Consider the following 144,179-nt stretch of genomic DNA (forward strand, 5'->3'; position numbering starts at 1 on the left):
CTCGGAGGACAACCATCTGTGTATGAATCAGAAGCAGATAGCACATTGGGGCATAGTGAGAATTGAGTTAAGTTTGAAAGAAACCCTTCCTGAAAATCGATGTTTTCAACTGGTCTGTAGGTTCTGCTCATTCCAAATAGGCCATGTCAGCTAAGGTAAGGATACAAATGTATCTCTCGACAGGAAGACATTGGTGTTTGAAGCAGGAGCTTCAAGCACATTGTTTGCAGGGTATAATTCATTGAGTTTTTGAAAGGAAAGCTACCTGAAAATCATAATTCACAAGATGGAGAAAGGCTCATTTTGTGCCAAATAGCAGTCTTCAGGTGATTTGGAGAAACACATGTGTCTCACCAAGACAACCTGGTGTGTAAGAAGCAGTAGCATCAAGAACATTGTTTTCAAGAGATAAGTGTGTTAGTTTTTGAAGGAATACATCATGCAAATCATCGTTCTCCAGGTGCATATGAGCTAAGATTGCTTCTAATAGCCCTACTCAGCACACCTGAAGAAACACATATATCACTCCAAAGAAAACCATCAATCTTAGAAGCTGCAACATCGAGCTGTTGGCTCCCCATGTGAATCAATTAAGGATTCGAAAAGAATACCTCCTGTAACAAAGGGGTTTCACGGTGGAGATAGGCTCTGTTTGCTGCAACTAGACCTATTCAGCTGAGTGGAAAAAACTCATGAATCTGTCCAAAGTAAACCATCTTTGCTACATGCCGCAGCATCCCTCATGTTGTTTTCCTTTGAAAATCAATTGAGATTTTGAAAGGAATACTGCCTGCTTCTCAAGTGTTTTAAGGTAGAAATAGGTTCTGTTTCCTCCAAACAGGCCTAGTCAGACACCCTGAATAAACACATAAATCTCTGCAAATAATCCATCTCTGTTTGAAGCAGAAGCATCTAGCGCATTGTTTCCCTGTGAGAATTCAGTTAGTTGTGAGAGCAATACTTTCTGCAACTTAGGTGTTTCAAGGTGAAGGTACGGTCCTTTCCTCCAATTAGGCCTATTCAGCCGACTTGAAGAAACACATATATCTCACAATAAACCAACTACATTAGAAGTTGTAGCAGTTAGCATATTGTTTCTGTGTGAGAATCGAATTACATTTTTATAGGGCTGTTCCTAGAACTTACATGTTTCAAGGTGGACATAAGCTCAGTTAGCTCCAAATAGGCCTATTTGTCTCAGCTGAAGAATAACATGGACCTCTCAAAGGAAAACCATCGGTATTAGAGGAATGAGAGTCTAGCTTATTGTTCATTTTTGAGAATTGAGTTAGTTTTTCGAGGAATACTTCCTGCAAATCACAGTTTGCAAGGTGGAGAAAGGCTCATTTCTTTCAAAAATGGCCTACCGAGCTCACTTGTAGAAATGCTACCTACCTGTCCAAAGGAAACGAGCGATGTCAACGGCTGTAGCATCCTGCACATTGTTCCCCTCTGAGAGTTTCGTTCATTTTGGAATGGAAAACTTGGTGCACTGTGCATTTTTCAAGTTGTTGCTAGGCTCTCTTTCTTATAAATGTGCCTATTCATCCGAATTGAAGTAACTCATGGATCTCTCCAAAGACAACCATCTGTGTTAGAAGCAGAATCATGTAGAACATGGTTTGCCTTTGGGAAGTGTGTTACTTTTTGAACTAATACTTGCTGCAACTTAGGTGTTTAAAGGTGGGGATAGTTACCGTTTGCTGCATGTAGCCATGTTCTGCTAAGTAGAAGAAACACGTGTATCTCTCGACATAAAATCTTCCGTGTTATAAGTGGTAGCATGTAGCACATTGTTGTCCAGTTAAAATTGTGTTAGTTTTTGAAAGGAATACTTAATGAAAATCTTAGTGTTCTAGAGGGAGAAAGGCTCATTTCATTCCAAAATGCCCAATTGTGCTTAGGGAAGTAATGCATGTATCTCTCCAAAAAAAAAAAACAGTCTGTGTTCGAGGCTGCAGCATCTTGCAACTGGTTTCCCTGTGTGAGTTCACTTAGTTTTTGATCGAATTCTTTCTGGAATATGGGTTTCTCAAGGTTGTGATAGGCTCTCTAAATTCCAAAGAGGCTTATGCAGCTGAGTTGAGGAAACACATGTATCTCTCTAAAGACAGCCATCTATGTTAAAAGCAGTAGCATGTAGATCATTGTTTCCCTGGGAGAACTGAGTTAAATTTTAAAAGGAATGCTTCAAGAAAATCATAGTTTCCAAGGTGGAGAAAGGCTCATTTAGTTCCAAATAGGCCTATTCACCGGAGTTGAAGGAAAACATGGACCTCTGCAAAGAAAACCATCCCTGTTAGAAACATTGGCATGAGAAACATTGCATCCACACCAGAATGGAGTTAGTTCTTGAAAGGAATACTTCCTGCAATATAGGTGTTTCAGGTTGGGGATAGGATGTGTTAGCTCCAAAAAGGCCTATTCAGCTAACATGAAGGAAAACATAAATTACTTCAAAGTAAAAATCTTTGGTTAGAAACTGAAACATGTTGCAGATTGTGCCTTGTGACAGTTAATTTATCTTTTCAGAGAACTACTTCCTGCAACGTATATGTTTCAAGGAGAAAATAAGCTCTGTTTGCCTCAAATAGGCATGTTCAACTAAGATGAAGAAACACATAGATCTGGCAAAGGAAAACCATCTGAGTTCCAAGCATGAGCATCTAAATCATTGCTACCTTGTTGAATTTCCTTAGTTTTTGACAACAATTCATCCTCTAAATCATGGATTTAAACAGGGAGAAAGGCTCTGTGTCATCCAGATAGGCCTTTTCAGCTAATTTGAAAGAACACATGTATACCTAGGTAGAAAATCATGTTTGTAAGAAGCACGAGTATTAGGATCTTGTGGCCTAGTGAGAATTGAGTTCGTTTTTCAAAGGAATACTTCCTGAATATCACAGTTTTCATGGTGCGGAGAGCTCACGTTATTCCAAGTAGAGCTATTCAGCTGAGCTGAAGGAACACATGTATCTGTCCAAGGACAACCAACTGTGTTAGAAGGACTGCCATTTAGAACTTTCTTTCCAAGTGATAATTTAGTTTATTTTTGATAGGAAAACTTCCTGGAAATCATAGTTTTAAAGGTGGAGAAAGGCTTATTTTATTCCACATGGTCTGTTCAACTGAGTTGAAGAAACACTTGTATCACTCCAAAAAACCATCTATGTTAGATGTTACAGCATCCTGCACATTGTTTCCCACGGAGTTGTGTTAGTCTTTGAAAGGAATACTTCTTGCAGCATGGGTTTTCCAAGGTCGGGATAGTCTCTGTGTGCTTCCCATCGGCCAGTTTAGCTAAGGTGAGGAAAGACATGTATCCCTTGGTAGGAAATCTTGAGTGTTAGAAGCAGAAGCTTCAACCACATTTTTTCCCTGTACGAAATTGTGTAAGTTTTGGAAGGGAATAGTTCCCTAAAATCATGATTTTCAATGTTTAGAAGGGCTCATTTTGTTCCATATACGCCTAAACAGTTGAGTTGAAGAAACACAAGTATCTCTCAAAAGACACCCATGTTCTTAGGACAGGAGTATCTAGAGCATTGTTTCCTGTTAGAATTGACTTAGTTTTTCAATGTATACTTCCTGCAACTTAGGGGGGTTCAAGTTGGACATAGTCTCTTTTTCTGCCCACTAGGCCAAGTGAGCTTCAATGAAGAAACACATGTCTCGCTCCAAGAAAACGTTCTTTGTTAGAAGCAGGAGGCTCCAGAACACTGTTTCCCTGTGAGAATTGAGTTAATGTACAAAGGAATACTGTCTGAAAATCATACTTTTCATTGTGGAGAAATGGTCACGTTGTTGCAAAAAGGCCTATTGAGCTGAGTTGGAGAAACGCATGTATCTCTCCACAGACACCCATCTGTCCTTGAAGCAGGATGATCGGGAGCCCTGATTTCCTTGAGAATTGTGGGAGGTTTTCAAGGAATGCTTCCTGCCAATTTGGAGTTTCAAGGTCGAGATAGGCTCTGCTTCCTCCAATTAGGCCTCTTCAGTGAATTTCAAGACACACATTTATCTCTCGGAGGACAACCATCTGTGTATGAATCAGAAGCAGATAGCACATTGGGGCATAGTGAGAATTGAGTTAAGTTTGAAAGAAACCCTTCCTGAAAATCGATGTTTTCAACTGGTCTGTAGGTTCTGCTCATTCCAAATAGGCCATGTCAGCTAAGGTAAGGATACAAATGTATCTCTCGACAGGAAGACATTGGTGTTTGAAGCAGGAGCTTCAAGCACATTGTTTGCAGGGTATAATTCATTGAGTTTTTGAAAGGAAAGCTACCTGAAAATCATAATTCACAAGATGGAGAAAGGCTCATTTTGTGCCAAATAGCAGTCTTCAGGTGATTTGGAGAAACACATGTGTCTCACCAAGACAACCTGGTGTGTAAGAAACAGTAGCATCAAGAACATTGTTTTCAAGAGATAAGTGTGCTAGTTTCTGAAGGAATACATCATGCAAATCATCGTTCTCCAGGTGCATATGAGCTAAGATTGCTTCTAATAGCCCTACTCAGCACACCTGAAGAAACACATATATCACTCCAAAGAAAACCATCAATCTTAGAAGCTGCAACATCGAGCTGTTGCCTCCCCATGTGAATCAATTAAGGATTCAAAAAGAATACCTCCTGTAACAAAGGGGTTTCACGGTGGGGATAGGCTCTGTTTGCTGCAACTAGACCTATTCAGCTGAGTGGAAAAAACTCATGAATCTGTCCAAAGTAAACCATCTTTGCTACATGCCGCAGCATCCCTCATGCTGTTTTCCTTTGAAAATCAATTGAGATTTTGAAAGGAATACTGCCTGCTTCTCAAGTGTTTTAAGGTAGAAATAGGTTCTGTTTCCTCCAAACAAGCCTAGTCAGACACCCTGAATAAACACATAAATCTCTGCAAATAATCCATCTCTGTTTGAAGCAGAAGCATCTAGCGCATTGTTTCCCTGTGAGAATTCAGTTAGTTGTGAGAGCAATACGTTCTGCAACTTAGGTGTTTCAAGGTGAAGGTACGGTCCTCTCCTCCAATTAGGCCTATTCAGCCGACTTGAAGAAACACATATATCTCACAATAAACCAACTACATTAGAAGCTGTAGCAGTTAGCATATTGTTTCTGTGTGAGAATCGAATTACATTTTTATAGGGCTGTTCCTAGAACTTACATGTTTCAAGGTGGACATAAGCTGAGTTAGCTCCAAATAGGCCTATTTGTCTCAGCTGAAGAATAACATGGATCTCTCAAAGGAAAACCATCGGTATTAGAGGAATGAGAGTCTAGCTTATGGTTCATTTTTGAGAATTGAGTTAGTTTTTCGAGGAATACTTCCTGCAAATCACAGTTTGCAAGGTGGAGAAAGGCTCATTTCTTTCAAAAATGGCCTACCGAGCTCACTTGTAGAAATGCTACCTACCTGTCCAAAGGAAACGAGCGATGTCAACGGCTGTAGCATAATGCACATTGTTCCCCTCTGAGAGTTTAGTTCATTTTGGAATGGAAAACTTGGTGCACTGTGCATTTTTCAAGTTGTTGCTAGGCTCTCTTTCTTATAAATGTGCCTATTCATCCGAATTGAAGTAACTCATGGATCTCTCCAAAGACAACCATCTGTGTTAGAAGCAGAATCATGTAGAACATGGTTTGCCTTTGGGAAGTGTGTTACTTTTTGAACTAATACTTGCTGCAACTTAGGTGTTTAAAGGTGGGGATAGTTACCGTTTGCTGCATGTAGCCATGTTCTGCTAAGTAGAAGAAACACGTGTATCTCTCGACATAAAATCTTCCGTGTTATAAGTGGTAGCATGTAGCACATTGTTGTCCAGTTAAAATTGTGTTAGTTTTTGAAAGGAATACTTAATGAAAATCTTAGTGTTCTAGAGGGAGAAAGGCTCATTTCATTCCAAAATGCCCAATTGCGCTTAGGGAAGTAATGCATGTATCTCTCCAAAAAAAAAAACAGTCTGTGTTCGAGGCTGCAGCATCTTGCAACTGGTTTCCCTGTGTGAGTTCACTTAGTTTTTGATCGAATTCTTTCTGGAATATGGGTTTCTCAAGGTTGTGATAGGCTCTCTAAATTCCAAAGAGGCTTATGCAGCTGAGTTGAGGAAACACATGTATCTCTCTAAAGACAGCCATCTATGTTAAAAGCAGTAGCATGTAGATCATTGTTTCCCTGGGAGAACTGAGTTAAATTTTAAAAGGAATGCTTCAAGAAAATCATAGTTTCCAAGGTGGAGAAAGGCTCATTTAGTTCCAAATAGGCCTATTCACCGGAGTTGAAGGAAAACATGGACCTCTGCAAAGAAAACCATCCCTGTTAGAAACATTGGCATGAGAAACATTGCATCCACACCAGAATGGAGTTAGTTGTTGAAAGGAATACTTCCTGCAATATAGGTGTTTCAGGTTGGGGATAGGATGTGTTAGCTCCAAAAAGGCCTATTCAGCTAACATGAAGGAAAACATAAATTACTTCAAAGTAAAAATCTTTGGTTAGAAACTGAAACATGTTGCAGATTGTGCCTTGTGACAGTTAATTTATCTTTTCAAAGAACTACTTCCTGCAACGTATATGTTTCAAGGAGAAAATAAGCTCTGTTTGCCTCAAATAGGCATGTTCAACTAAGATGAAGAAACACATAGATCTGCAAAGGAAAACCATCTGAGTTCCAAGCATGAGCATCTAAATCATTGCTACCTTGTTAAATTTCCTTAGTTTTTGACAACAATTCATCCTCTAAATCATGGATTTAAACAGGGAGAAAGGCTCTGTGTCATCCAGATAGGCCTTTTCAGCTAATTTGAAAGAACACATGTATACCTAGGTAGAAAATCATGTTTGTAAGAAGCACGAGTATTAGGATCTTGTGGCCTAGTGAGAATTGAGTTCGTTTTTCAAAGGAATACTTCCTGAATATCACAGTTTTCATGGTGCGGAGAGCTCACGTTATTCCAAGTAGAGCTATTCAGCTGAGCTGAAGGAACACATGTATCTGTCCAAGGACAACCAACTGTGTTAGAAGGACTGCCATTTAGAACTTTCTTTCCAAGTGATAATTTAGTTTATTTTTGATAGGAAAACTTCCTGGAAATCATAGTTTTAAAGGTGGAGAAAGGCTTATTTTATTCCACATGGTCTGTTCAACTGAGTTGAAGAAACACTTGTATCACTCCAAAAAACCATCTATGTTAGATGTTACAGCATCCTGCACATTGTTTCCCACGGAGTTGTGTTAGTCTTTGAAAGGAATACTTCTTGCAGCATGGGTTTTCCAAGGTCGGGATAGTCTCTGTGTGCTTCCCATCGGCCAGTTTAGCTAAGGTGAGGAAAGACATGTATCCCTTGGTAGGAAATCTTGAGTGTTAGAAGCAGGAGCTTCAACCACATTTTTTCCCTGTACGAAATTGTGTAAGTTTTGGAAGGGAATAGTTCCCTAAAATCATAATTTTCAATGTTTAGAAGGGCTCATTTTGTTCCATATACGCCTAAACAGTTGAGTTGAAGAAACACAAGTATCTCTCAAAAGACACCCATGTTTTTAGGACAGGAGTATCTAGAGCATTGTTTCCTGCTAGAATTGACTTAGTTTTTCAATGTATACTTCCTGCAACTTAGGGGGTTCAAGTTGGACATAGTATCTTTTTCCTCCCACTAGGCCAAGTGAGCTTCAATGAAGAAACACATGTCTCGCTCCAAGAAAACGTTCTTTGTTAGAAGCAGGAGGCTCCAGAACACTGTTTCCCTGTGAGAATTGAGTTAATGTACAAAGGAATACTGTCTGAAAATCATACTTTTCATTGTGGAGAAATGGTCACGTTGTTGCAAAAAGGCCTATTGAGCTGAGTTGGAGAAACGCATGTATCTCTCCACAGACACCCATCTGTCCTTGAAGCAGGATGATCGGGAGCCCTGATTTCCTTGAGAATTGTGGGAGGTTTTCAAGGAATGCTTCCTGCCAATTTGGAGTTTCAAGGTCGAGATAGGCTCTGCTTCCTCCAATTAGGCCTCTTCAGTGAATTTCAAGACACACATTTATCTCTCGGAGGACAACCATCTGTGTATGAATCAGAAGCAGATAGCACATTGGGGCATAGTGAGAATTGAGTTAAGTTTGAAAGAAACCCTTCCTGAAAATCGATGTTTTCAACTGGTCTGTAGGTTCTGCTCATTCCAAATAGGCCATGTCAGCTAAGGTAAGGATACAAATGTATCTCTCGACAGGAAGACATTGGTGTTTGAAGCAGGAGCTTCAAGCACATTGTTTGCAGGGTATAATTCATTGAGTTTTTGAAAGGAAAGCTACCTGAAAATCATAATTCACAAGATGGAGAAAGGCTCATTTTGTGCCAAATAGCAGTCTTCAGGTGATTTGGAGAAACACATGTGTCTCACCAAGACAACCTGGTGTGTAAGAAACAGTAGCATCAAGAACATTGTTTTCAAGAGATAAGTGTGCTAGTTTCTGAAGGAATACATCATGCAAATCATCGTTCTCCAGGTGCATATGAGCTAAGATTGCTTCTAATAGCCCTACTCAGCACACCTGAAGAAACACATATATCACTCCAAAGAAAACCATCAATCTTAGAAGCTGCAACATCGAGCTGTTGCCTCCCCATGTGAATCAATTAAGGATTCAAAAAGAATACCTCCTGTAACAAAGGGGTTTCACGGTGGGGATAGGCTCTGTTTGCTGCAACTAGACCTATTCAGCTGAGTGGAAAAAACTCATGAATCTGTCCAAAGTAAACCATCTTTGCTACATGCCGCAGCATCCCTCATGCTGTTTTCCTTTGAAAATCAATTGAGATTTTGAAAGGAATACTGCCTGCTTCTCAAGTGTTTTAAGGTAGAAATAGGTTCTGTTTCCTCCAAACAAGCCTAGTCAGACACCCTGAATAAACACATAAATCTCTGCAAATAATCCATCTCTGTTTGAAGCAGAAGCATCTAGCGCATTGTTTCCCTGTGAGAATTCAGTTAGTTGTGAGAGCAATACGTTCTGCAACTTAGGTGTTTCAAGGTGAAAGTACGGTCCTCTCCTCCAATTAGGCCTATTCAGCCGACATGAAGAAATACATATATCTCACAAAAAACCAACTACATTAGAAGCTGTAGCAGTTAGCATATTGTTTCTGTGTGAGAATCGAATTACATTTTTATAGGGCTGTTCCTAGAACTTACATGTTTCAAGGTGGACATAAGCTCAGTTAGCTCCAAATAGGCCTATTTGTCTCAGCTGAAGAATAACATGGATCTCTCAAAGGAAAACCATCGGTATTAGAGGAATGAGAGTCTAGCTTATTGTTCATTTTTGAGAATTGAGTTTGTTTTTCGAGGAATACTTCCTGCAAATCACAGTTTGCAAGGTGGAGAAAGGCTCATTTCTTTCAAAAATGGCCTACCGAGCTCACTTGTAGAAATGCTACCTACCTGTCCAAAGGAAACGAGCGATGTCAACGGCTGTAGCATAATGCACATTGTTCCCCTCTGAGAGTTTAGTTCATTTTGGAATGGAAAACTTGGTGCACTGTGCATTTTTCAAGTTGTTGCTAGGCTCTCTTTCTTATAAATGTGCCTATTCATCCGAATTGAAGTAACTCATGGATCTCTCCAAAGACAAGCATCTGTGTTAGAAGCAGAATCATGTAGAGTATGGTTTGCCTTTGGGAAGTGTGTTACTTTTTGAACTAATACTTGCTGCGACTTAGGTGTTTAAAGGTGGGGATAGTTACCGTTTGCTGCATGTAGCCATGTTCTGCTAAGTAGAAGAAACTCGTGTATCTCTCGACATAAAATCTTCCGTGTTATAAGTGGTAGCATGTAGCACATTGTTGTCCAGTTAAAATTGTGTTAGTTTTTGAAAGGAATACTTAATGAAAATCTTAGTGTTCTAGAGGGAGAAAGGCTCATTTCATTCCAAAATGCCCAATTGCGCTTAGGGAAGTAATGCATGTATCCCTCCAAAAAAAAAAACAGTCTGTGTTCGAGGCTGCAGCATCTTGCAACTGGTTTCCCTGTGTGAGTTCACTTAGTTTTTGATCGAATTCTTTCTGGAATATGGGTTTCTCAAGGTTGTGATAGGCTCTCTAAATTCCAAAGAGGCTTATGCAGCTGAGTTGAGGAAACACATGTATCTCTCTAAAGACAGCCATCTATGTTAAAAGCAGTAGCATGTAGATCATTGTTTCCCTGGGAGAACTGAGTTAAATTTTAAAAGGAATGCTTCAAGAAAATCATAGTTTCCAAGGTGGAGAAAGGCTCATTTAGTTCCAAATAGGCCTATTCACTTGAGTTGAAGGAAAACATGGACCTCTGCAAAGAAAACCATCCCTGTTAGAAACATTGGCATGAAAAACATTGCATTCACAGCAGAATGGAGTTAGTTGTTGAAAGGAATACTTCCTGCAATATAGGTGTTTCAGGTTGGGGATAGGATGTGTTCGCTCCAAAAAGGCCTATTCAGCTAACATGAAGGAAAACATAAATTACTTCAAAGTAAAAATCTTTGGTTAGAAACTGAAACATGTTGCAGATTGTGCCTTGTGACAGTTAATTTATCTTTTCAAAGAACTACTTCCTGCAACGTATATGTTTCAAGGAGAAAATAAGCTCTGTTTGCTTCAAATAGGCATGTTCTACTAAGATGAAGAAACACATACATCTGGCAAAGGAAAACCATCTGAGTTCCAAGCATGAGCATCTAAATCATTGCTACCTTGTTGAATTTCCTTAGTTTTTGACAACAATTCATCCTCTAAATCATGGATTTCAACAGGGAGAAAGGCTCTGTGTCATCCAGATAGGCCTCTTCTGCTCATTTGAAAGAACACCTGTATCCCTCAGTAGAAAATCATGTTTGTGAGAAGCACGAGTATTAGGATCTTGTGGCCTAGTGAGAATTGAGTTCGTTTTTGAAAGGAATACTTCCTGAATATCACAGTTTTCATTTTGCAGAGAGCTCATGTTATTCTAAGTAGAGCTATTCCGCTGAGCTGAAGGAACACATGTATCTGTCCAAGGACAACCAACAGTGTTAGAAGGATTGGCATGTAGAACCTTCTTTCCAAGTGATAATTTAGTTTATTATTAGTTTATAATTTAGCAGGATCATCTGGAACATCGTTTCCAGTGACAATTGAGTTAGTTTCTGAAAGGAATACTTCCTGCAACTTAGGTGTTTCAGGGTGGAGATAGGATCATTTTGCTACAAATAGGCCTATTCAGCTAAGTTGAAGGAACACCTGTATCACTGCAAATAAAAAAACTTTGTTAGAAACGGAAATATGTTGCATATTGTTTCCTTGTGACAGGCGATTTAATTTTGAAAGGAATACTTCCTGAAACATAGGAGTTTCAAGGAGGAGATATGCTCTGTTTGCTTCAAATAGGCCGATTCAGCTAAGTTGAAGGAACACATATATGTCTCCAAGGAAAACTATCTGTGCTGGAAGCATGAGCATCCAAAATATTGTTACCCTGTTGTAATTGTGTTCAATTTTGAAAGGAATACTTCCTGCAAATCATTGTTTTAAAGAGTTAGATAGTCTCTGGATGACCCACATAGGCCCATTCAGCTATTTTGAAAAAACACGTGTATACCTCTGTAGAAATTCATGTTTGTAAGAAGCACGAGTATATAGTGCCTTGTTGTGCAGAGAGAATTGAGTTAGTTTTTGTATGGAATACTTATTGAAAATCATAGTTTTCAAGCTGGAGAAGGCTCCTTGTTTTCTAAATATGCTTATGAAGCTGAACCGAAGAAACACATATATCTGTATAAAGAAAACCATGTGTGTTACAAGTATCGGCATCTACATATGCATGTATCTCTCCCAGGAAACCATCTACGTTAGAGGCTGCAGCATCCTGTACACTGGTTCCCTGTGAGCATTGAATTATTTTTTGAAAAAATACATGTTGTGACATGGGATTTTCAAAATGGAGGAAGGCTCTGTTTGCTCCAAATTGGCGTGTTCAACTAAGGTGAGGAAATACAGGTATGTATGAAAGGAAAACATCAGTGTTAGAAGCAGAAGTTTCAAGCACATTGTTTCCCGGGAATAATTGAGTTAGTTTTTGAAAGCAATGCTCCCTGAAAGTCATACTTTTCATGGTGGAGAAAGGCTCACTTTGTTCCAAATAGGCCTATTCAATTGAGTTGAAGAAACACATGTATCTCTCCAAAGACATCCATCTGTGTCAGAAGCAGGAGCATCTAGAGAATTATTTCCCTGTGAGAATTGAGCTAGTTATTCAAGGAATCCTTCCTGCACCAAGGTGTCTCAAGATGGAGAAAGGCTGTGTTTGCTCCAAGTAAGCCTATTTGGCTTAGACAAAGAAACACATATATCTCTCCAAGACAACCATGTCTGTAAGAGGCAGAAGGATCTACAACTCTCTTTTCCTGGGAGAATTGAGTAATTTTTGAAGCAAATACTTTCTGAACATCATAGATTTCTTGCTTGAGGCAGGGTCATGTTGTTCCAAATAGGCCATCTCAGGTGACTTGAGGAAACACATATATCTCTCAAAGGAAAACCATCTATGTTTGAAGCATCAGCATTAAAAACATTGTTCCCTCTTTCAATTGTGTTACTTTTTGAAAGGAATACTACGTGCAAATCATTGTTTTCAAGGGGAGATGGGCTCTGTGTGATCCAGATTGGCCTATTCAGCTAATTGGAAAGAATACGTGTATCCCTCCAGAGAAAACCATCCTTTTAAGAAGCACGAGTATGCAGCTCCTTCTTGCTCAGTGAGAATGGAGTTAGCTTTTGGAAATAATACTTCCTGAAAATCATAGTTTTCAACGTGGGCAAAGGCTCCTTTTCTTACAATTAGCCATATAGAACTGAGCTGAAGAAACACATGTATCGGTCCAAAGACAACCAACTGTGTTAGAAATATTGTCATGTAGATCCTTGTTTCCTAGTGAGAACTGAGTTCGCTTTTGAAGCGAATACTTCCTGTAAACCATAGTTTTCAAAGTGGAGAAAAGCTTATTTAATTCCTAATGGCCTATTCTGCTGAGTTGAAGAAACACATTTATCTCTCCTAAGGAAACCATTTATGTGAAATGGTGCAGCATCCTGCACATTTAAGTCTCCCCTGTGGGAGTTCAGTAAGTTTTTGAAAAGTGCATCTTGCAACATGGGTTTTTCAAGGTGGAGATTGGCTCTGTTTGCTCCAGATTGGCCTGTCCAGCTAAGGTGAGGAAACACATGAATCTGTCAAAAGAAAAGCATCAGTGTTAGAAACAGGAGCTTCAAGCTGCTTGTTTCCCTGTGAGAATTGACTTAGTTTTTGAAAGAAATACTTCCTGAAAACAATAATTTTCAAAGTGCAAAAAGGAAGATTGTTTTCCAGTTAGGCCTATTCATTTGAGTTGAAGAAACACATGTATCTCTCCAAAGACACCCATGTGTGTTAGAAGCAGGAGGATCTAGACCATTATTTACCTGTGACAATTGTTAGTTTTTCATGGAAAGCTTCTTTCAAATTAGTTGTTTCAAGGTGGACACAGGCTGTGCTTACTCCAAGTAGGCCAATTCTGCTGCGATGAGGAAACACATGTATAGCCCCAAGAAAAGCACCTGAGTTAGAAGCAGGAGGCTGTGGAACACTGTTTCCCAGTGAGGACTGAGTTCATTTTTGAAAGGAATGCATTTTGAAAATCATAGTTTTCATGGTGGAGAAATGGTCATGTTGTTCCAAATAGGCCTGTGGACCTGAATGGAAGAAACACATGTACTTCTCCACAGACAGCCATGTGTGTTAGAAGAAGGAGGATCTAGAGCATTGTTTTCCTTGCAATTATAATAAGTTTTCAAGGAATACTTCCTGCAAATTAGGTGCTTCAAGTTGGAGAGAGCTTCTGCTTGCTCCAATTAGGTCTATTCAGCAAACTTGAAGGATCCCATGTATCTCTGGGAGGATAACCCTCTGTCTAAAGGAGGAGCCTGTAGCACATTGGTGCCCAGTGAGAACTGACTTACTTTTTGAAAAGAACACTTCCTGAAAATCAAAGATTTCAAGGTGGAAGTAGGCTATGTTTGCTCCAAATCGGCCTGGTTTGCAAAGGTAAGGAAACAAATGAATCTCTCCAAAGAAAACCATGGGTGCTCGAAGCAGAAACGTCAAGCATATTGTTTCCCTGTGAGAATTGAGTTAGTTTTGGAAAGGAATACTATGTGATTATGAAAATTTTCAGGATGGAGAAAGGGTCATTGGGTTCCAAATCACCTATTCAGATGATTTGGAGAAACACCTGTACATCTCCAAAGACGACCATCTCTCAAAGAAGCAGTAGCGTCAGTCACATTGTATTCAAGGGAGAACTGAGTAATTTTTTGCAATGAATACTTCCTGCAAATCTTACATTTCAAGGTACAGAAAGGCTCATTTTATTCAAAAACGGCCTATACACCTCAGTTGTGGAAACGCATGTATGCCTCCAAAGGAAACCATCTATGTTAGCGGCTGCAGCATCCTGCACATTGATTCAAAGTGGGAGTTGAGTTAGTTTTTGAAATGAATGCCTCGTGCAATGTGGGGTTTACAAGGTAGGGATAGGTTCTCTTAGTTCTAAATATGCCTATTCAGCTGAGTCAAAGAAGCACATGTATCTCTCCAAAGGCAACCAACTGTTTAGAAGCAGGATCATCTGGAACATTGTTTCCAGTGACAATTGAGTTAGTTTCTGAAAGGAATACTTCCTGCAACTCAGGTGTTTCAGGGTGGAGATAGGATCATTTTGCTACAAATAGGCTTATTCAGCTAAGTTGAAGGAACACCTGTATCACTGCAAATAAAAAAACTTTGTTAGAAACGGAAACATGTTGCACATTGTTTCCTTGTGACAGTCGATTTAGCTTTTGAAAGGAATACTTCCTGAAACATAGGAGTTTCAAGGAGGAGATATGCTCTGTTTGCTTCAAATAGGCCTATTCAGCTAAGTTGAAGAAACACATATATGTCTCCAAGAAAAACCATCTGTGCTGGAAGCATGAGCATCCAAAACATTGTTACCCTGTTGTAATTGTGTTCAATTTTGAAAGGAATACTTCGTGCAAATCATTGTTTTAAAGAGTCAGATAGTCTCTGGATGACCCACATAGGCCCATTCAGCTATTTTGAAAAATCACGTGTATCCCTCTGTAGAAATCCATCTTTCTAAGAAGCCCGAGTATATAGTGCCTTGTTGCACAGAGAGAATTGAGTTAGTTTTTGCAAGGAATACTTATTGAAAATCATAGTTTTCAAGCTGGAGAAGGCTCCTTGTTTTCTAAATATGCTTATGAAGCTGGACCGAAGAAACACATATATCTGTATAAAGACAACCATGTGTGTTACAAGTACCGGCATCTAGAAAATTGTTTCCAAGTGAGAATTGAGTTACTGTTTGAAAGGAATACTTCTTGTAAATCATCGTTTCCTTAGTGGAGAAAGGCTCATTTTATTCCTAACGGGCACTTAGAGTGGTAAATATGCATGTATCTCTCCCAGGAAACCATCTACGTTAGAGGCTGCAGCATCCTGCACATTGGTTCCCTGTGAGCATTGAATTATTTTTTGAAAAAATACATGTTGCGACATGGGATTTTCAAAATGGGGGTAGGCTCTGTTGGCTCCAAATCGGCCTGTTCAGCTAGGGTGAGGAAATACAGGTATGTATGAAAGGAAAACATCAGTGTTAGAAGCAGAAGTTTCAAGCACATTGTTTCCCGGGAATAATTGGGTTAGTTTTTGAAAGCAATGCTACCTGAAAATCATACTTTTCAAGGTGGAGAAAGGCTCTCTTTGTTCCAAATAGGCCTATTCAATTGAGTTGAAGAAACACATGTATCTCTCCAAAGACATCCATCTGTGTCAGAAGCAGGAGCATCTAGAGAATTATTTCCCTGTGAGAATTGAGCTAGTTATTCAAGGAATCCTTCCTGCACCAAGGATTGGTGAAAGGACTGGAGAAAGGCTGTGTTTGCTCCAAGTAAGCCTATTTGGCTTAGACAAAGAAACACATATATCTCTCCAAGACAACCATGTCTGTTAGAAGCAGAAGGATCTACAACACTCTTTTCCTGGGAAAATCGAGTAATTTTTGAAGTGAATACTTTCTGAACATCATAGATTTCTAGCTTGAGGCAGGGTCACGTTTTCCAAGTAGGCCTTTTCAGGTTAGTTGAAGAAACACATATATCTCTCAAAGGAAATCCATCTATGTTTGAAGCATGAGCATTAAAAACATTGTTACCCTCTTTCAATTGTGTTACTTTTTGAAAGGAATACTACGTGCAAATCATTGTTTTCAAGGGGAGATGGGCTCTGGGTGATCCAGATAGGCCTATTCAGCTAATTGGAAAGAATACGTGTATCCCTCAGTAGAAAACCATCCTTGTAAAAGCACGAGTATGCAGCTCCTTCTTGCTCAGTGCGAATGGAATTAGCTTTGGGAAGGAGTACTTCCTGAAAATCATAGTTTTCAAGGTGGGCAGAGGCTCATTTTCTTCCCATTATAACTATAGAACTGAGCTGAAGAAACACATGTATCGGTCCAAAGACAAACAACTGTGTTAGAAATATTGTCATGTAGATCCTTGTTTCCTAGTGAGAATTGAGTTCGCTTTTGAAGCGAATAGTCCTGTAAACCGTAGTTTTCAAAGTGGAGAAAAGCTTATTTAATTCCTAATGGCCTATTCTGCTGAGTTGAAGAAACACATGTATCTCTCCTAAGGAAACCATTTATATGAAGTGGTGCAGCATCCTGCACATTTAACTCTCCCCTGTGGGAGTTCAGTAAGTTTTTGAAAAGTGCATCTTGCAACATGGGTTTTTCAAGGTGGAGATTGGCTCTGTTTGCTCCAGATTGGCCTGTCCAGCTAAGGTGAGGAAACACATGTATCTGTCAAAAGAAAAGCATCAGTGTTAGAAACAGGAGCTTCAAGCTCCTTGTTTCCCTGTGACAATGGACTTAGTTTTTGAAAGAAATACTTCCTAAAAACAATAATTTTCAAAGTGCAGAAAGGATGATTTTTTTCCAGTTAGGCTTATTCATTTGAGTTGAAGAAACACATGTATCTCTCCAAAGACACCCATGGGTATTAGAAGCAGGAGGATCTAGCCCATTATTTACCTGTGACAATTGTTATTTTTTCACGGAAAACTTCTTTCAAATTAGTTGTTTCAAGGTGGACACAGGCTGTGCTTACTCCAAGAAGGCCAATTCAGCTGCGATGAGGAAACACATGTATACCCCAAGAAAAGCAAGTGAGTTAGAAGCAGGAGGCTGTGGAACACTATTTCCCTGTGAGAATTGAGTTAATTTTTGAAAGGAATGCATTCTGAAAATCATAGTTTTCATGGTGGAGAAAGGGTCATGTTGTTCCAAATAGGCCTGTGGAGCTGAATGGAAGAAACACATGTACTTCTCCACAGACAGCCATCTGTGTTAGAATAAGGAGGATCTAGAGCATTGTTTTCCTTGACAATTATAACAAGTTTTCAAGGAATACTTCCTGCAAATTAGGTGCTTCAAGGTGGAGAGAGCTTCTGCTTGCTCCAATAAGGTCTATTCAGCAAACTTGAAGGATCCCATATATCTCTGGGAGGATAACCCTCTGTCTAAAAGAGGAGCCTGTAGCACATTGGTGTCCAGTGAGAACTGACTTACTTTTTGAAAAGAACACTTCCTGAAAATCAAAGATTTCAAGGTGGAAATAGGCTCTGTTTGCTCCAAATCGGCCTGGTTTGCAAAGGTAAGGAAACAAATGAATCTCTCCAAAGAAAACCATGGGTGCTCGAAGCAGAAACTTCAAGCATATTGTTTAACTGTGAGAATTGAGTTAGTTTTGGAAAGGAATAGTACGTGATTATGAAAATTTTCAGGATGCAGAATGGCTCATTGGGTTCCAAATCGCCTATTCCGTTGATTTGGAGAAACACATGCACGTCTCCAAAGACAACCATCTCTAAAAGAAGCAGTAGCGTCAGTCACATTGTATTCAAGGGAGAACTGAGTAATTTTTTGCAATGAATACTTCCTGCAAATCTTACATTTCAAGGTACAGAAAGGCTCATTTTATTCAAAAACGGCCTATACACCTCAGTTGTGGAAACGCATGTATGCCTCCAAAGGAAACCATCTATGTTAGCGGCTGCAGCATCCTGCACATTGATTCAAAGTGGGAGTTGAGTTAGTTTTTGAAATGAATGCCTCGTGCAATGTGGGGTTTACAAGGTAGGGATATGTTCTCTTAGTTCTAAATATGCCTATTCAGCTGAGTCAAAGAAGCACATGTATCTCTCCAAAGGCAACCAACTGTTTAGAAGCAGGATCATCTGGAACATTGTTTCCAGTGACAATTGAGTTAGTTTCTGAAAGGAATACTTCCTGCAACTTAGGTGTTTCAGCGTGGAGATAGGATCATTTTGCTACAAATAGGCTTATTCAGCTAAGTTGAAGGAACACCTGTATCACTGCAAACAAAAAATACTTTGTTAGAAACGGAAACATGTTGCATATTGTTTCCTTGTGACAGGCGATTTATTTTTGAAAGGAATACTTCCTGAAACATAGGAGTTTCAAGGAGGAGATATGCTCTGTTTGCTTCAAATAGGCCTATTCAGCTAAGTTGAAGAAACACATATATGTCTCCAAGAAAAACCATCTGTGCTGGAAGCATGAGCATCCAAAACATTGTTACCCTGTTGTAATTGTGTTCAATTTTGAAAGGAATACTTCCTGCAAATCATTGTTTTAAAGAGTCAGTTAGTCTCTGGATGACCCACCTAGGCCCACTCAGCTATTTTGAAAAAACACGTGTATCCCTCTGTAGAAATCCATCTTTGTAAGAAGCACGAGTATATAGTGCCTTGTTGCGCAGAGAGAATTGAGTTAGTTTTTGCAAGGAATACTTATTGAAAATCATAGTTTTCAAGCTGGAGAAGGCTCCTTGTTTTCTAAGTATGCCTATTCAGCTGAACTGAAGAAACACATATATCTGTATAAAGACAACCATGTGTGTTACAAGTATCTGCATCTAGAAAATTGTTTCCAAGTGAGAATTGAGTTACTGTTTGAAAGGAATACTTCTTGTAAATCATAGTTTCCTTGGTGGAGAAAGGCTCATTTTATTCCTAACGGGCTCTTAGTGTGGTAGATATGCATGTATCTCTCCCAGGAAACCATCTACGTTAGAGGCTGCAGCATCCTGCACATTGGTTCCCTGTGAGCACCGAATGATTTTTTGAAAAAATACCTTTTGCGACATGGGAAATGGAGGTAGGCTCTGTTTGCTCCAAATCGGCCTGTTCAGCTAAGGTGAGGAAATACAGGTATGTATGAAAGGAAAACATCAGTGTTAGAAGCAGAAGTTTCAAGCACATTGTTTCCCGGGAATAATTGAGTTAGTTTTTGAAAGCAATGCTCCGTGAAAGTCATACTTTTCAAGGTGGAGAAAGGCTCTCTTTGTTCCAAATTGGCCTATTCAATTGAGTTGAAGAAACACATGTATCTCTCCAAAGACATCCATCTGTGTCAGAAGCAGGAGCATCTAGAGAATTATTTCCCTGTGAGAATTGAGCTAGTTATTCAAGGAATCCTTCCTGCACCAAGGTGTCTCAAGATGGAGAAAGGCTGTGTTTGCTCCAAGTAAGCCTATTTGGCTTAGACAAAGAAACACATATATCTCTCCAAGACAACCATGTCTGTTAGAAGCAGAAGGATCTTCAACACTCTTTTCCTGGGAAAATCGAGTAATTTTTGAAGTGAATACTTTCTGAACATCATAGATTTCTAGCTTGAGGCAGGGTCATGTTGTCCAAATAGGCCTTTTCAGGTTAGTTGAAGAAACACATATATCTCTCAACAGAAAACCATCTATGTTTGAAGCATGAGCATTAAAAACATTGTTACCCTCTTTCAATTGTGTTACTTTTTGAAAGGAATAGTACGTGCAAATCATTGTTTTCAAGGGGAGATGGGCTCTGTGTGATCCAGATAGGCCTATTCAGCTAATTGGAAAGAATACGTGTATCCCTCAGTAGAAAACCATCCTTGTAAAAGCACGAGTATGGAGCTCCTTCTTGCTCAGTGCGAATGGAATTAGCTTTGGGAAGGAATACTTCCTGAAAATCATAGTTTTCAAGGTGGGCAGAGGCTCATTTTCTTCCAATTAGCCCTATAGAACTGAGCTGAAGAAACACATGTATCGGTCCAAAGACAACCAACTGTGTTAGAAATATTGTCATGTAGATCCTTGTTTCCTAGTGAGAATTGAGTTCGCTTTTGAAGCGAATAGTCCTGTAAACCATAGTTTTCAAAGTGGAGAAAAGCTTATTTAATTCCTTATGGCCTATTCTGCTGAGTTGAAGAAACACATGTATCTCTCCTAAGGAAACCATTTATATGAAGTGGTGCAGCATCCTGCACATTTAAGTCTCCCCTGTGGGAGTTCAGTAAGTTTTTGAAAAGTGCATCTTGCAACATGGGTTTTTCAAGGAGGAGATTGGCTCTGTTTGCTCCAGATTGGCCTGTCCAGCTAAGGTGAGGAAACACATGTATCTGTCAAAAGAAAAGCATCAGTGTTAGAAACAGGAGCTTCAAGCTCCTTGTTTCCCTGTGACAATGGACTTAGTTTTTGAAAGAAATACTTCCTGAAAACAATAATTTTCAAAGTGTAGAAAGGATGATTTTTTTTTCCAGTTAGGCCTATTCATTTGAGTTGAAGAAACACATGTATCTCTCCAAAGACACCCATGTGTGTTAGAAGCAGGAGGATCTAGCCCATTATTTACCTGTGACAATTGTTAGTTTTTCACGGAAAACTTCTTTCAAATTAGTTGTTTCAAGGTGGACACAGGCTGTGCTTACTCCAAGTAGGCCAATTCAGCTGCGATGAGGAAACACATGTATAGCCCCAAGAAAAGCACCTGAGTTAGAAGCAGGAGGCTGTGGAACACTATTTCCCTGTGAGAATTGAGTTAATTTTTGAAAGGAATGCATTCTGAAAATCATAGTTTTCATGGTGGAGAAAGGGTCATGTTGTTCCAAATAGGCCTGTGGAGCTGAATGGAAGAAACACATGTACTTCTCCACAGACAGCCATCTGTGGTAGAAGAAGGAGGATCTAGAGCATTGATTTCCTTGACAATTATAACAAGTTTTCAAGGAATACTTCCTGCAAATTAGGTGCTTCAAGGTGGAGAGAGCTTCTGCTTGCTCCAATTAGGTCTATTCAGCAAACTTGAAGGATCCCATATATCTCTGGGAGGATAACCCTCTGTCTAAAAGAGGAGCCTGTAGCACATTGGTGTCCAGTGACAACTGACTTACTTTTTGAAAAGAACACTTCCTGAAAATCAAAGATTTCAAGGTGGAAATAGGCTCTGTTTGCTCCAAATCGGCCTGGTTTGCAAAGGTAAGGAAACAAATGAATCTCTCCAAAGAAAACCATGGGTGCTCGAAGCAGAAACGTCAAGCATATTGTTTCCCTGTGAGAATTGAGTTAGTTTTGGAAAGGAATACTATGTGATTATGAAAATTTTCAGGATGGAGAAAGGGTCATTGGGTTCCAAATCACCTGTTCAGATGATTTGGAGAAACACCTGTACATCTCCAAAGACGACCATCTCTCAAAGAAGCAGTAGCGTCAGTCACATTGTATTCAAGGGAGAACTGAGTAATTTTTTGCAATGAATACTTCCTGCAAATCTTACATTTCAAGGTACAGAAAGGCTCATTTTATTCAAAAACGGCCTATACACCTCAGTTGTGGAAACGCATGTATGCCTCCAAAGGAAACCATCTATGTTAGCGGCTGCAGCATCCTGCACATTGATTCAAAGTGGGAGTTGAGTTAGTTTTTGAAATGAATGCCTCGTGCAATGTGGGGTTTACAAGGTAGGGATAGGTTCTCTTAGTTCTAAATATGCCTATTCAGCTGAGTCAAAGAAGCACATGTATCTCTCCAAAGGCAACCAACTGTTTAGAAGCAGGATCATCTGGAACATTGTTTCCAGTGACAATTGAGTTAGTTTCTGAAAGGAATACTTCCTGCAACTTAGGTGTTTCAGCGTGGAGATAGGATCATTTGGCTACAAATAGGCTTATTCAGCTAAGTTGAAGGAACACCTGTATCACTGCAAATAAAAAAAACTTTGTTAGAAACGGAAACATGTTGCATATTGTTTCCTTGTGACAGGCGATTTATTTTTGAAAGGAATACTTCCTGAAACATAGGAGTTTCAAGGAGGAGATATGCTCTGTTTGCTTCAAATAGGCCTATTCAGCTAAGTTGAAGAAACACATATATGTCTCCAAGAAAAACCATCTGTGCTGGAAGCATGAGCATCCAAAACATTGTTACCCTGTTGTAATTGTGTTCAATTTTGAAAGGAATACTTCCTGCAAATCATTGTTTTAAAGAGTCAGTTAGTCTCTGGATGACCCACCTAGGCCCACTCAGCTATTTTGAAAAAACACGTGTATCCCTCTGTAGAAATCCATCTTTGTAAGAAGCACGAGTATATAGTGCCTTGTTGCGCAGAGAGAATTGAGTTAGTTTCTGCAAGGAATACTTATTGAAAATCATAGTTTTCAAGCTGGAGAAGGCTCCTTGTTTTCTAAATATGCTTATGAAGCTGAACCGAAGAAACACATATATCTGTATAAAGACAACCATGTGTGTTACAAGTATCGGCATCTAGAAAATTGTTTCCAAGTGAGAATTGAGTTACTGTTTGAAAGGGATACTTCTTGTAAATCATCGTTTCCTTGGTGGAGAAAGGCTCATTTTATTCCTAACGGGCTCTTAGAGTGGTAGATATGCATGTATCTCTCCCAGGAAACCAGCTACGTTAGAGCCTGCAGCATCCTGCATATTGATTCCCTGTGAGCATTGAATTATTTTTTGAAAAAATACATGTTGCAAGATGGGATTTTCAAAATGGAGGTAGGCTCTGTTTGCTCCAAATAGGCCTGTTCAGCTAGGGTGAGGAAATACAGGTATGTATGAAAGGAAAACATCAGTGTTAGAAGCAGACGTTTCAAGCACATTGTTTCCCGGGAATAATTGAGTTAGTTTTTGAAAGCAATGCTACCTGAAAATCATACTTTTCAAGGTGGAGAAAGGCTCTCTTTGTTCCAAATAGGCCTATTTAATTGAGTTGAAGAAACACGTGTATCTCTCCAAAGACATCCATCTGTGTCAGAAGCAGGAGCATCTAGAGAATTATTTCCCTGTGAGAATTCAGCTAGTTTTTCAAGGAATCCTTCCTGCACCAAGGTGTCTCAAGATGGAGAAAGGCTGTGTTTGCTCCAAGTAACCCTATTTGGCTTAGACATAGAAACACATATATCTCTCCAAGACAACCATGTCTGTTAGAAGCAGAAGGATCTACAACACTCTTTTCCTGGGAGAATTGAGTAATTTTTGAAGCAAATACTTTCTGAATATCATAGATTTCTAGCTTGAGGCAGGGTCATGTTGTTCCAAGTAGGCCTTTTCAGGTTAGTTGAAGAAACACATATATCTCTCAAAGGAAATCCATCTATGTTTGACGCATGAGCATTAAAAACATTGTTACCCTCTTTCAATTGTGTTACTTTTTGAAAGGAATAGTACGTGCAAATCATTGTTTTCAAGGGGAGATGGGCTCTGTGTGATCCAGATAGGCCTATTCAGCTAATTGGAAAGAATACGTGTATCCCTCAGTAGAAAACCATCCTTGTAAAAGCACGAGTATGCAGCTCCTTCTTGCTCAGTGCGAATAGAATTAGCTTTGGGAAGGAATACTTCCTGAAAATCATAGTTTTCAAGGTGGGCAGAGGCTCATTTTCTTCCAATTAGCCCTATAGTAGTGAGCTGAAGAAACACATGTATCGGTCCAAAGACAACCAACTGTGTTAGAAATATTGTCATGTAGATCCTTGTTTCCTAGTGAGAATTGAGTTCGCTTTTGAAGCGAATAGTCCTGTAAACCATAGTTTTCAAAGTGGAGAAAAGCTTATTTAATTCCTTATGGCCTATTCTGCTGAGTTGAAGAAACACATGTATCTCTCCTAAGGAAACCATTTATATGAAATGGTGCAGCATCCTGCACATTTAACTCTCCCCTGTGGGAGTTCAGTAAGTTTTTGAAAAGTGCATCTTGCAACATGGGTTTTTCAAGGTGGAGATTGGCTCTGTTTGCTCCAGATTGGCCTGTCCAGCTAAGGTGAGGAAACACATGTATCTGTCAAAAGAAAAGCATCAGTGTTAGAAACAGGAGCTTCAAGCTCCTTGTTTCCCTGTGACAATGGACTTAGTTTTTGAAAGAAATACTTCCTGAAAACAATAATTTTCAAAGTGCAGAAAGGGTGATATTTTTTCCAGTTAGGCCTATTCATTTGAGTTGAAGAAACACATGTATCTCTCCAAAGACACCCATGTGTGTTAGAAGCAGGAGGATCTAGCCCATTATTTACCTGTGACAATTGTTAGTTTTTCATGGAAAACTTCTTTCAAATTAGTTGTTTCAAGGTGGACACAGGCTGTGCTTCCTCCAAGTAGGCCAATTCAGCTGCGATGAGGAAACACATGTATAGCCCCAAGAAAAGCACCTGAGTTAGAAGCAGGAGGCTGTGGAACACTATTTCCCTGTGAGAATTGAGTTAATTTTTGAAAGGAATGCCTTCTGAAAATCATAGTTTTCATGGTGGAGAAAGGGTCATGTTGTTCCAAATAGGCCTGTGGAGCTGAATGGAAGAAACACATGTACTTCTCCACAGACAGCCATCTGTGTTAGAAGAAGGAGGATCTAGAGCATTGATTTCCTTGACAATTATAACAAGTTTTCAAGGAATACTTCCTGCAAATTAGGTGCTTCAAGGTGGAGAGAGCTTCTGCTTGCTCCAATTAGGTCTATTCAGCAAACTTGAAGGATCCCATATATCTCTGGGAGGATAACCCTCTGTCTAAAAGAGGAGCCTGTAGCACATTGGTGTCCAGTGAGAACTGACTTACTTTTTGAAAAGAACACTTCCTGAAAACGAAAGATTTCAAGGTGGAAATAGGCTCTGTTTGCTCCAAATCGGCCTGGTTTGCAAAGGTAAGGAAACAAATGAATCTCTCCAAAGAAAACCATGGGTGCTCGAAGCAGAAACCTCAAGCATATTGTTTCCCTGTGAGAATTGAGTTAGTTTTGGGAAGGAATACTATGTGATTATGAAAATTTTCAGGATGGAGAAAGGGTCATTGGGTTCCAAATCACCTATTCAGATGATTTGGAGAAACACCTGTATATCTCCAAAGACGACCATCTCTCAAAGAAGCAGTAGCGTCAGTCACATTGTATTCAAGGGAGAACTGAGTAATTTTTTGCAATGAATACTCCCTGCAAATCTTACATTTCAAGGTACAGAAAGGCTCATTTTATTCAAAAACGGCCTATACACCTCAGTTGTGGAAACGCATGTATGCCTCCAAAGGAATCCATCTATGTTAACGGCTGCAGCATCCTGCACATTGATTCAAAGTGGGAGTTGAGTTAGTTTTTGAAATGAATGCCTCGTGCAATGTGGGGTTTACAAGGTAGGGATAGGTTCTCTTAGTTGTAAATATGCCTATTCAGCTGAGTCAAAGAAGCACATGTATCTCTCCAAAGGCAACCAACTGTTTAGAAGCAGGATCATCTGGAACATTGTTTCCAGTGACAATTGAGTTAGTTTCTGAAAGGAATACTTCCTGCAACTTAGGTGTTTCAGCGTGGAGATAGGATCATTTTGCTACAAATAGGCTTACTCAGCTAAGTTGAAGGAACACCTGTATCACTGCAAATAAAAAAAACTTTGTTGGAAACGGAAACATGTTGCATATTGTTTCCTTGTGACAGGCGATTTATTTTTGAAAGGAATACTTCCTGAAACATAGGAGTTTCAAGGAGGAGATATGCTCTGTTTGCTTCAAATAGGCCTATTCAGCTAAGTTGAAGAAACACATATATGTCTCCAAGAAAAACCATCTGTGCTGGAAGCATGAGCATCCAAAACATTGTTACCCTGTTGTAATTGTGTTCAATTTTGAAAGGAATACTTCCTGCAAATCATTGTTTTAAAGAGTCAGTTAGTCTCTGGATGACCCACCTAGGCCCACTCAGCTATTTTGAAAAAACACGTGTATCCCTCTGTAGAAATCCATCTTTGTAAGAAGCACGAGTATATAGTGCCTTGTTGCGCAGAGAGAATTGAGTTAGTTTTTGCAAGGAATACTTATTGAAAATCATAGTTTTCAAGCTGGAGAAGGCTCCTTGTTTTCTAAATATGCTTATGAAGCTGAACCGAAGAAACACATATATCTGTATAAAGACAACCATGTGTGTTACAAGTATCGGCATCTAGAAAATTGTTTCCAAGTGAGAATTGAGTTACTGTTTGAAAGGAATACTTCTTGTAAATCATCGTTTCCTTGGTGGAGAAAGGCTCATTTTATTCCTAACGGGCTCTTAGAGTGGTAGATATGCATGTATCTCTCCCAGGAAACCATCTACGTTAGAGGCTGCAGCATCCTGCATATTGATTCCCTGTGAGCATTGAATTATTTTTTGAAAAAATACATGTTGCAACATGGGATTTTCAAAATGGAGGTAGGCTCTGTTTGCTCCAAATCGGCCTGTTCAGCTAGGGTGAGGAAATACAGGTATGTATGAAAGGAAAACATCAGTGTTAGAAGCAGAAGTTTCAAGCACATTGTTTCCCGGGAATAATTGAGTTAGTTTTTGAAAGCAATGCTACCTGAAAATCATACTTTTCAAGGTGGAGAAAGGCTCTCTTTGTTCCAAATAGGCCTATTCAATTGAGTTGAAGAAACACATGTATCTCTCCAAAGACATCCATCTGTGTCAGAAGCAGGAGCATCTAGAGAATTATTTCCCTGTGAGAATTCAGCTAGTTTTTCAAGGAATCCTTCCTGCACCAAGGTGTCTCAAGATGGAGAAAGGCTGTGTTTGCTCCAAGTAACCCTATTTGGCTTAGACATAGAAACACATATATCTCTCCAAGACAACCATGTCTGTTAGAAGCAGAAGGATCTACAACACTCTTTTCCTGGGAGAATCGAGTAATTTTTGAAGCAAATACTTTCTGAACATCATAGATTTCTAGCTTGAGGCAGGGTCATGTTGTTCCAAGTAGGCCTTTTCAGGTTAGTTGAAGAAACACATATATCTCTCAAAGGAAATCCATCTATGTTTGACGCATGAGCATTAAAAACATTGTTACCCTCTTTCAATTGTGTTACTTTTTGAAAGGAATACTACATGTAAATCATTGTTTTCAAGGGGAGATGGGCTCTGTGTGATCCAGATAGGCCTATTCAGCTAATTGGAAAGAATACGTGTATCCCTCAGTAGAAAACCATCCTTGTAAAAGTACGAGTATGCAGCTCCTTCTTGCTCAGTGCGAATAGAAGTAGCTTTGGGAAGGAATACTTCCTGAAAATCATAGTTTTCAAGGTGGGCAGAGGCTCATTTTCTTCCAATTAGCCCTAAAGAACTGAGCTGAAGAAACACATGTATCGGTCCAAAGACAACCAACTGTGTTAGAAATATTGTCATGTAGATCCTTGTTTCCTAGTGAGAATTGAGTTCGCTTTTGAAGCGAATAGTCCTGTAAACCATACTTTTCAAAGTGGAGAAAAGCTTATTTAATTCCTTATGGCCTATTCTGCTGAGTTGAAGAAACACATGTATCTCTCCTAAGGAAACCATTTATATGAAATGGTGCAGCATCCTGCACATTTAACTCTCCCCTGTGGGAGTTCAGTAAGTTTTTGAAAAGTGCATCTTGCAACATGGGTTTTTCAAGGTGGAGATTGGCTCTGTTTGCTCCAGATTGGCCTGTCCAGCTAAGGTGAGGAAACACATGTATCTGTCAAAAGAAAAGCATCAGTGTTAGAAACAGGAGCTTCAAGCTCCTTGTTTCCCTGTGACAATGGACTTAGTTTTTGAAAGAAATACTTCCTGAAAACAATAATTTTCAAAGTGCAGAAAGGGTGATTTTTTTTCCAGTTAGGCCTATTCATTTGAGTTGAAGAAACACATGTATCTCTCCAAAGACACCCATGTGTGTTAGAAGCAGGAGGATCTAGCCCATTATTTACCTGTGACAATTGTTAGTTTTTCACGGAAAACTTCTTTCAAATTAGTTGTTTCAAGGTGGACACAGGCTGTGCTTACTCCAAGTAGGCCAATTCAGCTGCGATGAGGAAACACATGTGTAGCCCCAAGAAAAGCACCTGAGTTAGAAGCAGGAGGCTGTGGAACACTATTTCCCTGTGAGAATTGAGTTAATTTTTGAAAGGAATGCATTCTGAAAATCATAGTTTTCATGGTGGAGAAAGGGTCATGTTGTTCCAAATAGGCCTGTGGAGCTGAATGGAAGAAACACATGTACTTCTCCACAGACAGCCATCTGTGTTAGAAGAAGGAGGATCTAGAGCATTGTTTTCCTTGACAAGTATAACAAGTTTTCAAGGAATACTTCCTGCAAATTAGGTGCTTCAAGGTGGAGAGAGCTTCTGCTTGCTCCAATTAGGTCTATTCAGCAAACTTGAAGGATCCCATATATCTCTGGGAGGATAACCCTCTGTCTAAAAGAGGAGCCTGTAGCACATTGGTGTCCAGTGAGAACTGACTTACTTTTTGAAAAGAACACTTCCTGAAAATCAAAGATTTCAAGGTGGAAATAGGCTCTGTTTGCTCCAAATCGGCCTGGTTTGCAAAGGTAAGGAAACAAATGAATCTCTCCAAAGAAAACCATGGGTGCTCGAAGCAGAAACGTCAAGCATATTGTTTCCCTGTGAGAATTGAGTTAGTTTTGGAAAGGAATACTATGTGATTATGAAAATTTTCAGGATGGAGAAAGGGTCATTGGGTTCCAAATCACCTATTCAGATGATTTGGAGAAACACCTGTACATCTCCAAAGACGACCATCTCTAAAAGAAGCAGTAGCGTCAGTCACATTGTATTCAAGGGAGAACTGAGTAATTTTTTGCAATGAATACTTCCTGCAAATCTTACATTTCAAGGTACAGAAAGGCTCATTTTATTCAAAAACGGCCTATACACCTCAGTTGTGGAAACGCATGTATGCCTCCAAAGGAAACCATCTATGTTAGCGGCTGCAGCATCCTGCACATTGATTCAAAGTGGGAGTTGAGTTAGTTTTTGAAATGAATGCCTCGTGCAATGTGGGGTTTACAAGGTAGGGATAGGTTCTCTTAGTTCTAAATATGCCTATTCAGCTGAGTCAAAGAAGCACATGTATCTCTCCAAAGGCAACCAACTGTTTAGAAGCAGGATCATCTGGAACATTGTTTCCAGTGACAATTGAGTTAGTTTCTGAAAGGAATACTTCCTGCAACTTAGGTGTTTCAGCGTGGAGATAGGATCATTTTGCTACAAATAGGCTTATTCAGCTAAGTTGAAGGAACACCTGTATCACTGCAAATAAAAAAAACTTTGTTGGAAACGGAAACATGTTGCATATTGTTTCCTTGTGACAGGCGATTTATTTTTGAAAGGAATACTTCCTGAAACATAGGAGTTTCAAGGAGGAGATATGCTCTGTTTGCTTCAAATAGGCCTATTCAGCTAAGTTGAAGAAACACATATATGTCTCCAAGAAAAATCATCTGTGCTGGAAGCATGAGCATCCAAAACATTGTTACCCTGTTGTAATTGTGTTCAATTTTGAAAGGAATACTTCCTGCAAATCATTGTTTTAAAGAGTCAGTTAGTCTCTGGATGACCCACCTAGGCCCACTCAGCTATTTTGAAAAAACACGTGTATCCCTCTGTAGAAATCCATCTTTGTAAGAAGCACGAGTATATAGTGCCTTGTTGCGCAGAGAGAATTGAGTTAGTTTTTGCAAGGAATACTTATTGAAAATCATAGTTTTCAAGCTGGAGAAGGCTCCTTGTTTTCTAAATATGCTTATGAAGCTGAACCGAAGAAACACATATATCTGTATAAAGACAACCATGTGTGTTACAAGTATCGGCATCTAGAAAATTGTTTCCAAGTGAGAATTGAGTTACTGTTTGAAAGGAATACTTCTTGTAAATCATCGTTTCCTTGGTGGAGAAAGGCTCATTTTATTCCTAACGGGCTCTTAGTGTGGTAGATATGCATGTATCTCTCCCAGGAAACCATCTACGTTAGAGGCTGCAGCATCCTGCATATTGATTCCCTGTGAGCATTGAATTATTTTTTGAAAAAATACATGTTGCAACATGGGATTTTCAAAATGGAGGTAGGCTCTGTTTGCTCCAAATCGGCCTGTTCAGCTTGGGTGAGGAAATACAGGTATGTATGAAAGGAAAACATCAGTGTTAGAAGCAGAATGTTCAAGCACATTGTTTCCCGGGAATAATTGAGTTAGTTTTTGAAAGCAATGCTAACTGAAAATCATACTTTTCAAGGTGGAGAAAGGCTCTCTTTGTTCCAAATAGGCCTATTCAATTGAGTTGAAGAAACACATGTATCTCTCCAAAGACATCCATCTGTGTCAGAAGCAGGAGCATCTAGAGAATTATTTCCCTGTGAGAATTGAGCTAGTTTTTCTAGGAATCCTTCCTGCACCAAGGTGTCTCAAGATGGAGAAAGGCTGTGTTTGCTCCAAGTAAGCCTATTTGGCTTAGACAAAGAAACACATATATCTCTCCAAGACAACCATGTCTGTTAGAAGCAGAAGGATCTACAACACTCTTTTCCTGGGAGAATCGAGTAATTTTTGAAGCAAATACTTTCTGAACATCATAGATTTCTAGCTTGAGGCAGGGTCATGTTGTTCCAAGTAGGCCTTTTCAGGTTAGTTGAAGAAACACATATATCTCTCAAAGGAAATCCATCTATGTTTGACGCATGAGCATTAAAAACATTGTTACCCTCTTTCAATTGTGTTACTTTTTGAAAGGAATACTACGTGCAAATCATTGTTTTCAAGGGGAGATGGGCTCTGTGTGATCCAGATAGGCCTATTCAGCTATTTGGAAAGAATACGTGTATCCCTCAGTAGAAAACCATCCTTGTAAAAGCACGAGTATGCAGCTCCTTCTTGCTCAGTGCGAATGGAATTAGCTTTGGGAAGGAATACTTCCTGAAAATCATAGTTTTCAAGGTGGGCAGAGGCTCATTTTCTTCCAATTAGCCCTATAGAACTGAGCTGAAGAAACACATGTATCGGTCCAAAGACAACCAACTGTGTTAGAAATATTGTCATGTAGATCCTTGTTTCCTAGTGAGAATTGAGTTCGCTTTTGAAGCGAATAGTCCTGTAAACCATAGTTTTCAAAGTGGAGAAAAGCTTATTTAATTCCTTATGGCCTATTCTGCTGAGTTGAAGAAACACATGTATCTCTCCTAAGGAAACCATTTATATGAAATGGTGCAGCATCCTGCACATTTAACTCTCCCCTGTGGGAGTTCAGTAAGTTTTTGAAAAGTGCATCTTGCAACATGGGTTTTTCAAGGTGGAGATTGGCTCTGTTTGCTCCAGATTGGCCTGTCCAGCTAAGGTGAGGAAACACATGTATCTGTCAAAAGAAAAGCATCAGTGTTAGAAACAGGAGCTTCAAGCTCCTTGTTTCCCTGTGACAATAGACTTAGTTTTTGAAAGAAATACTTCCTGAAAACAATAATTTTCAAAGTGCAGAAAGGGTGATTTTTTTTCCAGTTAGGCCTATTCATTTGAGTTGAAGAAACACATGTATCTCTCCAAAGACACCCATGTGTGTTAGAAGCAGGAGGATCTAGCCCATTATTTACCTGTGACAATTGTTAGTTTTTCACGGAAAACTTCTTTCAAATTAGTTGTTTCAAGGTGGACACAGGCTGTGCTTACTCCAAGTAGGCCAATTCAGCTGCGATGAGGAAACACATGTATAGCCCCAAGAAAAGCACCTGAGTTAGAAGCAGGAGGCTGTGGAACACTATTTCCCTGTGAGAATTGAGTTAATTTTTGAAAGGAATGCATTCTGAAAATCATAGTTTTCATGGTGGAGAAAGGGTCATGTTGTTCCAAATAGGCCTGTGGAGCTGAATGGAAGAAACACATGTACTTCTCCACAGACAGCCATCTGTGGTAGAAGAAGGAGGATCTAGAGCATTGTTTTCCTTGACAATTATAACAAGTTTTCAAGGAATACTTCCTGCAAATTAGGTGCTTCAAGGTGGAGAGAGCTTCTGCTTGCTCCAATTAGGTCTATTCAGCAAACTTGAAGGATCCCATATATCTCTGGGAGGATAACCCTCTGTCTAAAAGAGGAGCCTGTAGCACATTGGTGTCCAGTGAGAACTGACTTACTTTTTGAAAAGAACACTTCCTGAAAATCAAAGATTTCAAGGTGGAAATAGGCTCTGTTTGCTCCAAATCGGCCTGGTTTGCAAAGGTAAGGAAACAAATGAATCTCTCCAAAGAAAACCATGGGTGCTCGAAGCAGAAAGGTCAAGCATATTGTTTCCCTGTGAGAATTGAGTTAGTTTTGGAAAGGAATACTATGTGATTATGAAAATTTTCAGGATGGAGAAAGGGTCATTGGGTTCCAAATCACCTATTCAGATGATTTGGAGAAACACCTGTACATCTCCAAAGACGACCATCTCTAAAAGAAGCAGTAGCGTCAGTCACATTGTATTCAAGGGAGAACTGAGTAATTTTTTGCAATGAATACTTCCTGCAAATCTTACATTTCAAGGTACAGAAAGGCTCATTTTATTCAAAAACGGCCTATACACCTCAGTTGTGGAAACGCATGTATGCCTCCAAAGGAAACCATCTATGTTAGCGGCTGCAGCATCCTGCACATTGATTCAAAGTGGGAGTTGAGTTAGTTTTTGAAATGAATGCCTCGTGCAATGTGGGGTTTACAAGGTAGGGATAGGTTCTCTTAGTTCTAAATATGCCTATTCAGCTGAGGCAAAGAAGCACATGTATCTCTCCAAAGGCAACCAACTGTTTAGAAGCAGGATCATCTGGAACATTGTTTCCAGTGACAATTGAGTTAGTTTCTGAAAGGAATACTTCCTGCAACTTAGGTGTTTCAGCGTGGAGATAGGATCATTTTGCTACAAATAGGCTTATTCAGCTAAGTTGAAGGAACACCTGTATCACTGCAAATAAAAAAACTTTGTTAGAAACGGAAACATGTTGCATATTGTTTCCTTGTGACAGGCGATTTATTTTTGAAAGGAATACTTCCTGAAACATAGGAGTTTCAAGGAGGAGATATGCTCTGTTTGCTTCAAATAGGCCTATTCAGCTAAGTTGAAGAAACACATATATGTCTCCAAGAAAAACCATCTGTGCTGGAAGCATGAGCATCCAAAACATTGTTACCCTGTTGTAATTGTGTTCAATTTTGAAAGGAATACTTCCTGCAAATCATTGTTTTAAAGAGTCAGTTAGTCTCTGGATGACCCACCTAGGCCCACTCAGCTATTTTGAAAAAACACGTGTATCCCTCTGTAGAAATCCATCTTTGTAAGAAGCACGAGTATATAGTGCCTTGTTGCGCAGAGAGAATTGAGTTAGTTTTTGCAAGGAATACTTATTGAAAATCATAGTTTTCAAGCTGGAGAAGGCTCCTTGTTTTCTAAATATGCTTATGAAGCTGAACCGAAGAAACACATATATCTGTATAAAGACAACCATGTGTGTTACAAGTATCGGCATCTAGAAAATTGTTTCCAAGTGAGAATTGAGTTACTGTTTGAAAGGAATACTTCTTGTAAATCATCGTTTCCTTGGTGGAGAAAGGCTCATTTTATTCCTAACGGGCTCTTAGTGTGGTAGATATGCATGTATCTCTCCCAGGAAACCATCTACGTTAGAGGCTGCAGCATCCTGCATTTTGATTCCCTGTGAGCATTGAATTATTTTTTGAAAAAATACATGTTGCAACATGGGATTTTCAAAATGGAGGTAGGCTCTGTTTGCTCCAAATCGGCCTGTTCAGCTAGGGTGAGGAAATACAGGTATGTATGAAAGGAAAACATCAGTGTTAGAAGCAGAAGTTTCAAGCACATTGTTTCCCGGGAATAATTGAGTTAGTTTTTGAAAGCAATGCTACCTGAAAATCATACTTTTCAAGGTGGAGAAAGGGTCTCTTTGTTCCAAATAGGCCTATTCAATTGAGTTGAAGAAACACATGTATCTCTCCAAAGACATCCATCTGTGTCAGAAGCAGGAGCATCTAGAGAATTATTTCCCTGTGAGAATTGAGCTAGTTTTTCTAGGAATCCTTCCTGCACCAAGGTGTCTCAAGATGGAGAAGGGCTGTGTTTGCTCCAAGTAAGCCTATTTGGCTTAGACAAAGAAACACATATATCTCTCCAAGACAACCATGTCTGTTAGAAGCAGAAGGATCTACAACACTCTTTTCCTGGGAGAATCGAGTAATTTTTGAAGCAAATACTTTCTGAACATCATAGATTTCTAGCTTGAGGCAGGGTCATGTTGTTCCAAGTAGGCCTTTTCAGGTTAGTTGAAGAAACACATATATCTCTCAAAGGAAATCCATCTATGTTTGAAGCATGAGCATTAAAAACATTGTTACCCTCTTTCAATTGTGTTACTTTTTGAAAGGAATAGTACGTGCAAATCATTGTTTTCAAGGGGAGATGGGCTCTGTGTGATCCAGATAGGCCTATTCAGCTAATTGGAAAGAATACGTGTATCCCTCAGTAGAAAACCATCCTTGTAAAAGCACGAGTATGCAGCTCCTTCTTGCTCAGTGCGAATGGAATTAGCTTTGGGAAGGAATACTTCCTGAAAATCATAGTTTTCAAGGTGGGCAGAGGCTCATTTTCTTCCAATTAGCCCTATAGAACTGAGCTGAAGAAACACATGTATCGGTCCAAAGACAACCAACTGTGTTAGAAATATTGTCATGTAGATCCTTGTTTCCTAGTGAGAATTGAGTTCGCTTTTGAAGCGAATAGTCCTGTAAACCATAGTTTTCAAAGTGGAGAAAAGCTTATATAATTCCTTATGGCCTATTCTGCTGAGTTGAAGAAACACATGTATCTCTCCTAAGGAAACCATTTATATGAAATGGTGCAGCATCCTGCACATTTAACTCTCCCCTGTGGGAGTTCAGTAAGTTTTTGAAAAGTGCATCTTGCAACATGGGTTTTTCAAGGTGGAGATTGGCTCTGTTTGCTCCAGATTGGCCTGTCCAGCTAAGGTGAGGAAACACATGTATCTGTCAAAAGAAAAGCATCAGTGTTAGAAACAGGAGCTTCAAGCTCCTTGTTTCCCTGTGACAATGGACTTAGTTTTTGAAAGAAATACTTCCTGAAAACAATAATTTTCAAAGTGCAGAAAGGGTGATTTTTTTTCCAGTTAGGCCTATTCATTTGAGTTGAAGAAACACATGTATCTCTCCAAAGACACCCATGTGTGTTAGAAGCAGGAGGATCTAGCCCATTATTTACCTGTGACAATTGTTAGTTTTTCATGGAAAACTTCTTTCAAATTAGTTGTTTCAAGGTGGACACAGGCTGTGCTTACTCCAAGTAGGCCAATTCAGCTGCGATGAGGAAACACATGTATAGCCCCAAGAAAAGCACCTGAGTTAGAAGCAGGAGGCTGTGGAACACTATTTCCCTGTGAGAATTGAGTTAATTTTTGAAAGGAATGCATTCTGAAAATCATAGTTTTCATGGTGGAGAAAGGGTCATGTTGTTCCAAATAGGCCTGTGGAGCTGAATGGAAGAAACACATGTACTTCTCCACAGACAGCCATCTGTGTTAGAAGAAGGAGGATCTAGAGCATTGTTTTCCTTGACAATTATAACAAGTTTTCAAGGAATACTTCCTGCAAATTAGGTGCTTCAAGGTGGAGAGAGCTTCTGCTTGCTCCAATTAGGTCTATTCAGCAAACTTGAAGGATCCCATATATCTCTGGGAGGATAACCCTCTGTCTAAAAGAGGAGCCTGTAGCACATTGGTGTCCAGTGAGAACTGACTTACTTTTTGAAAAGAACACTTCCTGAAAATCAAAGATTTCAAGGTGGAAATAGGCTCTGTTTGCTCCAAATCGGCCTGTTCAGCTAGGGTGAGGAAATACAGGTATGTATGAAAGGAAAACATCAGTGTTAGAAGCAGAAGTTTCAAGCACATTGTTTCCCGGGAATAATTGAGTTAGTTTTTGAAAGCAATGCTACCTGAAAATCATACTTTTCAAGGTGGAGAAAGGGTCTCTTTGTTCCAAATAGGCCTATTCAATTGAGTTGAAGAAACACATGTATCTCTCCAAAGACATCCATCTGTGTCAGAAGCAGGAGCATCTAGAGAATTATTTCCCTGTGAGAATTGAGCTAGTTTTTCAAGGAATCCTTCCTGCACCAAGGTGTCTCAAGATGGAGAAAGGCTGTGTTTGCTCCAAGTAAGCCTATTTGGCTTAGACAAAGAAACACATATATCTCTCCAAGACAACCATGTCTGTTAGAAGCAGAAGGATCTACAACACTCTTTTCCTGGGAGAATCGAGTAATTTTTGAAGCAAATACTTTCTGAACATCATAGATTTCTAGCTTGAGGCAGGGTCATGTTGTTCCAAGTAGGCCTTTTCAGGTTAGTTGAAGAAACACATATATCTCTCAAAGGAAATCCATCTATGTTTGAAGCATGAGCATTAAAAACATTGTTACCCTCTTTCAATTGTGTTACTTTTTGAAAGGAATAGTACGTGCAAATCATTGTTTTCAAGGGGAGATGGGCTCTGTGTGATCCAGATAGGCCTATTCAGCTAATTGGAAAGAATACGTGTATCCCTCAGTAGAAAACCATCCTTGTAAAAGCACGAGTATGCAGCTCCTTCTTGCTCAGTGCGAATGGAATTAGCTTTGGGAAGGAATACTTCCTGAAAATCATAGTTTTCAAGGTGGGCAGAGGCTCATTTTCTTCCAATTAGCCCTATAGAACTGAGCTGAAGAAACACATGTATCGGTCCAAAGACAACCAACTGTGTTAGAAATATTGTCATGTAGATCCTTGTTTCCTAGTGAGAATTGAGTTCTCTTTTGAAGCGAATAGTCCTGTAAACCATAGTTTTCAAAGTGGAGAAAAGCTTATATAATTCCTTATGGCCTATTCTGCTGAGTTGAAGAAACACATGTATCTCTCCTAAGGAAACCATTTATATGAAATGGTGCAGCATCCTGCACATTTAACTCTCCCCTGTGGGAGTTCAGTAAGTTTTTGAAAAGTGCATCTTGCAACATGGGTTTTTCAAGGTGGAGATTGGCTCTGTTTGCTCCAGATTGGCCTGTCCAGCTAAGGTGAGGAAACACATGTATCTGTCAAAAGAAAAGCATCAGTGTTAGAAACAGGAGCTTCAAGCTCCTTGTTTCCCTGTGACAATGGACTTAGTTTTTGAAAGAAATACTTCCTGAAAACAATAATTTTCAAAGTGCAGAAAGGGTGATTTTTTTTCCAGTTAGGCCTATTCATTTGAGTTGAAGAAACACATGTATCTCTCCAAAGACACCCATGTGTGTTAGAAGCAGGAGGATCTAGCCCATTATTTACCTGTGACAATTGTTAGTTTTTCATGGAAAACTTCTTTCAAATTAGTTGTTTCAAGGTGGACACAGGCTGTGCTTACTCCAAGTAGGCCAATTCAGCTGCGATGAGGAAACACATGTATAGCCCCAAGAAAAGCACCTGAGTTAGAAGCAGGAGGCTGTGGAACACTATTTCCCTGTGAGAATTGAGTTAATTTTTGAAAGGAATGCATTCTGAAAATCATAGTTTTCATGGTGGAGAAAGGGTCATGTTGTTCCAAATAGGCCTGTGGAGCTGAATGGAAGAAACACATGTACTTCTCCACAGACAGCCATCTGTGTTAGAAGAAGGAGGATCTAGAGCATTGTTTTCCTTGACAATTATAACAAGTTTTCAAGGAATACTTCCTGCAAATTAGGTGCTTCAAGGTGGAGAGAGCTTCTGCTTGCTCCAATTAGGTCTATTCAGCAAACTTGAAGGATCCCATATATCTCTGGGAGGATAACCCTCTGTCTAAAAGAGGAGCCTGTAGCACATTGGTGTCCAGTGAGAACTGACTTACTTTTTGAAAAGAACACTTCCTGAAAATCAAAGATTTCAAGGTGGAAATAGGCTCTGTTTGCTCCAAATCGGCCTGGTTTGCAAAGGTAAGGAAACAAATGAATCTCTCCAAAGAAAACCATGGGTGCTCGAAGCAGAAACGTCAAGCATATTGTTTCCCTGTGAGAATTGAGTTAGTTTTGGAAAGGAATACTATGTGATTATGAAAATTTTCAGGATGGAGAAAGGGTCATTGGGTTCCAAATCACCTATTCAGATGATTTGGAGAAACACCTGTACATCTCCAAAGACGACCATCTCTAAAAGAAGCAGTAGCGTCAGTCACATTGTATTCAAGGGAGAACTGAGTAATTTTTTGCAATGAATACTTCCTGCAAATCTTACATTTCAAGGTACAGAAAGGCTCATTTTATTCAAAAACGGCCTATACACCTCAGTTGTGGAAACGCATGTATGCCTCCAAAGGAAACCATCTATGTTAGCGGCTGCAGCATCCTGCACATTGATTCAAAGTGGGAGTTGAGTTAGTTTTTGAAATGAATGCCTCGTGCAATGTGGGGTTTACAAGGTAGGGATAGGTTCTCTTAGTTCTAAATATGCCTATTCAGCTGAGTCAAAGAAGCACATGTATCTCTCCAAAGGCAACCAACTGTTTAGAAGCAGGATCATCTGGAACATTGTTTCCAGTGACAATTGAGTTAGTTTCTGAAAGGAATACTTCCTGCAACTTAGGTGTTTCAGCGTGGAGATAGGATCATTTTGCTACAAATAGGCTTATTCAGCTAAGTTGAAGGAACACCTGTATCACTGCAAATAAAAAAAACTTTGTTAGAAACGGAAACATGTTGCATATTGTTTCCTTGTGACAGGCGATTTATTTTTGAAAGGAATACTTCCTGAAACATAGGAGTTTCAAGGAGGAGATATGCTCTGTTTGCTTCAAATAGGCCTATTCAGCTAAGTTGAAGAAACACATATATGTCTCCAAGAAAAACCATCTGTGCTGGAAGCATGAGCATCCAAAACATTGTTACCCTGTTGTAATTGTGTTCAATTTTGAAAGGAATACTTCCTGCAAATCATTGTTTTAAAGAGTCAGTTAGTCTCTGGATGACCCACCTAGGCCAACTCAGCTATTTTGAAAAAACACGTGTATCCCTCTGTAGAAATCCATCTTTGTAAGAAGCACGAGTATATAGTGCCTTGTTGCGCAGAGAGAATTGAGTTAGTTTTTGCAAGGAATACTTATTGAAAATCATAGTTTTCAAGCTGGAGAAGGCTCCTTGTTTTCTAAATATGCTTATGAAGCTGAACCGAAGAAACACATATATCTGTATAAAGACAACCATGTGTGTTACAAGTATCGGCATCTAGAAAATTGTTTCCAAGTGAGAATTGAGTTACTGTTTGAAAGGAATACTTCTTGTAAATCATCGTTTCCTTGGTGGAGAAAGGCTCATTTTATTCCTAACGGGCTCTTAGTGTGGTAGATATGCATGTATCTCTCCCAGGAAACCATCTACGTTAGAGGCTGCAGCATCCTGCATATTGATTCCCTGTGAGCATTGAATTATTTTTTGAAAAAATACATGTTGCAACATGGGATTTTCAAAATGGAGGTAGGCTCTGTTTGCTCCAAATCGGCCTGTTCAGCTAGGGTGAGGAAATACAGGTATGTATGAAAGGAAAACATCAGTGTTAGAAGCAGAAGTTTCAAGCACATTGTTTCCCGGGAATAATTGAGTTAGTTTTTGAAAGCAATGCTACCTGAAAATCATACTTTTCAAGGTGGAGAAAGGGTCTCTTTGTTCCAAATAGGCCTATTCAATTGAGTTGAAGAAACACATGTATCTCTCCAAAGACATCCATCTGTGTCAGAAGCAGGAGCATCTAGAGAATTATTTCCCTGTGAGAATTGAGCTAGTTTTTCAAGGAATCCTTCCTGCACCAAGGTGTCTCAAGATGGAGAAAGGCTGTGTTTGCTCCAAGTAAGCCTATTTGGCTTAGACAAAGAAACACATATATCTCTCCAAGACAACCATGTCTGTTAGAAGCAGAAGGATCTACAACACTCTTTTCCTGGGAGAATCGAGTAATTTTTGAAGCAAATACTTTCTGAACATCATAGATTTCTAGCTTGAGGCAGGGTCATGTTGTTCCAAGTAGGCCTTTTCAGGTTAGTTGAAGAAACACATATATCTCTCAAAGGAAATCCATCTATGTTTGAAGCATGAGCATTAAAAACATTGTTACCCTCTTTCAATTGTGTTACTTTTTGAAAGGAATAGTACGTGCAAATCATTGTTTTCAAGGGGAGATGGGCTCTGTGTGATCCAGATAGGCCTATTCAGCTAATTGGAAAGAATACGTGTATCCCTCAGTAGAAAACCATCCTTGTAAAAGCACGAGTATGCAGCTCCTTCTTGCTCAGTGCGAATGGAATTAGCTTTGGGAAGGAATACTTCCTGAAAATCATAGTTTTCAAGGTGGGCAGAGGCTCATTTTCTTCCAATTAGCCCTATAGAACTGAGCTGAAGAAACACATGTATCGGTCCAAAGACAACCAACTGTGTTAGAAATATTGTCATGTAGATCCTTGTTTCCTAGTGAGAATTGAGTTCGCTTTTGAAGCGAATAGTCCTGTAAACCATAGTTTTCAAAGTGGAGAAAAGCTTATATAATTCCTTATGGCCTATTCTGCTGAGTTGAAGAAACACATGTATCTCTCCTAAGGAAACCATTTATATGAAATGGTGCAGCATCCTGCACATTTAACTCTCCCCTGTGGGAGTTCAGTAAGTTTTTGAAAAGTGCATCTTGCAACATGGGTTTTTCAAGGTGGAGATTGGCTCTGTTTGCTCCAGATTGGCCTGTCCAGCTAAGGTGAGGAAACACATGTATCTGTCAAAAGAAAAGCATCAGTGTTAGAAACAGGAGCTTCAAGCTCCTTGTTTCCCTGTGACAATGGACTTAGTTTTTGAAAGAAATACTTCCTGAAAACAATAATTTTCAAAGTGCAGAAAGGGTGATTTTTTTTCCAGTTAGGCCTATTCATTTGAGTTGAAGAAACACATGTATCTCTCCAAAGACACCCATGTGTGTTAGAAGCAGGAGGATCTAGCCCATTATTTACCTGTGACAATTGTTAGTTTTTCATGGAAAACTTCTTTCAAATTAGTTGTTTCAAGGTGGACACAGGCTGTGCTTACTCCAAGTAGGCCAATTCAGCTGCGATGAGGAAACACATGTATAGCCCCAAGAAAAGCACCTGAGTTAGAAGCAGGAGGCTGTGGAACACTATTTCCCTGTGAGAATTGAGTTAATTTTTGAAAGGAATGCATTCTGAAAATCATAGTTTTCATGGTGGAGAAAGGGTCATGTTGTTCCAAATAGGCCTGTGGAGCTGAATGGAAGAAACACATGTACTTCTCCACAGACAGCCATCTGTGTTAGAAGAAGGAGGATCTAGAGCATTGTTTTCCTTGACAATTATAACAAGTTTTCAAGGAATACTTCCTGCAAATTAGGTGCTTCAAGGTGGAGAGAGCTTCTGCTTGCTCCAATTAGGTCTATTCAGCAAACTTGAAGGATCCCATATATCTCTGGGAGGATAACCCTCTGTCTAAAAGAGGAGCCTGTAGCACATTGGTGTCCAGTGAGAACTGACTTACTTTTTGAAAAGAACACTTCCTATAAATCAAAGATTTCAAGGTGGAAATAGGCTCTGTTTGCTCCAAATCGGCCTGGTTTGCAAAGGTAAGGAAACAAATGAATCTCTCCAAAGAAAACCATGGGTGCTCGAAGCAGAAACGTCAAGCATATTGTTTCCCTGTGAGAATTGAGTTAGTTTTGGAAAGGAATACTATGTGATTATGAAAATTTTCAGGATGGAGAAAGGGTCATTGGGTTCCAAATCACCTATTCAGATGATTTGGAGAAACACCTGTACATCTCCAAAGACGACCATCTCTAAAAGAAGCAGTAGCGTCAGTCACATTGTATTCAAGGGAGAACTGAGTAATTTTTTGCAATGAATACTTCCTGCAAATCTTACATTTCAAGGTACAGAAAGGCTCATTTTATTCAAAAACGGCCTATACACCTCAGTTGTGGAAACGCATGTATGCCTCCAAAGGAAACCATCTATGTTAGCGGCTGCAGCATCCTGCACATTGATTCAAAGTGGGAGTTGAGTTAGTTTTTGAAATGAATGCCTCGTGCAATGTGGGGTTTACAAGGTAGGGATAGGTTCTCTTAGTTCTAAATATGCCTATTCAGCTGAGGCAAAGAAGCACATGTATCTCTCCAAAGGCAACCAACTGTTTAGAAGCAGGATCATCTGGAACATTGTTTCCAGTGACAATTGAGTTAGTTTCTGAAAGGAATACTTCCTGCAACTTAGGTGTTTCAGCGTGGAGATAGGATCATTTTGCTACAAATAGGCTTATTCAGCTAAGTTGAAGGAACACCTGTATCACTGCAAATAAAAAAAACTTTGTTAGAAACGGAAACATGTTGCATATTGTTTCCTTGTGACAGGCGATTTACTTTTGAAAGGAATACTTCCTGAAACATAGGAGTTTCAAGGAGGAGATATGCTCTGTTTGCTTCAAATAGGCCTATTCAGCTAAGTTGAAGAAACACATATATGTCTCCAAGAAAAATCATCTGTGCTGGAAGCATGAGCATCCAAAACATTGTTACCCTGTTGTAATTGTGTTCAATTTTGAAAGGAATACTTCCTGCAAATCATTGTTTTAAAGAGTCAGTTAGTCTCTGGATGACCCACCTAGGCCCACTCAGCTATTTTGAAAAAACACGTGTATCCCTCTGTAGAAATCCATCTTTGTAAGAAGCACGAGTATATAGTGCCTTGTTGCGCAGAGAGAATTGAGTTAGTTTTTGCAAGGAATACTTATTGAAAATCATAGTTTTCAAGCTGGAGAAGGCTCCTTGTTTTCTAAATATGCTTATGAAGCTGAACCGAAGAAACACATATATCTGTATAAAGACAACCATGTGTGTTACAAGTATCGGCATCTAGAAAATTGTTTCCAAGTGAGAATTGAGTTACTGTTTGAAAGGAATACTTCTTGTAAATCATCGTTTCCTTGGTGGAGAAAGGCTCATTTTATTCCTAACGGGCTCTTAGTGTGGTAGATATGCATGTATCTCTCCCAGGAAACCATCTACGTTAGAGGCTGCAGCATCCTGCATATTGATTCCCTGTGAGCATTGAATTATTTTTTGAAAAAATACATGTTGCAACATGGGATTTTCAAAATGGAGGTAGGCTCTGTTTGCTCCAAATCGGCCTGTTCAGCTAGGGTGAGGAAATACAGGTATGTATGAAAGGAAAACATCAGTGTTAGAAGCAGAAGTTTCAAGCACATTGTTTCCCGGGAATAATTGAGTTAGTTTTTGAAAGCAATGCTACCTGAAAATCATACTTTTCAAGGTGGAGAAAGGCTCTCTTTGTTCCAAATTGGCCTATTCAATTGAGTTGAAGAAACACATGTATCTCTCCAAAGACATCCATCTGTGTCAGAAGCAGGAGCATCTAGAGAATTATTTCCCTGTGAGAATTGAGCTAGTTTTTCTAGGAATCCTTCCTGCACCAAGGTGTCTCAAGATGGAGAAAGGCTGTGTTTGCTCCAAGTAAGCCTATTTGGCTTAGACAAAGAAACACATATATCTCTCCAAGACAACCATGTCTGTTAGAAGCAGAAGGATCTACAACACTCTTTTCCTGGGAGAATCGAGTAATTTTTGAAGCAAATACTTTCTGAACATCATAGATTTCTAGCTTGAGGCAGGGTCATGTTGTTCCAAGTAGGCCTTTTCAGGTTAGTTGAAGAAACACATATATCTCTCAAAGGAAATCCATCTATGTTTGAAGCATGAGCATTAAAAACATTGTTACCCTCTTTAAATTGTGTTATTTTTTGAAAGGAATAGTACATGCAAATCATTGTTTTCAAGGGGAGATGGGCTCTGTGTGATCCAGATAGGCCTATTCAGCTAATTGGAAAGAATACGTGTATCCCTCAGTAGAAAACCATCCTTGTAAAAGCACGAGTATGCAGCTCCTTCTTGCTCAGTGCGAATGGAATTAGCTTTGGGAAGGAATACTTCCTGAAAATCATAGTTTTCAAGGTGGGCAGAGGCTCATTTTCTTCCAATTAGCCCTATAGAACTGAGCTGAAGAAACACATGTATCGGTCCAAAGACAACCAACTGTGTTAGAAATATTGTCATGTAGATCCTTGTTTCCTAGTGAGAATTGAGTTCGCTTTTGAAGCGAATAGTCCTGTAAACCATAGTTTTCAAAGTGGAGAAAAGCTTATATAATTCCTTATGGCCTATTCTGCTGAGTTGAAGAAACACATGTATCTCTCCTAAGGAAACCATTTATATGAAATGGTGCAGCATCCTGCACATTTAACTCTCCCCTGTGGGAGTTCAGTAAGTTTTTGAAAAGTGCATCTTGCAACATGGGTTTTTCAAGGTGGAGATTGGCTCTGTTTGCTCCAGATTGGCCTGTCCAGCTAAGGTGAGGAAACACATGTATCTGTCAAAAGAAAAGCATCAGTGTTAGAAACAGGAGCTTCAAGCTCCTTGTTTCCCTGTGACAATGGACTTACTTTTTGAAAGAAATACTTCCTGAAAACAATAATTTTCAAAGTGCAGAAAGGATGATTTTTTTTTCCAGTTAGGCCTATTCATTTGAGTTGAAGAAACACATGTATCTCTCCAAAGACACCCATGTGTGTTAGAAGCAGGAGGATCTAGCCCATTATTTACCTGTGACAATTGTTAGTTTTTCACGGAAAACTTCTTTCAAATTAGTTGTTTCAAGGTGGACACAGGCTGTGCTTACTCCAAGTAGGCCAATTCAGCTGCGATGAGGAAACACATGTATAGCCCCAAGAAAAGCACCTGAGTTAGAAGCAGGAGGCTGTGGAACACTATTTCCCTGTGAGAATTGAGTTAATTTTTGAAAGGAATGCCTTCTGAAAATCATAGTTTTCATGGTGGAGAAAGGGTCATGTTGTTCCAAATAGGCCTGTGGAGCTGAATGGAAGAAACACATGTACTTCTCCACAGACAGCCATCTGTGGTAGAAGAAGGATGATCTAGAGCATTGATTTCCTTGACAATTATAACAAGTTTTCAAGGAATACTTCCTGCAAATTAGGTGCTTCAAGGTGGAGAGAGCTTCTGCTTGCTCCAATTAGGTCTATTCAGCAAACTTGAAGGATCCCATATATCTCTGGGAGGATAACCCTCTGTCTAAAAGAGGAGCCTGTAGCACATTGGTGTCCAGTGAGAACTGACTTACTTTTTGAAAAGAACACTTCCTGAAAATCAAAGATTTCAAGGTGGAAATAGGCTCTGTTTGCTCCAAATCGGCCTGGTTTGCAAAGGTAAGGAAACAAATGAATCTCTCCAAAGAAAACCATGGGTGCTCGAAGCAGAAACGTCAAGCATATTGTTTCCCTGTGAGAATTGAGTTAGTTTTGGAAAGGAATACTATGTGATTATGAAAATTTTCAGGATGGAGAAAGGGTCATTGGGTTCCAAATCACCTATTCAGATGATTTGGAGAAACACCTGTACATCTCCAAAGACGACCATCTCTAAAAGAAGCAATAGCGTCAGTCACATTGTATTCAAGGGAGAACTGAGTAATTTTTTGCAATGAATACTTCCTGCAAATCTTACATTTCAAGGTACAGAAAGGCTCATTTTATTCAAAAACGGCCTATACACCTCAGTTGTGGAAACGCATGTATGCCTCCAAAGGAAACCATCTATGTTAGCGGCTGCAGCATCCTGCACATTGATTCAAAGTGGGAGTTGAGTTAGTTTTTGAAATGAATGCCTCGTGCAATGTGGGGTTTACAAGGTAGGGATAGGTTCTCTTAGTTCTAAATATGCCTATTCAGCTGAGTCAAAGAAGCACATGTATCTCTCCAAAGGCAACCAACTGTTTAGAAGCAGGATCATCTGGAACATTGTTTCCAGTGACAATTGAGTTAGTTTCTGAAAGGAATACTTCCTGCAACTTAGGTGTTTCAGCGTGGAGATAGGATCATTTGGCTACAAATAGGCTTATTCAGCTAAGTTGAAGGAACACCTGTATCACTGAAATAAAAAAAACTTTGTTAGAAACGGAAACATGTTGCATATTGTTTCCTTGTGACAGGCGATTTATTTTTGAAAGGAATACTTCCTGAAACATAGGAGTTTCAAGGAGGAGATATGCTCTGTTTGCTTCAAATAGGCCTATTCAGCTAAGTTGAAGAAACACATATATGTCTCCAAGAAAAACCATCTGTGCCGGAAGCATGAGCATCCAAAACATTGTTACCCTGTTGTAATTGTGTTCAATTTTGAAAGGAATACTTCCTGCAAATCATTGTTTTAAAGAGTCAGTTAGTCTCTGGATGACCCACCTAGGCCCACTCAGCTATTTTGAAAAAACACGTGTATCCCTCTGTAGAAATCCATCTTTGTAAGAAGCACAAGTATATAGTGCCTTGTTGCGCAGAGAGAATTGAGTTAGTTTTTGCAAGGAATACTTATTGAAAATCATAGTTTTCAAGCTGGAGAAGGCTCCTTGTTTTCTAAATATGCTTATGAAGCTGAACCGAAGAAACACATATATCTGTATAAAGACAACCATGTGTGTTACAAGTATCGGCATCTAGAAAATTGTTTCCAAGTGAGAATTGAGTTACTGTTTGAAAGGAATACTTCTTGTAAATCATCGTTTCCTTGGTGGAGAAAGGCTCATTTTATTCCTAACGGGCTCTTAGTGTGGTAGATATGCATGTATCTCTCCCAGGAAACCATCTACGTTAGAGGCTGCAGCATCCTGCATATTGATTCCCTGTGAGCATTGAATTATTTTTTGAAAAACTACATGTTGCAACATGGGATTTTCAAAATGGAGGTAGGCTCTGTTTGCTCCAAATCGGCCTGTTCAGCTAGGGTGAGGAAATACAGGTATGTATGAAAGGAAAACATCAGTGTTAGAAGCAGAAGTTTCAAGCACATTGTTTCCCGGGAATAATTGAGTTAGTTTTTGAAAGCAATGCTACCTGAAAATCATACTTTTCAAGGTGGAGAAAGGCTCTCTTTGTTCCAAATAGGCCTATTCAATTGAGTTGAAGAAACACATGTATCTCTCCAAAGACATCCATCTGTGTCAGAAGCAGGAGCATCTAGAGAATTATTTCCCTGTGAGAATTGAGCTAGTTTTTCAAGGAATCCTTCCTGCACCAAGGTGTCTCAAGATGGAGAAAGGCTGTGTTTGCTCCAAGTAAGCCTATTTGGCTTAGACAAAGAAACACATATATCTCTCCAAGACAACCATGTCTGTTAGAAGCAGAAGGATCTACAACACTCTTTTCCTGGGAGAATCGAGTAATTTTTGAAGCAAATACTTTCTGAACATCATAGATTTCTAGCTTGAGGCAGGGTCATGTTGTTCCAAGTAGGCCTTTTCAGGTTAGTTGAAGTAACACATATATCTCTCAAAGGAAATCCATCTATGTTTGAAGCATGAGCATTAAAAACATTGTTACCCTCTTTCAATTGTGTTACTTTTTGAAAGGAATAGTACGTGCAAATCATTGTTTTCAAGGGGAGATGGGCTCTGTGTGATCCAGATAGGCCTATTCAGCTAATTGGAAAGAATACGTGTATCCCTCAGTAGAAAACCATCCTTGTAAAAGCACGAGTATGCAGCTCCTTCTTGCTCAGTGCGAATGGAATTAGCTTTGGGAAGGAATACTTCCTGAAAATCATAGTTTTCAAGGTGGGCAGAGGCTCATTTTCTTCCAATTAGCCCTATAGAACTGAGCTGAAGAAACACATGTATCGGTCCAAAGACAACCAACTGTGTTAGAAATATTGTCATGTAGATCCTTGTTTCCTAGTGAGAATTGAGTTCGCTTTTGAAGCGAATAGTCCTGTAAACCATAGTTTTCAAAGTGGAGAAAAGCTTATTTAATTCCTTATGGCCTATTCTGCTGAGTTGAAGAAACACATGTATCTCTCCTAAGGAAACCATTTATATGAAATGGTGCAGCATCCTGCACATTTAACTCTCCCCTGTGGGAGTTCAGTAAGTTTTTGAAAAGTGCATCTTGCAACATGGGTTTTTCAAGGTGGAGATTGGCTCTGTTTGCTCCAGATTGGCCTGTCCAGCTAAGGTGAGGAAACACATGTATCTGTCAAAAGAAAAGCATCAGTGTTAGAAACAGGAGCTTCAAGCTCCTTGTTTCCCTGTGACAATGGACTTAGTTTTTGAAAGAAATACTTCCTGAAAACAATAATTTTCAAAGTGTAGAAAGGATGATTTTTTTTTCCAGTTAGGCCTATTCATTTGAGTTGAAGAAACACATGTATCTCTCCAAAGACACCCATGTGTGTTAGAAGCAGGAGGATCTAGCCCATTATTTACCTGTGACAATTGTTAGTTTTTCACGGAAAACTTCTTTCAAATTAGTTGTTTCAAGGTGGACACAGGCTGTGCTTACTCCAAGTAGGCCAATTCAGCTGCGATGAGGAAACACATGTATAGCCCCAAGAAAAGCACCTGAGTTAGAAGCAGGAGGCTGTGGAACACTATTTCCCTGTGAGAATTGAGTTAATTTTTGAAAGGAATGCCTTCTGAAAATCATAGTTTTCATGGTGGAGAAAGGGTCATGTTGTTCCAAATAGGCCTGTGGAGCTGAATGGAAGAAACACATGTACTTCTCCACAGACAGCCATCTGTGGTAGAAGAAGGAGGATCTAGAGCATTGATTTCCTTGACAATTATAACAAGTTTTCAAGGAATACTTCCTGCAAATTAGGTGCTTCAAGGTGGAGAGAGCTTCTGCTTGCTCCAATTAGGTCTATTCAGCAAACTTGAAGGATCCCATATATCTCTGGGAGGATAACCCTCTGTCTAAAAGAGGAGCCTGTAGCACATTGGTGTCCAGTGAGAACTGACTTACTTTTTGAAAAGAACACTTCCTGAAAATCAAAGATTTCAAGGTGGAAATAGGCTCTGTTTGCTCCAAATCGGCCTGGTTTGCAAAGGTAAGGAAACAAATGAATCTCTCCAAAGAAAACCATGGGTGCTCGAAGCAGAAACGTCAAGCATATTGTTTCCCTGTGAGAATTGAGTTAGTTTTGGAAAGGAATACTATGTGATTATGAAAATTTTCAGGATGGAGAAAGGGTCATTGGGTTCCAAATCACCTATTCAGATGATTTGGAGAAACACCTGTACATCTCCAAAGACGACCATCTCTAAAAGAAGCAGTAGCGTCAGTCACATTGTATTCAAGGGAGAACTGAGTAATTTTTTGCAATGAATACTTCCTGCAAATCTTACATTTCAAGGTACAGAAAGGCTCATTTTATTCAAAAACGGCCTATACACCTCAGTTGTGGAAACGCATGTATGCCTCCAAAGGAAACCATCTATGTTAGCGGCTGCAGCATCCTGCACATTGATTCAAAGTGGGAGTTGAGTTAGTTTTTGAAATGAATGCCTCGTGCAATGTGGGGTTTACAAGGTAGGGATGGGTTCTCTTAGTTCTAAATATGCCTATTCAGCTGAGTCAAAGAAGCACATGTATCTCTCCAAAGGCAACCAACTGTTTAGAAGCAGGATCATCTGGAACATTGTTTCCAGTGACAATTGAGTTAGTTTCTGAAAGGAATACTTCCTGCAACTTAGGTGTTTCAGCGTGGAGATAGGATCATTTGGCTACAAATAGGCTTATTCAGCTAAGTTGAAGAAACACATATATGTCTCCAAGAAAAACCATCTGTGCCGGAAGCATGAGCATCCAAAACATTGTTACCCTGTTGTAATTGTGTTCAATTTTGAAAGGAATACTTCCTGCAAATCATTGTTTTAAAGAGTCAGTTAGTCTCTGGATGACCCACCTAGGCCCACTCAGCTATTTTGAAAAAACAAGTGTATCCCTCTGTAGAAATCCATCTTTGTAAGAAGCACGAGTATATAGTGCCTTGTTGCGCAGAGAGAATTGAGTTAGTTTTTGCAAGGAATACTTATTGAAAATCATAGTTTTCAAGCTGGAGAAGGCTCCTTGTTTTCTAAATATGCTTATGAAGCTGAACCGAAGAAACACATATATCTGTATAAAGACAACCATGTGTGTTACAAGTATCGGCATCTAGAAAATTGTTTCCAAGTGAGAATTGAGTTACTGTTTGAAAGGAATACTTCTTGTAAATCATCGTTTCCTTGGTGGAGAAAGGCTCATTTTATTCCTAACGGGCTCTTAGTGTGGTAGATATGCATGTATCTCTCCCAGGAAACCATCTACGTTAGAGGCTGCAGCATCCTGCATATTGATTCCCTGTGAGCATTGAATTATTTTTTGAAAAAAGACATGTTGCAACATGGGATTTTCAAAATGGAGGTAGGCTCTGTTTGCTCCAAATCGGCCTGTTCAGCTAGGGTGAGGAAATACAGGTATGTATGAAAGGAAAACATCAGTGTTAGAAGCAGAAGTTTCAAGCACATTGTTTCCCGGGAATAATTGAGTTAGTTTTTGAAAGCAATGCTACCTGAAAATCATACTTTTCAAGGTGGAGAAAGGCTCTCTTTGTTCCAAATAGGCCTATTCAATTGAGTTGAAGAAACACATGTATCTCTCCAAAGACATCCATCTGTGTCAGAAGCAGGAGCATCTAGAGAATTATTTCCCTGTGAGAATTGAGCTAGTTTTTCAAGGAATCCTTCCTGCACCAAGGTGTCTCAAGATGGAGAAAGGCTGTGTTTGCTCCAAGTAAGCCTATTTGGCTTAGACAAAGAAACACATATATCTCTCCAAGACAACCATGTCTGTTAGAAGCAGAAGGATCTACAACACTCTTTTCCTGGGAGAATCGAGTAATTTTTGAAGCAAATACTTTCTGAACATCATAGATTTCTAGCTTGAGGCAGGGTCATGTTGTTCCAAGTAGGCCTTTTCAGGTTAGTTGAAGTAACACATATATCTCTCAAAGGAAATCCATCTATGTTTGAAGCATGAGCATTAAAAACATTGTTACCCTCTTTCAATTGTGTTACTTTTTGAAAGGAATAGTACGTGCAAATCATTGTTTTCAAGGGGAGATGGGCTCTGTGTGATCCAGATAGGCCTATTCAGCTAATTGGAAAGAATACGTGTATCCCTCAGTAGAAAACCATCCTTGTAAAAGCACGAGTATGCAGCTCCTTCTTGCTCAGTGCGAATGGAATTAGCTTTATGAAGGAATACTTCCTGAAAATCATAGTTTTCAAGGTGGGCAGAGGCTCATTTTCTTCCAATTAGCCCTATAGAACTGAGCTGAAGAAACACATGTATCGGTCCAAAGACAACCAACTGTGTTAGAAATATTGTCATGTAGATCCTTGTTTCCTAGTGAGAATTGAGTTCGCTTTTGAAGCGAATAGTCCTGTAAACCATAGTTTTCAAAGTGGAGAAAAGCTTATTTAATTCCTTATGGCCTATTCTGCTGAGTTGAAGAAACACATGTATCTCTCCTAAGGAAACCATTTATATGAAATGGTGCAGCATCCTGCACATTTAACTCTCCCCTGTGGGAGTTCAGTAAGTTTTTGAAAAGTGCATCTTGCAACATGGGTTTATCAAGGTGGAGATTGGCTCTGTTTGCTCCAGATTGGCCTGTCCAGCTAAGGTGAGGAAACACATGTATCTGTCAAAAGAAAAGCATCAGTGTTAGAAACAGGAGCTTCAAGCTCCTTGTTTCCCTGTGACAATGGACTTAGTTTTTGAAAGAAATACTTCCTGAAAACAATAATTTTCAAAGTGTAGAAAGGATGATTTTTTTTTCCAGTTAGGCCTATTCATTTGAGTTGAAGAAACACATGTATCTCTCCAAAGACACCCATGTGTGTTAGAAGCAGGAGGATCTAGCCCATTATTTACCTGTGACAATTGTTAGTTTTTCACGGAAAACTTCTTTCAAATTAGTTGTTTCAAGGTGGACACAGGCTGTGCTTACTAAAGGTAGGCCAATTCAGCTGCGATGAGGAAACACATGTATAGCCCCAAGAAAAGCACCTGAGTTAGAAGCAGGAGGCTGTGGAACACTATTTCCCTGTGAGAATTGAGTTAATTTTTGAAAGGAATGCCTTCTGAAAATCATAGTTTTCATGGTGGAGAAAGGGTCATGTTGTTCCAAATAGGCCTGTGGAGCTGAATGGAAGAAACACATGTACTTCTCCACAGACAGCCATCTGTGGTAGAAGAAGGAGGATCTAGAGCATTGTTTTCCTTGACAATTATAACAAGTTTTCAAGGAATACTTCCTGCAAATTAGGTGCTTCAAGGTGGAGAGAGCTTCTGCTTGCTCCAATTAGGTCTATTCAGCAAACTTGAAGGATCCCATATATCTCTGGGAGGATAACCCTCTGTCTAAAAGAGGAGCCTGTAGCACATTGGTGTCCAGTGAGAACTGACTTACTTTTTGAAAAGAACACTTCCTGAAAATCAAAGATTTCAAGGTGGAAATAGGCTCTGTTTGCTCCAAATCGGCCTGGTTTGCAAAGGTAAGGAAACAAATGAATCTCTCCAAAGAAAACCATGGGTGCTCGAAGCAGAAACGTCAAGCATATTGTTTCCCTGTGAGAATTGAGTTAGTTTTGGAAAGGAATACTATGTGATTATGAAAATTTTCAGGATGGAGAAAGGGTCATTGGGTTCCAAATCACCTATTCAGATGATTTGGAGAAACACCTGTACATCTCCAAAGACGACCATCTCTAAAAGAAGCAGTAGCGTCAGTCACATTGTATTCAAGGGAGAACTGAGTAATTTTTTGCAATGAATACTTCCTGCAAATCTTACATTTCAAGGTACAGAAAGGCTCATTTTATTCAAAAACGGCCTATACACCTCAGTTGTGGAAACGCATGTATGCCTCCAAAGGAAACCATCTATGTTAGCGGCTGCAGCATCCTGCACATTGATTCAAAGTGGGAGTTGAGTTAGTTTTTGAAATGAATGCCTCGTGCAATGTGGGGTTTACAAGGTAGGGATGGGTTCTCTTAGTTCTAAATATGCCTATTCAGCTGAGTCAAAGAAGCACATGTATCTCTCCAAAGGCAACCAACTGTTTAGAAGCAGGATCATCTGGAACATTGTTTCCAGTGACAATTGAGTTAGTTTCTGAAAGGAATACTTCCTGCAACTTAGGTGTTTCAGCGTGGAGATAGGATCATTTGGCTACAAATAGGCTTATTCAGCTAAGTTGAAGAAACACATATATGTCTCCAAGAAAAACCATCTGTGCCGGAAGCATGAGCATCCAAAACATTGTTACCCTGTTGTAATTGTGTTCAATTTTGAAAGGAATACTTCCTGCAAATCATTGTTTTAAAGAGTCAGTTAGTCTCTGGATGACCCACCTAGGCCCACTCAGCTATTTTGAAAAAACAAGTGTATCCCTCTGTAGAAATCCATCTTTGTAAGAAGCACGAGTATATAGTGCCTTGTTGCGCAGAGAGAATTGAGTTAGTTTTTGCAAGGAATACTTATTGAAAATCATAGTTTTCAAGCTGGAGAAGGCTCCTTGTTTTCTAAATATGCTTATGAAGCTGAACCGAAGAAACACATATATCTGTATAAAGACAACCATGTGTGTTACAAGTATCGGCATCTAGAAAATTGTTTCCAAGTGAGAATTGAGTTACTGTTTGAAAGGAATACTTCTTGTAAATCATCGTTTCCTTGGTGGAGAAAGGCTCATTTTATTCCTAACGGGCTCTTAGTGTGGTAGATATGCATGTATCTCTCCCAGGAAACCATCTACGTTAGAGGCTGCAGCATCCTGCATATTGATTCCCTGTGAGCATTGAATTATTTTTTGAAAAAAGACATGTTGCAACATGGGATTTTCAAAATGGAGGTAGGCTCTGTTTGCTCCAAATCGGCCTGTTCAGCTAGGGTGAGGAAATACAGGTATGTATGAAAGGAAAACATCAGTGTTAGAAGCAGAAGTTTCAAGCACATTGTTTCCCGGGAATAATTGAGTTAGTTTTTGAAAGCAATGCTACCTGAAAATCATACTTTTCAAGGTGGAGAAAGGCTCTCTTTGTTCCAAATAGGCCTATTCAATTGAGTTGAAGAAACACATGTATCTCTCCAAAGACATCCATCTGTGTCAGAAGCAGGAGCATCTAGAGAATTATTTCCCTGTGAGAATTGAGCTAGTTTTTCAAGGAATCCTTCCTGCACCAAGGTGTCTCAAGATGGAGAAAGGCTGTGTTTGCTCCAAGTAAGCCTATTTGGCTTAGACAAAGAAACACATATATCTCTCCAAGACAACCATGTCTGTTAGAAGCAGAAGGATCTACAACACTCTTTTCCTGGGAGAATCGAGTAATTTTTGAAGCAAATACTTTCTGAACATCATAGATTTCTAGCTTGAGGCAGGGTCATGTTGTTCCAAGTAGGCCTTTTCAGGTTAGTTGAAGTAACACATATATCTCTCAAAGGAAATCCATCTATGTTTGAAGCATGAGCATTAAAAACATTGTTACCCTCTTTCAATTGTGTTACTTTTTGAAAGGAATAGTACGTGCAAATCATTGTTTTCAAGGGGAGATGGGCTCTGTGTGATCCAGATAGGCCTATTCAGCTAATTGGAAAGAATACGTGTATCCCTCAGTAGAAAACCATCCTTGTAAAAGCACGAGTATGCAGCTCCTTCTTGCTCAGTGCGAATGGAATTAGCTTTGGGAAGGAATACTTCCTGAAAATCATAGTTTTCAAGGTGGGCAGAGGCTCATTTTCTTCCAATTAGCCCTATAGAACTGAGCTGAAGAAACACATGTATCGGTCCAAAGACAACCAACTGTGTTAGAAATATTGTCATGTAGATCCTTGTTTCCTAGTGAGAATTGAGTTCGCTTTTGAAGCGAATAGTCCTGTAAACCATAGTTTTCAAAGTGGAGAAAAGCTTATTTAATTCCTTATGGCCTATTCTGCTGAGTTGAAGAAACACATGTATCTCTCCTAAGGAAACCATTTATATGAAATGGTGCAGCATCCTGCACATTTATCTCTCCCCTGTGGGAGTTCAGTAAGTTTTTGAAAAGTGCATCTTGCAACATGGGTTTTTCAAGGTGGAGATTGGCTCTGTTTGCTCCAGATTGGCCTGTCCAGCTAAGGTGAGGAAACACATGTATCTGTCAAAAGAAAAGCATCAGTGTTAGAAACAGGAGCTTCAAGCTCCTTGTTTCCCTGTGACAATGGACTTAGTTTTTGAAAGAAATACTTCCTGAAAACAATAATTTTCAAAGTGTAGAAAGGATGATTTTTTTTTCCAGTTAGGCCTATTCATTTGAGTTGAAGAAACACATGTATCTCTCCAAAGACACCCATGTGTGTTAGAAGCAGGAGGATCTAGCCCATTATTTACCTGTGACAATTGTTAGTTTTTCACGGAAAACTTCTTTCAAATTAGTTGTTTCAAGGTGGACACAGGCTGTGCTTACTCCAAGTAGGCCAATTCAGCTGCGATGAGGAAACACATGTATAGCCCCAAGAAAAGCACCTGAGTTAGAAGCAGGAGGCTGTGGAACACTATTTCCCTGTGAGAATTGAGTTAATTTTTGAAAGGAATGCCTTCTGAAAATCATAGTTTTCATGGTGGAGAAAGGGTCATGTTGTTCCAAATAGGCCTGTGGAGCTGAATGGAAGAAACACATGTACTTCTCCACAGACAGCCATCTGTGGTAGAAGAAGGAGGATCTAGAGCATTGATTTCCTTGACAATTATAACAAGTTTTCAAGGAATACTTCCTGCAAATTAGGTGCTTCAAGGTGGAGAGAGCTTCTGCTTGCTCCAATTAGGTCTATTCAGCAAACTTGAAGGATCCCATATATCTCTGGGAGGATAACCCTCTGTCTAAAAGAGGAGCCTGTAGCACATTGGTGTCCAGTGAGAACTGACTTACTTTTTGAAAAGAACACTTCCTGAAAATCAAAGATTTCAAGGTGGAAATAGGCTCTGTTTGCTCCAAATCGGCCTGGTTTGCAAAGGTAAGGAAACAAATGAATCTCTCCAAAGAAAACCATGGGTGCTCGAAGCAGAAACGTCAAGCATATTGTTTCCCTGTGAGAATTGAGTTAGTTTTGGAAAGGAATACTATGTGATTATGAAAATTTTCAGGATGGAGAAAGGGTCATTGGGTTCCAAATCACCTATTCAGATGATTTGGAGAAACACCTGTACATCTCCAAAGACGACCATCTCTAAAAGAAGCAGTAGCGTCAGTCACATTGTATTCAAGGGAGAACTGAGTAATTTTTTGCAATGAATACTTCCTGCAAATCTTACATTTCAAGGTACAGAAAGGCTCATTTTATTCAAAAACGGCCTATACACCTCAGTTGTGGAAACGCATGTATGCCTCCAAAGGAAACCATCTATGTTAGCGGCTGCAGCATCCTGCACATTGATTCAAAGTGGGAGTTGAGTTAGTTTTTGAAATGAATGCCTCGTGCAATGTGGGGTTTACAAGGTAGGGATGGGTTCTCTTAGTTCTAAATATGCCTATTCAGCTGAGTCAAAGAAGCACATGTATCTCTCCAAAGGCAACCAACTGTTTAGAAGCAGGATCATCTGGAACATTGTTTCCAGTGACAATTGAGTTAGTTTCTGAAAGGAATACTTCCTGCAACTTAGGTGTTTCAGCGTGGAGATAGGATCATTTGGCTACAAATAGGCTTATTCAGCTAAGTTGAAGAAACACATATATGTCTCCAAGAAAAACCATCTGTGCCGGAAGCATGAGCATCCAAAACATTGTTACCCTGTTGTAATTGTGTTCAATTTTGAAAGGAATACTTCCTGCAAATCATTGTTTTAAAGAGTCAGTTAGTCTCTGGATGACCCACCTAGGCCCACTCAGCTATTTTGAAAAAACAAGTGTATCCCTCTGTAGAAATCCATCTTTGTAAGAAGCACGAGTATATAGTGCCTTGTTGCGCAGAGAGAATTGAGTTAGTTTTTGCAAGGAATACTTATTGAAAATCATAGTTTTCAAGCTGGAGAAGGCTCCTTGTTTTCTAAATATGCTTATGAAGCTGAACCGAAGAAACACATATATCTGTATAAAGACAACCATGTGTGTTACAAGTATCGGCATCTAGAAAATTGTTTCCAAGTGAGAATTGAGTTACTGTTTGAAAGGAATACTTCTTGTAAATCATCGTTTCCTTGGTGGAGAAAGGCTCATTTTATTCCTAACGGGCTCTTAGTGTGGTAGATATGCATGTATCTCTCCCAGGAAACCATCTACGTTAGAGGCTGCAGCATCCTGCATATTGATTCCCTGTGAGCATTGAATTATTTTTTGAAAAAAGACATGTTGCAACATGGGATTTTCAAAATGGAGGTAGGCTCTGTTTGCTCCAAATCGGCCTGTTCAGCTAGGGTGAGGAAATACAGGTATGTATGAAAGGAAAACATCAGTGTTAGAAGCAGAAGTTTCAAGCACATTGTTTCCCGGGAATAATTGAGTTAGTTTTTGAAAGCAATGCTACCTGAAAATCATACTTTTCAAGGTGGAGAAAGGCTCTCTTTGTTCCAAATAGGCCTATTCAATTGAGTTGAAGAAACACATGTATCTCTCCAAAGACATCCATCTGTGTCAGAAGCAGGAGCATCTAGAGAATTATTTCCCTGTGAGAATTGAGCTAGTTTTTCAAGGAATCCTTCCTGCACCAAGGTGTCTCAAGATGGAGAAAGGCTGTGTTTGCTCCAAGTAAGCCTATTTGGCTTAGACAAAGAAACACATATATCTCTCCAAGACAACCATGTCTGTTAGAAGCAGAAGGATCTACAACACTCTTTTCCTGGGAGAATCGAGTAATTTTTGAAGCAAATACTTTCTGAACATCATAGATTTCTAGCTTGAGGCAGGGTCATGTTGTTCCAAGTAGGCCTTTTCAGGTTAGTTGAAGTAACACATATATCTCTCAAAGGAAATCCATCTATGTTTGAAGCATGAGCATTAAAAACATTGTTACCCTCTTTCAATTGTGTTACTTTTTGAAAGGAATAGTACGTGCAAATCATTGTTTTCAAGGGGAGATGGGCTCTGTGTGATCCAGATAGGCCTATTCAGCTAATTGGAAAGAATACGTGTATCCCTCAGTAGAAAACCATCCTTGTAAAAGCACGAGTATGCAGCTCCTTCTTGCTCAGTGCGAATGGAATTAGCTTTGGGAAGGAATACTTCCTGAAAATCATAGTTTTCAAGGTGGGCAGAGGCTCATTTTCTTCCAATTAGCCCTATAGAACTGAGCTGAAGAAACACATGTATCGGTCCAAAGACAACCAACTGTGTTAGAAATATTGTCATGTAGATCCTTGTTTCCTAGTGAGAATTGAGTTCGCTTTTGAAGCGAATAGTCCTGTAAACCATAGTTTTCAAAGTGGAGAAAAGCTTATTTAATTCCTTATGGCCTATTCTGCTGAGTTGAAGAAACACATGTATCTCTCCTAAGGAAACCATTTATATGAAATGGTGCAGCATCCTGCACATTTAACTCTCCCCTGTGGGAGTTCAGTAAGTTTTTGAAAAGTGCATCTTGCAACATGGGTTTATCAAGGTGGAGATTGGCTCTGTTTGCTCCAGATTGGCCTGTCCAGCTAAGGTGAGGAAACACATGTATCTGTCAAAAGAAAAGCATCAGTGTTAGAAACAGGAGCTTCAAGCTCCTTGTTTCCCTGTGACAATGGACTTAGTTTTTGAAAGAAATACTTCCTGAAAACAATAATTTTCAAAGTGTAGAAAGGATGATTTTTTTTTCCAGTTAGGCCTATTCATTTGAGTTGAAGAAACACATGTATCTCTCCAAAGACACCCATGTGTGTTAGAAGCAGGAGGATCTAGCCCATTATTTACCTGTGACAATTGTTAGTTTTTCACGGAAAACTTCTTTCAAATTAGTTGTTTCAAGGTGGACACAGGCTGTGCTTACTCCAAGTAGGCCAATTCAGCTGCGATGAGGAAACACATGTATAGCCCCAAGAAAAGCACCTGAGTTAGAAGCAGGAGGCTGTGGAACACTATTTCCCTGTGAGAATTGAGTTAATTTTTGAAAGGAATGCCTTCTGAAAATCATAGTTTTCATGGTGGAGAAAGGGTCATGTTGTTCCAAATAGGCCTGTGGAGCTGAATGGAAGAAACACATGTACTTCTCCACAGACAGCCATCTGTGGTAGAAGAAGGAGGATCTAGAGCATTGTTTTCCTTGACAATTATAACAAGTTTTCAAGGAATACTTCCTGCAAATTAGGTGCTTCAAGGTGGAGAGAGCTTCTGCTTGCTCCAATTAGGTCTATTCAGCAAACTTGAAGGATCCCATATATCTCTGGGAGGATAACCCTCTGTCTAAAAGAGGAGCCTGTAGCACATTGGTGTCCAGTGAGAACTGACTTACTTTTTGAAAAGAACACTTCCTGAAAATCAAAGATTTCAAGGTGGAAATAGGCTCTGTTTGCTCCAAATCGGCCTGGTTTGCAAAGGTAAGGAAACAAATGAATCTCTCCAAAGAAAACCATGGGTGCTCGAAGCAGAAACGTCAAGCATATTGTTTCCCTGTGAGAATTGAGTTAGTTTTGGAAAGGAATACTATGTGATTATGAAAATTTTCAGGATGGAGAAAGGGTCATTGGGTTCCAAATCACCTATTCAGATGATTTGGAGAAACACCTGTACATCTCCAAAGACGACCATCTCTAAAAGAAGCAGTAGCGTCAGTCACATTGTATTCAAGGGAGAACTGAGTAATTTTTTGCAATGAATACTTCCTGCAAATCTTACATTTCAAGGTACAGAAAGGCTCATTTTATTCAAAAACGGCCTATACACCTCAGTTGTGGAAACGCATGTATGCCTCCAAAGGAAACCATCTATGTTAGCGGCTGCAGCATCCTGCACATTGATTCAAAGTGGGAGTTGAGTTAGTTTTTGAAATGAATGCCTCGTGCAATGTGGGGTTTACAAGGTAGGGATGGGTTCTCTTAGTTCTAAATATGCCTATTCAGCTGAGTCAAAGAAGCACATGTATCTCTCCAAAGGCAACCAACTGTTTAGAAGCAGGATCATCTGGAACATTGTTTCCAGTGACAATTGAGTTAGTTTCTGAAAGGAATACTTCCTGCAACTTAGGTGTTTCAGCGTGGAGATAGGATCATTTGGCTACAAATAGGCTTATTCAGCTAAGTTGAAGAAACACATATATGTCTCCAAGAAAAACCATCTGTGCCGGAAGCATGAGCATCCAAAACATTGTTACCCTGTTGTAATTGTGTTCAATTTTGAAAGGAATACTTCCTGCAAATCATTGTTTTAAAGAGTCAGTTAGTCTCTGGATGACCCACCTAGGCCCACTCAGCTATTTTGAAAAAACAAGTGTATCCCTCTGTAGAAATCCATCTTTGTAAGAAGCACGAGTATATAGTGCCTTGTTGCGCAGAGAGAATTGAGTTAGTTTTTGCAAGGAATACTTATTGAAAATCATAGTTTTCAAGCTGGAGAAGGCTCCTTGTTTTCTAAATATGCTTATGAAGCTGAACCGAAGAAACACATATATCTGTATAAAGACAACCATGTGTGTTACAAGTATCGGCATCTAGAAAATTGTTTCCAAGTGAGAATTGAGTTACTGTTTGAAAGGAATACTTCTTGTAAATCATCGTTTCCTTGGTGGAGAAAGGCTCATTTTATTCCTAACGGGCTCTTAGTGTGGTAGATATGCATGTATCTCTCCCAGGAAACCATCTACGTTAGAGGCTGCAGCATCCTGCATATTGATTCCCTGTGAGCATTGAATTATTTTTTGAAAAAAGACATGTTGCAACATGGGATTTTCAAAATGGAGGTAGGCTCTGTTTGCTCCAAATCGGCCTGTTCAGCTAGGGTGAGGAAATACAGGTATGTATGAAAGGAAAACATCAGTGTTAGAAGCAGAAGTTTCAAGCACATTGTTTCCCGGGAATAATTGAGTTAGTTTTTGAAAGCAATGCTACCTGAAAATCATACTTTTCAAGGTGGAGAAAGGCTCTCTTTGTTCCAAATAGGCCTATTCAATTGAGTTGAAGAAACACATGTATCTCTCCAAAGACATCCATCTGTGTCAGAAGCAGGAGCATCTAGAGAATTATTTCCCTGTGAGAATTGAGCTAGTTTTTCAAGGAATCCTTCCTGCACCAAGGTGTCTCAAGATGGAGAAAGGCTGTGTTTGCTCCAAGTAAGCCTATTTGGCTTAGACAAAGAAACACATATATCTCTCCAAGACAACCATGTCTGTTAGAAGCAGAAGGATCTACAACACTCTTTTCCTGGGAGAATCGAGTAATTTTTGAAGCAAATACTTTCTGAACATCATAGATTTCTAGCTTGAGGCAGGGTCATGTTGTTCCAAGTAGGCCTTTTCAGGTTAGTTGAAGTAACACATATATCTCTCAAAGGAAATCCATCTATGTTTGAAGCATGAGCATTAAAAACATTGTTACCCTCTTTCAATTGTGTTACTTTTTGAAAGGAATAGTACGTGCAAATCATTGTTTTCAAGGGGAGATGGGCTCTGTGTGATCCAGATAGGCCTATTCAGCTAATTGGAAAGAATACGTGTATCCCTCAGTAGAAAACCATCCTTGTAAAAGCACGAGTATGCAGCTCCTTCTTGCTCAGTGCGAATGGAATTAGCTTTGGGAAGGAATACTTCCTGAAAATCATAGTTTTCAAGGTGGGCAGAGGCTCATTTTCTTCCAATTAGCCCTATAGAACTGAGCTGAAGAAACACATGTATCGGACCAAAGACAACCAACTGTGTTAGAAATATTGTCATGTAGATCCTTGTTTCCTAGTGAGAATTGAGTTCGCTTTTGAAGCGAATAGTCCTGTAAACCATAGTTTTCAAAGTGGAGAAAAGCTTATTTAATTCCTTATGGCCTATTCTGCTGAGTTGAAGAAACACATGTATCTCTCCTAAGGAAACCATTTATATGAAATGGTGCAGCATCCTGCACATTTATCTCTCCCCTGTGGGAGTTCAGTAAGTTTTTGAAAAGTGCATCTTGCAACATGGGTTTTTCAAGGTGGAGATTGGCTCTGTTTGCTCCAGATTGGCCTGTCCAGCTAAGGTGAGGAAACACATGTATCTGTCAAAAGAAAAGCATCAGTGTTAGAAACAGGAGCTTCAAGCTCCTTGTTTCCCTGTGACCATGGACTTAGTTTTTGAAAGAAATACTTCCTGAAAACAATAATTTTCAAAGTGCAGAAACGGTGATTTTTTTTCCAGTTAGGCCTATTCATTTGAGTTGAAGAAACACATGTATCTCTCCAAAGACACCCATGTGTGTTAGAAGCAGGAGGATCTAGCCCATTATTTACCTGTGACAATTGTTAGTTTTTCATGGAAAACTTCTTTCAAATTAGTTGTTTCAAGGTGGACACAGGCTGTGCTTACTCCAAGTAGGCCAATTCAGCTGCGATGAGGAAACACATGTATAGCCCCAAGAAAAGCACCTGAGTTAGAAGCAGGAGGCTGTGGAACACTATTTCCCTGTGAGATTTGAGTTAATTTTTGAAAGGAATGCATTCTGAAAATCATAGTTTTCATGGTGGAGAAAGGGTCATGTTGTTCCAAATAGGCCTGTGGAGCTGAATGGAAGAAACACATGTACTTCTCCACAGACAGCCATCTGTGGTAGAAGAAGGAGGATCTAGAGCATTGATTTCCTTGACAATTATAACAAGTTTTCAAGGAATACTTCCTGCAAATTAGGTGCTTCAAGGTGGAGAGAGCTTCTGCTTGCTCCAATTAGGTCTATTCAGCAAACTTGAAGGATCCCATATATCTCTGGGAGGATAACCCTCTGTCTAAAAGAGGAGCCTGTAGCACATTGGTGTCCAGTGAGAACTGACTTACTTTTTGAAAAGAACACTTCCTGAAAATCAAAGATTTCAAGGTGGAAATAGGCTCTGTTTGCTCCAAATCGGCCTGGTTTGCAAAGGTAAGGAAACAAATGAATCTCTCCAAAGAAAACCATGGGTGCTCGAAGCAGAAACGTCAAGCATATTGTTTCCCTGTGAGAATTGAGTTAGTTTTGGAAAGGAATACTATGTGATTATGAAAATTTTCAGGATGGAGAAAGGGTCATTGGGTTCCAAATCACCTATTCAGATGATTTGGAGAAACACCTGTACATCTCCAAAGACGACCATCTCTAAAAGAAGCAGTAGCGTCAGTCACATTGTATTCAAGGGAGAACTGAGTAATTTTTTGCAATGAATACTTCCTGCAAATCTTACATTTCAAGGTACAGAAAGGCTCATTTTATTCAAAAACGGCCTATACACCTCAGTTGTGGAAACGCATGTATGCCTCCAAAGGAAACCATCTATGTTAGCGGCTGCAGCATCCTGCACATTGATTCAAAGTGGGAGTTGAGTTAGTTTTTGAAATGAATGCCTCGTGCAATGTGGGGTTTACAAGGTAGGGATGGGTTCTCTTAGTTCTAAATATGCCTATTCAGCTGAGTCAAAGAAGCACATGTATCTCTCCAAAGGCAACCAACTGTTTAGAAGCAGGATCATCTGGAACATTGTTTCCAGTGACAATTGAGTTAGTTTCTGAAAGGAATACTTCCTGCAACTTAGGTGTTTCAGCGTGGAGATAGGATCATTTGGCTACAAATAGGCTTATTCAGCTAAGTTGAAGAAACACATATATGTCTCCAAGAAAAACCATCTGTGCCGGAAGCATGAGCATCCAAAACATTGTTACCCTGTTGTAATTGTGTTCAATTTTGAAAGGAATACTTCCTGCAAATCATTGTTTTAAAGAGTCAGTTAGTCTCTGGATGACCCACCTAGGCCCACTCAGCTATTTTGAAAAAACAAGTGTATCCCTCTGTAGAAATCCATCTTTGTAAGAAGCACGAGTATATAGTGCCTTGTTGCGCAGAGAGAATTGAGTTAGTTTTTGCAAGGAATACTTATTGAAAATCATAGTTTTCAAGCTGGAGAAGGCTCCTTGTTTTCTAAATATGCTTATGAAGCTGAACCGAAGAAACACATATATCTGTATAAAGACAACCATGTGTGTTACAAGTATCGGCATCTAGAAAATTGTTTCCAAGTGAGAATTGAGTTACTGTTTGAAAGGAATACTTCTTGTAAATCATCGTTTCCTTGGTGGAGAAAGGCTCATTTTATTCCTAACGGGCTCTTAGTGTGGTAGATATGCATGTATCTCTCCCAGGAAACCATCTACGTTAGAGGCTGCAGCATCCTGCATATTGATTCCCTGTGAGCATTGAATTATTTTTTGAAAAAAGACATGTTGCAACATGGGATTTTCAAAATGGAGGTAGGCTCTGTTTGCTCCAAATCGGCCTGTTCAGCTAGGGTGAGGAAATACAGGTATGTATGAAAGGAAAACATCAGTGTTAGAAGCAGAAGTTTCAAGCACATTGTTTCCCGGGAATAATTGAGTTAGTTTTTGAAAGCAATGCTACCTGAAAATCATACTTTTCAAGGTGGAGAAAGGCTCTCTTTGTTCCAAATAGGCCTATTCAATTGAGTTGAAGAAACACATGTATCTCTCCAAAGACATCCATCTGTGTCAGAAGCAGGAGCATCTAGAGAATTATTTCCCTGTGAGAATTGAGCTAGTTTTTCAAGGAATCCTTCCTGCACCAAGGTGTCTCAAGATGGAGAAAGGCTGTGTTTGCTCCAAGTAAGCCTATTTGGCTTAGACAAAGAAACACATATATCTCTCCAAGACAACCATGTCTGTTAGAAGCAGAAGGATCTACAACACTCTTTTCCTGGGAGAATCGAGTAATTTTTGAAGCAAATACTTTCTGAACATCATAGATTTCTAGCTTGAGGCAGGGTCATGTTGTTCCAAGTAGGCCTTTTCAGGTTAGTTGAAGTAACACATATATCTCTCAAAGGAAATCCATCTATGTTTGAAGCATGAGCATTAAAAACATTGTTACCCTCTTTCAATTGTGTTACTTTTTGAAAGGAATAGTACGTGCAAATCATTGTTTTCAAGGGGAGATGGGCTCTGTGTGATCCAGATAGGCCTATTCAGCTAATTGGAAAGAATACGTGTATCCCTCAGTAGAAAACCATCCTTGTAAAAGCACGAGTATGCAGCTCCTTCTTGCTCAGTGCGAATGGAATTAGCTTTGGGAAGGAATACTTCCTGAAAATCATAGTTTTCAAGGTGGGCAGAGGCTCATTTTCTTCCAATTAGCCCTATAGAACTGAGCTGAAGAAACACATGTATCGGTCCAAAGACAACCAACTGTGTTAGAAATATTGTCATGTAGATCCTTGTTTCCTAGTGAGAATTGAGTTCGCTTTTGAAGCGAATAGTCCTGTAAACCATAGTTTTCAAAGTGGAGAAAAGCTTATTTAATTCCTTATGGCCTATTCTGCTGAGTTGAAGAAACACATGTATCTCTCCTAAGGAAACCATTTATATGAAATGGTGCAGCATCCTGCACATTTAACTCTCCCCTGTGGGAGTTCAGTAAGTTTTTGAAAAGTGCATCTTGCAACATGGGTTTATCAAGGTGGAGATTGGCTCTGTTTGCTCCAGATTGGCCTGTCCAGCTAAGGTGAGGAAACACATGTATCTGTCAAAAGAAAAGCATCAGTGTTAGAAACAGGAGCTTCAAGCTCCTTGTTTCCCTGTGACAATGGACTTAGTTTTTGAAAGAAATACTTCCTGAAAACAATAATTTTCAAAGTGTAGAAAGGATGATTTTTTTTTCCAGTTAGGCCTATTCATTTGAGTTGAAGAAACACATGTATCTCTCCAAAGACACCCATGTGTGTTAGAAGCAGGAGGATCTAGCCCATTATTTACCTGTGACAATTGTTAGTTTTTCACGGAAAACTTCTTTCAAATTAGTTGTTTCAAGGTGGACACAGGCTGTGCTTACTCCAAGTAGGCCAATTCAGCTGCGATGAGGAAACACATGTATAGCCCCAAGAAAAGCACCTGAGTTAGAAGCAGGAGGCTGTGGAACACTATTTCCCTGTGAGAATTGAGTTAATTTTTGAAAGGAATGCCTTCTGAAAATCATAGTTTTCATGGTGGAGAAAGGGTCATGTTGTTCCAAATAGGCCTGTGGAGCTGAATGGAAGAAACACATGTACTTCTCCACAGACAGCCATCTGTGGTAGAAGAAGGAGGATCTAGAGCATTGTTTTCCTTGACAATTATAACAAGTTTTCAAGGAATACTTCCTGCAAATTAGGTGCTTCAAGGTGGAGAGAGCTTCTGCTTGCTCCAATTAGGTCTATTCAGCAAACTTGAAGGATCCCATATATCTCTGGGAGGATAACCCTCTGTCTAAAAGAGGAGCCTGTAGCACATTGGTGTCCAGTGAGAACTGACTTACTTTTTGAAAAGAACACTTCCTGAAAATCAAAGATTTCAAGGTGGAAATAGGCTCTGTTTGCTCCAAATCGGCCTGGTTTGCAAAGGTAAGGAAACAAATGAATCTCTCCAAAGAAAACCATGGGTGCTCGAAGCAGAAACGTCAAGCATATTGTTTCCCTGTGAGAATTGAGTTAGTTTTGGAAAGGAATACTATGTGATTATGAAAATTTTCAGGATGGAGAAAGGGTCATTGGGTTCCAAATCACCTATTCAGATGATTTGGAGAAACACCTGTACATCTCCAAAGACGACCATCTCTAAAAGAAGCAGTAGCGTCAGTCACATTGTATTCAAGGGAGAACTGAGTAATTTTTTGCAATGAATACTTCCTGCAAATCTTACATTTCAAGGTACAGAAAGGCTCATTTTATTCAAAAACGGCCTATACACCTCAGTTGTGGAAACGCATGTATGCCTCCAAAGGAAACCATCTATGTTAGCGGCTGCAGCATCCTGCACATTGATTCAAAGTGGGAGTTGAGTTAGTTTTTGAAATGAATGCCTCGTGCAATGTGGGGTTTACAAGGTAGGGATGGGTTCTCTTAGTTCTAAATATGCCTATTCAGCTGAGTCAAAGAAGCACATGTATCTCTCCAAAGGCAACCAACTGTTTAGAAGCAGGATCATCTGGAACATTGTTTCCAGTGACAATTGAGTTAGTTTCTGAAAGGAATACTTCCTGCAACTTAGGTGTTTCAGCGTGGAGATAGGATCATTTGGCTACAAATAGGCTTATTCAGCTAAGTTGAAGAAACACATATATGTCTCCAAGAAAAACCATCTGTGCCGGAAGCATGAGCATCCAAAACATTGTTACCCTGTTGTAATTGTGTTCAATTTTGAAAGGAATACTTCCTGCAAATCATTGTTTTAAAGAGTCAGTTAGTCTCTGGATGACCCACCTAGGCCCACTCAGCTATTTTGAAAAAACAAGTGTATCCCTCTGTAGAAATCCATCTTTGTAAGAAGCACGAGTATATAGTGCCTTGTTGCGCAGAGAGAATTGAGTTAGTTTTTGCAAGGAATACTTATTGAAAATCATAGTTTTCAAGCTGGAGAAGGCTCCTTGTTTTCTAAATATGCTTATGAAGCTGAACCGAAGAAACACATATATCTGTATAAAGACAACCATGTGTGTTACAAGTATCGGCATCTAGAAAATTGTTTCCAAGTGAGAATTGAGTTACTGTTTGAAAGGAATACTTCTTGTAAATCATCGTTTCCTTGGTGGAGAAAGGCTCATTTTATTCCTAACGGGCTCTTAGTGTGGTAGATATGCATGTATCTCTCCCAGGAAACCATCTACGTTAGAGGCTGCAGCATCCTGCATATTGATTCCCTGTGAGCATTGAATTATTTTTTGAAAAAAGACATGTTGCAACATGGGATTTTCAAAATGGAGGTAGGCTCTGTTTGCTCCAAATCGGCCTGTTCAGCTAGGGTGAGGAAATACAGGTATGTATGAAAGGAAAACATCAGTGTTAGAAGCAGAAGTTTCAAGCACATTGTTTCCCGGGAATAATTGAGTTAGTTTTTGAAAGCAATGCTACCTGAAAATCATACTTTTCAAGGTGGAGAAAGGCTCTCTTTGTTCCAAATAGGCCTATTCAATTGAGTTGAAGAAACACATGTATCTCTCCAAAGACATCCATCTGTGTCAGAAGCAGGAGCATCTAGAGAATTATTTCCCTGTGAGAATTGAGCTAGTTTTTCAAGGAATCCTTCCTGCACCAAGGTGTCTCAAGATGGAGAAAGGCTGTGTTTGCTCCAAGTAAGCCTATTTGGCTTAGACAAAGAAACACATATATCTCTCCAAGACAACCATGTCTGTTAGAAGCAGAAGGATCTACAACACTCTTTTCCTGGGAGAATCGAGTAATTTTTGAAGCAAATACTTTCTGAACATCATAGATTTCTAGCTTGAGGCAGGGTCATGTTGTTCCAAGTAGGCCTTTTCAGGTTAGTTGAAGTAACACATATATCTCTCAAAGGAAATCCATCTATGTTTGAAGCATGAGCATTAAAAACATTGTTACCCTCTTTCAATTGTGTTACTTTTTGAAAGGAATAGTACGTGCAAATCATTGTTTTCAAGGGGAGATGGGCTCTGTGTGATCCAGATAGGCCTATTCAGCTAATTGGAAAGAATACGTGTATCCCTCAGTAGAAAACCATCCTTGTAAAAGCACGAGTATGCAGCTCCTTCTTGCTCAGTGCGAATGGAATTAGCTTTGGGAAGGAATACTTCCTGAAAATCATAGTTTTCAAGGTGGGCAGAGGCTCATTTTCTTCCAATTAGCCCTATAGAACTGAGCTGAAGAAACACATGTATCGGACCAAAGACAACCAACTGTGTTAGAAATATTGTCATGTAGATCCTTGTTTCCTAGTGAGAATTGAGTTCGCTTTTGAAGCGAATAGTCCTGTAAACCATAGTTTTCAAAGTGGAGAAAAGCTTATTTAATTCCTTATGGCCTATTCTGCTGAGTTGAAGAAACACATGTATCTCTCCTAAGGAAACCATTTATATGAAATGGTGCAGCATCCTGCACATTTATCTCTCCCCTGTGGGAGTTCAGTAAGTTTTTGAAAAGTGCATCTTGCAACATGGGTTTTTCAAGGTGGAGATTGGCTCTGTTTGCTCCAGATTGGCCTGTCCAGCTAAGGTGAGGAAACACATGTATCTGTCAAAAGAAAAGCATCAGTGTTAGAAACAGGAGCTTCAAGCTCCTTGTTTCCCTGTGACCATGGACTTAGTTTTTGAAAGAAATACTTCCTGAAAACAATAATTTTCAAAGTGCAGAAACGGTGATTTTTTTTCCAGTTAGGCCTATTCATTTGAGTTGAAGAAACACATGTATCTCTCCAAAGACACCCATGTGTGTTAGAAGCAGGAGGATCTAGCCCATTATTTACCTGTGACAATTGTTAGTTTTTCATGGAAAACTTCTTTCAAATTAGTTGTTTCAAGGTGGACACAGGCTGTGCTTACTCCAAGTAGGCCAATTCAGCTGCGATGAGGAAACACATGTATAGCCCCAAGAAAAGCACCTGAGTTAGAAGCAGGAGGCTGTGGAACACTATTTCCCTGTGAGATTTGAGTTAATTTTTGAAAGGAATGCATTCTGAAAATCATAGTTTTCATGGTGGAGAAAGGGTCATGTTGTTCCAAATAGGCCTGTGGAGCTGAATGGAAGAAACACATGTACTTCTCCACAGACAGCCATCTGTGGTAGAAGAAGGAGGATCTAGAGCATTGATTTCCTTGACAATTATAACAAGTTTTCAAGGAATACTTCCTGCAAATTAGGTGCTTCAAGGTGGAGAGAGCTTCTGCTTGCTCCAATTAGGTCTATTCAGCAAACTTGAAGGATCCCATATATCTCTGGGAGGATAACCCTCTGTCTAAAAGAGGAGCCTGTAGCACATTGGTGTCCAGTGAGAACTGACTTACTTTTTGAAAAGAACACTTCCTGAAAATCAAAGATTTCAAGGTGGAAATAGGCTCTGTTTGCTCCAAATCGGCCTGGTTTGCAAAGGTAAGGAAACAAATGAATCTCTCCAAAGAAAACCATGGGTGCTCGAAGCAGAAACGTCAAGCATATTGTTTCCCTGTGAGAATTGAGTTAGTTTTGGAAAGGAATACTATGTGATTATGAAAATTTTCAGGATGGAGAAAGGGTCATTGGGTTCCAAATCACCTATTCAGATGATTTGGAGAAACACCTGTACATCTCCAAAGACGACCATCTCTAAAAGAAGCAGTAGCGTCAGTCACATTGTATTCAAGGGAGAACTGAGTAATTTTTTGCAATGAATACTTCCTGCAAATCTTACATTTCAAGGTACAGAAAGGCTCATTTTATTCAAAAACGGCCTATACACCTCAGTTGTGGAAACGCATGTATGCCTCCAAAGGAAACCATCTATGTTAGCGGCTGCAGCATCCTGCACATTGATTCAAAGTGGGAGTTGAGTTAGTTTTTGAAATGAATGCCTCGTGCAATGTGGGGTTTACAAGGTAGGGATAGGTTCTCTTAGTTCTAAATATGCCTATTCAGCTGAGTCAAAGAAGCACATGTATCTCTCCAAAGGCAACCAACTGTTTAGAAGCAGGATCATCTGGAACATTGTTTCCAGTGACAATTGAGTTAGTTTCTGAAAGGAATACTTCCTGCAACTTAGGTGTTTCAGCGTGGAGATAGGATCATTTTGCTACAAATAGGCTTATTCAGCTAAGTTGAAGGAACACCTGTATCACTGCAAATAAAAAATACTTTGTTGGAAACGGAAACATGTTGCATATTGTTTCCTTGTGACAGGTGATTTATTTTTGAAAGGAATACTTCCTGAAACATAGGAGTTTCAAGGAGGAGATATGCTCTGTTTGCTTCAAATAGGCCTATTCAGCTAAGTTGAAGAAACACATATATGTCTCCAAGAAAAACCATCTGTGCTGGAAGCATGAGCATCCAAAACATTGTTACCCTGTTGTAATTGTGTTCAATTTTGAAAGGAATACTTCCTGCAAATCATTGTTTTAAAGAGTCAGTTAGTCTCTGGATGACCCACCTAGGCCAACTCAGCTATTTTGAAAAAACACGTGTATCCCTCTGTAGAAATCAATCTTTGTAAGAAGCACGAGTATATAGTGCCTTGTTGCGCAGAGAAAATTGAGTTAGTTTTTGCAAGGAATACTTATTGAAAATCATAGTTTTCAAGCTGGAGAAGGCTCCTTGTTTTCTAAATATGCTTATGAAGCTGAACCGAAGAAACACATATATCTGTATAAAGACAACCATGTGTGTTACAAGTATCGGCATCTAGAAAATTGTTTCCAAGTGAGAATTGAGTTACTGTTTGAAAGGAATACTTCTTGTAAATCATCGTTTCCTTGGTGGAGAAAGGCTCATTTTATTCCTAACGGGCTCTTAGAGTGGTAGATATGCATGTATCTCTCCCAGGAAACCATCTACTTTAGAGGCTGCAGCATCCTGCATATTGATTCCCTGTGAGCATTGAATTATTTTTTGAAAAAATACATGTTGCGACATGGGATTTTCAAAATGGGGGTAGGCTCTGTTGGCTCCAAATCGGCCTGTTCAGCTAGGGTGAGGAAATACAGGTATGTATGAAAGGAAAACATCAGTGTTAGAAGCAGAAGTTTCAAGCACATTGTTTCCCGGGAATAATTGGGTTAGTTTTTGAAAGCAATGCTACCTGAAAATCATACTTTTCAAGGTGGAGAAAGGCTCTCTTTGTTCCAAATAGGCCTATTCAATTGAGTTGAAGAAACACATGTATCTCTCCAAAGACATCCATCTGTGTCAGAAGCAGGAGCATCTAGAGAATTATTTCCCTGTGAGAATTGAGCTAGTTTTTCAAGGAATCCTTCCTGCACCAAGGTGTCTCAAGATGGAGAAAGGCTGTGTTTGCTCCAAGTAAGCCTATTTGGCTTAGACAAAGAAACACATATATCTCTCCAAGACAACCATGTCTGTTAGAAGCAGAAGGATCTACAACACTCTTTTCCTGGGAGAATCGAGTAGTTTTTGAAGCAAATACTTTCTGAACATCATAGATTTCTAGCTTGAGGCAGGGTCATGTTGTTCCAAGTAGGCCTTTTCAGGTTAGTTGAAGAAACACATATATCTCTCAAAGGAAATCCATCTATGTTTGACGCATGAGCATTAAAAACATTGTTACCCTCTTTCAATTGTGTTACTTTTTGAAAGGAATACTACGTGCAAATCATTGTTTTCAAGGGGAGATGGGCTCTGTGTGATCCAGATAGGCCTATTCAGCTAATTGGAAAGAATACGTGTATCCCTCAGTAGAAAACCATCCTTGTAAAAGCACGAGTATGCAGCTCCTTCTTGCTCAGTGCAAATAGAATTAGCTTTGGGAAGGAATACTTCCTGAAAATCATAGTTTTCAAGGTGGGCAGAGGCTCATTTTCTTCCAATTAGCCCTATAGAACTGAGCTGAAGAAACACATGTATCGGTCCAAAGACAACCAACTGTGTTAGAAATATTGTCATGTAGATCCTTGTTTCCTAGTGAGAATTGAGTTCGCTTTTGAAGCGAATAGTCCTGTAAACCATAGTTTTCAAAGTGGAGAAAAGCTTATTTAATTCCTTATGGCCTATTCTGCTGAGTTGAAGAAACACATGTATCTCTCCTAAGGAAACCATTTATATGAAATGGTGCAGCATCCTGCACATTTAACTCTCCCCTGTGGGAGTTCAGTAAGTTTTTGAAAAGTGCATCTTGCAACATGGGTTTTTCAAGGTGGAGATTGGCTCTGTTTGCTCCAGATTGGCCTGTCCAGCTAAGGTGAGGAAACACATGTATCTGTCAAAAGAAAAGCATCAGTGTTAGAAACAGGAGCTTCAAGCTCCTTGTTTCCCTGTGACCATGGACTTAGTTTTTGAAAGAAATACTTCCTGGAAACAATAATTTTCAAAGTGTAGAAAGGATGATTTTTTTTTCCAGTTAGGCCTATTCATTTGAGTTGAAGAAACACATGTATCTCTCCAAAGACACCCATGTGTGTTAGAAGCAGGAGGATCTAGCCCATTATTTACCTGTGACAATTGTTAGTTTTTCATGGAAAACTTCTTTCAAATTAGTTGTTTCAAGGTGGACACAGGCTGTGCTTACTCCAAGTAGGCCAATTCAGCTGCGATGAGGAAACACATGTATAGCCCCAAGAAAAGCACCTGAGTTAGAAGCAGGAGGCTGTGGAACACTATTTCCCTGTGAGAATTGAGTTAATTTTTGAAAGGAATGCATTCTGAAAATCATAGTTTTCATGGTGGAGAAAGGGTCATGTTGTTCCAAATAGGCCTGTGGAGCTGAATGGAAGAAACACATGTACTTCTCCACAGACAGCCATCTGTGGTAGAAGAAGGAGGATCTAGAGCATTGATTTCCTTGACAATTATAACAAGTTTTCAAGGAATACTTCCTGCAAATTAGGTGCTTCAAGGTGGAGAGAGCTTCTGCTTGCTCCAATTAGGTCTATTCAGCAAACTTGAAGGATCCCATATATCTCTGGGAGGATAACCCTCTGTCTAAAAGAGGAGCCTGTAGCACATTGGTGTCCAGTGAGAACTGACTTACTTTTTGAAAAGAACACTTCCTGAAAATCAAAGATTTCAAGGTGGAAATAGGCTCTGTTTGCTCCAAATCGGCCTGGTTTGCAAAGGTAAGGAAACAAATGAATCTCTCCAAAGAAAACCATGGGTGCTCGAAGCAGAAACGTCAAGCATATTGTTTCCCTGTGAGAATTGAGTTAGTTTTGGAAAGGAATACTATGTGATTATGAAAATTTTCAGGATGGAGAAAGGGTCATTGGGTTCCAAATCACCTATTCAGATGATTTGGAGAAACACCTGTACATCTCCAAAGACGACCATCTCTAAAAGAAGCAGTAGCGTCAGTCACATTGTATTCAAGGGAGAACTGAGTAATTTTTTGCAATGAATACTTCCTGCAAATCTTACATTTCAAGGTACAGAAAGGCTCATTTTATTCAAAAACGGCCTATACACCTCAGTTGTGGAAACGCATGTATGCCTCCAAAGGAAACCATCTATGTTAGCGGCTGCAGCATCCTGCACATTGATTCAAAGTGGGAGTTGAGTTAGTTTTTGAAATGAATGCCTCGTGCAATGTGGGGTTTACAAGGTAGGGATAGGTTCTCTTAGTTCTAAATATGCCTATTCAGCTGAGTCAAAGAAGCACATGTATCTCTCCAAAGGCAACCAACTGTTTAGAAGCAGGATCATCTGGAACATTGTTTCCAGTGACAATTGAGTTAGTTTCTGAAAGGAATACTTCCTGCAACTTAGGTGTTTCAGCGTGGAGATAGGATCATTTTGCTACAAATAGGCTTATTCAGCTAAGTTGAAGGAACACATGTATCACTGCAAATAAAAAAAACTTTGTTGGAAACGGAAACATGTTGCATATTGTTTCCTTGTGACAGGTGATTTATTTTTGAAAGGAATACTTCCTGAAACATAGGAGTTTCAAGGAGGAGATATGCTCTGTTTGCTTCAAATAGGCCTATTCAGCTAAGTTGAAGAAACACATATATGTCTCCAAGAAAAACCATCTGTGCTGGAAGCTTGAGCATCCAAAACATTGTTACCCTGTTGTAATTGTGTTCAATTTTGAAAGGAATACTTCCTGCAAATCATTGTTTTAAAGAGTCAGTTAGTCTCTGGATGACCCACCTAGGCCAACTCAGCTATTTTGAAAAAACACGTGTATCCCTCTGTAGAAATCAATCTTTGTAAGAAGCACGAGTATATAGTGCCTTGTTGCGCAGAGAAAATTGAGTTAGTTTTTGCAAGGAATACTTATTGAAAATCATAGTTTTCAAGCTGGAGAAGGCTCCTTGTTTTCTAAATATGCTTATGAAGCTGAACCGAAGAAACACATATATCTGTATAAAGACAACCATGTGTGTTACAAGTATCGGCATCTAGAAAATTGTTTCCAAGTGAGAATTGAGTTACTGTTTGAAAGGAATACTTCTTGTAAATCATCGTTTCCTTGGTGGAGAAAGGCTCATTTTATTCCTAACGGGCTCTTAGAGTGGTAGATATGCATGTATCTCTCCCAGGAAACCATCTACTTTAGAGGCTGCAGCATCCTGCATATTGATTCCCTGTGAGCATTGAATTATTTTTTGAAAAAATACATGTTGCGACATGGGATTTTCAAAATGGGGGTAGGCTCTGTTGGCTCCAAATCGGCCTGTTCAGCTAGGGTGAGGAAATACAGGTATGTATGAAAGGAAAACATCAGTGTTAGAAGCAGAAGTTTCAAGCACATTGTTTCCCGGGAATAATTGGGTTAGTTTTTGAAAGCAATGCTACCTGAAAATCATACTTTTCAAGGTGGAGAAAGGCTCTCTTTGTTCCAAATAGGCCTATTCAATTGAGTTGAAGAAACACATGTATCTCTCCAAAGACATCCATCTGTGTCAGAAGCAGGAGCATCTAGAGAATTATTTCCCTGTGAGAATTGAGCTAGTTTTTCAAGGAATCCTTCCTGCACCAAGGTGTCTCAAGATGGAGAAAGGCTGTGTTTGCTCCAAGTAAGCCTATTTGGCTTAGACAAAGAAACACATATATCTCTCCAAGACAACCATGTCTGTTAGAAGCAGAAGGATCTACAACACTCTTTTCCTGGGAGAATCGAGTAGTTTTTGAAGCAAATACTTTCTGAACATCATAGATTTCTAGCTTGAGGCAGGGTCATGTTGTTCCAAGTAGGCCTTTTCAGGTTAGTTGAAGAAACACATATATCTCTCAAAGGAAATCCATCTATGTTTGACGCATGAGCATTAAAAACATTGTTACCCTCTTTCAATTGTGTTACTTTTTGAAAGGAATACTACGTGCAAATCATTGTTTTCAAGGGGAGATGGGCTCTGTGTGATCCAGATAGGCCTATTCAGCTAATTGGAAAGAATACGTGTATCCCTCAGTAGAAAACCATCCTTGTAAAAGCACGAGTATGCAGCTCCTTCTTGCTCAGTGTGAATAGAATTAGCTTTGGGAAGGAATACTTCCTGAAAATCATAGTTTTCAAGGTGGGCAGAGGCTCATTTTCTTCCAATTAGCCCTATAGAACTGAGCTGAAGAAACACATGTATCGGTCCAAAGACAACCAACTGTGTTAGAAATATTGTCATGTAGATCCTTGTTTCCTAGTGAGAATTGAGTTCGCTTTTGAAGCGAATAGTCCTGTAAACCATAGTTTTCAAAGTGGAGAAAAGCTTATTTAATTCCTTATGGCCTATTCTGCTGAGTTGAAGAAACACATGTATCTCTCCTAAGGAAACCATTTATATGAAATGGTGCAGCATCCTGCACATTTAACTCTCCCCTGTGGGAGTTCAGTAAGTTTTTGAAAAGTGCATCTTGCAACATGGGTTTTTCAAGGTGGAGATTGGCTCTGTTTGCTCCAGATTGGCCTGTCCAGCTAAGGTGAGGAAACACATGTATCTGTCAAAAGAAAAGCATCAGTGTTAGAAACAGGAGCTTCAAGCTCCTTGTTTCCCTGTGACCATGGACTTAGTTTTTGAAAGAAATACTTCCTGAAAACAATAATTTTCAAAGTGCAGAAACGGTGATTTTTTTTCCAGTTAGGCCTATTCATTTGAGTTGAAGAAACACATGTATCTCTCCAAAGACACCCATGTGTGTTAGAAGCAGGAGGATCTAGCCCATTATTTACCTGTGACAATTGTTAGTTTTTCATGGAAAACTTCTTTCAAATTAGTTGTTTCAAGGTGGACACAGGCTGTGCTTACTCCAAGTAGGCCAATTCAGCTGCGATGAGGAAACACATGTATAGACCCAAAAAAAGCACCTGAGTTAGAAGCAGGAGGCTGTGGAACACTATTTCCCTGTGAGAATTGAGTTAATTTTTGAAAGGAATGCATTCTGAAAATCATAGTTTTCATGGTGGAGAAAGGGTCATGTTGTTCCAAATAGGCCTGTGGAGCTGAATGGAAGAAACACATGTACTTCTCCACAGACAGCCATCTGTGGTAGAAGAAGGAGGATCTAGAGCATTGATTTCCTTGACAATTATAACAAGTTTTCAAGGAATACTTCCTGCAAATTAGGTGCTTCAAGGTGGAGAGAGCTTCTGCTTGCTCCAATTAGGTCTATTCAGCAAACTTGAAGGATCCCATATATCTCTGGGAGGATAACCCTCTGTCTAAAAGAGGAGCCTGTAGCACATTGGTGTCCAGTGAGAACTGACTTACTTTTTGAAAAGAACACTTCCTGAAAATCAAAGATTTCAAGGTGGAAATAGGCTCTGTTTGCTCCAAATCGGCCTGGTTTGCAAAGGTAAGGAAACAAATGAATCTCTCCAAAGAAAACCATGGGTGCTCGAAGCAGAAACGTCAAGCATATTGTTTCCCTGTGAGAATTGAGTTAGTTTTGGAAAGGAATACTATGTGATTATGAAAATTTTCAGGATGGAGAAAGGGTCATTGGGTTCCAAATCACCTATTCAGATGATTTGGAGAAACACCTGTACATCTCCAAAGACGACCATCTCTAAAAGAAGCAGTAGCGTCAGTCACATTGTATTCAAGGGAGAACTGAGTAATTTTTTGCAATGAATACTTCCTGCAAATCTTACATTTCAAGGTACAGAAAGGCTCATTTTATTCAAAAACGGCCTATACACCTCAGTTGTGGAAACGCATGTATGCCTCCAAAGGAAACCATCTATGTTAGCGGCTGCAGCATCCTGCACATTGATTCAAAGTGGGAGTTGAGTTAGTTTTTGAAATGAATGCCTCGTGCAATGTGGGGTTTACAAGGTAGGGATAGGTTCTCTTAGTTCTAAATATGCCTATTCAGCTGAGTCAAAGAAGCACATGTATCTCTCCAAAGGCAACCAACTGTTTAGAAGCAGGATCATCTGGAACATTGTTTCCAGTGACAATTGAGTTAGTTTCTGAAAGGAATACTTCCTGCAACTTAGGTGTTTCAGCGTGGAGATAGGATCATTTTGCTACAAATAGGCTTATTCAGCTAAGTTGAAGGAACACCTGTATCACTGCAAATAAAAAAAACTTTGTTGGAAACGGAAACATGTTGCATATTGTTTCCTTGTGACAGGTGATTTATTTTTGAAAGGAATACTTCCTGAAACATAGGAGTTTCAAGGAGGAGATATGCTCTGTTTGCTTCAAATAGGCCTATTCAGCTAAGTTGAAGAAACACATATATGTCTCCAAGAAAAACCATCTGTGCTGGAAGCATGAGCATCCAAAACATTGTTACCCTGTTGTAATTGTGTTCAATTTTGAAAGGAATACTTCCTGCAAATCATTGTTTTAAAGAGTCAGTTAGTCTCTGGATGACCCACCTAGGCCAACTCAGCTATTTTGAAAAAACATGTGTATCCCTCTGTAGAAATCAATCTTTGTAAGAAGCACGAGTATATAGTGCCTTGTTGCGCAGAGAAAATTGAGTTAGTTTTTGCAAGGAATACTTATTGAAAATCATAGTTTTCAAGCTGGAGAAGGCTCCTTGTTTTCTAAATATGCTTATGAAGCTGAACCGAAGAAACACATATATCTGTATAAAGACAACCATGTGTGTTACAAGTATCGGCATCTAGAAAATTGTTTCCAAGTGAGAATTGAGTTACTGTTTGAAAGGAATACTTCTTGTAAATCATCGTTTCCTTGGTGGAGAAAGGCTCATTTTATTCCTAACGGGCTCTTAGAGTGGTAGATATGCATGTATCTCTCCCAGGAAACCATCTACTTTAGAGGCTGCAGCATCCTGCATATTGATTCCCTGTGAGCATTGAATTATTTTTTGAAAAAATACATGTTGCGACATGGGATTTTCAAAATGGGGGTAGGCTCTGTTGGCTCCAAATCGGCCTGTTCAGCTAGGGTGAGGAAATACAGGTATGTATGAAAGGAAAACATCAGTGTTAGAAGCAGAAGTTTCAAGCACATTGTTTCCCGGGAATATTTGGGTTAGTTTTTGAAAGCAATGCTACCTGAAAATCATACTTTTCAAGGTGGAGAAAGGCTCTCTTTGTTCCAAATAGGCCTATTCAATTGAGTTGAAGAAACACATGTATCTCTCCAAAGACATCCATCTGTGTCAGAAGCAGGAGCATCTAGAGAATTATTTCCCTGTGAGAATTGAGCTAGTTTTTCAAGGAATCCTTCCTGCACCAAGGTGTCTCAAGATGGAGAAAGGCTGTGTTTGCTCCAAGTAAGCCTATTTGGCTTAGACAAAGAAACACATATATCTCTCCAAGACAACCATGTCTGTTAGAAGCAGAAGGATCTACAACACTCTTTTCCTGGGAGAATCGAGTAGTTTTTGAAGCAAATACTTTCTGAACATCATAGATTTCTAGCTTGAGGCAGGGTCATGTTGTTCCAAGTAGGCCTTTTCAGGTTAGTTGAAGAAACACATATATCTCTCAAAGGAAATCCATCTATGTTTGACGCATGAGCATTAAAAACATTGTTACCCTCTTTCAATTGTGTTACTTTTTGAAAGGAATACTACGTGCAAATCATTGTTTTCAAGGGGAGATGGGCTCTGTGTGATCCAGATAGGCCTATTCAGCTAATTGGAAAGAATACGTGTATCCCTCAGTAGAAAACCATCCTTGTAAAAGCACGAGTATGCAGCTCCTTCTTGCTCAGTGCGAATAGAATTAGCTTTGGGAAGGAATACTTCCTGAAAATCATAGTTTTCAAGGTGGGCAGAGGCTCATTTTCTTCCAATTAGCCCTATAGAACTGAGCTGAAGAAACACATGTATCGGTCCAAAGACAACCAACTGTGTTAGAAATATTGTCATGTAGATCCTTGTTTCCTAGTGAGAATTGAGTTCGCTTTTGAAGCGAATAGTCCTGTAAACCATAGTTTTCAAAGTGGAGAAAAGCTTATTTAATTCCTTATGGCCTATTCTGCTGAGTTGAAGAAACACATGTATCTCTCCTAAGGAAACCATTTATATGAAATGGTGCAGCATCCTGCACATTTAACTCTCCCCTGTGGGAGTTCAGTAAGTTTTTGAAAAGTGCATCTTGCAACATGGGTTTTTCAAGGTGGAGATTGGCTCTGTTTGCTCCAGATTGGCCTGTCCAGCTAAGGTGAGGAAACACATGTATCTGTCAAAAGAAAAGCATCAGTGTTAGAAACAGGAGCTTCAAGCTCCTTGTTTCCCTGTGACCATGGACTTAGTTTTTGAAAGAAATACTTCCTGAAAACAATAATTTTCAAAGTGCAGAAACGGTGATTTTTTTTCCAGTTAGGCCTATTCATTTGAGTTGAAGAAACACATGTATCTCTCCAAAGACACCCATGTGTGTTAGAAGCAGGAGGATCTAGCCCATTATTTACCTGTGACAATTGTTAGTTTTTCACGGAAAACTTCTTTCAAATTAGTTGTTTCAAGGTGGACACAGACTGTGCTTACTCCAAGTAGGCCAATTCAGCTGCGATGAGGAAACACATGTATAGCCCCAAGAAAAGCACCTGAGTTAGAAGCAGGAGGCTGTGGAACACTATTTCCCTGTGAGAATTGAGTTAATTTTTGAAAGGAATGCATTCTGAAAATCATAGTTTTCATGGTGGAGAAAGGGTCATGTTGTTCCAAATAGGCCTGTGGAGCTGAATGGAAGAAACACATGTACTTCTCCACAGACAGCCATCTGTGGTAGAAGAAGGAGGATCTAGAGCATTGTTTTCCTTGACAATTATAACAAGTTTTCAAGGAATACTTCCTGCAAATTAGGTGCTTCAAGGTGGAGAGAGCTTCTGCTTGCTCCAATTAGGTCTATTCAGCAAACTTGAAGGATCCCATATATCTCTGGGAGGATAACCCTCTGTCTAAAAGAGGAGCCTGTAGCACATTGGTGTCCAGTGAGAACTGACTTACTTTTTGAAAAGAACACTTCCTGAAAATCAAAGATTTCAAGGTGGAAATAGGCTCTGTTTGCTCCAAATCGGCCTGGTTTGCAAAGGTAAGGAAACAAATGAATCTCTCCAAAGAAAACCATGGGTGCTCGAAGCAGAAACGTCAAGCATATTGTTTCCCTGTGAGAATTGAGTTAGTTTTGGAAAGGAATACTATGTGATTATGAAAATTTTCAGGATGGAGAAAGGGTCATTGGGTTCCAAATCACCTATTCAGATGATTTGGAGAAACACCTGTACATCTCCAAAGACGACCATCTCTCAAAGAAGCAGTAGCGTCAGTCACATTGTATTCAAGGGAGAACTGAGTAATTTTTTACAATGAATACTTCCTGCAAATCTTACATTTCAAGGTACAGAAAGGCTCATTTTATTCAAAAACGGCCTATACACCTCAGTTGTGGAAACGCATGTATGCCTCCAAATGAAACCATCTATGTTAGCGGCTGCAGCATCCTGCACATTGATTCAAAGTGGGAGTTGAGTTAGTTTTTGAAATGAATGCCTCGTGCAATGTGGGGTTTACAAGGTAGGGATAGGTTCTCTTAGTTCTAAATATGCCTATTCAGCTGAGTCAAAGAAGCACATGTATCTCTCCAAAGGCAACCAACTGTTTAGAAGCAGGATCATCTGGAACATTGTTTCCAGTGACAATTGAGTTAGTTTCTGAAAGGAATACTTCCTGCAACTTAGGTGTTTCAGCGTGGAGATAGGATCATTTTGCTACAAATATGCTTATTCAGCTAAGTTGAAGGAACACCTGTATCACTGCAAATAAAAAAAACTTTGTTAGAAACGGAAACATGTTGCATATTGTTTCCTTGTGACAGGCGATTTATTTTTGAAAGGAATACTTCCTGAAACATAGGAGTTTCAAGGAGGAGATATGCTCTGTTTGCTTCAAATAGGCCTATTCAGCTAAGTTGAAGAAACACATATATGTCTCCAAGAAAAACCATCTGTGCTGGAAGCATGAGCATCCAAAACATTGTTACCCTGTTGTAATTGTGTTCAATTTTGAAAGGAATACTTCCTGCAAATCATTGTTTTAAAGAGTCAGTTAGTCTCTGGATGACCCACCTAGGCCCACTCAGCTATTTTGAAAAAACACGTGTATCCCTCTGTAGAAATCCATCTTTGTAAGAAGCACGAGTATATAGTGCCTTGTTGCGCAGAGAGAATTGAGTTAGTTTTTGCAAGGAATACTTATTGAAAATCATAGTTTTCAAGCTGGAGAAGGCTCCTTGTTTTCTAAATATGCTTATGAAGCTGAACCGAAGAAACACATATATCTGTATAAAGACAACCATGTGTGTTACAAGTATCGGCATCTAGAAAATTGTTTCCAACTGAGAATTGAGTTACTGTTTGAAAGGAATACTTCTTGTAAATCATCGTTTCCTTGGTGGAGAAAGGCTCATTTTATTCCTAACGGGCTCTTAGTGTGGTAGATATGCATGTATCTCTCCCAGGAAACCATCTACGTTAGAGGCTGCAGCATCCTGCATATTGATTCCCTGTGAGCATTGAATTATTTTTTGAAAAAAGACATGTTGCAACATGGGATTTTCAAAATGGAGGTAGGCTCTGTTTGCTCCAAATCGGCCTGTTCAGCTAGGGTGAGGAAATACAGGTATGTATGAAAGGAAAACATCAGTGTTAGAAGCAGAAGTTTCAAGCACATTGTTTCCCGGGAATAATTGAGTTAGTTTTTGAAAGCAATGCTACCTGAAAATCATACTTGTCAAGGTGGAGAAAGGGTCTCTTTGTTCCAAATAGGCCTATTCAATTGAGTTGAAGAAACACATGTATCTCTCCAAAGACATCCATCTGTGTCAGAAGCAGGAGCATCTAGAGAATTATTTCCCTGTGAGAATTGAGCTAGTTTTTCAAGGAATCCTTCCTGCACCAAGGTGTCTCAAGATGGAGAAAGGCTGTGTTTGCTCCAAGTAACCCTATTTGGCTTAGACATAGAAACACATATATCTCTCCAAGACAACCATGTCTGTTAGAAGCAGAAGGATCTACAACACTCTTTTCCTGGGAGAATCGAGTAATTTTTGAAGCAAATACTTCCTGAACATCATAGATTTCTAGCTTGAGGCAGGGTCATGTTGTTCCAAGTAGGCCTTTTCAGGTTAGTTAAAGAAACACATATATCTCTCAAAGGAAATCCCTCTATGTTTGACGCATGAGCATTGTTACCCTCTTTCAATTGTGTTACTTTTTGAAAGGAATACTACGTGCAAATCATTGTTTTCAAGGGGAGATGGGCTCTGTGTGATCCAGATAGGCCTATTCAGCTAATTGGAAAGAATACGTGTATCCCTCAGTAGAAAACCATCCTTGTAAAAGCACGAGTATGCAGCTCCTTCTTGCTCAGTGCGAATAGAATTAGCTTTGGGAAGGAATACTTCCTGAAAATCATAGTTTTCAAGGTGGGCAGAGGCTCATTTTCTTCCAATTAGCCCTATAGAACTGAGCTGAAGAAACACATGTATCGGTCCAAAGACAACCAACTGTGTTAGAAATATTGTCATGTAGATCCTTGTTTCCTAGTGAGAATTGAGTTCGCTTTTGAAGCGAATAGTCCTGTAAACCATAGTTTTCAAAGTGGAGAAAAGCTTATTTAATTCCTTATGGCCTATTCTGCTGAGTTGAAGAAACACATGTATCTCTCCTAAGGAAACCATTTATATGAAATGGTGCAGCATCCTGCACATTTAACTCTCCCCTGTGGGAGTTCAGTAAGTTTTTGAAAAGTGCATCTTGCAACATGGGTTTTTCAAGGTGGAGATTGGCTCTGTTTGCTCCAGATTGGCCTGTCCAGCTAAGGTGAGGAAACACATGTATCTGTCAAAAGAAAAGCATCAGTGTTAGAAACAGGAGCTTCAAGCTCCTTGTTTCCCTGTGACCATGGACTTAGTTTTTGAAAGAAATACTTCCTGAAAACAATAATTTTCAAAGTGCAGAAACGGTGATTTTTTTTCCAGTTAGGCCTATTCATTTGAGTTGAAGAAACACATGTATCTCTCCAAAGACACCCATGTGTGTTAGAAGCAGGAGGATCTAGCCCATTATTTACCTGTGACAATTGTTAGTTTTTCATGGAAAACTTCTTTCAAATTAGTTGTTTCAAGGTGGACACAGGCTGTGCTTACTCCAAGTAGGCCAATTCAGCTGCGATGAGGAAACACATGTATAGCCCCAAGAAAAGCACCTGAGTTAGAAGCAGGAGGCTGTGGAACACTATTTCCCTGTGAGAATTGAGTTAATTTTTGAAAGGAATGCATTCTGAAAATCATAGTTTTCATGGTGGAGAAAGGGTCATGTTGTTCCAAATAGGCCTGTGGAGCTGAATGGAAGAAACACATGTACTTCTCCACAGACAGCCATCTGTGGTAGAAGAAGGAGGATCTAGAGCATTGTTTTCCTTGACAATTATAACAAGTTTTCAAGGAATACTTCCTGCAAATTAGGTGCTTCAAGGTGGAGAGAGCTTCTGCTTGCTCCAATTAGGTCTATTCAGCAAACTTGAAGGATCCCATATATCTCTGGGAGGATAACCCTCTGTCTAAAAGAGGAGCCTGTAGCACATTGGTGTCCAGTGAGAACTGACTTACTTTTTGAAAAGAACACTTCCTGAAAATCAAAGATTTCAAGGTGGAAATAGGCTCTGTTTGCTCCAAATCGGCCTGGTTTGCAAAGGTAAGGAAACAAATGAATCTCTCCAAAGAAAACCATGGGTGCTCGAAGCAGAAACGTCAAGCATATTGTTTCCCTGTGAGAATTGAGTTAGTTTTGGAAAGGAATACTATGTGATTATGAAAATTTTCAGGATGGAGAAAGGGTCATTGGGTTCCAAATCACCTATTCAGATGATTTGGAGAAACACCTGTACATCTCCAAAGACGACCATCTCTCAAAGAAGCAGTAGCGTCAGTCACATTGTATTCAAGGGAGAACTGAGTAATTTTTTACAATGAATACTTCCTGCAAATCTTACATTTCAAGGTACAGAAAGGCTCATTTTATTCAAAAACGGCCTATACACCTCAGTTGTGGAAACGCATGTATGCCTCCAAATGAAACCATCTATGTTAGCGGCTGCAGCATCCTGCACATTGATTCAAAGTGGGAGTTGAGTTAGTTTTTGAAATGAATGCCTCGTGCAATGTGGGGTTTACAAGGTAGGGATAGGTTCTCTTAGTTCTAAATATGCCTATTCAGCTGAGTCAAAGAAGCACATGTATCTCTCCAAAGGCAACCAACTGTTTAGAAGCAGGATCATCTGGAACATTGTTTCCAGTGACAATTGAGTTAGTTTCTGAAAGGAATACTTCCTGCAACTTAGGTGTTTCAGCGTGGAGATAGGATCATTTTGCTACAAATATGCTTATTCAGCTAAGTTGAAGGAACACCTGTATCACTGCAAATAAAAAAAACTTTGTTAGAAACGGAAACATGTTGCATATTGTTTCCTTGTGACAGGCGATTTATTTTTGAAAGGAATACTTCCTGAAACATAGGAGTTTCAAGGAGGAGATATGCTCTGTTTGCTTCAAATAGGCCTATTCAGCTAAGTTGAAGAAACACATATATGTCTCCAAGAAAAACCATCTGTGCTGGAAGCATGAGCATCCAAAACATTGTTACCCTGTTGTAATTGTGTTCAATTTTGAAAGGAATACTTCCTGCAAATCATTGTTTTAAAGAGTCAGTTAGTCTCTGGATGACCCACCTAGGCCCACTCAGCTATTTTGAAAAAACACGTGTATCCCTCTGTAGAAATCCATCTTTGTAAGAAGCACGAGTATATAGTGCCTTGTTGCGCAGAGAGAATTGAGTTAGTTTTTGCAAGGAATACTTATTGAAAATCATAGTTTTCAAGCTGGAGAAGGCTCCTTGTTTTCTAAATATGCTTATGAAGCTGAACCGAAGAAACACATATATCTGTATAAAGACAACCATGTGTGTTACAAGTATCGGCATCTAGAAAATTGTTTCCAAGTGAGAATTGAGTTACTGTTTGAAAGGAATACTTCTTGTAAATCATCGTTTCCTTGGTGGAGAAAGGCTCATTTTATTCCTAACGGGCTCTTAGTGTGGTAGATATGCATGTATCTCTCCCAGGAAACCATCTACGTTAGAGGCTGCAGCATCCTGCATATTGATTCCCTGTGAGCATTGAATTATTTTTTGAAAAAAGACATGTTGCAACATGGGATTTTCAAAATGGAGGTAGGCTCTGTTGGCTCCAAATCGGCCTGTTCAGCTAGGGTGAGGAAATACAGGTATGTATGAAAGGAAAACATCAGTGTTAGAAGCAGAAGTTTCAAGCACATTGTTTCCCGGGAATAATTGAGTTAGTTTTTGAAAGCAATGCTACCTGAAAATCATACTTGTCAAGGTGGAGAAAGGCTCTCTTTGTTCCAAATAGGCCTATTCAATTGAGTTGAAGAAACACATGTATCTCTCCAAAGACATCCATCTGTGTCAGAAGCAGGAGCATCTAGAGAATTATTTCCCTGTGAGAATTGAGCTAGTTTTTCAAGGAATCCTTCCTGCACCAAGGTGTCTCAAGATGGAGAAAGGCTGTGTTTGCTCCAAGTAACCCTATTTGGCTTAGACATAGAAACACATATATCTCTCCAAGACAACCATGTCTGTTAGAAGCAGAAGGATCTACAACACTCTTTTCCTGGGAGAATCGAGTAATTTTTGAAGCAAATACTTCCTGAACATCATAGATTTCTAGCTTGAGGCAGGGTCATGTTGTTCCAAGTAGGCCTTTTCAGGTTAGTTGAAGAAACACATATATCTCTCAAAGGAAATCCCTCTATGTTTGACGCATGAGCATTGTTACCCTCTTTCAATTGTGTTACTTTTTGAAAGGAATACTACGTGCAAATCATTGTTTTCAAGGGGAGATGGGCTCTGTGTGATCCAGATAGGCCTATTCAGCTAATTGGAAAGAATACGTGTATCCCTCAGTAGAAAACCATCCTTGTAAAAGCACGAGTATGCAGCTCCTTCTTGCTCAGTGCGAATAGAATTAGCTTTGGGAAGGAATACTTCCTGAAAATCATAGTTTTCAAGGTGGGCAGAGGCTCATTTTCTTCCAATTAGCCCTATAGAACTGAGCTGAAGAAACACATGTATCGGTCCAAAGACAACCAACTGTGTTAGAAATATTGTCATGTAGATCCTTGTTTCCTAGTGAGAATTGAGTTCGCTTTTGAAGCGAATAGTCCTGTAAACCATAGTTTTCAAAGTGGAGAAAAGCTTATTTAATTCCTTATGGCCTATTCTGCTGAGTTGAAGAAACACATGTATCTCTCCTAAGGAAACCATTTATATGAAATGGTGCAGCATCCTGCACATTTAACTCTCCCCTGTGGGAGTTCAGTAAGTTTTTGAAAAGTGCATCTTGCAACATGGGTTTTTCAAGGTGGAGATTGGCTCTGTTTGCTCCAGATTGGCCTGTCCAGCTAAGGTGAGGAAACACATGTATCTGTCAAAAGAAAAGCATCAGTGTTAGAAACAGGAGCTTCAAGCTCCTTGTTTCCCTGTGACCATGGACTTAGTTTTTGAAAGAAATACTTCCTGAAAACAATAATTTTCAAAGTGCAGAAACGGTGATTTTTTTTCCAGTTAGGCCTATTCATTTGAGTTGAAGAAACACATGTATCTCTCCAAAGACACCCATGTGTGTTAGAAGCAGGAGGATCTAGCCCATTATTTACCTGTGACAATTGTTAGTTTTTCATGGAAAACTACTTTCAAATTAGTTGTTTCAAGGTGGACACAGGCTGTGCTTACTCCAAGTAGGCCAATTCAGCTGCGATGAGGAAACACATGTATAGCCCCAAGAAAAGCACCTGAGTTAGAAGCAGGAGGCTGTGGAACACTATTTCCCTGTGAGAATTGAGTTAATTTTTGAAAGGAATGCATTCTGAAAATCATAGTTTTCATGGTGGAGAAAGGGTCATGTTGTTCCAAATAGGCCTGTGGAGCTGAATGGAAGAAACACATGTACTTCTCCACAGACAGCCATCTGTGGTAGAAGAAGGAGGATCTAGAGCATTGTTTTCCTTGACAATTATAACAAGTTTTCAAGGAATACTTCCTGCAAATTAGGTGCTTCAAGGTGGAGAGAGCTTCTGCTTGCTCCAATTAGGTCTATTCAGCAAACTTGAAGGATCCCATATATCTCTGGGAGGATAACCCTCTGTCTAAAAGAGGAGCCTGTAGCACATTGGTGTCCAGTGAGAACTGACTTACTTTTTGAAAAGAACACTTCCTGAAAATCAAAGATTTCAAGGTGGAAATAGGCTCTGTTTGCTCCAAATCGGCCTGGTTTGCAAAGGTAAGGAAACAAATGAATCTCTCCAAAGAAAACCATGGGTGCTCGAAGCAGAAACGTCAAGCATATTGTTTCCCTGTGAGAATTGAGTTAGTTTTGGAAAGGAATACTATGTGATTATGAAAATTTTCAGGATGGAGAAAGGGTCATTGGGTTCCAAATCACCTATTCAGATGATTTGGAGAAACACCTGTACATCTCCAAAGACGACCATCTCTAAAAGAAGCAGTAGCGTCAGTCACATTGTATTCAAGGGAGAACTGAGTAATTTTTTGCAATGAATACTTCCTGCAAATCTTACATTTCAAGGTACAGAAAGGCTCATTTTATTCAAAAACGGCCTATACACCTCAGTTGTGGAAACGCATGTATGCCTCCAAAGGAAACCATCTATGTTAGCGGCTGCAGCATCCTGCACATTGATTCAAAGTGGGAGTTGAGTTAGTTTTTGAAATGAATGCCTCGTGCAATGTGGGGTTTACAAGGTAGGGATAGGTTCTCTTAGTTCTAAATATGCCTATTCAGCTGAGTCAAAGAAGCACATGTATCTCTCCAAAGGCAACCAACTGTTTAGAAGCAGGATCATCTGGAACATTGTTTCCAGTGACAATTGAGTTAGTTTCTGAAAGGAATACTTCCTGCAACTTAGGTGTTTCAGCGTGGAGATAGGATCATTTTGCTACAAATAGGCTTATTCAGCTAAGTTGAAGGAACACCTGTATCACTGCAAATAAAAAAAACTTTGTTGGAAACGGAAACATGTTGCATATTGTTTCCTTGTGACAGGTGATTTATTTTTGAAAGGAATACTTCCTGAAACATAGGAGTTTCAAGGAGGAGATATGCTCTGTTTGCTTCAAATAGGCCTATTCAGCTAAGTTGAAGAAACACATATATGTCTCCAAGAAAAACCATCTGTGCTGGAAGCATGAGCATCCAAAACATTGTTACCCTGTTGTAATTGTGTTCAATTTTGAAAGGAATACTTCCTGCAAATCATTGTTTTAAAGAGTCAGTTAGTCTCTGGATGACCCACCTAGGCCAACTCAGCTATTTTGAAAAAACACGTGTATCCCTCTGTAGAAATCAATCTTTGTAAGAAGCACGAGTATATAGTGCCTTGTTGCGCAGAGAAAATTGAGTTAGTTTTTGCAAGGAATACTTATTGAAAATCATAGTTTTCAAGCTGGAGAAGGCTCCTTGTTTTCTAAATATGCTTATGAAGCTGAACCGAAGAAACACATATATCTGTATAAAGACAACCATGTGTGTTACAAGTATCGGCATCTAGAAAATTGTTTCCAAGTGAGAATTGAGTTACTGTTTGAAAGGAATACTTCTTGTAAATCATCGTTTCCTTGGTGGAGAAAGGCTCATTTTATTCCTAACGGGCTCTTAGAGTGGTAGATATGCATGTATCTCTCCCAGGAAACCATCTACTTTAGAGGCTGCAGCATCCTGCATATTGATTCCCTGTGAGCATTGAATTATTTTTTGAAAAAATACATGTTGCGACATGGGATTTTCAAAATGGGGGTAGGCTCTGTTGGCTCCAAATCGGCCTGTTCAGCTAGGGTGAGGAAATACAGGTATGTATGAAAGGAAAACATCAGTGTTAGAAGCAGAAGTTTCAAGCACATTGTTTCCCGGGAATAATTGGGTTAGTTTTTGAAAGCAATGCTACCTGAAAATCATACTTTTCAAGGTGGAGAAAGGCTCTCTTTGTTCCAAATAGGCCTATTCAATTGAGTTGAAGAAACACATGTATCTCTCCAAAGACATCCATCTGTGTCAGAAGCAGGAGCATCTAGAGAATTATTTCCCTGTGAGAATTGAGCTAGTTTTTCAAGGAATCCTTCCTGCACCAAGGTGTCTCAAGATGGAGAAAGGCTGTGTTTGCTCCAAGTAAGCCTATTTGGCTTAGACAAAGAAACACATATATCTCTCCAAGACAACCATGTCTGTTAGAAGCAGAAGGATCTACAACACTCTTTTCCTGGGAGAATCGAGTAGTTTTTGAAGCAAATACTTTCTGAACATCATAGATTTCTAGCTTGAGGCAGGGTCATGTTGTTCCAAGTAGGCCTTTTCAGGTTAGTTGAAGAAACACATATATCTCTCAAAGGAAATCCATCTATGTTTGACGCATGAGCATTAAAAACATTGTTACCCTCTTTCAATTGTGTTACTTTTTGAAAGGAATACTACGTGCAAATCATTGTTTTCAAGGGGAGATGGGCTCTGTGTGATCCAGATAGGCCTATTCAGCTAATTGGAAAGAATACGTGTATCCCTCAGTAGAAAACCATCCTTGTAAAAGCACGAGTATGCAGCTCCTTCTTGCTCAATGCGAATAGAATTAGCTTTGGGAAGGAATACTTCCTGAAAATCATAGTTTTCAAGGTGGGCAGAGGCTCATTTTCTTCCAATTAGCCCTATAGAACTGAGCTGAAGAAACACATGTATCGGTCCAAAGACAACCAACTGTGTTAGAAATATTGTCATGTAGATCCTTGTTTCCTAGTGAGAATTGAGTTCGCTTTTGAAGCGAATAGTCCTGTAAACCATAGTTTTCAAAGTGGAGAAAAGCTTATTTAATTCCTTATGGCCTATTCTGCTGAGTTGAAGAAACACATGTATCTCTCCTAAGGAAACCATTTATATGAAATGGTGCAGCATCCTGCACATTTAACTCTCCCCTGTGGGAGTTCAGTAAGTTTTTGAAAAGTGCATCTTGCAACATGGGTTTTTCAAGGTGGAGATTGGCTCTGTTTGCTCCAGATTGGCCTGTCCAGCTAAGGTGAGGAAACACATGTATCTGTCAAAAGAAAAGCATCAGTGTTAGAAACAGGAGCTTCAAGCTCCTTGTTTACCTGTGACCATGGACTTAGTTTTTGAAAGAAATACTTCCTGAAAACAATAATTTTCAAAGTGCAGAAACGGTGATTTTTTTTCCAGTTAGGCCTATTCATTTGAGTTGAAGAAACACATGTATCTCTCCAAAGACACCCATGTGTGTTAGAAGCAGGAGGATCTAGCCCATTATTTACCTGTGACAATTGTTAGTTTTTCATGGAAAACTTCTTTCAAATTAGTTGTTTCAAGGTGGACACAGGCTGTGCTTACTCCAAGTAGGCCAATTCAGCTGCGATGAGGAAACACATGTATAGCCCCAAGAAAAGCACCTGAGTTAGAAGCAGGAGGCTGTGGAACACTATTTCCCTGTGAGAATTGAGTTAATTTTTGAAAGGAATGCATTCTGAAAATCATAGTTTTCATGGTGGAGAAAGGGTCATGTTGTTCCAAATAGGCCTGTGGAGCTGAATGGAAGAAACACATGTACTTCTCCACAGACAGCCATCTGTGGTAGAAGAAGGAGGATCTAGAGCATTGATTTCCTTGACAATTATAACAAGTTTTCAAGGAATACTTCCTGCAAATTAGGTGCTTCAAGGTGGAGAGAGCTTCTGCTTGCTCCAATTAGGTCTATTCAGCAAACTTGAAGGATCCCATATATCTCTGGGAGGATAACCCTCTGTCTAAAAGAGGAGCCTGTAGCACATTGGTGTCCAGTGAGAACTGACTTACTTTTTGAAAAGAACACTTCCTGAAAATCAAAGATTTCAATGTGGAAATAGGCTCTGTTTGCTCCAAATCGGCCTGGTTTGCAAAGGTAAGGAAACAAATGAATCTCTCCAAAGAAAACCATGGGTGCTCGAAGCAGAAACGTCAAGCATATTGTTTCCCTGTGAGAATTGAGTTAGTTTTGGAAAGGAATACTATGTGATTATGAAAATTTTCAGGATGGAGAAAGGGTCATTGGGTTCCAAATCACCTATTCAGATGATTTGGAGAAACACCTGTACATCTCCAAAGACGACCATCTCTAAAAGAAGCAGTAGCGTCAGTCACATTGTATTCAAGGGAGAACTGAGTAATTTTTTGCAATGAATACTTCCTGCAAATCTTACATTTCAAGGTACAGAAAGGCTCATTTTATTCAAAAACGGCCTATACACCTCAGTTGTGGAAACGCATGTATGCCTCCAAAGGAAACCATCTATGTTAGCGGCTGCAGCATCCTGCACATTGATTCAAAGTGGGAGTTGAGTTAGTTTTTGAAATGAATGCCTCGTGCAATGTGGGGTTTACAAGGTAGGGATAGGTTCTCTTAGTTCTAAATATGCCTATTCAGCTGAGTCAAAGAAGCACATGTATCTCTCCAAAGGCAACCAACTGTTTAGAAGCAGGATCATCTGGAACATTGTTTCCAGTGACAATTGAGTTAGTTTCTGAAAGGAATACTTCCTGCAACTTAGGTGTTTCAGCGTGGAGATAGGATCATTTTGCTACAAATAGGCTTATTCAGCTAAGTTGAAGGAACACCTGTATCACTGCAAATAAAAAAAACTTTGTTGGAAACGGAAACATGTTGCATATTGTTTCCTTGTGACAGGTGATTTATTTTTGAAAGGAATACTTCCTGAAACATAGGAGTTTCAAGGAGGAGATATGCTCTGTTTGCTTCAAATAGGCCTATTCAGCTAAGTTGAAGAAACACATATATGTCTCCAAGAAAAACCATCTGTGCTGGAAGCATGAGCATCCAAAACATTGTTACCCTGTTGTAATTGTGTTCAATTTTGAAAGGAATACTTCCTGCAAATCATTGTTTTAAAGAGTCAGTTAGTCTCTGGATGACCCACCTAGGCCAACTCAGCTATTTTGAAAAAACACGTGTATCCCTCTGTAGAAATCAATCTTTGTAAGAAGCACGAGTATATAGTGCCTTGTTGCGCAGAGAGAATTGAGTTAGTTTTTGCAAGGAATACTTATTGAAAATCATAGTTTTCAAGCTGGAGAAGGCTCCTTGTTTTCTAAATATGCTTATGAAGCTGAACCGAAGAAACACATATATCTGTATAAAGACAACCATGTGTGTTACAAGTATCGGCATCTAGAAAATTGTTTCCAAGTGAGAATTGAGTTACTGTTTGAAAGGAATACTTCTTGTAAATCATCGTTTCCTTGGTGGAGAAAGGCTCATTTTATTCCTAACGGGCTCTTAGAGTGGTAGATATGCATGTATCTCTCCCAGGAAACCATCTACTTTAGAGGCTGCAGCATCCTGCATATTGATTCCCTGTGAGCATTGAATTATTTTTTGAAAAAATACATGTTGCGACATGGGATTTTCAAAATGGGGGTAGGCTCTGTTGGCTCCAAATCGGCCTGTTCAGCTAGGGTGAGGAAATACAGGTATGTATGAAAGGAAAACATCAGTGTTAGAAGCAGAAGTTTCAAGCACATTGTTTCCCGGGAATAATTGGGTTAGTTTTTGAAAGCAATGCTACCTGAAAATCATACTTTTCAAGGTGGAGAAAGGCTCTCTTTGTTCCAAATAGGCCTATTCAATTGAGTTGAAGAAACACATGTATCTCTACAAAGACATCCATCTGTGTCAGAAGCAGGAGCATCTAGAGAATTATTTCCCTGTGAGAATTGAGCTAGTTTTTCAAGGAATCCTTCCTGCACCAAGGTGTCTCAAGATGGAGTAAGGCTGTGTTTGCTCCAAGTAAGCCTATTTGGCTTAGACAAAGAAACACATATATCTCTCCAAGACAACCATGTCTGTTAGAAGCAGAAGGATCTACAACACTCTTTTCCTGGGAGAATCGAGTAGTTTTTGAAGCAAATACTTTCTGAACATCATAGATTTCTAGCTTGAGGCAGGGTCATGTTGTTCCAAGTAGGCCTTTTCAGGTTAGTTGAAGAAACACATATATCTCTCAAAGGAAATCCATCTATGTTTGACGCATGAGCATTAAAAACATTGTTACCCTCTTTCAATTGTGTTACTTTTTGAAAGGAATACTACGTGCAAATCATTGTTTTCAAGGGGAGATGGGCTCTGTGTGATCCAGATAGGCCTATTCAGCTAATTGGAAAGAATACGTGTATCCCTCAGTAGAAAACCATCCTTGTAAAAGCACGAGTATGCAGCTCCTTCTTGCTCAATGCGAATAGAATTAGCTTTGGGAAGGAATACTTCCTGAAAATCATAGTTTTCAAGGTGGGCAGAGGCTCATTTTCTTCCAATTAGCCCTATAGAACTGAGCTGAAGAAACACATGTATCGGTCCAAAGACAACCAACTGTGTTAGAAATATTGTCATGTAGATCCTTGTTTCCTAGTGAGAATTGAGTTCGCTTTTGAAGCGAATAGTCCTGTAAACCATAGTTTTCAAAGTGGAGAAAAGCTTATTTAATTCCTTATGGCCTATTCTGCTGAGTTGAAGAAACACATGTATCTCTCCTAAGGAAACCATTTATATGAAATGGTGCAGCATCCTGCACATTTAACTCTCCCCTGTGGGAGTTCAGTAAGTTTTTGAAAAGTGCATCTTGCAACATGGGTTTTTCAAGGTGGAGATTGGCTCTGTTTGCTCCAGATTGGCCTGTCCAGCTAAGGTGAGGAAACACATGTATCTGTCAAAAGAAAAGCATCAGTGTTAGAAACAGGAGCTTCAAGCTCCTTGTTTACCTGTGACCATGGACTTAGTTTTTGAAAGAAATACTTCCTGAAAACAATAATTTTCAAAGTGCAGAAACGGTGATTTTTTTTCCAGTTAGGCCTATTCATTTGAGTTGAAGAAACACATGTATCTCTCCAAAGACACCCATGTGTGTTAGAAGCAGGAGGATCTAGCCCATTATTTACCTGTGACAATTGTTAGTTTTTCATGGAAAACTTCTTTCAAATTAGTTGTTTCAAGGTGGACACAGGCTGTGCTTACTCCAAGTAGGCCAATTCAGCTGCGATGAGGAAACACATGTATAGCCCCAAGAAAAGCACCTGAGTTAGAAGCAGGAGGCTGTGGAACACTATTTCCCTGTGAGAATTGAGTTAATTTTTGAAAGGAATGCATTCTGAAAATCATAGTTTTCATGGTGGAGAAAGGGTCATGTTGTTCCAAATAGGCCTGTGGAGCTGAATGGAAGAAACACATGTACTTCTCCACAGACAGCCATCTGTGGTAGAAGAAGGAGGATCTAGAGCATTGATTTCCTTGACAATTATAACAAGTTTTCAAGGAATACTTCCTGCAAATTAGGTGCTTCAAGGTGGAGAGAGCTTCTGCTTGCTCCAATTAGGTCTATTCAGCAAACTTGAAGGATCCCATATATCTCTGGGAGGATAACCCTCTGTCTAAAAGAGGAGCCTGTAGCACATTGGTGTCCAGTGAGAACTGACTTACTTTTTGAAAAGAACACTTCCTGAAAATCAAAGATTTCAAGGTGGAAATAGGCTCTGTTTGCTCCAAATCGGCCTGGTTTGCAAAGGTAAGGAAACAAATGAATCTCTCCAAAGAAAACCATGGGTGCTCGAAGCAGAAACGTCAAGCATATTGTTTCCCTGTGAGAATTGAGTTAGTTTTGGAAAGGAATACTATGTGATTATGAAAATTTTCAGGATGGAGAAAGGGTCATTGGGTTCCAAATCACCTATTCAGATGATTTGGAGAAACACCTGTACATCTCCAAAGACGACCATCTCTAAAAGAAGCAGTAGCGTCAGTCACATTGTATTCAAGGGAGAACTGAGTAATTTTTTGCAATGAATACTTCCTGCAAATCTTACATTTCAAGGTACAGAAAGGCTCATTTTATTCAAAAACGGCCTATACACCTCAGTTGTGGAAACGCATGTATGCCTCCAAAGGAAACCATCTATGTTAGCGGCTGCAGCATCCTGCACATTGATTCAAAGTGGGAGTTGAGTTAGTTTTTGAAATGAATGCCTCGTGCAATGTGGGGTTTACAAGGTAGGGATAGGTTCTCTTAGTTCTAAATATGCCTATTCAGCTGAGTCAAAGAAGCACATGTATCTCTCCAAAGGCAACCAACTGTTTAGAAGCAGGATCATCTGGAACATTGTTTCCAGTGACAATTGAGTTAGTTTCTGAAAGGAATACTTCCTGCAACTTAGGTGTTTCAGCGTGGAGATAGGATCATTTTGCTACAAATAGGCTTATTCAGCTAAGTTGAAGGAACACCTGTATCACTGCAAATAAAAAAAACTTTGTTGGAAACGGAAACATGTTGCATATTGTTTCCTTGTGACAGGTGATTTATTTTTGAAAGGAATACTTCCTGAAACATAGGAGTTTCAAGGAGGAGATATGCTCTGTTTGCTTCAAATAGGCCTATTCAGCTAAGTTGAAGAAACACATATATGTCTCCAAGAAAAACCATCTGTGCTGGAAGCATGAGCATCCAAAACATTGTTACCCTGTTGTAATTGTGTTCAATTTTGAAAGGAATACTTCCTGCAAATCATTGTTTTAAAGAGTCAGTTAGTCTCTGGATGACCCACCTAGGCCCACTCAGCTATTTTGAAAAAACACGTGTATCCCTCTGTAGAAATCAATCTTTGTAAGAAGCACGAGTATATAGTGCCTTGTTGCGCAGAGAAAATTGAGTTAGTTTTTGCAAGGAATACTTATTGAAAATCATAGTTTTCAAGCTGGAGAAGGCTCCTTGTTTTCTAAATATGCTTATGAAGCTGAACCGAAGAAACACATATATCTGTATAAAGACAACCATGTGTGTTACAAGTATCGGCATCTAGAAAATTGTTTCCAAGTGAGAATTGAGTTACTGTTTGAAAGGAATACTTCTTGTAAATCATCGTTTCCTTGGTGGAGAAAGGCTCATTTTATTCCTAACGGGCTCTTAGAGTGGTAGATATGCATGTATCTCTCCCAGGAAACCATCTACTTTAGAGGCTGCAGCATCCTGCATATTGATTCCCTGTGAGCATTGAATTATTTTTTGAAAAAATACATGTTGCGACATGGGATTTTCAAAATGGGGGTAGGCTCTGTTGGCTCCAAATCGGCCTGTTCAGCTAGGGTGAGGAAATACAGGTATGTATGAAAGGAAAACATCAGTGTTAGAAGCAGAAGTTTCAAGCACATTGTTTCCCGGGAATAATTGGGTTAGTTTTTGAAAGCAATGCTACCTGAAAATCATACTTTTCAAGGTGGAGAAAGGCTCTCTTTGTTCCAAATAGGCCTATTCAATTGAGTTGAAGAAACACATGTATCTCTACAAAGACATCCATCTGTGTCAGAAGCAGGAGCATCTAGAGAATTATTTCCCTGTGAGAATTGAGCTAGTTTTTCAAGGAATCCTTCCTGCACCAAGGTGTCTCAAGATGGAGAAAGGCTGTGTTTGCTCCAAGTAAGCCTATTTGGCTTAGACAAAGAAACACATATATCTCTCCAAGACAACCATGTCTGTTAGAAGCAGAAGGATCTACAACACTCTTTTCCTGGGAGAATCGAGTAGTTTTTGAAGCAAATACTTTCTGAACATCATAGATTTCTAGCTTGAGGCAGGGTCATGTTGTTCCAAGTAGGCCTTTTCAGGTTAGTTGAAGAAACACATATATCTCTCAAAGGAAATCCATCTATGTTTGACGCATGAGCATTAAAAACATTGTTACCCTCTTTCAATTGTGTTACTTTTTGAAAGGAATACTACGTGCAAATCATTGTTTTCAAGGGGAGATGGGCTCTGTGTGATCCAGATAGGCCTATTCAGCTAATTGGAAAGAATACGTGTATCCCTCAGTAGAAAACCATCCTTGTAAAAGCACGAGTATGCAGCTCCTTCTTGCTCAGTGCGAATAGAATTAGCTTTGGGAAGGAATACTTCCTGAAAATCATAGTTTTCAAGGTGGGCAGAGGCTCATTTTCTTCCAATTAGCCCTATAGAACTGAGCTGAAGAAACACATGTATCGGTCCAAAGACAACCAACTGTGTTAGAAATATTGTCATGTAGATCCTTGTTTCCTAGTGAGAATTGAGTTCGCTTTTGAAGCGAATAGTCCTGTAAACCATAGTTTTCAAAGTGGAGAAAAGCTTATTTAATTCCTTATGGCCTATTCTGCTGAGTTGAAGAAACACATGTATCTCTCCTAAGGAAACCATTTATATGAAATGGTGCAGCATCCTGCACATTTAACTCTCCCCTGTGGGAGTTCAGTAAGTTTTTGAAAAGTGCATCTTGCAACATGGGTTTTTCAAGGTGGAGATTGGCTCTGTTTGCTCCAGATTGGCCTGTCCAGCTAAGGTGAGGAAACACATGTATCTGTCAAAAGAAAAGCATCAGTGTTAGAAACAGGAGCTTCAAGCTCCTTGTTTCCCTGTGACAATGGACTTAGTTTTTGAAAGAAATACTTCCTGAAAACAATAATTTTCAAAGTGTAGAAAGGATGATTTTTTTTTCCAGTTAGGCCTATTCATTTGAGTTGAAGAAACACATGTATCTCTCCAAAGACACCCATGTGTGTTAGAAGCAGGAGGATCTAGCCCATTATTTACCTGTGACAATTGTTAGTTTTTCACGGAAAACTTCTTTCAAATTAGTTGTTTCAAGGTGGACACAGGCTGTGCTTACTCCAAGTAGGCCAATTCAGCTGCGATGAGGAAACACATGTATAGCCCCAAGAAAAGCACCTGAGTTAGAAGCAGGAGGCTGTGGAACACTATTTCCCTGTGAGAATTGAGTTAATTTTTGAAAGGAATGCCTTCTGAAAATCATAGTTTTCATGGTGGAGAAAGGGTCATGTTGTTCCAAATAGGCCTGTGGAGCTGAATGGAAGAAACACATGTACTTCTCCACAGACAGCCATCTGTGGTAGAAGAAGGAGGATCTAGAGCATTGATTTCCTTGACAATTATAACAAGTTTTCAAGGAATACTTCCTGCAAATTAGGTGCTTCAAGGTGGAGAGAGCTTCTGCTTGCTCCAATTAGGTCTATTCAGCAAACTTGAAGGATCCCATATATCTCTGGGAGGATAACCCTCTGTCTAAAAGAGGAGCCTGTAGCACATTGGTGTCCAGTGAGAACTGACTTACTTTTTGAAAAGAACACTTCCTGAAAATCAAAGATTTCAAGGTGGAAATAGGCTCTGTTTGCTCCAAATCGGCCTGGTTTGCAAAGGTAAGGAAACAAATGAATCTCTCCAAAGAAAACCATGGGTGCTCGAAGCAGAAACGTCAAGCATATTGTTTCCCTGTGAGAATTGAGTTAGTTTTGGAAAGGAATACTATGTGATTATGAAAATTTTCAGGATGGAGAAAGGGTCATTGTGTTCCAAATCACCTATTCAGATGATTTGGAGAAACACCTGTACATCTCCAAAGACGACCATCTCTAAAAGAAGCAGTAGCGTCAGTCACATTGTATTCAAGGGAGAACTGAGTAATTTTTTGCAATGAATACTTCCTGCAAATCTTACATTTCAAGGTACAGAAAGGCTCATTTTATTCAAAAACGGCCTATACACCTCAGTTGTGGAAACGCATGTATGCCTCCAAAGGAAACCATCTATGCTAGCGGCTGCAGCATCCTGCACATTGATTCAAAGTGGGAGTTGAGTTAGTTTTTGAAATGAATGCCTCGTGCAATGTGGGGTTTACAAGGTAGGGATAGGTTCTCTTAGTTCTAAATATGCCTATTCAGCTGAGTCAAAGAAGCACATGTATCTCTCCAAAGGCAACCAACTGTTTAGAAGCAGGATCATCTGGAACATTGTTTCCAGTGACAATTGAGTTAGTTTCTGAAAGGAATACTTCCTGCAACTTAGGTGTTTCAGCGTGGAGATAGGATCATTTTGCTACAAATAGGCTTATTCAGCTAAGTTGAAGGAACACCTGTATCACTGCAAATAAAAAAAACTTTGTTGGAAACGGAAACATGTTGCATATTGTTTCCTTGTGACAGGTGATTTATTTTTGAAAGGAATACTTCCTGAAACATAGGAGTTTCAAGGAGGAGATATGCTCTGTTTGCTTCAAATAGGCCTATTCAGCTAAGTTGAAGAAACACATATATGTCTCCAAGAAAAACCATCTGTGCTGGAAGCATGAGCATCCAAAACATTGTTACCCTGTTGTAATTGTGTTCAATTTTGAAAGGAATACTTCCTGCAAATCATTGTTTTAAAGAGTCAGTTAGTCTCTGGATGACCCACCTAGGCCAACTCAGCTATTTTGAAAAAACACGTGTATCCCTCTGTAGAAATCAATCTTTGTAAGAAGCACGAGTATATAGTGCCTTGTTGCGCAGAGAAAATTGAGTTAGTTTTTGCAAGGAATACTTATTGAAAATCATAGTTTTCAAGCTGGAGAAGGCTCCTTGTTTTCTAAATATGCTTATGAAGCTGAACCGAAGAAACACATATATCTGTATAAAGACAACCATGTGTGTTACAAGTATCGGCATCTAGAAAATTGTTTCTAAGTGAGAATTGAGTTGCTGTTTGAAAGGAATACTTCTTGTAAATCATCGTTTCCTTGGTGGAGAAAGGCTCATTTTATTCCTAACGGGCTCTTAGAGTGGTAGATATGCATGTATCTCTCCCAGGAAACCATCTACTTTAGAGGCTGCAGCATCCTGCATATTGATTCCCTGTGAGCATTGAATTATTTTTTGAAAAAATACATGTTGCGACATGGGATTTTCAAAATGGGGGTAGGCTCTGTTGGCTCCAAATCGGCCTGTTCAGCTAGGGTGAGGAAATACAGGTATGTATGAAAGGAAAACATCAGTGTTAGAAGCAGAAGTTTCAAGCACATTGTTTCCCGGGAATAATTGGGTTAGTTTTTGAAAGCAATGCTACCTGAAAATCATACTTTTCAAGGTGGAGAAAGGCTCTCTTTGTTCCAAATAGGCCTATTCAATTGAGTTGAAGAAACACATGTATCTCTCCAAAGACATCCATCTGTGTCAGAAGCAGGAGCATCTAGAGAATTATTTCCCTGTGAGAATTGAGCTAGTTTTTCAAGGAATCCTTCCTGCACCAAGGTGTCTCAAGATGGAGAAAGGCTGTGTTTGCTCCAAGTAAGCCTATTTGGCTTAGACAAAGAAACACATATATCTCTCCAAGACAACCATGTCTGTTAGAAGCAGAAGGATCTACAACACTCTTTTCCTAGGAGAATCGAGTAATTTTTGAAGCAAATACTTTCTGAACATCATAGATTTCTAGCTTGAGGCAGGGTCATGTTGTTCCAAGTAGGCCTTTTCAGGTTAGTTGAAGAAACACATATATCTCTCAAAGGAAATCCATCTATGTTTGAAGCATGAGCATTAAAAACATTGTTACCCTCTTTCAATTGTGTTACTTTTTGAAAGGAATAGTACGTGCAAATCATTGTTTTCAAGGGGAGATGGGCTCTGTGTGATCCAGATAGGCCTATTCAGCTAATTGGAAAGAATACGTGTATCCCTCAGTAGAAAACCATCCTTGTAAAAGCACGAGTATGCAGCTCCTTCTTGCTCAGTGCGAATAGAATTAGCTTTGGGAAGGAATACTTCCTGAAAATCATAGTTTTCAAGGTGGGCAGAGGCTCATTTTCTTCCAATTAGCCCTATAGAACTGAGCTGAAGAAACACATGTATCGGTCCAAAGACAACCAACTGTGTTAGAAATATTGTCATGTAGATCCTTGTTTCCTAGTGAGAATTGAGTTCGCTTTTGAAGCGAATAGTCCTGTAAACCATAGTTTTCAAAGTGGAGAAAAGCTTATTTAATTCCTTATGGCCTATTCTGCTGAGTTGAAGAAACACATGTATCTCTCCTAAGGAAACCATTTATATGAAATGGTGCAGCATCCTGCACATTTAACTCTCCCCTGTGGGAGTTCAGTAAGTTTTTGAAAAGTGCATCTTGCAACATGGGTTTTTCAAGGTGGAGATTGGCTCTGTTTGCTCCAGATTGGCCTGTCCAGCTAAGGTGAGGAAACACATGTATCTGTCAAAAGAAAAGCATCAGTGTTAGAAACAGGAGCTTCAAGCTCCTTGTTTCCCTGTGACCATGGACTTAGTTTTTGAAAGAAATACTTCCTGAAAACAATAATTTTCAAAGTGCAGAAACGGTGATTTTTTTTCCAGTTAGGCCTATTCATTTGAGTTGAAGAAACACATGTATCTCTCCAAAGACACCCATGTGTGTTAGAAGCAGGAGGATCTAGCCCATTATTTACCTGTGACAATTGTTAGTTTTTCATGGAAAACTTCTTTCAAATTAGTTGTTTCAAGGTGGACACAGGCTGTGCTTACTCCAAGTAGGCCAATTCAGCTGCGATGAGGAAACACATGTATAGCCCCAAGAAAAGCACCTGAGTTAGAAGCAGGAGGCTGTGGAACACTATTTCCCTGTGAGAATTGAGTTAATTTTTGAAAGGAATGCATTCTGAAAATCATAGTTTTCATGGTGGAGAAAGGGTCATGTTGTTCCAAATAGGCCTGTGGAGCTGAATGGAAGAAACACATGTACTTCTCCACAGACAGCCATCTGTGTTAGAAGAAGGAGGATCTAGAGCATTGTTTTCCTTGACAATTATAACAAGTTTTCAAGGAATACTTCCTGCAAATTAGGTGCTTCAAGGTGGAGAGAGCTTCTGCTTGCTCCAATTAGGTCTATTCAGCAAACTTGAAGGATCCCATATATCTCTGGGAGGATAACCCTCTGTCTAAAAGAGGAGCCTGTAGCACATTGGTGTCCAGTGAGAACTGACTTACTTTTTGAAAAGAACACTTCCTGAAAATCAAAGATTTCAAGGTGGAAATAGGCTCTGTTTGCTCCAAATCGGCCTGGTTTGCAAAGGTAAGGAAACAAATGAATCTCTCCAAAGAAAACCATGGGTGCTCGAAGCAGAAACGTCAAGCATATTGTTTCCCTGTGAGAATTGAGTTAGTTTTGGAAAGGAATACTATGTGATTATGAAAATTTTCAGGATGGAGAAAGGGTCATTGGGTTCCAAATCACCTATTCAGATGATTTGGAGAAACACCTGTACATCTCCAAAGAAGACCATCTCTAAAAGAAGCAGTAGCGTCAGTCACATTGTATTCAAGGGAGAACTGAGTAATTTTTTGCAATGAATACTTCCTGCAAATCTTACATTTCAAGGTACAGAAAGGCTCATTTTATTCAAAAACGGCCTATACACCTCAGTTGTGGAAACGCATGTATGCCTCCAAAGGAAACCATCTATGTTAGCGGCTGCAGCATCCTGCACATTGATTCAAAGTGGGAGTTGAGTTAGTTTTTGAAATGAATGCCTCGTGCAATGTGGGGTTTACAAGGTAGGGATAGGTTCTCTTAGTTCTAAATATGCCTATTCAGCTGAGTCAAAGAAGCACATGTATCTCTCCAAAGGCAACCAACTGTTTAGAAGCAGGATCATCTGGAACATTGTTTCCAGTGACAATTGAGTTAGTTTCTGAAAGGAATACTTCCTGCAACTTAGGTGTTTCAGCGTGGAGATAGGATCATTTTGCTACAAATAGGCTTATTCAGCTAAGTTGAAGGAACACCTGTATCACTGCAAATAAAAAAAACTTTGTTGGAAACGGAAACATGTTGCATATTGTTTCCTTGTGACAGGTGATTTATTTTTGAAAGGAATACTTCCTGAAACATAGGAGTTTCAAGGAGGAGATATGCTCTGTTTGCTTCAAATAGGCCTATTCAGCTAAGTTGAAGAAACACATATATGTCTCCAAGAAAAACCATCTGTGCTGGAAGCATGAGCATCCAAAACATTGTTACCCTGTTGTAATTGTGTTCAATTTTGAAAGGAATACTTCCTGCAAATCATTGTTTTAAAGAGTCAGTTAGTCTCTGGATGACCCACCTAGGCCAACTCAGCTATTTTGAAAAAACACGTGTATCCCTCTGTAGAAATCAATCTTTGTAAGAAGCACGAGTATATAGTGCCTTGTTGCGCAGAGAGAATTGAGTTAGTTTTTGCAAGGAATACTTATTGAAAATCATAGTTTTCAAGCTGGAGAAGGCTCCTTGTTTTCTAAATATGCTTATGAAGCTGAACCGAAGAAACACATATATCTGTATAAAGACAACCATGTGTGTTACAAGTATCGGCATCTAGAAAATTGTTTCCAAGTGAGAATTGAGTTACTGTTTGAAAGGAATACTTCTTGTAAATCATCGTTTCCTTGGTGGAGAAAGGCTCATTTTATTCCTAACGGGCTCTTAGAGTGGTAGATATGCATGTATCTCTCCCAGGAAACCATCTACTTTAGAGGCTGCAGCATCCTGCATATTGATTCCCTGTGAGCATTGAATTATTTTTTGAAAAAATACATGTTGCGACATGGGATTTTCAAAATGGGGGTAGGCTCTGTTGGCTCCAAATCGGCCTGTTCAGCTAGGGTGAGGAAATACAGGTATGTATGAAAGGAAAACATCAGTGTTAGAAGCAGAAGTTTCAAGCACATTGTTTCCCGGGAATAATTGGGTTAGTTTTTGAAAGCAATGCTACCTGAAAATCATACTTTTCAAGGTGGAGAAAGGCTCTCTTTGTTCCAAATAGGCCTATTCAATTGAGTTGAAGAAACACATGTATCTCTCCAAAGACATCCATCTGTGTCAGAAGCAGGAGCATCTAGAGAATTATTTCCCTGTGAGAATTGAGCTAGTTTTTCAAGGAATCCTTCCTGCACCAAGGTGTCTCAAGATGGAGAAAGGCTGTGTTTGCTCCAAGTAAGCCTATTTGGCTTAGACAAAGAAACACATATATCTCTCCAAGACAACCATGTCTGTTAGAAGCAGAAGGATCTACAACACTCTTTTCCTGGGAGAATCGAGTAATTTTTGAAGCAAATACTTTCTGAACATCATAGATTTCTAGCTTGAGGCAGGGTCATGTTGTTCCAAGTAGGCCTTTTCAGGTTAGTTGAAGAAACACATATATCTCTCAAAGGAAATCCATCTATGTTTGAAGCATGAGCATTAAAAACATTGTTACCCTCTTTCAATTGTGTTACTTTTTGAAAGGAATAGTACGTGCAAATCATTGTTTTCAAGGGGAGATGGGCTCTGTGTGATCCAGATAGGCCTATTCAGCTAATTGGAAAGAATACGTGTATCCCTCAGTAGAAAACCATCCTTGTAAAAGCACGAGTATGCAGCTCCTTCTTGCTCAGTGCGAATGGAATTAGCTTTGGGAAGGAATACTTCCTGAAAATCATAGTTTTCAAGGTGGGCAGAGGCTCATTTTCTTCCAATTAGCCCTATAGAACTGAGCTGAAGAAACACATGTATCGGTCCAAAGACAACCAACTGTGTTAGAAATATTGTCATGTAGATCCTTGTTTCCTAGTGAGAATTGAGTTCGCTTTTGAAGCGAATAGTCCTGTAAACCATAGTTTTCAAAGTGGAGAAAAGCTTATATAATTCCTTATGGCCTATTCTGCTGAGTTGAAGAAACACATGTATCTCTCCTAAGGAAACCATTTATATGAAATGGTGCAGCATCCTGCACATTTAACTCTCCCCTGTGGGAGTTCAGTAAGTTTTTGAAAAGTGCATCTTGCAACATGGGTTTTTCAAGGTGGAGATTGGCTCTGTTTGCTCCAGATTGGCCTGTCCAGCTAAGGTGAGGAAACACATGTATCTGTCAAAAGAAAAGCATCAGTGTTAGAAACAGGAGCTTCAAGCTCCTTGTTTCCCTGTGACAATGGACTTAGTTTTTGAAAGAAATACTTCCTGAAAACAATAATTTTCAAAGTGTAGAAAGGATGATTTTTTTTTTCCAGTTAGGCCTATTCATTTGAGTTGAAGAAACACATGTATCTCTCCAAAGACACCCATGTGTGTTAGAAGCAGGAGGATCTAGCCCATTATTTACCTGTGACAATTGTTAGTTTTTCACGGAAAACTTCTTTCAAATTAGTTGTTTCAAGGTGGACACAGGCTGTGCTTACTCCAAGTAGGCCAATTCAGCTGCGATGAGGAAACACATGTATAGCCCCAAGAAAAGCACCTGAGTTAGAAGCAGGAGGCTGTGGAACACTATTTCCCTGTGAGAATTGAGTTAATTTTTGAAAGGAATGCCTTCTGAAAATCATAGTTTTCATGGTGGAGAAAGGGTCATGTTGTTCCAAATAGGCCTGTGGAGCTGAATGGAAGAAACACATGTACTTCTCCACAGACAGCCATCTGTGGTAGAAGAAGGAGGATCTAGAGCATTGATTTCCTTGACAATTATAACAAGTTTTCAAGGAATACTTCCTGCAAATTAGGTGCTTCAAGGTGGAGAGAGCTTCTGCTTGCTCCAATTAGGTCTATTCAGCAAACTTGAAGGATCCCATATATCTCTGGGAGGATAACCCTCTGTCTAAAAGAGGAGCCTGTAGCACATTGGTGTCCAGTGAGAACTGACTTACTTTTTGAAAAGAACACTTCCTGAAAATCAAAGATTTCAAGGTGGAAATAGGCTCTGTTTGCTCCAAATCGGCCTGGTTTGCAAAGGTAAGGAAACAAATGAATCTCTCCAAAGAAAACCATGGGTGCTCGAAGCAGAAACGTCAAGCATATTGTTTCCCTGTGAGAATTGAGTTAGTTTTGGAAAGGAATACTATGTGATTATGAAAATTTTCAGGATGGAGAAAGGGTCATTGGGTTCCAAATCACCTATTCAGATGATTTGGAGAAACACCTGTACATCTCCAAAGACGACCATCTCTCAAAGAAGCAGTAGCGTCAGTCACATTGTATGCAAGGGAGAACTGAGTAATTTTTTGCAATGAATACTTCCTGCAAATCTTACATTTCAAGGTACAGAAAGGCTCATTTTATTCAAAAACGGCCTATACACCTCAGTTGTGGAAACGCATGTATGCCTCCAAAGGAAACCATCTATGTTAGCGGCTGCAGCATCCTGCACATTGATTCAAAGTGGGAGTTGAGTTAGTTTTTGAAATGAATGCCTCGTGCAATGTGGGGTTTACAAGGTAGGGATAGGTTCTCTTAGTTCTAAATATGCCTATTCAGCTGAGTCAAAGAAGCACATGTATCTCTCCAAAGGCAACCAACTGTTTAGAAGCAGGATCATCTGGAACATTGTTTCCAGTGACAATTGAGTTAGTTTCTGAAAGGAATACTTCCTGCAACTTAGGTGTTTCAGCGTGGAGATAGGATCATTTGGCTACAAATAGGCTTATTCAGCTAAGTTGAAGGAACACCTGTATCACTGCAAATAAAAAAAACTTTGTTGGAAACGGAAACATGTTGCATATTGTTTCCTTGTGACAGGTGATTTATTTTTGAAAGGAATACTTCCTGAAACATAGGAGTTTCAAGGAGGAGATATGCTCTGTTTGCTTCAAATAGGCCTATTCAGCTAAGTTGAAGAAACACATATATGTCTCCAAGAAAAACCATCTGTGCTGGAAGCATGAGCATCCAAAACATTGTTACCCTGTTGTAATTGTGTTCAATTTTGAAAGGAATACTTCCTGCAAATCATTGTTTTAAAGAGTCAGTTAGTCTCTGGATGACCCACCTAGGCCAACTCAGCTATTTTGAAAAAACACGTGTATCCCTCTGTAGAAATCAATCTTTGTAAGAAGCACGAGTATATAGTGCCTTGTTGCGCAGAGAAAATTGAGTTAGTTTTTGCAAGGAATACTTATTGAAAATCATAGTTTTCAAGCTGGAGAAGGCTCCTTGTTTTCTAAATATGCTTATGAAGCTGAACCGAAGAAACACATATATCTGTATAAAGACAACCATGTGTGTTACAAGTATCGGCATCTAGAAAATTGTTTCCAAGTGAGAATTGAGTTACTGTTTGAAAGGAATACTTCTTGTAAATCATCGTTTCCTTGGTGGAGAAAGGCTCATTTTATTCCTAACGGGCTCTTAGAGTGGTAGATATGCATGTATCTCTCCCAGGAAACCATCTACTTTAGAGGCTGCAGCATCCTGCATATTGATTCCCTGTGAGCATTGAATTATTTTTTGAAAAAATACATGTTGCGACATGGGATTTTCAAAATGGGGGTAGGCTCTGTTGGCTCCAAATCGGCCTGTTCAGCTAGGGTGAGGAAATACAGGTATGTATGAAAGGAAAACATCAGTGTTAGAAGCAGAAGTTTCAAGCACATTGTTTCCCGGGAATAATTGGGTTAGTTTTTGAAAGCAATGCTACCTGAAAATCATACTTTTCAAGGTGGAGAAAGGCTCTCTTTGTTCCAAATAGGCCTATTCAATTGAGTTGAAGAAACACATGTATCTCTCCAAAGACATCCATCTGTGTCAGAAGCAGGAGCATCTAGAGAATTATTTCCCTGTGAGAATTGAGCTAGTTTTTCAAGGAATCCTTCCTGCACCAAGGTGTCTCAAGATGAAGAAAGGCTGTGTTTGCTCCAAGTAAGCCTATTTGGCTTAGACAAAGAAACACATATATCTCTCCAAGACAACCATGTCTGTTAGAAGCAGAAGGATCTACAACACTCTTTTCCTAGGAGAATCGAGTAATTTTTGAAGCAAATACTTTCTGAACATCATAGATTTCTAGCTTGAGGCAGGGTCATGTTGTTCCAAGTAGGCCTTTTCAGGTTAGTTGAAGAAACACATATATCTCTCAAAGGAAATCCATCTATGTTTGAAGCATGAGCATTAAAAACATTGTTACCCTCTTTCAATTGTGTTACTTTTTGAAAGGAATAGTACGTGCAAATCATTGTTTTCAAGGGGAGATGGGCTCTGTGTGATCCAGATAGGCCTATTCAGCTAATTGGAAAGAATACGTGTATCCCTCAGTAGAAAACCATCCTTGTAAAAGCACGAGTATGCAGCTCCTTCTTGCTCAGTGCGAATAGAATTAGCTTTGGGAAGGAATACTTCCTGAAAATCATAGTTTTCAAGGTGGGCAGAGGCTCATTTTCTTCCAATTAGCCCTATAGAACTGAGCTGAAGAAACACATGTATCGGTCCAAAGACAACCAACTGTGTTAGAAATATTGTCATGTAGATCCTTGTTTCCTAGTGAGAATTGAGTTCGCTTTTGAAGCGAATAGTCCTGTAAACCATAGTTTTCAAAGTGGAGAAAAGCTTATTTAATTCCTTATGGCCTATTCTGCTGAGTTGAAGAAACACATGTATCTCTCCTAAGGAAACCATTTATATGAAATGGTGCAGCATCCTGCACATTTAACTCTCCCCTGTGGGAGTTCAGTAAGTTTTTGAAAAGTGCATCTTGCAACATGGGTTTTTCAAGGTGGAGATTGGCTCTGTTTGCTCCAGATTGGCCTGTCCAGCTAAGGTGAGGAAACACATGTATCTGTCAAAAGAAAAGCATCATTGTTAGAAACAGGAGCTTCAAGCTCCTTGTTTCCCTGTGACCATGGACTTAGTTTTTGAAAGAAATACTTCCTGAAAACAATAATTTTCAAAGTGCAGAAACGGTGATTTTTTTTCCAGTTAGGCCTATTCATTTGAGTTGAAGAAACACATGTATCTCTCCAAAGACACCCATGTGTGTTAGAAGCAGGAGGATCTAGCCCATTATTTACCTGTGACAATTGTTAGTTTTTCATGGAAAACTTCTTTCAAATTAGTTGTTTCAAGGTGGACACAGGCTGTGCTTACTCCAAGTAGGCCAATTCAGCTGCGATGAGGAAACACATGTATAGCCCCAAGAAAAGCACCTGAGTTAGAAGCAGGAGGCTGTGGAACACTATTTCCATGTGAGAATTGAGTTAATTTTTGAAAGGAATGCATTCTGAAAATCATAGTTTTCATGGTGGAGAAAGGGTCATGTTGTTCCAAATAGGCCTGTGGAGCTGAATGGAAGAAACACATGTACTTCTCCACAGACAGCCATCTGTGTTAGAAGAAGGAGGATCTAGAGCATTGTTTTCCTTGACAATTATAACAAGTTTTCAAGGAATACTTCCTGCAAATTAGGTGCTTCAAGGTGGAGAGAGCTTCTGCTTGCTCCAATTAGGTCTATTCAGCAAACTTGAAGGATCCCATATATCTCTGGGAGGATAACCCTCTGTCTAAAAGAGGAGCCTGTAGCACATTGGTGTCCAGTGAGAACTGACTTACTTTTTGAAAAGAACACTTCCTGAAAATCAAAGATTTCAAGGTGGAAATAGGCTCTGTTTGCTCCAAATCGGCCTGGTTTGCAAAGGTAAGGAAACAAATGAATCTCTCCAAAGAAAACCATGGGTGCTCGAAGCAGAAACGTCAAGCATATTGTTTCCCTGTGAGAATTGAGTTAGTTTTGGAAAGGAATACTATGTGATTATGAAAATTTTCAGGATGGAGAAAGGATCATTGGGTTCCAAATCACCTATTCAGATGATTTGGAGAAACACCTGTACATCTCCAAAGAAGACCATCTCTAAAAGAAGCAGTAGCGTCAGTCACATTGTATTCAAGGGAGAACTGAGTAATTTTTTGCAATGAATACTTCCTGCAAATCTTACATTTCAAGGTACAGAAAGGCTCATTTTATTCAAAAACGGCCTATACACCTCAGTTGTGGAAACGCATGTATGCCTCCAAAGGAAACCATCTATGTTAGCGGCTGCAGCATCCTGCACATTGATTCAAAGTGGGAGTTGAGTTAGTTTTTGAAATGAATGCCTCGTGCAATGTGGGGTTTACAAGGTAGGGATAGGTTCTCTTAGTTCTAAATATGCCTATTCAGCTGAGTCAAAGAAGCACATGTATCTCTCCAAAGGCAACCAACTGTTTAGAAGCAGGATCATCTGGAACATTGTTTCCAGTGACAATTGAGTTAGTTTCTGAAAGGAATACTTCCTGCAACTTAGGTGTTTCAGCGTGGAGATAGGATCATTTTGCTACAAACAGGCTTATTCAGCTAAGTTGAAGGAACACCTGTATCACTGCAAATAAAAAAAACTTTGTTGGAAACGGAAACATGTTGCATATTGTTTCCTTGTGACAGGTGATTTATTTTTGAAAGGAATACTTCCTGAAACATAGGAGTTTCAAGGAGGAGATATGCTCTGTTTGCTTCAAATAGGCCTATTCAGCTAAGTTGAAGAAACACATATATGTCTCCAAGAAAAACCATCTGTGCTGGAAGCATGAGCATCCAAAACATTGTTACCCTGTTGTAATTGTGTTCAATTTTGAAAGGAATACTTCCTGCAAATCATTGTTTTAAAGAGTCAGTTAGTCTCTGGATGACCCACCTAGGCCAACTCAGCTATTTTGAAAAAACACGTGTATCCCTCTGTAGAAATCAATCTTTGTAAGAAGCATGAGTATATAGTGCCTTGTTGCGCAGAGAGAATTGAGTTAGTTTTTGCAAGGAATACTTATTGAAAATCATAGTTTTCAAGCTGGAGAAGGCTCCTTGTTTTCTAAATATGCTTATGAAGCTGAACCGAAGAAACACATATATCTGTATAAAGACAACCATGTGTGTTACAAGTATCGGCATCTAGAAAATTGTTTCCAAGTGAGAATTGAGTTACTGTTTGAAAGGAATACTTCTTGTAAATCATCGTTTCCTTGGTGGAGAAAGGCTCATTTTATTCCTAACGGGCTCTTAGAGTGGTAGATATGCATGTATCTCTCCCAGGAAACCATCTACTTTAGAGGCTGCAGCATCCTGCATATTGATTCCCTGTGAGCATTGAATTATTTTTTGAAAAAATACATGTTGCGACATGGGATTTTCAAAATGGGGGTAGGCTCTGTTGGCTCCAAATCGGCCTGTTCAGCTAGGGTGAGGAAATACAGGTATGTATGAAAGGAAAACATCAGTGTTAGAAGCAGAAGTTTCAAGCACATTGTTTCCCGGGAATAATTGGGTTAGTTTTTGAAAGCAATGCTACCTGAAAATCATACTTTTCAAGGTGGAGAAAGGCTCTCTTTGTTCCAAATAGGCCTATTCAATTGAGTTGAAGAAACACATGTATCTCTCCAAAGACATCCATCTGTGTCAGAAGCAGGAGCATCTAGAGAATTATTTCCCTGTGAGAATTGAGCTAGTTTTTCAAGGAATCCTTCCTGCACCAAGGTGTCTCAAGATGGAGAAAGGCTGTGTTTGCTCCAAGTAAGCCTATTTGGCTTAGACAAAGAAACACATATATCTCTCCAAGACAACCATGTCTGTTAGAAGCAGAAGGATCTACAACACTCTTGTCCTGGGAGAATCGAGTAATTTTTGAAGCAAATACTTTCTGAACATCATAGATTTCTAGCTTGAGGCAGGGTCATGTTGTTCCAAGTAGGCCTTTTCAGGTTAGTTGAAGAAACACATATATCTCTCAAAGGAAATCCATCTATGTTTGAAGCATGAGCATTAAAAACATTGTTACCCTCTTTCAATTGTGTTACTTTTTGAAAGGAATAGTACGTGCAAATCATTGTTTTCAAGGGGAGATGGGCTCTGTGTGATCCAGATAGGCCTATTCAGCTAATTGGAAAGAATACGTGTATCCCTCAGTAGAAAACCATCCTTGTAAAAGCACGAGTATGCAGCTCCTTCTTGCTCAGTGCGAATGGAATTAGCTTTGGGAAGGAATACTTCCTGAAAATCATAGTTTTCAAGGTGGGCAGAGGCTCATTTTCTTCCAATTAGCCCTATAGAACTGAGCTGAAGAAACACATGTATCGGTCCAAAGACAACCAACTGTGTTAGAAATATTGTCATGTAGATCCTTGTTTCCTAGTGAGAATTGAGTTCGCTTTTGAAGCGAATAGTCCTGTAAACCATAGTTTTCAAAGTGGAGAAAAGCTTATATAATTCCTTATGGCCTATTCTGCTGAGTTGAAGAAACACATGTATCTCTCCTAAGGAAACCATTTATATGAAATGGTGCAGCATCCTGCACATTTAACTCTCCCCTGTGGGAGTTCAGTAAGTTTTTGAAAAGTGCATCTTGCAACATGGGTTTTTCAAGGTGGAGATTGGCTCTGTTTGCTCCAGATTGGCCTGTCCAGCTAAGGTGAGGAAACACATGTATCTGTCAAAAGAAAAGCATCAGTGTTAGAAACAGGAGCTTCAAGCTCCTTGTTTCCCTGTGACAATGGACTTAGTTTTTGAAAGAAATACTTCCTGAAAACAATAATTTTCAAAGTGTAGAAAGGATGATTTTTTTTTCCAGTTAGGCCTATTCATTTGAGTTGAAGAAACACATGTATCTCTCCAAAGACACCCATGTGTGTTAGAAGCAGGAGGATCTAGCCCATTATTTACCTGTGACAATTGTTAGTTTTTCACGGAAAACTTCTTTCAAATTAGTTGTTTCAAGGTGGACACAGGCTGTGCTTACTCCAAGTAGGCCAATTCAGCTGCGATGAGGAAACACATGTATAGCCCCAAGAAAAGCACCTGAGTTAGAAGCAGGAGGCTGTGGAACACTATTTCCCTGTGAGAATTGAGTTAATTTTTGAAAGGAATGCCTTCTGAAAATCATAGTTTTCATGGTGGAGAAAGGGTCATGTTGTTCCAAATAGGCCTGTGGAGCTGAATGGAAGAAACACATGTACTTCTCCACAGACAGCCATCTGTGGTAGAAGAAGGAGGATCTAGAGCATTGATTTCCTTGACAATTATAACAAGTTTTCAAGGAATACTTCCTGCAAATTAGGTGCTTCAAGGTGGAGAGAGCTTCTGCTTGCTCCAATTAGGTCTATTCAGCAAACTTGAAGGATCCCATATATCTCTGGGAGGATAACCCTCTGTCTAAAAGAGGAGCCTGTAGCACATTGGTGTCCAGTGAGAACTGACTTACTTTTTGAAAAGAACACTTCCTGAAAATCAAAGATTTCAAGGTGGAAATAGGCTCTGTTTGCTCCAAATCGGCCTGGTTTGCAAAGGTAAGGAAACAAATGAATCTCTCCAAAGAAAACCATGGGTGCTCGAAGCAGAAACGTCAAGCATATTGTTTCCCTGTGAGAATTGAGTTAGTTTTGGAAAGGAATACTATGTGATTATGAAAATTTTCAGGATGGAGAAAGGGTCATTGGGTTCCAAATCACCTATTCAGATGATTTGGAGAAACACCTGTACATCTCCAAAGACGACCATCTCTCAAAGAAGCAGTAGCGTCAGTCACATTGTATGCAAGGGAGAACTGAGTAATTTTTTGCAATGAATACTTCCTGCAAATCTTACATTTCAAGGTACAGAAAGGCTCATTTTATTCAAAAACGGCCTATACACCTCAGTTGTGGAAACGCATGTATGCCTCCAAAGGAAACCATCTATGTTAGCGGCTGCAGCATCCTGCACATTGATTCAAAGTGGGAGTTGAGTTAGTTTTTGAAATGAATGCCTCGTGCAATGTGGGGTTTACAAGGTAGGGATAGGTTCTCTTAGTTCTAAATATGCCTATTCAGCTGAGTCAAAGAAGCACATGTATCTCTCCAAAGGCAACCAACTGTTTAGAAGCAGGATCATCTGGAACATTGTTTCCAGTGACAATTGAGTTAGTTTCTGAAAGGAATACTTCCTGCAACTTAGGTGTTTCAGCGTGGAGATAGGATCATTTGGCTACAAATAGGCTTATTCAGCTAAGTTGAAGGAACACCTGTATCACTGCAAATAAAAAAAAAACTTTGTTAGAAACGGAAACATGTTGCATATTGTTTCCTTGTGACAGGCGATTTATTTTTGAAAGGAATACTTCCTGAAACATAGGAGTTTCAAGGAGGAGATATGCTCTGTTTGCTTCAAATAGGCCTATTCAGCTAAGTTTAAGAAACACATATATGTCTCCAAGAAAAACCATCTGTGCTGGAAGCATGAGCATCCAAAACATTGTTACCCTGTTGTAATTGTGTTCAATTTTGAAAGGAATACTTCCTGCAAATCATTGTTTTAAAGAGTCAGTTAGTCTCTGGATGACCCACCTAGGCCCACTCAGCTATTTTGAAAAAACACATGTATCCCTCTGTAGAAATCCATCTTTGTAAGAAGCACGAGTATATAGTGCCTTGTTGCGCAGAGAGAATTGAGTTAGTTTTTGCAAGGAATACTTATTGAAAATCATAGTTTTCAAGCTGGAGAAGGCTCCTTGTTTTCTAAATATGCTTATGAAGCTGAACCGAAGAAACACATATATCTGTATAAAGACAACCATGTGTGTTACAAGTATCGGCATCTAGAAAATTGTTTCCAACTGAGAATTGAGTTACTGTTTGAAAGGAATGCTTCTTGTAAATCATCGTTTCCTTGGTGGAGAAAGGCTCATTTTATTCCTAACGGGCTCTTAGTGTGGTAGATATGCATGTATCTCTCCCAGGAAACCATCTACGTTAGAGGCTGCAGCATCCTGCATATTGATTCCCTGTGAGCATTGAATTATTTTTTGAAAAAATACATGTTGCAACATGGGATTTTCAAAATGGAGGTAGGCTCTGTTTGCTCCAAATCGGCCTGTTCAGCTAGGGTGAGGAAATACAGGTATGTATGAAAGGAAAACATCAGTGTTAGAAGCAGAAGTTTCAAGCACATTGTTTCCCGGGAATAATTGAGTTAGTTTTTGAAAGCAATGCTACCTGAAAATCATACTTTTCAAGGTGGAGAAAGGGTCTCTTTGTTCCAAATAGGCCTATTCAATTGAGTTGAAGAAACACATGTATCTCTCCAAAGACATCCATCTGTGTCAGAAGCAGGAGCATCTAGAGAATTATTTCCCTGTGAGAATTGAGCTAGTTTTTCAAGGAATCCTTCCTGCACCAAGGTGTCTCAAGATGGAGAAAGGCTGTGTTTGCTCCAAGTAAGCCTATTTGGCTTAGACAAAGAAACACATATATCTCTCCAAGACAACCATGTCTGTTAGAAGCAGAAGGATCTACAACACTCTTTTCCTGGGAGAATCGAGTCATTTTTGAAGCAAATACTTTCTGAACATCATAGATTTCTAGCTTGAGGCAGGGTCATGTTGTTCCAAGTAGGCCTTTTCAGGTTAGTTGAAGAAACACATATATCTCTCAAAGGAAATCCATCTATGTTTGAAGCATGAGCATTAAAAACATTGTTACCCTCTTTCAATTGTGTTACTTTTTGAAAGGAATAGTACGTGCAAATCATTGTTTTCAAGGGGAGATGGGCTCTGTGTGATCCAGATAGGCCTATTCAGCTAATTGGAAAGAATACGTGTATCCCTCAGTAGAAAACCATCCTTGTAAAAGCACGAGTATGCAGCTCCTTCTTGCTCAGTGCGAATGGAATTAGCTTTGGGAAGGAATACTTCCTGAAAATCATAGTTTTCAAGGTGGGCAGAGGCTCATTTTCTTCCAATTAGCCCTATAGAACTGAGCTGAAGAAACACATGTATCGGTCCAAAGACAACCAACTGTGTTAGAAATATTGTCATGTAGATCCTTGTTTCCTAGTGAGAATTGAGTTCGCTTTTGAAGCGAATAGTCCTGTAAACCATAGTTTTCAAAGTGGAGAAAAGCTTATATAATTCCTTATGGCCTATTCTGCTGAGTTGAAGAAACACATGTATCTCTCCTAAGGAAACCATTTATATGAAATGGTGCAGCATCCTGCACATTTAACTCTCCCCTGTGGGAGTTCAGTAAGTTTTTGAAAAGTGCATCTTGCAACATGGGTTTTTCAAGGTGGAGATTGGCTCTGTTTGCTCCAGATTGGCCTGTCCAGCTAAGGTGAGGAAACACATGTATCTGTCAAAAGAAAAGCATCAGTGTTAGAAACAGGAGCTTCAAGCTCCTTGTTTCCCTGTGACAATGGACTTAGTTTTTGAAAGAAATACTTCCTGAAAACAATAATTTTCAAAGTGTAGAAAGGATGATTTTTTTTTCCAGTTAGGCCTATTCATTTGAGTTGAAGAAACACATGTATCTCTCCAAAGACACCCATGTGTGTTAGAAGCAGGAGGATCTAGCCCATTATTTACCTGTGACAATTGTTAGTTTTTCACGGAAAACTTCTTTCAAATTAGTTGTTTCAAGGTGGACACAGGCTGTGCTTACTCCAAGTAGGCCAATTCAGCTGCGATGAGGAAACACATGTATAGCCCCAAGAAAAGCACCTGAGTTAGAAGCAGGAGGCTGTGGAACACTATTTCCCTGTGAGAATTGAGTTAATTTTTGAAAGGAATGCCTTCTGAAAATCATAGTTTTCCTGGTGGGGAAAGGGTCATGTTGTTCCAAATAGGCCTGTGGAGCTGAATGGAAGAAACACATGTACTTCTCCACAGACAGCCATCTGTGGTAGAAGAAGGAGGATCTAGAGCATTGATTTCCTTGACAATTATAACAAGTTTTCAAGGAATACTTCCTGCAAATTAGGTGCTTCAAGGTGGAGAGAGCTTCTGCTTGCTCCAATTAGGTCTATTCAGCAAACTTGAAGGATCCCATATATCTCTGGGAGGATAACCCTCTGTCTAAAAGAGGAGCCTGTAGCACATTGGTGTCCAGTGAGAACTGACTTACTTTTTGAAAAGAACACTTCCTGAAAATCAAAGATTTCAAGGTGGAAATAGGCTCTGTTTGCTCCAAATCGGCCTGGTTTGCAAAGGTAAGGAAACAAATGAATCTCTCCAAAGAAAACCATGGGTGCTCGAAGCAGAAACGTCAAGCATATTGTTTCCCTGTGAGAATTGAGTTAGTTTTGGAAAGGAATACTATGTGATTATGAAAATTTTCAGGATGGAGAAAGGGTCATTGGGTTCCAAATCACCTATTCAGATGATTTGGAGAAACACCTGTACATCTCCAAAGACGACCATCTCTCAAAGAAGCAGTAGCGTCAGTCACATTGTATTCAAGGGAGAACTGAGTAATTTTTTGCAATGAATACTTCCTGCAAATCTTACATTTCAAGGTACAGAAAGGCTCATTTTATTCAAAAACGGCCTATACACCTCAGTTGTGGAAACGCATGTATGCCTCCAAAGGAAACCATCTATGTTAGCGGCTGCAGCATCCTGCACATTGATTCAAAGTGGGAGTTGAGTTAGTTTTTGAAATGAATGCCTCGTGCAATGTGGGGTTTACAAGGTAGGGATAGGTTCTCTTAGTTCTAAATATGCCTATTCAGCTGAGTCAAAGAAGCACATGTATCTTTCCAAAGGCAAACAACTGTTTAGAAGCAGGATCATCTGGAACATTGTTACAAGTGACAATTGAGTTAGTTTCTGAAAGGAATACTTCCTGCAACTTAGGTGTTTCAGCGTGGAGATAGGATCATTTGGCTACAAATAGGCTTATTCAGCTAAGTTGAAGGAACACCTGTATCACTGCAAATAAAAAAAAACTTTGTTAGAAACGGAAACATGTTGCATATTGTTTCCTTGTGACAGGCGATTTATTTTTGAAAGGAATACTTCCTGAAACATAGGAGTTTCAAGGAGGAGATATGCTCTGTTTGCTTCAAATAGGCCTATTCAGCTAAGTTGAAGAAACACATATATGTCTCCAAGAAAAACCATCTGTGCTGGAAGCATGAGCATCCAAAACATTGTTACCCTGTTGTAATTGTGTTCAATTTTGAAAGGAATACTTCCTGCAAATCATTGTTTTAAAGAGTCAGTTAGTCTCTGGATGACCCACCTAGGCCCACTCAGCTATTTTGAAAAAACACGTGTATCCCTCTGTAGAAATCCATCTTTGTAAGAAGCACGAGTATATAGTGCCTTGTTGCGCAGAGAGAATTGAGTTAGTTTTTGCAAGGAATACTTATTGAAAATCATAGTTTTCAAGCTGGAGAAGGCTCCTTGTTTTCTAAATATGCTTATGAAGCTGAACCGAAGAAACACATATATCTGTATAAAGACAACCATGTGTGTTACAAGTATCGGCATCTAGAAAATTGTTTCCAACTGAGAATTGAGTTACTGTTTGAAAGGAATGCTTCTTGTAAATCATCGTTTCCTTGGTGGAGAAAGGCTCATTTTATTCCTAACGGGCTCTTAGTGTGGTAGATATGCATGTATCTCTCCCAGGAAACCATCTACGTTAGAGGCTGCAGCATCCTGCATATTGATTCCCTGTGAGCATTGAATTATTTTTTGAAAAAATACATGTTGCAACATGGGATTTTCAAAATGGAGGTAGGCTCTGTTTGCTCCAAATCGGCCTGTTCAGCTAGGGTGAGGAAATACAGGTATGTATGAAAGGAAAACATCAGTGTTAGAAGCAGAAGTTTCAAGCACATTGTTTCCCGGGAATAATTGAGTTAGTTTTTGAAAGCAATGCTACCTGAAAATCATACTTTTCAAGGTGGAGAAAGGGTCTCTTTGTTCCAAATAGGCCTATTCAATTGAGTTGAAGAAACACATGTATCTCTCCAAAGACATCCATCTGTGTCAGAAGCAGGAGCATCTAGAGAATTATTTCCCTGTGAGAATTGAGCTAGTTTTTCAAGGAATCCTTCCTGCACCAAGGTGTCTCAAGATGGAGAAAGGCTGTGTTTGCTCCAAGTAAGCCTATTTGGCTTAGACAAAGAAACACATATATCTCTCCAAGACAACCATGTCTGTTAGAAGCAGAAGGATCTACAACACTCTTGTCCTGGGAGAATCGAGTAGTTTTTGAAGCAAATACTTTCTGAACATCATAGATTTCTAGCTTGAGGCAGGGTCATGTTGTTCCAAGTAGGCCTTTTCAGGTTAGTTGAAGAAACACATATATCTCTCAAAGGAAATCCATCTATGTTTGAAGCATGAGCATTAAAAACATTGTTACCCTCTTTCAATTGTGTTACTTTTTGAAAGGAATGCTACGTGCAAATCATTGTTTTCAAGGGGAGATGGGCTCTGTGTGATCCAGATAGGCCTATTCAGCTAATTGGAAAGAATACGTGTATCCCTCAGTAGAAAACCATCCTTGTAAAAGCACGAGTATGCAGCTCCTTCTTGCTCAGTGCGAATGGAATTAGCTTTGGGAAGGAATACTTCCTGAAAATCATAGTTTTCAAGGTGGGCAGAGGCTCATTTTCTTCCAATTAGCCCTATAGAACTGAGCTGAAGAAACACATGTATCGGTCCAAAGACAACCAACTGTGTTAGAAATATTGTCATGTAGATCCTTGTTTCCTAGTGAGAATTGAGTTCGCTTTTGAAGCGAATAGTCCTGTAAACCATAGTTTTCAAAGTGGAGAAAAGCTTATATAATTCCTTATGGCCTATTCTGCTGAGTTGAAGAAACACATGTATCTCTCCTAAGGAAACCATTTATATGAAATGGTGCAGCATCCTGCACATTTAACTCTCCCCTGTGGGAGTTCAGTAAGTTTTTGAAAAGTGCATCTTGCAACATGGGTTTTTCAAGGTGGAGATTGGCTCTGTTTGCTCCAGATTGGCCTGTCCAGCTAAGGTGAGGAAACACATGTATCTGTCAAAAGAAAAGCATCAGTGTTAGAAACAGGAGCTTCAAGCTCCTTGTTTCCCTGTGACAATGGACTTAGTTTTTGAAAGAAATACTTCCTGAAAACAATAATTTTCAAAGTGTAGAAAGGATGATTTTTTTTTCCAGTTAGGCCTATTCATTTGAGTTGAAGAAACACATGTATCTCTCCAAAGACACCCATGTGTGTTAGAAGCAGGAGGATCTAGCCCATTATTTACCTGTGACAATTGTTAGTTTTTCACGGAAAACTTCTTTCAAATTAGTTGTTTCAAGGTGGACACAGGCTGTGCTTACTCCAAGTAGGCCAATTCAGCTGCGATGAGGAAACACATGTATAGCCCCAAGAAAAGCACCTGAGTTAGAAGCAGGAGGCTGTGGAACACTATTTCCCTGTGAGAATTGAGTTAATTTTTGAAAGGAATGCCTTCTGAAAATCATAGTTTTCATGGTGGGGAAAGGGTCATGTTGTTCCAAATAGGCCTGTGGAGCTGAATGGAAGAAACACATGTACTTCTCCACAGACAGCCATCTGTGGTAGAAGAAGGAGGATCTAGAGCATTGATTTCCTTGACAATTATAACAAGTTTTCAAGGAATACTTCCTGCAAATTAGGTGCTTCAAGGTGGAGAGAGCTTCTGCTTGCTCCAATTAGGTCTATTCAGCAAACTTGAAGGATCCCATATATCTCTGGGAGGATAACCCTCTGTCTAAAAGAGGAGCCTGTAGCACATTGGTGTCCAGTGAGAACTGACTTACTTTTTGAAAAGAACACTTCCTGAAAATCAAAGATTTCAAGGTGGAAATAGGCTCTGTTTGCTCCAAATCGGCCTGGTTTGCAAAGGTAAGGAAACAAATGAATCTCTCCAAAGAAAACCATGGGTGCTCGAAGCAGAAACGTCAAGCATATTGTTTCCCTGTGAGAATTGAGTTAGTTTTGGAAAGGAATACTATGTGATTATGAAAATTTTCAGGATGGAGAAAGGGTCATTGGGTTCCAAATCACCTATTCAGATGATTTGGAGAAACACCTGTACATCTCCAAAGACGACCATCTCTCAAAGAAGCAGTAGTGTCAGTCACATTGTATTCAAGGGAGAACTGAGTAATTTTTTGCAATGAATACTTCCTGCAAATCTTACATTTCAAGGTACAGAAAGGCTCATTTTATTCAAAAACGGCCTATACACCTCAGTTGTGGAAACGCATGTATGCCTCCAAAGGAAACCATCTATGTTAGCGGCTGCAGCATCCTGCACATTGATTCAAAGTGGGAGTTGAGTTAGTTTTTGAAATGAATGCCTCGTGCAATGTGGGGTTTACAAGGTAGGGATAGGTTCTCTTAGTTCTAAATATGCCTATTCAGCTGAGTCAAAGAAGCACATGTATCTTTCCAAAGGCAACCAACTGTTTAGAAGCAGGATCATCTGGAACATTGTTTCCAGTGACAATTGAGTTAGTTTCTGAAAGGAATACTTCCTGCAACTTAGGTGTTTCAGCGTGGAGATAGGATCATTTGGCTACAAATAGGCTTATTCAGCTAAGTTGAAGGAACACCTGTATCACTGCAAATAAAAAAAAACTTTGTTAGAAACGGAAACATGTTGCATATTGTTTCCTTGTGACAGGCGATTTATTTTTGAAAGGAATACTTCCTGAAACATAGGAGTTTCAAGGAGGAGATATGCTCTGTTTGCTTCAAATAGGCCTATTCAGCTAAGTTGAAGAAACACATATATGTCTCCAAGAAAAACCATCTGTGCTGGAAGCATGAGCATCCAAAACATTGTTACCCTGTTGTAATTGTGTTCAATTTTGAAAGGAATACTTCCTGCAAATCATTGTTTTAAAGAGTCAGTTAGTCTCTGGATGACCCACCTAGGCCCACTCAGCTATTTTGAAAAAACACGTGTATCCCTCTGTAGAAATCCATCTTTGTAAGAAGCACGAGTATATAGTGCCTTGTTGCGCAGAGAGAATTGAGTTAGTTTTTGCAAGGAATACTTATTGAAAATCATAGTTTTCAAGCTGGAGAAGGCTCCTTGTTTTCTAAATATGCTTATGAAGCTGAACCGAAGAAACACATATATCTGTATAAAGACAACCATGTGTGTTACAAGTATCGGCATCTAGAAAATTGTTTCCAAGTGAGAATTGAGTTACTGTTTGAAAGGAATACTTCTTGTAAATCATCGTTTCCTTGGTGGAGAAAGGCTCATTTTATTCCTAACGGGCTCTTAGTGTGGTAGATATGCATGTATCTCTCCCAGGAAACCATCTACGTTAGAGGCTGCAGCATCCTGCATTTTGATTCCCTGTGAGCATTGAATTATTTTTTGAAAAAATACATGTTGCAACATGGGATTTTCAAAATGGAGGTAGGCTCTGTTTGCTCCAAATCGGCCTGTTCAGCTAGGGTGAGGAAATACAGGTATGTATGAAAGGAAAACATCAGTGTTAGAAGCAGAAGTTTCAAGCACATTGTTTCCCGGGAATAATTGAGTTAGTTTTTGAAAGCAATGCTACCTGAAAATCATACTTTTCAAGGTGGAGAAAGGGTCTCTTTGTTCCAAATAGGCCTATTCAATTGAGTTGAAGAAACACATGTATCTCTCCAAAGACATCCATCTGTGTCAGAAGCAGGAGCATCTAGAGAATTATTTCCCTGTGAGAATTGAGCTAGTTTTTCAAGGAATCCTTCCTGCACCAAGGTGTCTCAAGATGGAGAAAGGCTGTGTTTGCTCCAAGTAAGCCTATTTGGCTTAGACAAAGAAACACATATATCTCTCCAAGACAACCATGTCTGTTAGAAGCAGAAGGATCTACAACACTCTTTTCCTGGGAGAATCGAGTAATTTTTGAAGCAAATACTTTCTGAACATCATAGATTTCTAGCTTGAGGCAGGGTCATGTTGTTCCAAGTAGGCCTTTTCAGGTTAGTTGAAGAAACACATATATCTCTCAAAGGAAATCCATCTATGTTTGAAGCATGAGCATTAAAAACATTGTTACCCTCTTTCAATTGTGTTACTTTTTGAAAGGAATAGTACGTGCAAATCATTGTTTTCAAGGGGAGATGGGCTCTGTGTGATCCAGATAGGCCTATTCAGCTAATTGGAAAGAATACGTGTATCCCTCAGTAGAAAACCATCCTTGTAAAAGCACGAGTATGCAGCTCCTTCTTGCTCAGTGCGAATGGAATTAGCTTTGGGAAGGAATACTTCCTGAAAATCATAGTTTTCAAGGTGGGCAGAGGCTCATTTTCTTCCAATTAGCCCTATAGAACTGAGCTGAAGAAACACATGTATCGGTCCAAAGACAACCAACTGTGTTAGAAATATTGTCATGTAGATCCTTGTTTCCTAGTGAGAATTGAGTTCGCTTTTGAAGCGAATAGTCCTGTAAACCATAGTTTTCAAAGTGGAGAAAAGCTTATATAATTCCTTATGGCCTATTCTGCTGAGTTGAAGAAACACATGTATCTCTCCTAAGGAAACCATTTATATGAAATGGTGCAGCATCCTGCACATTTAACTCTCCCCTGTGGGAGTTCAGTAAGTTTTTGAAAAGTGCATCTTGCAACATGGGTTTTTCAAGGTGGAGATTGGCTCTGTTTGCTCCAGATTGGCCTGTCCAGCTAAGGTGAGGAAACACATGTATCTGTCAAAAGAAAAGCATCAGTGTTAGAAACAGGAGCTTCAAGCTCCTTGTTTCCCTGTGACAATGGACTTAGTTTTTGAAAGAAATGCTTCCTGAAAACAATAATTTTCAAAGTGTAGAAAGGATGATTTTTTTTTCCAGTTAGGCCTATTCATTTGAGTTGAAGAAACACATGTATCTCTCCAAAGACACCCATGTGTGTTAGAAGCAGGAGGATCTAGCCCATTATTTACCTGTGACAATTGTTAGTTTTTCACGGAAAACTTCTTTCAAATTAGTTGTTTCAAGGTGGACACAGGCTGTGCTTACTCCAAGTAGGCCAATTCAGCTGCGATGAGGAAACACATGTATAGCCCCAAGAAAAGCACCTGAGTTAGAAGCAGGAGGCTGTGGAACACTATTTCCCTGTGAGAATTGAGTTAATTTTTGAAAGGAATGCATTCTGAAAATCATAGTTTTCATGGTGGAGAAAGGGTCATGTTGTTCCAAATAGGCCTGTGGAGCTGAATGGAAGAAACACATGTACTTCTCCACAGACAGCCATCTGTGGTAGAAGAAGGAGGATCTAGAGCATTGATTTCCTTGACAATTATAACAAGTTTTCAAGGAATACTTCCTGCAAATTAGGTGCTTCAAGGTGGAGAGAGCTTCTGCTTGCTCCAATTAGGTCTATTCAGCAAACTTGAAGGATCCCATATATCTCTGGGAGGATAACCCTCTGTCTAAAAGAGGAGCCTGTAGCACATTGGTGTCCAGTGAGAACTGACTTACTTTTTGAAAAGAACACTTCCTGAAAATCAAAGATTTCAAGGTGGAAATAGGCTCTGTTTGCTCCAAATCGGCCTGGTTTGCAAAGGTAAGGAAACAAATGAATCTCTCCAAAGAAAACCATGGGTGCTCGAAGCAGAAACGTCAAGCATATTGTTTCCCTGTGAGAATTGAGTTAGTTTTGGAAAGGAATACTATGTGATTATGAAAATTTTCAGGATGGAGAAAGGGTCATTGGGTTCCAAATCACCTATTCAGATGATTTGGAGAAACACCTGTACATCTCCAAAGACGACCATCTCTCAAAGAAGCAGTAGCGTCAGTCACATTGTATTCAAGGGAGAACTGAGTAATTTTTTGCAATGAATACTTCCTGCAAATCTTACATTTCAAGGTACAGAAAGGCTCATTTTATTCAAAAACGGCCTATACACCTCAGTTGTGGAAACGCATGTATGCCTCCAAAGGAAACCATCTATGTTAGTGGCTGCAGCATCCTGCACATTGATTCAAAGTGGGAGTTGAGTTAGTTTTTGAAATGAATGCCTCGTGCAATGTGGGGTTTACAAGGTAGGGATAGGTTCTCTTAGTTCTAAATATGCCTATTCAGCTGAGTCAAAGAAGCACATGTATCTCTCCAAAGGCAACCAACTGTTTAGAAGCAGGATCATCTGGAACATTGTTTCCAGTGACAATTGAGTTAGTTTCTGAAAGGAATACTTCCTGCAACTTAGGTGTTTCAGCGTGGAGATAGGATCATTTGGCTACAAATAGGCTTATTCAGCTAAGTTGAAGGAACACCTGTATCACTGCAAATAAAAAAAACTTTGTTAGAAACGGAAACATGTTGCATATTGTTTCCTTGTGACAGGCGATTTATTTTTGAAAGGAATACTTCCTGAAACATAGGAGTTTCAAGGAGGAGATATGCTCTGTTTGCTTCAAATAGGCCTATTCAGCTAAGTTGAAGAAACACATATATGTCTCCAAGAAAAACCATCTGTGCTGGAAGCATGAGCATCCAAAACATTGTTACCCTGTTGTAATTGTGTTCAATTTTGAAAGGAATACTTCCTGCAAATCATTGTTTTAAAGAGTCAGTTAGTCTCTGGATGACCCACCTAGGCCCACTCAGCTATTTTGAAAAAACACGTGTATCCCTCTGTAGAAATCCATCTTTGTAAGAAGCACGAGTATATAGTGCCTTGTTGCGCAGAGAGAATTGAGTTAGTTTTTGCAAGGAATACTTATTGAAAATCATAGTTTTCAAGCTGGAGAAGGCTCCTTGTTTTCTAAATATGCTTATGAAGCTGAACCGAAGAAACACATATATCTGTATAAAGACAACCATGTGTGTTACAAGTATCGGCATCTAGAAAATTGTTTCCAAGTGAGAATTGAGTTACTGTTTGAAAGGAATACTTCTTGTAAATCATCGTTTCCTTGGTGGAGAAAGGCTCATTTTATTCCTAACGGGCTCTTAGTGGGGTAGATATGCATGTATCTCTCCCAGGAAACCATCTACGTTAGAGGCTGCAGCATCCTGCATATTGATTCCCTGTGAGCATTGAATTATTTTTTGAAAAAATACATGTTGCAACATGGGATTTTCAAAATGGAGGTAGGCTCTGTTTGCTCCAAATCGGCCTGTTCAGCTAGGGTGAGGAAATACAGGTATGTATGAAAGGAAAACATCAGTGTTAGAAGCAGAAGTTTCAAGCACATTGTTTCCCGGGAATAATTGAGTTAGTTTTTGAAAGCAATGCTACCTGAAAATCATACTTTTCAAGGTGGAGAAAGGGTCTCTTTGTTCCAAATAGGCCTATTCAATTGAGTTGAAGAAACACATGTATCTCTCCAAAGACCTCCATCTGTGTCAGAAGCAGGAGCATCTAGAGAATTATTTCCCTGTGAGAATTGAGCTAGTTTTTCAAGGAATCCTTCCTGCACCAAGGTGTCTCAAGATGGAGAAAGGCTGTGTTTGCTCCAAGTAAGCCTATTTGGCTTAGACAAAGAAACACATATATCTCTCCAAGACAACCATGTCTGTTAGAAGCAGAAGGATCTACAACACTCTTTTCCTGGGAGAATCGAGTCATTTTTGAAGCAAATACTTTCTGAACATCATAGATTTCTAGCTTGAGGCAGGGTCATGTTGTTCCAAGTAGGCCTTTTCAGGTTAGTTGAAGAAACACATATATCTCTCAAAGGAAATCCATCTATGTTTGAAGCATGAGCATTAAAAACATTGTTACCCTCTTTCAATTGTGTTACTTTTTGAAAGGAATAGTACGTGCAAATCATTGTTTTCAAGGGGAGATGGGCTCTGTGTGATCCAGATAGGCCTATTCAGCTAATTGGAAAGAATACGTGTATCCCTCAGTAGAAAACCATCCTTGTAAAAGCACGAGTATGCAGCTCCTTCTTGCTCAGTGCGAATGGAATTAGCTTTGGGAAGGAATACTTCCTGAAAATCATAGTTTTCAAGGTGGGCAGAGGCTCATTTTCTTCCAATTAGCCCTATAGAACTGAGCTGAAAAACACATGTATCGGTCCAAAGACAACCAACTGTGTTAGAAATATTGTCATGTAGATCCTTGTTTCCTAGTGAGAATTGAGTTCGCTTTTGAAGCGAATAGTCCTGTAAACCATAGTTTTCAAAGTGGAGAAAAGCTTATATAATTCCTTATGGCCTATTCTGCTGAGTTGAAGAAACACATGTATCTCTCCTAAGGAAACCATTTATATGAAATGGTGCAGCATCCTGCACATTTAACTCTCCCCTGTGGGAGTTCAGTAAGTTTTTGAAAAGTGCATCTTGCAACATGGGTTTTTCAAGGTGGAGATTGGCTCTGTTTGCTCCAGATTGGCCTGTCCAGCTAAGGTGAGGAAACACATGTATCTGTCAAAAGAAAAGCATCAGTGTTAGAAACAGGAGCTTCAAGCTCCTTGTTTCCCTGTGACAATGGACTTAGTTTTTGAAAGAAATACTTCCTGAAAACAATAATTTTCAAAGTGTAGAAAGGATGATTTTTTTTTCCAGTTAGGCCTATTCATTTGAGTTGAAGAAACACATGTATCTCTCCAAAGACACCCATGTGTGTTAGAAGCAGGAGGATCTAGCCCATTATTTACCTGTGACAATTGTTAGTTTTTCACGGAAAACTTCTTTCAAATTAGTTGTTTCAAGGTGGACACAGGCTGTGCTTACTCCAAGTAGGCCAATTCAGCTGCGATGAGGAAACACATGTATAGCCCCAAGAAAAGCACCTGAGTTAGAAGCAGGAGGCTGTGGAACACTATTTCCCTGTGAGAATTGAGTTAATTTTTGAAAGGAATGCCTTCTGAAAATCATAGTTTTCATGGTGGAGAAAGGGTCATGTTGTTCCAAATAGGCCTGTGGAGCTGAATGGAAGAAACACATGTACTTCTCCACAGACAGCCATCTGTGGTAGAAGAAGGAGGATCTAGAGCATTGATTTCCTTGACAATTATAACAAGTTTTCAAGGAATACTTCCTGCAAATTAGGTGCTTCAAGGTGGAGAGAGCTTCTGCTTGCTCCAATTAGGTCTATTCAGCAAACTTGAAGGATCCCATATATCTCTGGGAGGATAACCCTCTGTCTAAAAGAGGAGCCTGTAGCACATTGGTGTCCAGTGAGAACTGACTTACTTTTTGAAAAGAACACTTCCTGAAAATCAAAGATTTCAAGGTGGAAATAGGCTCTGTTTGCTCCAAATCGGCCTGGTTTGCAAAGGTAAGGAAACAAATGAATCTCTCCAAAGAAAACCATGGGTGCTCGAAGCAGAAACGTCAAGCATATTGTTTCCCTGTGAGAATTGAGTTAGTTTTGGAAAGGAATACTATGTGATTATGAAAATTTTCAGGATGGAGAAAGGGTCATTGGGTTCCAAATCACCTATTCAGATGATTTGGAGAAACACCTGTACATCTCCAAAGACGACCATCTCTCAAAGAAGCAGTAGCGTCAGTCACATTGTATTCAAGGGAGAACTGAGTAATTTTTTGCAATGAATACTTCCTGCAAATCTTACATTTCAAGGTACAGAAAGGCTCATTTTATTCAAAAACGGCCTATACACCTCAGTTGTGGAAACGCATGTATGCCTCCAAAGGAAACCATCTATGTTAGCGGCTGCAGCATCCTGCACATTGATTCAAAGTGGGAGTTGAGTTAGTTTTTGAAATGAATGCCTCGTGCAATGTGGGGTTTACAAGGTAGGGATAGGTTCTCTTAGTTCTAAATATGCCTATTCAGCTGAGTCAAAGAAGCACATGTATCTCTCCAAAGGCAACCAACTGTTTAGAAGCAGGATCATCTGGAACATTGTTTCCAGTGACAATTGAGTTAGTTTCTGAAAGGAATACTTCCTGCAACTTAGGTGTTTCAGCGTGGAGATAGGATCATTTGGCTACAAATAGGCTTATTCAGCTAAGTTGAAGGAACACCTGTATCACTGCAAATAAAAAAAACTTTGTTAGAAACGGAAACATGTTGCATATTGTTTCCTTGTGACAGGCGATTTATTTTTGAAAGGAATACTTCCTGAAACATAGGAGTTTCAAGGAGGAGATATGCTCTGTTTGCTTCAAATAGGCCTATTCAGCTAAGTTGAAGAAACACATATATGTCTCCAAGAAAAACCATCTGTGCTGGAAGCATGAGCATCCAAAACATTGTTACCCTGTTGTAATTGTGTTCAATTTTGAAAGGAATACTTCCTGCAAATCATTGTTTTAAAGAGTCAGTTAGTCTCTGGATGACCCACCTAGGCCCACTCAGCTATTTTGAAAAAACACGTGTATCCCTCTGTAGAAATCCATCTTTGTAAGAAGCACGAGTATATAGTGCCTTGTTGCGCAGAGAGAATTGAGTTAGTTTTTGCAAGGAATACTTATTGAAAATCATAGTTTTCAAGCTGGAGAAGGCTCCTTGTTTTCTAAATATGCTTATGAAGCTGAACCGAAGAAACACATATATCTGTATAAAGACAACCATGTGTGTTACAAGTATCGGCATCTAGAAAATTGTTTCCAAGTGAGAATTGAGTTACTGTTTGAAAGGAATACTTCTTGTAAATCATCGTTTCCTTGGTGGAGAAAGGCTCATTTTATTCCTAACGGGCTCTTAGTGGGGTAGATATGCATGTATCTCTCCCAGGAAACCATCTACGTTAGAGGCTGCAGCATCCTGCATATTGATTCCCTGTGAGCATTGAATTATTTTTTGAAAAAATACATGTTGCAACATGGGATTTTCAAAATGGAGGTAGGCTCTGTTTGCTCCAAATCGGCCTGTTCAGCTAGGGTGAGGAAATACAGGTATGTATGAAAGGAAAACATCAGTGTTAGAAGCAGAAGTTTCAAGCACATTGTTTCCCGGGAATAATTGAGTTAGTTTTTGAAAGCAATGCTACCTGAAAATCATACTTTTCAAGGTGGAGAAAGGGTCTCTTTGTTCCAAATAGGCCTATTCAATTGAGTTGAAGAAACACATGTATCTCTCCAAAGACCTCCATCTGTGTCAGAAGCAGGAGCATCTAGAGAATTATTTCCCTGTGAGAATTGAGCTAGTTTTTCAAGGAATCCTTCCTGCACCAAGGTGTCTCAAGATGGAGAAAGGCTGTGTTTGCTCCAAGTAAGCCTATTTGGCTTAGACAAAGAAACACATATATCTCTCCAAGACAACCATGTCTGTTAGAAGCAGAAGGATCTACAACACTCTTTTCCTGGGAGAATCGAGTCATTTTTGAAGCAAATACTTTCTGAACATCATAGATTTCTAGCTTGAGGCAGGGTCATGTTGTTCCAAGTAGGCCTTTTCAGGTTAGTTGAAGAAACACATATATCTCTCAAAGGAAATCCATCTATGTTTGAAGCATGAGCATTAAAAACATTGTTACCCTCTTTCAATTGTGTTACTTTTTGAAAGGAATAGTACGTGCAAATCATTGTTTTCAAGGGGAGATGGGCTCTGTGTGATCCAGATAGGCCTATTCAGCTAATTGGAAAGAATACGTGTATCCCTCAGTAGAAAACCATCCTTGTAAAAGCACGAGTATGCAGCTCCTTCTTGCTCAGTGCGAATGGAATTAGCTTTGGGAAGGAATACTTCCTGAAAATCATAGTTTTCAAGGTGGGCAGAGGCTCATTTTCTTCCAATTAGCCCTATAGAACTGAGCTGAAGAAACACATGTATCGGTCCAAAGACAACCAACTGTGTTAGAAATATTGTCATGTAGATCCTTGTTTCCTAGTGAGAATTGAGTTCGCTTTTGAAGCGAATAGTCCTGTAAACCATAGTTTTCAAAGTGGAGAAAAGCTTATATAATTCCTTATGGCCTATTCTGCTGAGTTGAAGAAACACATGTATCTCTCCTAAGGAAACCATTTATATGAAATGGTGCAGCATCCTGCACATTTAACTCTCCCCTGTGGGAGTTCAGTAAGTTTTTGAAAAGTGCATCTTGCAACATGGGTTTTTCAAGGTGGAGATTGGCTCTGTTTGCTCCAGATTGGCCTGTCCAGCTAAGGTGAGGAAACACATGTATCTGTCAAAAGAAAAGCATCAGTGTTAGAAACAGGAGCTTCAAGCTCCTTGTTTCCCTGTGACAATGGACTTAGTTTTTGAAAGAAATACTTCCTGAAAACAATAATTTTCAAAGTGTAGAAAGGATGATTTTTTTTTCCAGTTAGGCCTATTCATTTGAGTTGAAGAAACACATGTATCTCTCCAAAGACACCCATGTGTGTTAGAAGCAGGAGGATCTAGCCCATTATTTACCTGTGACAATTGTTAGTTTTTCACGGAAAACTTCTTTCAAATTAGTTGTTTCAAGGTGGACACAGGCTGTGCTTACTCCAAGTAGGCCAATTCAGCTGCGATGAGGAAACACATGTATAGCCCCAAGAAAAGCACCTGAGTTAGAAGCAGGAGGCTGTGGAACACTATTTCCCTGTGAGAATTGAGTTAATTTTTGAAAGGAATGCCTTCTGAAAATCATAGTTTTCATGGTGGAGAAAGGGTCATGTTGTTCCAAATAGGCCTGTGGAGCTGAATGGAAGAAACACATGTACTTCTCCACAGACAGCCATCTGTGGTAGAAGAAGGAGGATCTAGAGCATTGATTTCCTTGACAATTATAACAAGTTTTCAAGGAATACTTCCTGCAAATTAGGTGCTTCAAGGTGGAGAGAGCTTCTGCTTGCTCCAATTAGGTCTATTCAGCAAACTTGAAGGATCCCATATATCTCTGGGAGGATAACCCTCTGTCTAAAAGAGGAGCCTGTAGCACATTGGTGTCCAGTGAGAACTGACTTACTTTTTGAAAAGAACACTTCCTGAAAATCAAAGATTTCAAGGTGGAAATAGGCTCTGTTTGCTCCAAATCGGCCTGGTTTGCAAAGGTAAGGAAACAAATGAATCTCTCCAAAGAAAACCATGGGTGCTCGAAGCAGAAACGTCAAGCATATTGTTTCCCTGTGAGAATTGAGTTAGTTTTGGAAAGGAATACTATGTGATTATGAAAATTTTCAGGATGGAGAAAGGGTCATTGGGTTCCAAATCACCTATTCAGATGATTTGGAGAAACACCTGTACATCTCCAAAGACGACCATCTCTCAAAGAAGCAGTAGCGTCAGTCACATTGTATTCAAGGGAGAACTGAGTAATTTTTTGCAATGAATACTTCCTGCAAATCTTACATTTCAAGGTACAGAAAGGCTCATTTTATTCAAAAACGGCCTATACACCTCAGTTGTGGAAACGCATGTATGCCTCCAAAGGAAACCATCTATGTTAGCGGCTGCAGCATCCTGCACATTGATTCAAAGTGGGAGTTGAGTTAGTTTTTGAAATGAATGCCTCGTGCAATGTGGGGTTTACAAGGTAGGGATAGGTTCTCTTAGTTCTAAATATGCCTATTCAGCTGAGTCAAAGAAGCACATGTATCTCTCCAAAGGCAACCAACTGTTTAGAAGCAGGATCATCTGGAACATTGTTTCCAGTGACAATTGAGTTAGTTTCTGAAAGGAATACTTCCTGCAACTTAGGTGTTTCAGCGTGGAGATAGGATCATTTGGCTACAAATAGGCTTATTCAGCTAAGTTGAAGGAACACCTGTATCACTGCAAATAAAAAAAACTTTGTTAGAAACGGAAACATGTTGCATATTGTTTCCTTGTGACAGGCGATTTATTTTTGAAAGGAATACTTCCTGAAACATAGGAGTTTCAAGGAGGAGATATGCTCTGTTTGCTTCAAATAGGCCTATTCAGCTAAGTTGAAGAAACACATATATGTCTCCAAGAAAAACCATCTGTGCTGGAAGCATGAGCATCCAAAACATTGTTACCCTGTTGTAATTGTGTTCAATTTTGAAAGGAATACTTCCTGCAAATCATTGTTTTAAAGAGTCAGTTAGTCTCTGGATGACCCACCTAGGCCCACTCAGCTATTTTGAAAAAACACGTGTATCCCTCTGTAGAAATCCATCTTTGTAAGAAGCACGAGTATATAGTGCCTTGTTGCGCAGAGAGAATTGAGTTAGTTTTTGCAAGGAATACTTATTGAAAATCATAGTTTTCAAGCTGGAGAAGGCTCCTTGTTTTCTAAATATGCTTATGAAGCTGAACCGAAGAAACACATATATCTGTATAAAGACAACCATGTGTGTTACAAGTATCGGCATCTAGAAAATTGTTTCCAAGTGAGAATTGAGTTACTGTTTGAAAGGAATACTTCTTGTAAATCATCGTTTCCTTGGTGGAGAAAGGCTCATTTTATTCCTAACGGGCTCTTAGTGTGGTAGATATGCATGTATCTCTCCCAGGAAACCATCTACGTTAGAGGCTGCAGCATCCTGCATTTTGATTCCCTGTGAGCATTGAATTATTTTTTGAAAAAATACATGTTGCAACATGGGATTTTCAAAATGGAGGTAGGCTCTGTTTGCTCCAAATCGGCCTGTTCAGCTAGGGTGAGGAAATACAGGTATGTATGAAAGGAAAACATCAGTGTTAGAAGCAGAAGTTTCAAGCACATTGTTTCCCGGGAATAATTGAGTTAGTTTTTGAAAGCAATGCTACCTGAAAATCATACTTGTCAAGGTGGAGAAAGGCTCTCTTTGTTCCAAATAGGCCTATTCAATTGAGTTGAAGAAACACATGTATCTCTCCAAAGACATCCATCTGTGTCAGAAGCAGGAGCATCTAGAGAATTATTTCCCTGTGAGAATTGAGCTAGTTTTTCAAGGAATCCTTCCTGCACCAAGGTGTCTCAAGATGGAGAAAGGCTGTGTTTGCTCCAAGTAAGCCTATTTGGCTTAGACAAAGAAACACATATATCTCTCCAAGACAACCATGTCTGTTAGAAGCAGAAGGATCTACAACACTCTTTTCCTGGGAGAATCGAGTAATTTTTGAAGCAAATACTTTCTGAACATCATAGATTTCTAGCTTGAGGCAGGGTCATGTTGTTCCAAGTAGGCCTTTTCAGGTTAGTTGAAGAAACACATATATCTCTCAAAGGAAATCCATCTATGTTTGAAGCATGAGCATTAAAAACATTGTTACCCTCTTTCAATTGTGTTACTTTTTGAAAGGAATAGTACGTGCAAATCATTGTTTTCAAGGGGATATGGGCTCTGTGTGATCCAGATAGGCCTATTCAGCTAATTGGAAAGAATACGTGTATCCCTCAGTAGAAAACCATCCTTGTAAAAGCACGAGTATGCAGCTCCTTCTTGCTCAGTGCGAATGGAATTAGCTTTGGGAAGGAATACTTCCTGAAAATCATAGTTTTCAAGGTGGGCAGAGGCTCATTTTCTTCCAATTAGCCCTATAGAACTGAGCTGAAGAAACACATGTATCGGTCCAAAGACAACCAACTGTGTTAGAAATATTGTCATGTAGATCCTTGTTTCCTAGTGAGAATTGAGTTCGCTTTTGAAGCGAATAGTCCTGTAAACCATAGTTTTCAAAGTGGAGAAAAGCTTATATAATTCCTTATGGCCTATTCTGCTGAGTTGAAGAAACACATGTATCTCTCCTAAGGAAACCATTTATATGAAATGGTGCAGCATCCTGCACATTTAACTCTCCCCTGTGGGAGTTCAGTAAGTTTTTGAAAAGTGCATCTTGCAACATGGGTTTTTCAAGGTGGAGATTGGCTCTGTTTGCTCCAGATTGGCCTGTCCAGCTAAGGTGAGGAAACACATGTATCTGTCAAAAGAAAAGCATCAGTGTTAGAAACAGGAGCTTCAAGCTCCTTGTTTCCCTGTGACAATGGACTTAGTTTTTGAAAGAAATACTTCCTGAAAACAATAATTTTCAAAGTGTAGAAAGGATGATTTTTTTTTCCAGTTAGGCCTATTCATTTGAGTTGAAGAAACACATGTATCTCTCCAAAGACACCCATGTGTGTTAGAAGCAGGAGGATCTAGCCCATTATTTACCTGTGACAATTGTTAGTTTTTCACGGAAAACTTCTTTCAAATTAGTTGTTTCAAGGTGGACACAGGCTGTGCTTACTCCAAGTAGGCCAATTCAGCTGCGATGAGGAAACACATGTATAGCCCCAAGAAAAGCACCTGAGTTAGAAGCAGGAGGCTGTGGAACACTATTTCCCTGTGAGAATTGAGTTAATTTTTGAAAGGAATGCCTTCTGAAAATCATAGTTTTCATGGTGGAGAAAGGGTCATGTTGTTCCAAATAGGCCTGTGGAGCTGAATGGAAGAAACACATGTACTTCTCCACAGACAGCCATCTGTGGTAGAAGAAGGAGGATCTAGAGCATTGATTTCCTTGACAATTATAACAAGTTTTCAAGGAATACTTCCTGCAAATTAGGTGCTTCAAGGTGGAGAGAGCTTCTGCTTGCTCCAATTAGGTCTATTCAGCAAACTTGAAGGATCCCATATATCTCTGGGAGGATAACCCTCTGTCTAAAAGAGGAGCCTGTAGCACATTGGTGTCCAGTGAGAACTGACTTACTTTTTGAAAAGAACACTTCCTGAAAATCAAAGATTTCAAGGTGGAAATAGGCTCTGTTTGCTCCAAATCGGCCTGGTTTGCAAAGGTAAGGAAACAAATGAATCTCTCCAAAGAAAACCATGGGTGCTCGAAGCAGAAACGTCAAGCATATTGTTTCCCTGTGAGAATTGAGTTAGTTTTGGAAAGGAATACTATGTGATTATGAAAATTTTCAGGATGGAGAAAGGGTCATTGGGTTCCAAATCACCTATTCAGATGATTTGGAGAAACACCTGTACATCTCCAAAGACGACCATCTCTCAAAGAAGCAGTAGCGTCAGTCACATTGTATTCAAGGGAGAACTGAGTAATTTTTTGCAATGAATACTTCCTGCAAATCTTACATTTCAAGGTACAGAAAGGCTCATTTTATTCAAAAACGGCCTATACACCTCAGTTGTGGAAACGCATGTATGCCTCCAAAGGAAACCATCTATGTTAGCGGCTGCAGCATCCTGCACATTGATTCAAAGTGGGAGTTGAGTTAGTTTTTGAAATGAATGCCTCGTGCAATGTGGGGTTTACAAGGTAGGGATAGGTTCTCTTAGTTCTAAATATGCCTATTCAGCTGAGTCAAAGAAGCACATGTATCTCTCCAAAGGCAACCAACTGTTTAGAAGCAGGATCATCTGGAACATTGTTTCCAGTGACAATTGAGTTAGTTTCTGAAAGGAATACTTCCTGCAACTTAGGTGTTTCAGCGTGGAGATAGGATCATTTGGCTACAAATAGGCTTATTCAGCTAAGTTGAAGGAACACCTGTATCACTGCAAATAAAAAAAACTTTGTTAGAAACGGAAACATGTTGCATATTGTTTCCTTGTGACAGGCGATTTATTTTTGAAAGGAATACTTCCTGAAACATAGGAGTTTCAAGGAGGAGATATGCTCTGTTTGCTTCAAATAGGCCTATTCAGCTAAGTTGAAGAAACACATATATGTCTCCAAGAAAAACCATCTGTGCTGGAAGCATGAGCATCCAAAACATTGTTACCCTGTTGTAATTGTGTTCAATTTTGAAAGGAATACTTCCTGCAAATCATTGTTTTAAAGAGTCAGTTAGTCTCTGGATGACCCACCTAGGCCCACTCAGCTATTTTGAAAAAACACGTGTATCCCTCTGTAGAAATCCATCTTTGTAAGAAGCACGAGTATATAGTGCCTTGTTGCGCAGAGAGAATTGAGTTAGTTTTTGCAAGGAATACTTATTGAAAATCATAGTTTTCAAGCTGGAGAAGGCTCCTTGTTTTCTAAATATGCTTATGAAGCTGAACCGAAGAAACACATATATCTGTATAAAGACAACCATGTGTGTTACAAGTATCGGCATCTAGAAAATTGTTTCCAAGTGAGAATTGAGTTACTGTTTGAAAGGAATACTTCTTGTAAATCATCGTTTCCTTGGTGGAGAAAGGCTCATTTTATTCCTAACGGGCTCTTAGTGTGGTAGATATGCATGTATCTCTCCCAGGAAACCATAGACGTTAGAGGCTGCAGCATCCTGCATTTTGATTCCCTGTGAGCATTGAATTATTTTTTGAAAAAATACATGTTGCAACATGGGATTTTCAAAATGGAGGTAGGCTCTGTTTGCTCCAAATCGGCCTGTTCAGCTAGGGTGAGGAAATACAGGTATGTATGAAAGGAAAACATCAGTGTTAGAAGCAGAAGTTTCAAGCACATTGTTTCCCGGGAATAATTGAGTTAGTTTTTGAAAGCAATGCTACCTGAAAATCATACTTTTCAAGGTGGAGAAAGGGTCTCTTTGTTCCAAATAGGCCTATTCAATTGAGTTGAAGAAACACATGTATCTCTCCAAAGACATCCATCTGTGTCAGAAGCAGGAGCATCTAGAGAATTATTTCCCTGTGAGAATTGAGCTAGTTTTTCAAGGAATCCTTCCTGCACCAAGGTGTCTCAAGATGGAGAAAGGCTGTGTTTGCTCCAAGTAAGCCTATTTGGCTTAGACAAAGAAACACATATATCTCTCCAAGACAACCATGTCTGTTAGAAGCAGAAGGATCTACAACACTCTTTTCCTGGGAGAATCGAGTAATTTTTGAAGCAAATACTTTCTGAACATCATAGATTTCTAGCTTGAGGCAGGGTCATGTTGTTCCAAGTAGGCCTTTTCAGGTTAGTTGAAGAAACACATATATCTCTCAAAGGAAATCCATCTATGTTTGAAGCATGAGCATTAAAAACATTGTTACCCTCTTTCAATTGTGTTACTTTTTGAAAGGAATAGTACGTGCAAATCATTGTTTTCAAGGGGAGATGGGCTCTGTGTGATCCAGATAGGCCTATTCAGCTAATTGGAAAGAATACGTGTATCCCTCAGTAGAAAACCATCCTTGTAAAAGCACGAGTATGCAGCTCCTTCTTGCTCAGTGCGAATGGAATTAGCTTTGGGAAGGAATACTTCCTGAAAATCATAGTTTTCAAGGTGGGCAGAGGCTCATTTTCTTCCAATTAGCCCTATAGAACTGAGCTGAAGAAACACATGTATCGGTCCAAAGACAACCAACTGTGTTAGAAATATTGTCATGTAGATCCTTGTTTCCTAGTGAGAATTGAGTTCGCTTTTGAAGCGAATAGTCCTGTAAACCATAGTTTTCAAAGTGGAGAAAAGCTTATATAATTCCTTATGGCCTATTCTGCTGAGTTGAAGAAACACATGTATCTCTCCTAAGGAAACCATTTATATGAAATGGTGCAGCATCCTGCACATTTAACTCTCCCCTGTGGGAGTTCAGTAAGTTTTTGAAAAGTGCATCTTGCAACATGGGTTTTTCAAGGTGGAGATTGGCTCTGTTTGCTCCAGATTGGCCTGTCCAGCTAAGGTGAGGAAACACATGTATCTGTCAAAAGAAAAGCATCAGTGTTAGAAACAGGAGCTTCAAGCTCCTTGTTTCCCTGTGACAATGGACTTAGTTTTTGAAAGAAATACTTCCTGAAAACAATAATTTTCAAAGTGTAGAAAGGATGATTTTTTTTTCCAGTTAGGCCTATTCATTTGAGTTGAAGAAACACATGTATCTCTCCAAAGACACCCATGTGTGTTAGAAGCAGGAGGATCTAGCCCATTATTTACCTGTGACAATTGTTAGTTTTTCACGGAAAACTTCTTTCAAATTAGTTGTTTCAAGGTGGACACAGGCTGTGCTTACTCCAAGTAGGCCAATTCAGCTGCGATGAGGAAACACATGTATAGCCCCAAGAAAAGCACCTGAGTTAGAAGCAGGAGGCTGTGGAACACTATTTCCCTGTGAGAATTGAGTTAATTTTTGAAAGGAATGCCTTCTGAAAATCATAGTTTTCATGGTGGAGAAAGGGTCATGTTGTTCCAAATAGGCCTGTGGAGCTGAATGGAAGAAACACATGTACTTCTCCACAGACAGCCATCTGTGGTAGAAGAAGGAGGATCTAGAGCATTGATTTCCTTGACAATTATAACAAGTTTTCAAGGAATACTTCCTGCAAATTAGGTGCTTCAAGGTGGAGAGAGCTTCTGCTTGCTCCAATTAGGTCTATTCAGCAAACTTGAAGGATCCCATATATCTCTGGGAGGATAACCCTCTGTCTAAAAGAGGAGCCTGTAGCACATTGGTGTCCAGTGAGAACTGACTTACTTTTTGAAAAGAACACTTCCTGAAAATCAAAGATTTCAAGGTGGAAATAGGCTCTGTTTGCTCCAAATCGGCCTGGTTTGCAAAGGTAAGGAAACAAATGAATCTCTCCAAAGAAAACCATGGGTGCTCGAAGCAGAAACGTCAAGCATATTGTTTCCCTGTGAGAATTGAGTTAGTTTTGGAAAGGAATACTATGTGATTATGAAAATTTTCAGGATGGAGAAAGGGTCATTGGGTTCCAAATCACCTATTCAGATGATTTGGAGAAACACCTGTACATCTCCAAAGACGACCATCTCTCAAAGAAGCAGTAGCGTCAGTCACATTGTATTCAAGGGAGAACTGAGTAATTTTTTGCAATGAATACTTCCTGCAAATCTTACATTTCAAGGTACAGAAAGGCTCATTTTATTCAAAAACGGCCTATACACCTCAGTTGTGGAAACGCATGTATGCCTCCAAAGGAAACCATCTATGTTAGCGGCTGCAGCATCCTGCACATTGATTCAAAGTGGGAGTTGAGTTAGTTTTTGAAATGAATGCCTCGTGCAATGTGGGGTTTACAAGGTAGGGATAGGTTCTCTTAGTTCTAAATATGCCTATTCAGCTGAGTCAAAGAAGCACATGTATCTCTCCAAAGGCAACCAACTGTTTAGAAGCAGGATCATCTGGAACATTGTTTCCAGTGACAATTGAGTTAGTTTCTGAAAGGAATACTTCCTGCAACTTAGGTGTTTCAGCGTGGAGATAGGATCATTTGGCTACAAATAGGCTTATTCAGCTAAGTTGAAGGAACACCTGTATCACTGCAAATAAAAAAAACTTTGTTAGAAACGGAAACATGTTGCATATTGTTTCCTTGTGACAGGCGATTTATTTTTGAAAGGAATACTTCCTGAAACATAGGAGTTTCAAGGAGGAGATATGCTCTGTTTGCTTCAAATAGGCCTATTCAGCTAAGTTGAAGAAACACATATATGTCTCCAAGAAAAACCATCTGTGCTGGAAGCATGAGCATCCAAAACATTGTTACCCTGTTGTAATTGTGTTCAATTTTGAAAGGAATACTTCCTGCAAATCATTGTTTTAAAGAGTCAGTTAGTCTCTGGATGACCCACCTAGGCCCACTCAGCTATTTTGAAAAAACACGTGTATCCCTCTGTAGAAATCCATCTTTGTAAGAAGCACGAGTATATAGTGCCTTGTTGCGCAGAGAGAATTGAGTTAGTTTTTGCAAGGAATACTTATTGAAAATCATAGTTTTCAAGCTGGAGAAGGCTCCTTGTTTTCTAAATATGCTTATGAAGCTGAACCGAAGAAACACATATATCTGTATAAAGACAACCATGTGTGTTACAAGTATCGGCATCTAGAAAATTGTTTCCAAGTGAGAATTGAGTTACTGTTTGAAAGGAATACTTCTTGTAAATCATCGTTTCCTTGGTGGAGAAAGGCTCATTTTATTCCTAACGGGCTCTTAGTGTGGTAGATATGCATGTATCTCTCCCAGGAAACCATCTACGTTAGAGGCTGCAGCATCCTGCATTTTGATTCCCTGTGAGCATTGAATTATTTTTTGAAAAAATACATGTTGCAACATGGGATTTTCAAAATGGAGGTAGGCTCTGTTTGCTCCAAATCGGCCTGTTCAGCTAGGGTGAGGAAATACAGGTATGTATGAAAGGAAAACATCAGTGTTAGAAGCAGAAGTTTCAAGCACATTGTTTCCCGGGAATAATTGAGTTAGTTTTTGAAAGCAATGCTACCTGAAAATCATACTTTTCAAGGTGGAGAAAGGGTCTCTTTGTTCCAAATAGGCCTATTCAATTGAGTTGAAGAAACACATGTATCTCTCCAAAGACATCCATCTGTGTCAGAAGCAGGAGCATCTAGAGAATTATTTCCCTGTGAGAATTGAGCTAGTTTTTCAAGGAATCCTTCCTGCACCAAGGTGTCTCAAGATGGAGAAAGGCTGTGTTTGCTCCAAGTAAGCCTATTTGGCTTAGACAAAGAAACACATATATCTCTCCAAGACAACCATGTCTGTTAGAAGCAGAAGGATCTACAACACTCTTTTCCTGGGAGAATCGAGTAATTTTTGAAGCAAATACTTTCTGAACATCATAGATTTCTAGCTTGAGGCAGGGTCATGTTGTTCCAAGTAGGCCTTTTCAGGTTAGTTGAAGAAACACATATATCTCTCAAAGGAAATCCATCTATGTTTGAAGCATGAGCATTAAAAACATTGTTACCCTCTTTCAATTGTGTTACTTTTTGAAAGGAATAGTACGTGCAAATCATTGTTTTCAAGGGGAGATGGGCTCTGTGTGATCCAGATAGGCCTATTCAGCTAATTGGAAAGAATACGTGTATCCCTCAGTAGAAAACCATCCTTGTAAAAGCACGAGTATGCAGCTCCTTCTTGCTCAGTGCGAATGGAATTAGCTTTGGGAAGGAATACTTCCTGAAAATCATAGTTTTCAAGGTGGGCAGAGGCTCATTTTCTTCCAATTAGCCCTATAGAACTGAGCTGAAGAAACACATGTATCGGTCCAAAGACAACCAACTGTGTTAGAAATATTGTCATGTAGATCCTTGTTTCCTAGTGAGAATTGAGTTCGCTTTTGAAGCGAATAGTCCTGTAAACCATAGTTTTCAAAGTGGAGAAAAGCTTATATAATTCCTTATGGCCTATTCTGCTGAGTTGAAGAAACACATGTATCTCTCCTAAGGAAACCATTTATATGAAATGGTGCAGCATCCTGCACATTTAACTCTCCCCTGTGGGAGTTCAGTAAGTTTTTGAAAAGTGCATCTTGCAACATGGGTTTTTCAAGGTGGAGATTGGCTCTGTTTGCTCCAGATTGGCCTGTCCAGCTAAGGTGAGGAAACACATGTATCTGTCAAAAGAAAAGCATCAGTGTTAGAAACAGGAGCTTCAAGCTCCTTGTTTCCCTGTGACAATGGACTTAGTTTTTGAAAGAAATACTTCCTGAAAACAATAATTTTCAAAGTGTAGAAAGGATGATTTTTTTTTCCAGTTAGGCCTATTCATTTGAGTTGAAGAAACACATGTATCTCTCCAAAGACACCCATGTGTGTTAGAAGCAGGAGGATCTAGCCCATTATTTACCTGTGACAATTGTTAGTTTTTCACGGAAAACTTCTTTCAAATTAGTTGTTTCAAGGTGGACACAGGCTGTGCTTACTCCAAGTAGGCCAATTCAGCTGCGATGAGGAAACACATGTATAGCCCCAAGAAAAGCACCTGAGTTAGAAGCAGGAGGCTGTGGAACACTATTTCCCTGTGAGAATTGAGTTAATTTTTGAAAGGAATGCCTTCTGAAAATCATAGTTTTCATGGTGGAGAAAGGGTCATGTTGTTCCAAATAGGCCTGTGGAGCTGAATGGAAGAAACACATGTACTTCTCCACAGACAGCCATCTGTGGTAGAAGAAGGAGGATCTAGAGCATTGATTTCCTTGACAATTATAACAAGTTTTCAAGGAATACTTCCTGCAAATTAGGTGCTTCAAGGTGGAGAGAGCTTCTGCTTGCTCCAATTAGGTCTATTCAGCAAACTTGAAGGATCCCATATATCTCTGGGAGGATAACCCTCTGTCTAAAAGAGGAGCCTGTAGCACATTGGTGTCCAGTGAGAACTGACTTACTTTTTGAAAAGAACACTTCCTGAAAATCAAAGATTTCAAGGTGGAAATAGGCTCTGTTTGCTCCAAATCGGCCTGGTTTGCAAAGGTAAGGAAACAAATGAATCTCTCCAAAGAAAACCATGGGTGCTCGAAGCAGAAACGTCAAGCATATTGTTTCCCTGTGAGAATTGAGTTAGTTTTGGAAAGGAATACTATGTGATTATGAAAATTTTCAGGATGGAGAAAGGGTCATTGGGTTCCAAATCACCTATTCAGATGATTTGGAGAAACACCTGTACATCTCCAAAGACGACCATCTCTCAAAGAAGCAGTAGCGTCAGTCACATTGTATTCAAGGGAGAACTGAGTAATTTTTTGCAATGAATACTTCCTGCAAATCTTACATTTCAAGGTACAGAAAGGCTCATTTTATTCAAAAACGGCCTATACACCTCAGTTGTGGAAACGCATGTATGCCTCCAAAGGAAACCATCTATGTTAGCGGCTGCAGCATCCTGCACATTGATTCAAAGTGGGAGTTGAGTTAGTTTTTGAAATGAATGCCTCGTGCAATGTGGGGTTTACAAGGTAGGGATAGGTTCTCTTAGTTCTAAATATGCCTATTCAGCTGAGTCAAAGAAGCACATGTATCTCTCCAAAGGCAACCAACTGTTTAGAAGCAGGATCATCTGGAACATTGTTT

The sequence above is a fragment of the Castor canadensis genome, chromosome 10 (genome assembly GCF_047511655.1).
Source record: "Castor canadensis chromosome 10, mCasCan1.hap1v2, whole genome shotgun sequence".
Classification (NCBI taxonomy): domain Eukaryota; kingdom Metazoa; phylum Chordata; class Mammalia; order Rodentia; family Castoridae; genus Castor; species Castor canadensis.